At 50.6% G+C, this 143,133-nt stretch overlaps 4 protein-coding genes and 1 long non-coding RNA gene across 7 annotated transcripts; 1 reads left to right on the forward strand and 4 right to left on the reverse strand.

Annotated features, from left to right (window-relative positions):
- Positions 1–48,383: 48,383 nt before the first annotated feature.
- On the reverse strand, positions 48,384–50,396 carry LOC103640554 (cytochrome P450 76M5). Its single transcript, XM_008663570.4, is given in 2 exon segments — positions 48,384–48,747; positions 48,750–50,396. Coding segments are annotated over 2 exon segments (1,578 nt in total). The 5' UTR covers positions 50,154–50,396; the 3' UTR covers positions 48,384–48,573.
- Positions 50,397–52,522: 2,126 nt separating this feature from the next.
- Positions 52,523–62,122, reverse strand: LOC103645040 (uncharacterized). Its single transcript, XM_008668172.4, has 3 exons — positions 61,684–62,122; positions 61,444–61,567; positions 52,523–53,128 (listed from the first exon to the last, which is right to left on the reverse strand). Exons 1-3 carry the CDS (start codon positions 62,017–62,019, stop codon positions 52,671–52,673), a joined length of 918 nt encoding a protein of 305 aa, XP_008666394.2. The 5' UTR covers positions 62,020–62,122; the 3' UTR covers positions 52,523–52,670.
- A 17,829-nt stretch (positions 62,123–79,951) lies between these two features.
- LOC109943462 (uncharacterized) lies at positions 79,952–81,680 on the reverse strand. The gene is made up of 2 exons (XM_020546526.3): positions 80,659–81,680; positions 79,952–80,542 (listed from the first exon to the last, which is right to left on the reverse strand). The coding sequence occupies exons 1-2, from the start codon at positions 80,992–80,994 to the stop codon at positions 79,967–79,969; spliced, it is 912 nt and encodes a 303-aa protein (XP_020402115.1). The 5' UTR covers positions 80,995–81,680; the 3' UTR covers positions 79,952–79,966.
- Positions 81,681–81,918: 238 nt separating this feature from the next.
- On the forward strand, positions 81,919–89,300 carry LOC103640555 (protein FAR1-RELATED SEQUENCE 5-like). Of its 3 annotated transcripts, XM_008663576.4 has the most exons (7): positions 81,932–84,223; positions 85,411–85,518; positions 85,635–85,718; positions 85,799–85,999; positions 86,204–86,404; positions 86,501–88,934; positions 89,013–89,300. In XM_008663576.4, exons 3-7 carry the CDS (start codon positions 85,635–85,637, stop codon positions 89,057–89,059), a joined length of 2,967 nt encoding a protein of 988 aa, XP_008661798.1. In that variant the 5' UTR covers positions 81,932–84,223; positions 85,411–85,518; the 3' UTR covers positions 89,060–89,300. The 3 variants fall into 3 exon arrangements, with proteins under 3 accessions (XP_008661794.2, XP_008661806.1, XP_008661798.1); XM_008663584.4 differs by lacking the exon at positions 86,204–86,404 and having other exon boundaries at positions 81,921–84,223; XM_008663572.4 differs by lacking the exons at positions 85,411–85,518; positions 85,635–85,718; positions 85,799–85,999 and having other exon boundaries at positions 81,919–84,223.
- An 18,674-nt stretch (positions 89,301–107,974) lies between these two features.
- LOC118476074 (uncharacterized) lies at positions 107,975–109,141 on the reverse strand. Its single transcript, XR_004855386.1, has 3 exons — positions 109,049–109,141; positions 108,407–108,469; positions 107,975–108,271 (listed from the first exon to the last, which is right to left on the reverse strand). It is a non-coding gene; the product is annotated as an uncharacterized lncRNA (long non-coding RNA).
- Positions 109,142–143,133: the final 33,992 nt, after the last annotated feature.

The following is a 143,133-nucleotide window of genomic DNA, read 5'->3' on the forward strand; positions in this document are numbered from 1 at the left end:
ATAATATTATGGTTTATCATCTAGTACCACTGTTTTCACATGAAAGTCACATTAAAATTTATATCCTATTTAATCTTGTACAAAACACATAGAATCTTCATAAATTCATAACTTCTCCGTTTTAACTCCGATTTGATCTGTTCAAGTTGCGTTAGTCTCGTATGAATATTTACTATGCAATAACAACATTTATTATACCATGTCTCATTCTTTTATAATTAGATCTTTATTTAACTTATGTTGGTTAGTCTCGTTAAACTACTTATCATTATAATCTACTAGATATAATCTATGGTCAATTTATAACTTAGGTTAAAGTTGAGATAATTATTTATAGAATAACCTCTCATATGATTTACATTAACCAATTTATAATATAGTTTAATATTTTAATCACACAAATCTTCTATAAAAAATCATAACTCCTTAATCGTAACTCCGATTTTAGTGGTTCTCATTCCCACGATCTCGTAGCAACGCGTAGATCATTATTATTCAGTTTATTCTTATGTTTGGTGTGATGTTAATTTTGTCTATAGCATATTTGTTTGTATTGCTACGACTAGCAGCGAGATTACGAGGATTTGAAGAATCACTCTGGTACCTGGAATCTCAAGTGCTAGGCAAGTTGTGCCCTTGACCACTTTTGTTACCCAATAATATTCTTTATTATCATTATTCAATGCATAGGTTTAATTTTGATGGGACCCAATAGGTCACCCTAGTCTGTTTATCTTGTTTACCTTGTTTACCCCTGATTCACTTGGGTAGTTATGCTATTGCATTATATGATTTTGGGTTAATATTTCATTATATCCATGTTCCAATTATTCTGTTATTTTATTTATATTCATGGCAAGATCATTATATTTTTAATTGGAACATGGAGCTTAACTTGAGAAACACGTGCCACCACAAGGGTTTAATGGGACGCCCTTGGCTAACTAATTAGGAAAGCTAGTGGAAGACTACCTTACTCGAAAGGGGCAAGGGCAGTAGGGGAGTTGCATGCAAGGAGGTTCTCGGGTTGATTTGCTGCGATGGCGGTCAGACGAGGGATTCTTGCAAGTGCTCTTCCCACAAACTGTAGCGGGTTTTCGAAAGCTAGTGGAACTTTATAAAGGCCTCGTAGTGGATCCCTAGCGATTCACCTCGGTAGTGTCTAAGGGCCTTGCAAACCCTGGCGACATGGGATACACGACTTGTGGGTACAGGGTACAACCTCTGCAGAGTGTAAAACGGGTATACTAGCCGAGCTCACGGTCATGAGCAGCTCAGGACTCTCGCATGATTAATCTATGGAACTTAAATTCAATTTGTCATATGCATTGCATGGGATCATTTGTTAATTTTGTTCTATTACTATTTATTATGGTTTGGTATTTACTTACACTTAGTAATTGCTAATAAAATTTTGACCAACTTTAAAAGAAATGCTCAGCTTTAACCATTCTCTTTGGTAAGCCTTACACTTTACATGATCTCCCACCTTTGGTGAGTTCATGCCACAATATTCCCCACAACTTGTTGAGCGATGAACATGTGTGGGCTCACCCTTGCTGTCTCACACCCCCCACAGGAGAACAGGTGATTCAAGAGGAGCCACACTACAAGGAGTTCGATTCGATCTAGGTGGCGTCTAACAATTTACTTTCTGGCGCCAAGGATGGATTTTAGATCCTGTTATATTTATCTTTTATTTTGTAAGACTTTCGCTATGTAATAAGTACTCTGATTATATTGTGATATTTATCTCTATACAATCTGTTATTATATATGTTGTCTTCTTTGGCACATGTATGAGATGCACCCAGCTTTGTCCCTTAAATCCGGTTGTGACAGAAGTGGTATCAGAGGAATGTTGACTGTAGGATGAACCCTAGATAGAATTGGACAACCATTACCTACTTACCTTACTCTGTTTCTTTCTATACTTTTCTTGATCCAGTCTCACCTTTTACAGTTCTACTCTGATTAACCTTACCTTTGCTACTTTGATCCTTTTCTAAACTTTTCTTAATCTTTTCTCATCTATTTCCGCTTTACTCTGATTATTCTTACATTTTCTTTCTAAAGACAAATGTGGATTTTCACACTTTGAAATCCTGTGACTAAAGTGACCTTTAGGAATAGGAGACCTACTCTTAGGAATAAAAAACAAAACTATTTTTTAGGTATCTATACGCTTGAGTGTTTGTTCTTATGATACTTGTCTGATTTGGATCTTTGATTGAGTGTGATTAGTTGTGGAGTAATGTCCACAATTACGTCTACATATACACATAGGCATAAATATAAATAAATAAAATTCATGAGATAACTAAACAACTTAGATTATCCTCCATTAAAGTGTACCTATTTCATACAGATCCATCTCATCTTACAAGATTCTCTCTTATCTAAATAGATCCATCTTATTTTAAAAGATATTCTCTTACTTAATAGATTCATCTTATCTCGAAAAGGTTCTATCCTATCCTAATAGATCTAACTAATCTCAAAAGATTCTATCTTATTCTTAGAGACTCATCTTGTCCTAATAAGCATACTTGTCCCCACCACTTTGCTTATCTCATAATAGTGTAACAAACATGATCTATTCCAAAATAAATCAAGTAGATCTTATCTAGTCTAATCTGATTACACCAATTTAAATTCTGATGTCATCTAATCTGATGGACAAACATGATAGATAATATTGGGAAAATAGATTGACCCCACTTCTATAAGCATGTTTTAACCTAAATTGGTGCTTTAGATTAACTAGACCACATACAACTACCTAACCATATGCGACTACCTTAACCATCAGATAGTTGCATAACCCCTCTGTTTTAACCTGACAGAGATTCTGACCTACCTACACTATATAATTCATCCTATCTCAAAGGATTCTAACACATATTAATAATACATATTCTACCCTGGTAGATTTATCTAACTTAAACTAAGTTTAACCTAGTTATATCCAATCTAATATAGACCCTACTTAAACTAATATGGTCTAATCTATGTTACAAGTATTAACTAAACCATATTCCGATAAATGAGTTTTAAATCTAGACTTGTGTCTTAGACCAACATGCCCGAGAAACCACGACCTAGCCTATGTTATAAGTTTCCCGACCCATTTATCCCAAAAGCAAAGTAAAACTCTGTTTAATCTACCTACCCCATGTATCCGCAATTGTTATCTCAAATTAGATAATGGCATCTAACACCACAACCGATGGTCCTTAAAACAGACCCAAGAAGAAGGTTAACTTTGACAAGGAAGGATATTAGTAGAAACAGATCTTCATATGAATCAAGATCCACAAAAATCTCTCCTACCAAACATTCTTCTTCATAAAAATAAAGTCAGCTCATTATGCTTAACTAGGTGTGTCGGCGTTTCGAACCCGGGGGGTCCCTGGACCGACGAGTAAATTGTCGTCGCGTGCCCCAGCCCAGATGGGTCGGCGCGAGACGGAGCGCGAAGGGGGGAAGAAGTCGGAGGGAGACAGGCGTAAAAGGGGAAACCCGCGGCCTTCGTGTTTGTCCCGCGCCCAGGTCGGGTGCGCTTGTAGTAGGGGGTTACAAGCGTCCATGCGGGAGGGAGCGAGCGGCCTTACGCGAGCGTCGTCCCGTCCTTCCCCGCGCGGCCAACCCTCTGTAAGAGGGCCCTGGACCTTCCTTTTATAGGTGTAAGGAAAGGATCCAGGTGTACAATGGGGGTGTAGCAGTGTGCTAACGTGTCTAGCGAAGGAGAGCTAGCGCCCTAAGTACATGCCATCATAGCAGCCGGAGAGGTTTTGGCACCCGGTTCGTGTGGTGTCGTGGACGTCGGAGGAGCGCTGGAGCCTGGCGGAAGGACAGCTGTCGGGGCTGTCGAGTCCTTGCTGACGTCCCCTTGCTTCCGTAAGGGGGCTGAGAGCCGCCGTCGTCATAGAGCATGCGGGGCGCCATCATTACTTGTTTACCGGGGCGAGCCAGATGGGACGCCGGTCTTGTTCCCCGTAGCCTGAGTTAGCTTGGGGTAGGGTAATGATGGCGCCTCCTGTGACGTGGTCGGTCCGAGCCTTGGGTTGGGTGAGGTGGAGGCTCCTCCGAGGTCGAGGTCGAGTCTGTCTTCCAAGGCCGAGGTCGAGTCCGAGCCCCTGGGTCGGGCGAGGTGGAGACCGTCGGCTGAGGCCAGGGCTGAGTCCGAGCCCTAGGGTCAGGCGAAGCGGAGTTCGTCGTCTTCCGGGGCTGAGCCCGAGTCCGAGCCCTGGGGTCGGGCAATGCGGAGTTCATCGTCTTCCGGGGCTGAGCCCGAGTCCGAGCCCTAGGGTCGGGCGAAGCGGAGTTCGTCGTCTTCCGTGGCTGAGCCCGAGTCCGAGCCCTGGGGTCGGGCGAAGCGGAGTTCGTCGTCTTCCGGGGCTGAGCCCGAGTCCGAGCCCTGGGGTCGGGCGAAGCGGAGTTCGTCGTCTTCTGGGGCTGAGCCCGAGTCCGAGCCCTGGGGTCGGGCGATGCGAAGTTCGTCGTCTTCCGGGGCTGAGCTCGAGTCCGAGCCCTGGGTCGGGTGAGGCGGAGTTTCCTATGGCGCCCGAGGCCGGACTTGGCTGCTGTCAGCCTCACTCTGTCGAGTGGCACAGCAGTCGGAGCGGCGCAGGCGGCGCTGTCCTCTTGTCAGGCCGATCAGTGGAGCGACGAAGTGATTGCGGTCACTTCGGCTCTGTCGACTGAAGGGCGCGCGTCAGGATAAGGTGTCAGGCCACCTTTGCATTAAATGCTCCTGCGATACGGTCGGTTGGCGTGGCGACTTGGCCAAGGTTGCTTCTTGGCGAAGACTGGGCCTCGGGCGAGCCGAAGGTGTGTCCGCCGCTGGAGGGGGTCCTTGGGCGAGACGTAAATCCTCCGGGGTCGGCTGCCCTTGCCCGAGGCTGGGCTCGGGCGAGGCGAGATCGTGTCCCTTGAGTGGACCGATCCTTGACTTAATCGCACCCATCAGGCCTTTGCAGCTTTGTGCTGATGGGGGTTACCAGCTGAGATTAGGAGTCTTGAGGGTACCCTTAATTATGGTCCCCGACAGTAGCCCCCGAGCCTCGAAGGGAGTTTTAATACTCGCTTGGAGGCTTTTGTCGCACTTTTTTGCAAGGGGACCGGCCTTTCTTGGTTGCGTTTTGTTCCGGTGGGTGCGTGCGGGCGCACCCGCCGGGTGTAGCCCCCGAGGCCTCGGAGGAGTGGTTTGACTCCTTCGAGGTCTTAATGCATTTCGCAATGCTTCGGTCGGTCTGATTGTTCCCTCATGCGAGCTGGCCGTAGCCCGGGTGCACGGTCGGGTCCCAAGTTCTTGGGCTGGTATGTTGACGCTGTCAACGGTTTGGCTGGAGCCGGGTTTGTGAGAGCAGCCCCCGAGCCTCCGCACAGGGCGAGAGGACAGTCAAGGACAGACTCGACTTTTTTACATACGCCCCTGCGTCGCCTTTCCGCAAGGAGGAGAGGGGAAAAGCGCTATGTTGCCCTCGGAGGGCGCCGAACATGGTGTCTCCAGTGAGCTGCTAACGGGTAATCCGAGTGGACGCCCATGCCCCATTTGTTAGGGGTCGGCTAGAGGCCCGGAGGCGCGCTCCAAAAGTACCTGCGGGTGATCTGTCGGACCCGGTCCCCTTTTGACGGGGTCCGAGGGCTCGATGCCTCCCTCTGATGGGATTCCGTTACAAGATCGTTCCCGCTGGTCTCGGAAATGTCCTAGGGTACCTCGGGAGCGTAGCCCGAGCCTTGGTTATGTATCGAACGTACCCAGGGTCATCCCTCGCTCTGCATCTGAGGCGGCTGTGAACCCTTCGAGGGCCAGCCTACGAACCCCTGATCAGTAGTGGGCGCGAAGCCCGAGTGGCCTAAGGCGGCCGTTGAACCCTTCCGAGGGGCCGACCCTCGAACCTCTGACCAGTAGTTGGCGCGGAGCCCGAGCGCTCTAAGGCGGCTGTTGAACCCCTCCGAGGGGCCAGCCTTCGAACCTCTGATCAGTAGGGGGCTCGGGGCCCGTTTCCTTCGCGGAGAAGGATCCCTTTCGGGGTATCCCCTTTCCCGGTCCCTATGTAAGAGAGAGAAATAGGAAGAGGAAAAGGATACGGAATCGAATGACGTGGCGCACCTTTTTTGACGTGGTCGTTATGGCGAAGGCGAAGCGTCGCCCGCTTCATCTGCCAAAGGTGCCGCCTGTCCCGCCGCGGAGTTAATGCGACGGGGCGAGTGGCTCGCGGGGCAGCTGTTGCGCGTGCGCGAGCCGTTCGAGGAATGGAACACGGGCGCGCCGTCTTCACGCCGTGGGAGAGGGTTCTCTCGCTGTCCCATGAGGGGACGTGAGCTTGGCTGACGACGTGACCGCTGCTTCCGCCTGCCTGCCACCGCCATTACTGCCGGCCCATTTTTGGCCGCATCGACCGTCGCGCCTTCTCCCGTGGCTGACTGGCCCGTGACCGATGCGCCTGGCTAGCACTGTTGGGTCATACGCAGGGTTGCCTCGAGTCACGGTACTGGTTCCGCAGTCGAGGAGGCACGGTAGTGGCGCGAGGGGCGGTGCAGTTGCTCGCACGTAGCAACCGGCGCGCCGGTTGCATGACGTGTGGGCCTGGGCCTCCATGCTGGGCGCGTTGGAGTCAAAGGGGTGCGCCCACTTGGCGCGGTTGCATGCCGACTGCATGGTTGTTCGCCCTTTCACCCGCTGGTCTGGCAAAAGTGGAGGAATGCTTGTAACCGCTGGGCAGTTGCATGCACCGCGCGCGGCGGTTTGGCTTCTTCTGCCCTGGGCCAGCTTGCATGACGCGTGGGACCCAGCCCCCGTGTCGTAGGGGGAGGACCTTGGAGCGTGTTGGAGAAGACTCAGCCCGCGATGGCTGAGGACGCAAGTGGGGAGAGTCGCCTTTGAAAGGAGGGTGATCCCCTTAAAAGGCGACCATGTCTTCACGCTCCCTTATGCATCGCGTCTTTCTACCTTCCGAGCCCCCAGATGGGGAACACCCGCTGATAGTCGCCTAGAGGGGGGGTGAATAGGGCGAAACTGAAATTTACAAAATAATCACAACTACAAGCCGGGGTTAGCGTTAGCAATAATAAATGAATCCGCAAGAGAGGGCGCAAAACAAATCGCAAGCAAATAAAGAGAGTGACACGTGGATTTGTTTTACCGAGGTTCGGTTCTTGCAAACCTACTCCCCGTTGAGGAGGCCACAAAGGCCGGGTCTCTTTCAACCCTTCCCTCTCTCAAACGGTCCCTCGGACCGAGTGAGCTTTCCTTCTTCTCAATCAACCGGGAACAAAACTTCCCCGCAAGGGCCACCACACAATCGGTGCCTCTTGCCTCGGTTACAATTGAGTGTTGATCACAAGAGCAAAAGAGAAAGAAAGAAAGCGATCCAAGCGCAAGAGCTCAAAAGAACACGGCAAATCACTCTCTCTAGTCACTAGGGTTTTGTGTGGTATTGGAGAGGATTTGATCTCTTTGAATGTGTCTAGAATTGAATGCCTAGCTCTTGTAAGTGGTTGAGAAGTGGAAAACTTGGATGGCTATGAATGTGGGGTGGTTGGGGTATTTATAGCCCCAACCACCAAATGTGGCCGTTGGGGAGCCAGTCTGCTCGATGGCGCACCGGACAGTCCGGTGCACACCGGACATGTCCGGTGCCCCTGCCACGTCATCAGTGCCGTTGGAATCTGACCGTTGGAGTTCTGACTTGTGGGCCACCCCTGATGTCCGGTGGCGCACCGGACAGCTCCTGTTCATTGTCCGGTGCGCCAGTATGGGCAAACCTGACGTCTGCGCGCGCTGCGGCGCATTTAATGCCTCTGCAGGTAGCCGTTGGCGCGGGATAGCCGTTGTGCTGGAGTCACACCGGACAGTCCGGTGCACACCGGACATGTCCGGTGAATTATAGCGGACGAGCCGTTGGCTTTTCCCGAAGCTGAAGAGTTCCTGAGGCCGCTTCTCCATGGCGCACCGGACACTGTCCGGTGTACACCGGACAGTCCGGTGAATTATAGCGCGAGAGCCCCTGGAAATTCCCGAAGGTGGCGAGTTCGAGCTGGAGTCCCCTGGTGCACCGGACACTGTCCGGTGGTGCACCGGACACTGTCCGGTGGCACACCGGACAGTCCGGTGCGCCCAGACCAGAGGGCCTTCGGTTGGCTCTTTGCCCTTTTGTTGAACCCAACACTTGGTCATTTTATTGGCTATGTTGTGAACCTTTGACACCTGTATGACTTATACACTAGAACAAACTAGTCAGTCCAATATTTGTGTTGGGCAATTCAACCACCAAAATTATTTAGGAAGTAGGTGTAAGCCTAATTCCCTTTCAATCTCCCCCTTTTTGGTGATTGATGCCAACACAAACCAAAGCAAATGTAGAAATACATAATTGAACTAGTTTGCATAGTGTAAGTGAAAAGGTTACTTGTAATTGAGCCAATATAACTACTTACAAGATATGCATGGAATGTTTCTTTCTTATTTAACATTTTGGACCACGTTTGCACCACTTGTTTTGTTTTTGCAAAACCTTTTTGTAAATCCATTTCATAGATCTTTTGCAAATAGTCAAAGGTAAATAAATAAGAGTTTGCAAAAGCATTTTCAAGATTTGAAATTTCCTCCCCCTGTTTCAAATGCTTTTCCTTTGACTAAACAAAACTCCCCCTAAGAGAGATCCACCTCTTAGTGTTCAAGAGGGTTTTGATATACCATTTTTGAAATACTACTTTCTCCCCCTTTTGAACACAATAGGATACCAGATGATAAAGACTTTTGGAAAGCACTAAGTTTTTGAATTTGGTGGTGGTTGTGCGGTCCTTTTGCTTTGGGCTCATTTCTCCCCCTTTTTGGCATGAATCGCCAAAAACGGAATCATTAGAGCCCTCGGAGTGCAATCTTCCCCTTTGGTCATAAAGAAATGAGTTAAGATTATGCCAAAGACGAAGTCCTTTTGCGTTTGAGCTTTTACTCTCTCCCCCAAGGATGAAGTCCTTTTCCTTGATGCTCATTTCTCCCCCAAAGACGAGAGAGTTGCTCGGAGTGATGGCGAAGCATGAGTTACGGAGTGGAAGCCTTTGTCTTCGCCGATGACTCCAATTCCCTTTCAATATACCTATGACTTGGTTTGAAATCGACTTGAAAACACATTAGTCATAGCATATAAAAGAGATATGATCAAAGGTATTCAAAAGAGCTATGTGTGCAAGCTTAGCAAAAGAAGTTTCTAGAATCAAGAATATTGAGCTCATGCCTAAGTCTGGTAAAAGATTGTTCATCAAGTGGCTTGGTAAAGATATCGGCTAATTGATCTTTAGTATTAATGTAAGAAATCTCGATATCCCCCTTTTGTTGGTGATCCCTAAGAAAATGATACCGAATGGCTATGTGCTTAGTGCGGCTATGCTCGACGGGATTGTCGGCCATCTTAATTGCACTCTCATTATCACATAGCAAAGGGACTTTGGTTAATTTGTAACCGTAGTCCCGCAGGGTTTGCCTCATCCAAAGCAATTGCGCGCAACAATGTCCTGCGGCAATGTACTCGGCTTCGGCGGTGGAAAGAGCGACGGAATTTTGCTTCTTTGAAGCCCAAGACACCAAGGATCTTCCCAAGAACTGGCAAGTCCCCGATGTGCTCTTCCTATTGATTTTGCACCCTGCCCAATCGGCATCCGAATAACCAATCAAATCAAACGTGGATCCCCGAGGGTACCAAAGCCCAAACTTAGGTGTATAAGCCAAATATCTCAAGATTCGTTTTACGGCCGTAAGGTGGGATTCCTTAGGGTCGGATTGGAATCTTGCACACATGCAAACGGAAAGCATAATGTCCGGCCGAGATGCACATAAATAAAGCAATGAACCAATCATCGACCGGTATACCTTTTGATCCACGGACTTACCTCCCGTGTCGAGGTCGAGATGCCCATTAGTTCCCATGGGTGTCTTGATGGGTTTGGCATCCTTCATCCCAAACTTAGCAAGAATGTCTTGAGTGTACTTCGTTTGGCTAATGAAGGTGCCCTCTTGGAGTTGCTTGACTTGGAATCCTAGAAAATACTTCAACTCCCCCATCATTGACATCTCGAATTTCTGTGTCATGATCCTACTAAACTCTTCACATGTAGACTTGTTAGTAGACCCAAATATAATATCATCAACATAAATTTGGCATACAAACAAGTCATTTTCAAGAGTTTTAGTAAAGAGTGTAGGATCGGCCTTGCCGACTTTGAAGCCATTAGCAATAAGGAAATCTCTAAGGCATTCATACCATGCTCTTGGGGCTTGCTTGAGCCCATAAAGCGCCTTAGAGAGCCTATAGACATGATTAGGATACTCACTGTCTTCAAAGCCGGGAGGTTGCTCAACATAGACCTCTTCCTTGATTGGTCCGTTGAGGAAGGCACTTTTCACGTCCATTTGATAGAGCTTAAAGCCATGGTAAGTAGCATAGGCCAATAATATGCGAATTGACTCAAGCCTAGCTACGGGTGCATAGGTTTCATCGAAATCCAAACCTTCGACTTGTGAATACCCTTTGGCTACGAGTCGAGCTTTGTTCCTTGTCACCACACCATGCTCATCTTGCTTGTTGCGGAAGACCCATTTGGTTCCTACAACATTTTGGTTAGGACGTGGAACTAAATGCCATACCTCGTTCCTCGTGAAATTGTTGAGCTCCTCTTGCATCGCCACCACCCAATCCGAATCTTGGAGAGCTTCCTCTACCCTGTGTGGCTCAATAGAGGAAACAAACGAGTAATGTTCACAAAAATGTGCAACCCGAGATCGAGTAGTTACCCCCTTATGAATGTCGCCGAGGATGGTGTCGACGGGGTGATCTCGTTGGATTGCTTGGTGGACTCTTGGGTGTGGCGGTCTTGGTTCTTCCTCATCCTCCTTTTCTTGATCATTTGCATCTCCCCCTTGATCATTGCCGTCATCTTGAGGTGGCTCATCTTCTTGATTTTGCCCTTCATCAACTTGAGCCTCATCCTCATTTTGAGTTGGTGGAGATGCTTGCGTGGAGGAGGATGGTTGATCTTGTGTACTTGGAGGCTCTTCGGATTCCTTAGGACACACATCCCCGATGGACATGTTCCTTAGCGCGATGCATGGAGCCTGTTCTTCACCTATCTCATCAAGATCAACTTGCTCTACTTGAGAGCCGTTAGTTTCATCAAACACAACGTCACATGAGACTTCAACTAGTCCAGTGGACTTGTTAAAGACCCTATATGCCCTTGTGTTTGAGTCATAACCAAGTAAAAAGCCTTCTACAGTTTTAGGAGCAAATTTAGATTTTCTACCTCTTTTAACAAGAATGAAGCATTTGCTACCAAAAACTCTAAAATATGAAATGTTGGGCTTTTTACCGGTTAGGAGTTCATATGATGTCTTCTTGAGGATTCGGTGAAGATATAACCGGTTGATGGCGTAGCAGGCGGTGTTGACCGCTTCGGCCCAAAACCGGTCCGGTGTCTTGTACTCATCAAGCATGGTTCTTGCCATGTCCAGTAGAGTTCGATTCTTCCTCTCTACTACACCGTTTTGTTGTGGCGTGTAGGGAGAAGAGAACTCATGCTTGATGCCCTCCTCCTCAAGGAAGCTTTCAATTTGAGAGTTCTTGAACTCCGTCCCATTGTCGCTTCTTATTTTCTTGATCCTTAAGCCAAACTCATTTTGAGCCCGTCTCAAGAATCCTTTTAAAGTTTCTTGGGTTTGAGATTTTTCCTGTAAAAAGAATACCCAAGTGAAGCGAGAATAATCATCCACAATAACTAGGCAGTACTTACTCCCGCCGATGCTTATGTAAGCGATCGGGCCGAATAGATCCATGTGTAGGAGCTCCAGTGGCCTGTCAGTCGTCATTATGTTCTTGTGTGGATGATGAGTGCCAACTTGCTTCCCTGCTTGGCATGCGCTACAAATCCTGTCTTTCTCAAAATGAACATTGGTTAGTCCTAAAATGTGCTCTCCCTTTAGAAGCTTATGAAGATTCTTCATCCCAACATGGGCTAGTCGGCGGTGCCAGAGCCAACCCATGTTAGTCTTAGCAATTAAACATGTGTCGAGCTCAGCTCTATCAAAATCTACTAAGTATAGCTGACCCTCTAACACACCCTTAAATGCTATTGAATCATCACTTCTTCTAAAGACAGTGACACCTATATCAGTAAAAAGACAGTTGTAGCCCATTTGACATAATTGGGAAACAGAAAGCAAGTTGTAATCTAATGAATCAACAAGAAAAACATTGGAAATGGAATGGTCAGGTGAAATAGCAATTTTACCCAAACCTTTGACCAACCCTTGATTTCCATCCCCAAATGTGATAGCTCGTTGAGGATCTTTGTTTTTCTCATATGAGGAGAACATCCTTTTCTCCCCGGTCATGTGGTTTGTGCACCCGCTGTCGAGTATCCAACTTGAGCCCCCGGATGCATAAACCTACAAAACAAATTTAGTTCTTGACTTTAGGTACCCAAACTGTTTTGGGTCCTTTGGCATTAGATACAAGAACTTTGGGTACCCAAACACAAGTCTTGGAGCCCTTGTGTTTACCCCCAACAAATTTGGCAACTACTTTGCCGGATTTGCTAGTAAGCACATAAGATGCATCAAAAGTTTTAAATGAAATGGCATGATCATTTGATGCATTAGGAGTTTTCTTTCTAGGCAACTTGGCACGGGTTGGTTGCCTAGAGCTAGATGTCTCACCCTTATACATAAAAGCATGGTTAGGGCCAGAGTGAGACTTCCTAGAGTGAATTCTCCTAACTTTGCTCTCGGGATAACCGGCAGGGTACAAAATGTAACCCTCGTTATCCTGAGGCATGGGAGCCTTGCCCTTAACAAAGTTAGACAAATTTTTAGGTGGGGCATTAAGTTTGACATTGTCTCCCCTTTGGAAACCAATGCCATCCTTGATGCCAGGGTGTCTCCCATTATAGAGCATGCTCCTAGCCAATTTAAATTTTTCATCTTCTAAGTCATGCTCTCTAATCTTAGCATTTAGTTGAGCTATGTGATCATTTTGTTTTTTAATTAAGGCTAGGTGATCATGGATAGCATCAACATTAATATTTCTACATCTAGTGCAAATAGATACATGCTCAACATTAGATGTAGAAGGTTTGCAAGATTTTAATTCAATGACCTTAGCATGCAACAAATCATTTTTAGTTCTAAGGTCGGAAATGGTAGCATTGCAAACATCAAAATCCTTAGCCTTAGCAATTAATTTTTCATTCTCATTTCTAAGGCTAGCAAGAGAAATGTTCAATTTTTCAATCCTAGCAAGCAAATCATCATCATTATTTCTAGGAGTTGAAACATTGCAAATATGAGAATCAACCTTAGCTAACAAATTTGCATTCTCATTCCTAAGGTTGTCTATAGTCTCATGGCAAGTACTTAGCTCACTAGATAATTTTTCACATTTTTCCATTGCTAGAGCATAAGCATTTTTAACCTTAACATGCTTCTTATTTTCTTTAATAAGGAAGTCCTCTTGAGAGTCCAAGAGTTCATCCTTCTCATGTATAGCACTAACTAATTCATTCAACTTTTCTTTTTGTTGCATGTTGAGGTTAGCAAAAAGAGTCCTTAAGTTATCCTCCTCATTTTTATCATCCTCATCACTAGATGTTTCATATTTAGTGGAGGACCTTGATTTTACCTTCTTTTTGCCGTCCTTGGCCATGAGACACTTGTGGCCGACGTTGGGGAAGAGAAGGCCTTTGGTGACGGCGATGTTGGCGGCGTCCTCGTCGTCGGAGGAGTCGCTTGAGCTTTCGTCGGAGTCCCACTCCCGACAAACATGGGCATCGCCGCCCTTCTTCTTGTAATACCTCTTCTTCTCCTTTCTTCTTCCCTTCTTGTCGTCGCCCCTGTCACTGTCACTAGACATAGGACATTTTGCAATGAAGTGACTGGGCTTACCACACTTGTAGCAAACCTTCTTGGAACGGGGTTTGTAGTCCTTCCCCTTCCGTTGCTTGAGAATTTGCCTAAAGCTTTTGATGATTAGGGCCATCTCCTCATTGTCGAGCTTGGAGGCGTCAATTGGTTGTCTACTTGGTGTAGACTCCTCCTTCTTCTCCTCCGTTGCCTTAAAGGCCACCGGTTGCGCCTCGGATGTGGAAGGCTCGTCAAGCTCGTTGATCTTCTTGGAGCCCTTAATCATGCATTCAAAACTAACAAAATTCCCGATGACTTCCTCGGGGGTCATTAGTGGATATCTTGGATTACCACGAATTAATTGAACTTGTGTGGGGTTAAGGAAAATAAGAGCTCTTAGAATAACCTTAACCACTTCGTGGTCATCCCATTTTGTGCTCCCGAGGTTGCGCACTTGGTTCACCAAGGTCTTGAGCCGGTTGTACATGTCTTGTGGCTCCTCCCCTTGGCGAAGACGGAAGCGACCGAGCTCCCCCTCGATTGTTTCCCGCTTGGTGATCTTGGTGAGTTCATCACCCTCGTGCGCCGTCTTGAGTAGGTCCCAAATCTCCTTGGCGTTCTTCAATCCTTGTACTTTGTTGTATTCCTCCTTGCTTAGGGAGGCAAGGAGGATGGTTGCGGCTTGGGAGTTGAAGTGCTCGATTTGGGCCACTTCGTCCGTGTCATAGTCCTCATCCCCTATTGATGGTACCTGTACACCATACTCAACAACATCCCATATTCTTTTGTGGAGAGAGGTTAGATGAAATCGCATCAAATTACTCCACATAGCATAATCTTCACCATTAAAAGTTGGTGGTTTGCCTAATGGGACGGAAAGTAAAGGTGTATGTTTAGGAATGCGAGGGTAGCGTAGGGGGATCTTACTATACTTCTTGCGCTCTTGGCGCTTAGAAGTGACGGAGGGCGCATCGGAGTCGGAGGTAGAAGTTGATGAAGTGTCGGTCTCGTAGTAGACCACCTTCCTCATCCTCTTATGCTTATCGCCTTTCCGATGCGGCTTGTGGGAAGAAGATTTTTCCTTCTTCTCTTTGTGGTGAGAAGAAGATTTCTTCTCCTTCCCTTTGTTGGAGGAGCTCTTCTTCTTCTCCCTCCTTTTGGTGCGGGACTCTTCCGATGAAGTGCTCCCGTAGCTTGTAGTGGGCTTTTCGCCGGTCTCCATCTCCTTCTTGGCGTGATCTCCCGACATCACTTCGAGCGGTTAGGCTCTAATGAAGCACCGGGCTCTGATACCAATTGATAGTCGCCTAGAGGGGGGGTGAATAGGGCGAAACTGAAATTTACAAAATAATCACAACTACAAGCCGGGGTTAGCGTTAGCAATAATAAATGAATCCGCAAGAGAGGGCGCAAAACAAATCGCAAGCAAATAAAGAGAGTGACACGTGGATTTGTTTTACCGAGGTTCGGTTCTTGCAAACCTACTCCCCGTTGAGGAGGCCACAAAGGCCGGGTCTCTTTCAACCCTTCCCTCTCTCAAACGGTCCCTCGGACCGAGTGAGCTTTCCTTCTTCTCAATCAACCGGGAACAAAACTTCCCCGCAAGGGCCACCACACAATCGGTGCCTCTTGCCTCGGTTACAATTGAGTGTTGATCACAAGAGCAAAAGAGAAAGAAAGAAAGCGATCCAAGCGCAAGAGCTCAAAAGAACACGGCAAATCACTCTCTCTAGTCACTAGGGTTTTGTGTGGTATTGGAGAGGATTTGATCTCTTTGAATGTGTCTAGAATTGAATGCCTAGCTCTTGTAAGTGGTTGAGAAGTGGAAAACTTGGATGGCTATGAATGTGGGGTGGTTGGGGTATTTATAGCCCCAACCACCAAATGTGGCCGTTGGGGAGCCAGTCTGCTCGATGGCGCACCGGACAGTCCGGTGCACACCGGACATGTCCGGTGCCCCTGCCACGTCATCAGTGCCGTTGGAATCTGACCGTTGGAGTTCTGACTTGTGGGCCACCCCTGATGTCCGGTGGCGCACCGGACAGCTCCTGTTCATTGTCCGGTGCGCCAGTATGGGCAAACCTGACGTCTGCGCGCGCTGCGGCGCATTTAATGCCTCTGCAGGTAGCCGTTGGCGCGGGATAGCCGTTGTGCTGGAGTCACACCGGACAGTCCGGTGCACACCGGACATGTCCGGTGAATTATAGCGGACGAGCCGTTGGCTTTTCCCGAAGCTGAAGAGTTCCTGAGGCCGCTTCTCCATGGCGCACCGGACACTGTCCGGTGTACACCGGACAGTCCGGTGAATTATAGCGCGAGAGCCCCTGGAAATTCCCGAAGGTGGCGAGTTCGAGCTGGAGTCCCCTGGTGCACCGGACACTGTCCGGTGGTGCACCGGACACTGTCCGGTGGCACACCGGACAGTCCGGTGCGCCCAGACCAGAGGGCCTTCGGTTGGCTCTTTGCCCTTTTGTTGAACCCAACACTTGGTCATTTTATTGGCTATGTTGTGAACCTTTGACACCTGTATGACTTATACACTAGAACAAACTAGTCAGTCCAATATTTGTGTTGGGCAATTCAACCACCAAAATTATTTAGGAAGTAGGTGTAAGCCTAATTCCCTTTCACCCGCAATCCTTCCGCCTTGTCGTTGGAGGAACGCAACTTCGTGGAAGTTGGTACCTTTCAGCCATCGTTTGGCTTCAAGGATTTTCATCAGGTAGCCCAGCCGCACCCTCTCGCCGGTGGTCACCCAAGACGGTGACCACCAGCTCCTGGGTGGGGAGAAGCAAGCCGGGCTGCGATCTTGGTCCCGCCCTCAGCTTCAAGGATCCTCACCATCCTTGCTGGGGCGGAGAGCGGGGTGAGCCGGGGCTCTACCTCCCGCGCGGGTCAGCTGGCCACCTCCTCTTCCAGCTTCTGGTGGTGGAAACCATCCTCCAGCTCTGCGGAAGAGGCGTCCTCCAGCCATGCCGGGGAAGGGGAACTGTTGCTGCCCAGCTAGGATGCAACATTCCGTCCTCCTCCTCGCTTTCGTGGCAAGGACAGGAGTGAGGACCTGCCGGTGCGCTTTGGAGCGGCCCGCGCTCGCCGGTGCGGCGTTGGTGCCAAGGCGGACGCCGCCGTCGGTGCTGACGTGGTGGCAGCTGGAGGAAGCTTCCCCACCATCGAGGTCATCGGCGCCGCCTACGGACCGACCTCCGGCTCTTTGGCTTTAATGTATGGTTCGCGTCCCTTGAGCGGGGACGCGAACGAGAGCCTTCCGGTGGCTGCGTCTGTCCTGGGACCATAGCTGCTGCTGCAGAGGTCGCCGGCGAGTCGCACGGAGCTTGTCGCCCCGCAGGCTCCCCGGTGTGGAGGTTGTTCATACCCGTGGGAACGGAACCGGAGTTCCGTTTGTAATGGCACCTTGAGTGTCGGTGTCTTGTTCATTGCGGCTGTCGGGGCCTGAACATGTATGTATTTTCGGCACGGAGCCGTGTTTTTTCCTCATTTCGAGCACTAAGACTCGCCTGTCGGCTATCTGAACCGCTTCACCAAGCATGAGTCGCCTCGTGCGAAGGTGACGAGTGAGGTATCCGTATCCCGGAGGTGTAGGAGTCCCTCGGCTCGGTCGACCTTGCTGTCCGAGGCTTCTCTTGCTTAGTTAAAGGAACCCTCGGCCGCTCTTCGATGAGCCAAAGCCGGAGGTAGCGGTGTCAGCACGGACAGAGGCAGAGTTGGCTCGAAAAGAAGATTTGATCGGCCGGAGCCTGGCCGGGTCGTCCACTGGCGGGACCGACGCCGGAGTTGAGTCGCCGATGCCACGAGCCGGGCTGATGTCCTTGGGGGACAGCTGGCTGAGGCTTCGGGGTGGCCGGCTGAGCCGTTTGCTCGAGCCGGATTCCTGGAGAAGACCCTGGCGGCGATGGCCCGGGCATGGTGTTGATGTCGTCCTTCGGAGTGGAGATCCTTCGACCGCGTCGCCGTCCGAGGCTAGGCCGGACCTCACCGAAGGTGTAGTTGACGCCGAGGGTGCTGCTGCTCCCTTCAACTGTCAAGATCCGAGCCTGCAGGATCGGGTTATCTTGTAGTGTGCGTATGTTTTCTGCGGCCGCCGAGGCCCAAACATACTGTTGTCGTGTTGTAAAGCTGCGTTCCTTTTCCTGTTGTCTCGAGTATCTGGACTTATTTGTCGGTAACAGAATTGCTTTTCCGAGCGAGAGTTACTTTTCACGGAAGGTGACGAGTGAGGTATCCGTATCCCGGAGGCGTAGGAATTCCTCGGCTCGGTCGGCCTTGCCGCTTACGTGCACTCTTACTCGTCCATAGGGTTCTGTCACCGACGTAGTCAAGAAGGCCCGAAAAATCATTTCGGCAGAGGAGTTTTCGAGCGTGAAGACTTGTTCGGTCCACGGAATCACTTATCCGAGCGTGAGTTACTTATCGCAGAAGGTGATGAGTGAGGTATCCACATCCCGGAGGCGTAGGAGTCCCTCGGCTCGGTCAGCCTTGGCTGCTTACGTGTACTCCATCGTTTTCAGGATCCACTTTCGAAGTAGTCGAAAAGCACGAAAGACATTCTGGCAGAAAAGATCTTTTTCCGAGGAAAATTTTGACGCAGAGGGGGTTCCCCCCTTTTAGCCACCGAGGGAGGGTCGGGCTTTGCCGAGGCAAGGCTGACCCTTCCTTGATGACTAGACTTCGTGTGTGAACGAGGTGTACGAATAACTTGAAAGCATTTTAAGGGTAGAAGCGACGTAGCTGTCGGATGTTCCAAGCGTTGCCGTAGACCTCGCCTTGACTGTTGGCCAGCTTGTACGTCTCGGGCTTTAGAACTTTGGCGATGACGAATGGCCCTTCCCAGGGAGGCGTGAGTTTGTGCCGCCCTCGGGTGCCTTGTCGCAGCCGAAGCGCCAGGTCGCCCACCTGGAGGTCTCGGGACCGAACCCCTCGGGCGTGGTAGCGTCGCAGGGACTGCTGGTACTGCACCGAGTGTAGTAAGGCCATGTCCCGAGCCTCTTCCAGCTGGTCTAGTGAGTCTTCTCGATTAGATCGATTGCTTTGGTCGGCGTAGGCCCTCGTCCTCGGGGAACCGTATTCTAAGTCTGTGGGCAAGATGGCCTCGGCCCCATAGACTAGAAAGAACGGTGTGAAGCCCGTGGCTCGGCTCGGCGTTGTCCTCAGACTCTAGACCACCGAGGGGAGCTCCTTCACCTATCGCTTGCCGAACTTGTTGAGGTTGTCATAGATCCGCGGCTTGAGCCCTTGCAGGATCATGCCATTGGCACGCTCTACTTGCCCATTTGTCATGGGGTGAGCCACGGCGGCCCAGTCCACCCGGATGTGGTGATCCTCGCAGAAGTCCAGGAACTTTCTGCCGGTGAACTGGGTGCCGTTGTCGGTGATGATGGAGTTCGGGACCCCAAAGCGATGGATGATGTTGGTGAAGAACGCCACCGCCTGTTCGGACCTGATGCTATTTAGGGGTCGGACCTCGATCCACTTGGAGAATTTGTCGATGGCGACCAACAGGTGCGTGTAGCCCCTGGGTGCCTTTTGTAAGGGGCCGACAAGGTCCGGACCCCACATAGCAAACGGCCAGGTGATGGGTATGGTCTGCAGAGCCTGAGCGGGCAGGTGGGTCTGCCTTGCATAGAATTGACACCCTTGGCAGGTGCGGACAATTCTAGTGGTGTAGGCCACCGCGGTCGGCCAGTAGAAGCCTTGTCGGATGGCGTTTCCAACAAGGGCTTGAGGTGCTGCGTGATGGCCGCAAGCCCCCGAGTGTATCTCTTGTAAGAACCCCTGGCCTTCGGCGATGGAAATGCATCGCTGGAGGATGCCTGAGGGGCTACGGTGGTAGAGCTCCTTCCCGTCTCCCAGCAAGACGAACGACTTGGTGCGCCGCGCCAACCGTCGAGCTTCGGCTCGGTCGAGAGGTAGCTCTCCTCGATGGAGATATTGCAGGTACGGGGTCTGCCAGTTTCGATTAGGCGTGGCCCCGCTCCGCTCCTCCTCGACGCGCAGTGCCTCACCCTCGGGGGCCGAGGGTACCTCGGGTCGAGCCGAGGGTGCCTCGGGCTGAGCCGAGGGTGCTTCGGGCTGGGCCGAGGCCTTCTCAGGCTCAGGTGTGTCGTCGGTCTTGACGGAGGGTTGATGCAGGTCTCAGGAGAAGACGTCCGGGGGAACTGTTGTTCGCCCCGAGGCTATTTTAGCCAGCTCATCCGCAGTCTCGTTGTAGCGTCGGGCGATGTGGTTGAGCTCGAGCCCGTAGAACTTGTCTTCCAGGCGCCGAACCTCATCGCAGTAGGCTTCCATCTTTGGGTCGCGGCAGTGGAAGTTCTTCATGACTTGGTCGATGACAAGCTGTGAGTCACCGCGAGCGTTGAGGCGTCGGACCCCTAGCTCGATGGCGATGCGCAACCCGTTGACCAGAGCCTCGTACTCGGACACATTGTTGGACGCCGGGAAATGGAGGCGTAGCACGTAGCGTAAGTGCTTCCCGAGGGGCGAGATAAAGAGCAGGCCTACGCCTGCTCCTGTCTTCATCAGCGACCCGTCGAAAAACATGGTCCAGAGTTCTGGTTGGATCGGAGCTGTTGGGAGCTGGGTGTCGACCCATTCAACCACAAAGTCCGCCAAGACCTGGGACTTGATGGCCTTCCGAGGGGCGAACGAGATCGTTTTGCCCATGATTTCCACCGCCCACTTTGCAATTCTACCTGAGGCCTCTCGGCACTGGATGATCTCCCCCAGGGGGAAGGATGACACCACAGTTACCGGATGAGACTCGAAGTAGTGTCGCAACTTCCGCCGCGTTAGGATCACCGCGTACAGCAGCTTCTGAATTTGTGGGTAGCAGATCTTGGTCTCAGACAGTACCTCACTGATGAAGTAGACCGGCCTCTGGACGGGCAATGCATGCCCCTCTTCTCGTCTCTCAACCACAATCGCGGCGCTAACCACCTGAGTGGTAGCGGCGACGTAGATCAAGAGGGCTTCTCCGGCAGCGGAAGGCACCAAGATGGGCGCGTTCGTGAGGAGCGCCTTCAGGTTCCCGAAGGCTTCCTCGGCCTCCGGGGTCCAAGTGAAGCACTCGCCCTTCCTTAAGAGGCGGTACAGAGGCAGGCCTCTTTCGCCGAGGCGCGAGATGAAACGGCTCAGAGCCGCAAGGCATCCCGTGACCCTCTGTACGCCTTTCAAGTCCTTGATGGGCCCCATGCTGGTGATGGCCGCGATCTTCTCTGGGTTGGCCTCGATGCCCCGCTCGGAGACGATGAACCCCAAGAGCATGCCTCGGGGGACCCCGAAGACACACTTCTCGGGATTGAGTTTTACGCCTTTCGCCTTGAGACATCGGAATGTCGCTCCAAGGTCGGAAAGGAGGTCGGAGGCTTTCCTCGTCTTGACTACGATGTCATCGACGTAGGGCTCGACCGTTCGGCCAATGTGTTCGCCGAACACGTGGTTCATGCACCTTTGGTATGTCGCACCCGCATTCCTCAAACCGAACGGCATGGTAACATAGTAGTACATGCCGAAAGGTGTGATGAAAGAAGTCGCGAGCTGGTCGGACTCTTTCATCCTGATTTGGTGATACCCTGAGTAGGCATCGAGGAAAGACAGGGTTTCGCACTCAGCAGTGGAATCCACGATTTGCTCGATGCGAGGCAGAGGGTAGGGAACTTTCGGACATGCTTTGTTTAGACAAGTGTAGTCTACACACATCCGCCATTTGCCTCCTTTCTTTCTCACAAGCACAGGGTTGGCAAGCCATTCGGGATGGAATACCTCTTTGATGAACCTTGCCGCCATTAGCTTGTGGATCTCCTCGCCTACGGCTCTGCGCTTTTCTTCGTCGAATCGGCGCAGAGGCTGCTTCACGGGTCCGGCTCCAGCTCGGATATCCAGCGAGTGCTCGACGACATCCCTCGGTATGCCGGGCATGTCCGAGGGACACCACGCGAAGACGTCGGCGTTTGCGCGGAGAAAGTCGACGAGCACTGCTTCCTATTTGGGATCGAGCTCAGAGCCGATCCGGATCCGCTTGGAGGCGTCGTTGCTGGGGTCGAGAGGGACGGATTTAACCGTCTCCACTGGCTCGAAGTTGCCGGCGTGGCGCTTCACGTCTGGCGCCTCCTTAGAGAGGCTCTCCAGGTCGGCGATGAGGGCCTCGGATTCGGCGAGGGCCTCGGCGTACTCCACGCACTCCACGTCGCATTCGTACGCATGTCGGTACGTGGGGCCGACGATGATGACCCCATTGGGGCCCGGCATCTTGAGCTTGAGGTAGGTGTAGTTGGGGACGGCCATGAACTTGGCGTAGCATGGCCTCCCCAGCACTGCGTGGTAGGTTCCTCGAAACTCGACCACTTCGAACGTGAGGGTCTCCCTTCGAAAGTTGGAGGGTGTCCCAAAGTAGACGGGTAGATCGAGTTGTCCGAGAGGTTGGACGCGCTTCCCGGGGATGATCCCGTGAAAAGGTGCAGCGCTTGCCCGGACCGAGGACAGATCGATCTGCAGGAGCCCGAGGGTCTCGGCGTAGATGATGTTGAGGCTGCTGCCTCCGTCCATGAGGACCTTGGTGAGCCTGACGTTGCCGATGACGGGGTCGACAACGAGCGGGTATTTCCCCGGGCTCGGCACGCGGTCGGGATGGTCGCCCTGGTCGAAGGTGATGGGCTTGTCGGACCAGTCTAGGTAGACTGGCGCCGCCACCTTTACCGAGCAGACCTCCCGATGCTCTTGCTTGCGGTGTCGAGCCGAGGCGTTCGCCACTTGCCCACCATAGATCATGAAGCAGTCGTGGACCTCGAGGAACTCTCCCGCCTTGTGATCCTCCTTCTTATCGTCGTCGCGGGCCCTGCCACCTTCCGCAGGTGGCCCGGCCTTGTAAAAGTGGTGCCGAAGCATGGCGCACTCCTCAAGGGTGTGCTTAACGGGCCCCTGATGATAGGGGCACGGCTCCTTGAGCATCTTGTCGAAGAGATTGGCACCTCCAGGAGGTTTCCGAGGGTTCTTGTACTCGGCGGCGGCGACAAGGTCCGCGTCGGCGACGTCGCGTTTCGCTTGCGACTTCTTCTTGCCTTTCTTCTTGGTGCCGCGCTGAGTTGACGCCTCGGGGACATCTTCCGGTAGGCGGCCCTGGGGCTGCTTGTCCTTCCGAAAGATGGCCTCAACTGCCTCCTGGCCAGAGGCGAACTTGGTGGCGATGTCCATCAGCTCGCTAGCCCTGGTGGGGGTCTTGCGGCCCAGCTTGCTCACCAGGTCGCGGTAGGTGGTGCCGGCGAGGAACGCACCGATGACATCCGAGTCGGTGACGTTGGGCAGCTCGGTGCGCTGCTTCGAGAATCGCCGGATGTAGTCCCGGAGACACTCTCTCGGCTGCTGGCGGCAGCTTCGGAGATCCTAGGAGTTTCCAGGGTGCACGTACGTGCCCTGGAAATTGCCGGCGAAGGCTTGGACCAGGTCGTCCCAGTTGGAGATCTGCCCCGGAGGCAGGTGCTCCAGCCAGGCTTGAGCGGTGTCGGAGAGGAACAGGGGGAGGTTGCGGATGATGAGGTTGTCATCGTCTGTTCCACCCAGGTGGCAGGCCAGCCGATAGTCCGCGAGCCACAGTTCCGGTCTCGTCTCCCCCAAGTACTTTGTGATAGTAGTCGGGGTTCAGAACCAGGTCGGGAACGGCGCCTGTCGTATGGCCCGGCTGAAAGCCTGCGGACCTAGTGGTTCGGGCGAGGGACTCCGATCCTCCCCGCTGTCATAGCGTCCCCCACGCCTGGGGTGGTAGCCTCGGCGCACCTTCTCGTCGAGGTGGGCTCGACGGTTGCGGTGACGGTGCTCGTTGCCGAGGCGACCCGGGGCCGCAGGCGCGGTGTTGCGCGTGCGCCCGGTGTGGACCGAGGCTTCCCGCATGAATCGGGAAGTCGCGGCGTGATGTTCCGAGGGGTACCCCTGCCTTTGGGAGGCAAAGCTTTCGGCCCGTCGGACTGCGGCATCCTCCAGGAGATTCTTGAGCTCTCCCTGGATACGCCGCCCCTCGGTGGTAGATGGCTCCGGCATCGCATGGAGAAGTATTGCCGCTGCAGCCAGGTTTTGGCCGACCCCACTAGAAACCGGTGGCGGCCTTACCCTGGCGTCGTCGACGATGCGGTGTTGGATGCCCTGGGGTAGATGACGCACTTCTCCGGCCGGAGGTTGGCCCGCCCATTCCTGCCCGATGTCCCGGCGGATCGGCTCAAGTGTTCCTACTCCCTCGTCGAGCCTGGCCTGCATCTCGCGGATTTGCTCGAGCTGTGGGTCATGACCCCCCGTCGGGACGGGGACCACAGCTAGCTCCCGTAGGATGTCAACGCGAGGCACAGGCCTAGGGGATCACCGTTCTCCGGTATACCAAGATGGTTGCCTTCGCCGGGACCCCCTAGATCGACGTGGAAACATTCACGACTTGGGCCGCAGTCCTTGTCGCCGAGGCTGCGGCTACCGTCGGAACAGTCAGAAAGGCAGTAGTCGCATGCGGTCATGAAGTCCCGCATGGCACTGGGGTTACCAAGTCCAGAGAAATCCCAACAGAAGTCGGGCTCGTCATCTTCCTCAGAACCCGAGGGCCCGTAGGTCGAGACGGCCGTCAGCCGGTCCTAGGGTGACCGCATACGATACCCCAGAGGGTTTGGACTCGCCTCTTTGAGAGCGTCCACCGAAGCGAAGTCGCTTGGTGGGTCGAGGCTGAACCCAAAAGGCACGATATGGGAATCGGTAGGTACCTCTTGGTCGACGGGCGGTGACGAAGTCACGTCAGGGGCAGACTGCACCGTCGTCTCAGGTACGAGGGTGACGCCCAGCAAGTCCTTTGCGAGCGTGCTGGCGTCATCTGTTTGCTTGGGGTTGGCGTGTTGCGGGGAGACAGCGCTCGTCTTCGTCTCAGACGCGAGGTCGATGCCCGACGTGCCCCCCGTTGGGGCGCCGGTGCCGTCGACTCGCTCGACAGCCGACGAGGTGCCGCCTCCTGCTTGGCCTTGGTTGCCCCGCCTCCTCCTACGTTGGCGGGGGAGGGGACGGGACAAGCCCGAATGTTGTTCTTCCACCATGTGGGGAAGACGTCGTCGATTCTGCCGCCAGCGGGCAGGTTGTCGGCCGCCATTGTCACTGTCGCGCGGCGAGGGAAGGAGTATCATGTCGTAGCTATCGTCGAGGGACATGAACTCAAGACTCCCGAAACGGAGCAACGTCCTAGGCTGGAAAGGTTGCTGGGGACTGCCCATCTGGAGCTTGACGGGAAGCTGTTCGTCAACACACAGCAGGCCCCTACCTGGCGCGCCAACTGTCAGCGTTTCGAACCCGGGGGGTCCCTGGACCGACGAGTAAATTGTCGCTGCGTGCCCCAGCCCAGATGGGTCGGCGCGAGACGGAGCACGAAGGGGGGAAGAAGTCGGAGGGAGACAGGCGTAAAAGGGGAAACCCGCGGCCTTCGTGTTTGTCCCGCGCCCAGGTCGGGTGCGCTTGTAGTAGGGGGTTACAAGCGTCCACGCGGGAGGGAGCGAGCGGCCTTATGCGAGCGTCGTCCCGTCCTTCCCCGCGCGGCCAACCCTCTGTAAGAGGGCCCTGGACCTTCCTTTTATAGGCGTAAGGAAAGGATCCAGGTGTACAATGGGGGGTGTAGCAGTGTGCTAACGTGTCTAGCGGAGGAGAGCTAGCGCCCTAAGTACATGCCATCGTGGCAGCCGGAGAGGTTTTGGCACCCGGTTCGTGTGGTGTCGTGGCCGTCGGAGGAGCGCTAGAGCCTGGCGGAAGGACAGCTGTCGGGGCTGTCGAGTCCTTGCTGACGTCCCCTTGCTTCCGTAAGGGGGCTGAGAGCCGCCGTCGTTATAGAGCATGCGGGGCGCCATCATTACTTGTTTACCGGGGCGAGCCAGATGGGACGTCGGTCTTGTTTCCCGTAGCATGAGTTAGCTTGGGGTAGGGTAATGGTAGCGCCTCCTGTGACGTGGTCGGTCCGAGCCCTGGGTTGGGCGAGGTGGAGGCTTCTCCGAGGTCGAGGTCGAGTCTGTCTTCCAAGGCCGAGGTCGAGTCCGAGCCCCTGGGTCGGGCGAGGCGGAGACCGTCGGCTGAGGCTAGGGCTGAGTCCGAGCCCTGGGGTCGGGCGAAGCGGAGTTTGTCGTCTTTCGGGGCTGAGCCCGAGTCCGAGCCCTGGGGTCGGGCGATGCGGAGTTCGTCGTCTTCCGGGGCTGAGCCCGAGTCCGAGCCCTGGGGTCGGGCGAAGCGGAGTTCGTCGTCTTCCGTGGCTGAGCCCGAGTCCGAGCCCTGGGGTCGGGCGAAGCGGAGTTCGTCGTCTTCCGGGGCTGAGCCCGAGTCCGAGCCCTAGGGTCGGGCGAAGCATAGTTCGTCGTCTTCCGGGGCTGAGCCCGAGTCCGAGCCCTGGGGTCGGGCGATGCGGAGTTCGTCGTCTTCCGGGGCTGAGCCCGAGTCCGAGCCCTAGGGTCGGGCGAAGCGGAGTTCGTCGTCTTCCGTGGCTGAGCCCGAGTCCGAGCCCTGGGGTCGGGCGAAGCGGAGTTCGTCGTCTTCCGGGGCTGAGCCCGAGTCCGAGCCCTAGGGTCGGGCGAAGCGGAGTTCGTCGTCTTCCGGGGCTGAGCCCGAGTCCGAGCCCTGGGGTCGGGCGATGCGGAGTTCGTCGTCTTCCGGGGCTAAGCCCGAGTCCGAGCCCTGGGTCGAGCGCGGCGGAGTTTCCTATGGCGCCCGAGGCTGGACTTGGCTGCTGTCAGCCTCACTCTGTCGAGTGGCACAGCAGACGGAGCGGCGCAGGCGGCGCTGTCCTCTTGTCAGGCCGGTCAGTGGAGCGGCGAAGTGATTGCGGTCACTTCGGCTCTGTCGACTGAAGGGCGCGTGTCAGGATAAGGTGTCAGGCCACCTTTGCATTAAATGCTCCTGCGATACGGTCGGTTGGTGTGGTGACTTGGCCAAGGTTGCTTCTTGGCGAAGACTGGGCCTCGGGCGAGCCGAAGGTGTGTCCGCCACTGGAGGGGGTCCTTGGGCGAGACGTAAATCCTCCGGGGTCGGCTGCCCTTGCCCAAGGCTGGGCTCGGGCGAGGCGAGATCGTGTCCCTTGAGTGGACCGATCCTTGACTTAATCGCACCCATCAGGCCTTTGCAGCTTTGTGCTGATGGGGGTTACCAGCTGAGATTAGGAGTCTTGAGGGTACCCCTAATTATGGTCCCCGACAAGGTGGTAGTCTTAAATGGGATTATGGAATCTGGTGTGATCTAATCCAATGTGGTCTGCTTAAACAGAATAGTGGTACTTGGACCCTTTTAGCCAGGTGTTAACCTAACTTAGCACATTAAATCAACTCAACCATGAGCTAACCCAACTCATAGAGTCATGATGAATGATATAATATGTATATCCTCAGCTAACATCAAACAGACTTTGGACCTACATCATGTAGTCTATCTCATCTTGACAGATTCTATCTTACCTTTGGATATTCACCTTAAATGACTAGTTATCCCAAGCTTGACATAAAACAACAAGATTAAGCCCTGCCAAAGAATCTTCAGATCATAACCAACTACTGGCCTATTCATTCTGCTTACCAAATACTTTTCCTTGCAAAACTATATTCCCATATGCTTCTAACTTTCATTGTCAAGTGCCAGGAAGGAAAGATTATCAGGCAACAACAAACAGAAATGAATCCTCCAAATCCTCCACCGGTTGGAATCGATCAATTGGTTTCCACTCAAATGATGCTAATACAACAAATGACAAACATGGTTACCGAATTGAAAAATCAGATAAGACAAGAACGTGAGGAAATACGTCAGGACCAGCTCGGAATACGTCAAGAAATAAGGCAAGCAGGTTGGAAAGACAACGACAACACTACCTCCACCACCACCACCGGCTCCACCCAGCTACATAAACATATATATTTATTACTACTATTTATAAGATATAAATGTTACTTTAGTTAGTAAATGGTATGATACTATTTTAGGAGGAATAATAAGGTCTAATTGACCTCATGTGTTGCTAATAAAGTATGCATCAGGCTAAGATTTTTGTTTGTGCATATGTTTTGAGATGACATAGTTATACACCCTTTCCTTACAAATCTCGAGGACGAGATTTCTGTTAAGGGGGTAGGATTTGTAACACCCTAAAAAAATCGTGCCTTGATTACTGGGAAAGGTTATTCAAAGCATTTAGATGAAAACATCTTTTTATTAAAGATTTTATTTGGATCGAGGCAGAGAATAAAGGAAAGTCTTTCAATCCGTTTATTATCCCTTTCTAAACTATACAAGCACTCCCTAAAAAATTATATATATATATATTTGAACAACTCATGTTAAAGAAAAAATATAAGTGTATAATACTTCCTTCCAAAATATGTGAGTGGTGAATATTTATTTCAGCCTTTAATTGGACCATGTATTAAAAACTAATATTGTCCCTAGAAGAAAACGAGATGGGTATGTTATTGATGACGTATTCCCCTAAATACACCCATAAAGTAAATTAAACTAACTAGGTGCATACTTATCGGATCTTTTTGTAATGCTTCAGTAGGTTTGAATTTAAAAACACAGATTCAAATTTGAATGAATAAATTGAAATAGAAAAGAAAACGAATAGAAAAGAAAAAAAGAAAAGAAAACATCACCCTGTGCCTTGCTGGGCCGAATCCGGTCGCCGGCCCAAGAAACCCAGCCTCTGGCCGGCCCACTCCTCCATCTGCTCCTTGTCGTGCGGGCCCGCCCGGCCAGCCACCACACGTGACGCCGCTCCCTCCTGGTGACGCCTGCGTGTGGACCCTCTTCGTCAGGTCCATCTCCCCCAACCAAACTCCGTTGCTGTCCGGGATCCACGAGGCGCGACCGCTGCAACTTGGACCCCGTTTCTGCGCACATGAGTCGATCTCCGCGGGAATCTGCCGCCCCACTTATTCACCGCCATGTGAAACCCCCTCGGGCAGTCATCCCTTCTTCCCCACGAGCGCTCGTATCCGTGAGTTTCGGATCAGGTTGCTACAACGGAATCCACCATCCTCGGGTGCGCGCTGACTGCCGAACGCCGCCGCAAAGATCCTGACCAGCTGTGCAACAACCTCCGCATCGATCGGCTTCAACCACGCTTGGACTATAAAACTTCTGGGGCCTCGTCATTGGGGGCGCGTCGGGGTCGCTACCCCCCTTCTTTCATGAAACCGTGTGAGGAGAGGGAGCGCTAGTGGTCGCCACGGTTGAACCTCACCTTGGCCTCCAGTTCGGCCGCGGAGATTCCTCGGGGCACGGGGATGCTGGTCACGGAGTCCACGTGGTGAATGTTCGTCCCGGGCTGCGGCGATTGCTCATCGGAGATTGATGTCCACCGCGGAACCGAACTCCTCCATGGTCGGGTTTCTCTGTTCCGGAATCGCTGGTATGAACCTCTCTATGTTGTTCGCATTGACCTACTCCTCGTATAGCACTAGCTAGGGTTGAGTTTCGTGCACCAGTTGTTGCTCGGGGTGGTGGCCGGCCATGGCACCACCGTGCTGGGCGCTGGCCGCCGCCGGTGCTCTGTCAGAATTGAAGAAAGGGGGAGGGGCACATTGGGGCCATCAGATCACTAATGGATGGTCCTGATTTGATCTTGCGTACCGGTTGACTATAGGAGGGATGGGAACCGTTGGATCCAAATGAGTGGTCCGGATTAAAAGAACTCATACCGTTTCAACGTTTGCCACCGATCTACGATCCGATGGCAGGCAGTAACTAGTAGCGTGGTCGAATTGCGACCGTTGATTCCTGATCTGGTGGTAGCTGCTTCATACCGGTTCATGCGAAACCTAGATCTAATCAGAACCCTCCATTTCTAATCGGGCGGCTCAGTTTCGCTCGTACCCCTTCGTCGTGTCGCATTTGTTAGAAAGACCCTCTGTTTTATAGAAACCAACCCGCAATCCATAGGGCTATTCTCTGAGTCTTAGGAGAATTACTCAGAGGCCCCTGTGCTTCTCTGAAATTAATGTGCAGTTCAGTCAGTGAATAATACTTATAAAACCATTTAGAAAATGATTTATATTGTAAAACTAATTGTTAGAACTGGTTTAATTCATAGAAAATTCATATTAGGTCCAAATTAATCCATTCCAGTTCCTATAATTTTGTAATATTATGGTTTATCATATAGTACCACTGTTTTCACATGAAAGTCACATTAAAATTTATATCCTATTTAATCTTGTACAAAACACATAGAATCTTCAGAAATTCATAACTTCTCGGTTTTAACTCCGATTTGATCCATTCAAGTTGCATTAGTCTCGTATGAATATTTACTATGCAATAACAACATTTATTATACCATGTCTCGTTCTTTTATTATTAGATTTTTATTTAACTTATGTTGGTTAGTCTCGTTAAACTACTTATCATTATAATCTACTAGAATATAATCTATGGTCAATTTATAACTTAGGTTAAAGTTGAGATAATTATTTATAGAATAACCTCTCATATGATTTACATTAACCAATTTATAATATAGTTTAATATTTTAATCACAAAGATCTTCTATAAAAATCATAACTCCTTAATCGTAACTCCGATTTTAGTGGTTCTCGTTCCCACGATCTCGTAGCAACGCATAGATCATTATTATTCAGTTTATTCTTATGTTTGGTGTGATGTTAATTTTGTTTATACCATGTTTGTTTGTATTGCTACGACTAGCAAGAGATTACGAGGATTTGAAGAATCACTCTGGTACGTGGAATCTCAAGTGCCAGGCAAGTTTTGCCCTTGACCACTTTTGTTACCCAATAATATTCTTTATTATCATTATTCAATGCATAGGTTTAATTTTGATGGGACCCAATAGGTCACCCTAGTCTGTTTATCCTGTTTACCTTGTTTACCCCTGATTCACTTAGGTAGTTATGTTATTGCATTATATGGTTTTGGGTTAATATTTCATTATATCCATGTTCCAATTATTCTGTTATTTTATTTATGTTCATGGCAAGATCATTATATTTTTAATTGGAACATGGAGCTTAACTTAATAAACACGTGCCACCACAAGGGTTTAATGGGATGCCCTTGGCTAACTAATTAGGAAAGCTAGTGGAAGACTACCTTACCCGAAAGGGGCATGGGCAGTAGGGGAGTTGCATGCAAGGAGGTTCTCGGGTTGATTTTGCTGCGATGGTGGTCAGACGAGGGATTCTTGCAAGTGCTCTTCCCATAACTGTAGCGGGTTTTCGGAAGGTAGTGGAACTTTATAAAGGCCTCGTAGTGGATCCCTAGTCATTCACCTCGGTAGTGTCTAAGGGCCTTGAAAACCCTGGCGACATAGGATACACGACTTGTGGGTACAGGGTATAGCCCTGGGCGTTCGGGATTACCCGAAGTTTCGGGTCGGGTTATTCGGGTTTTTTATAATTCGGGTTTCTAAAAATGGTACCCGAAATTATATCCAAAATTACGGGTACCCAACATTTCGGGTACCCAAAAATTCGGGTTTGGGTATCGGGTAACCCATTTTACCCAATTTCAGTGCACACCAAACCATGTAATCTTCCAACGAAACAACAAAAAATCAGTGCAAGACTGCAAGCATACAGTCATATCCATAACCCATTCAATACACGCAACAATTTAGCAAGACAGGAGCAGCTCATGCATATTAATACTCAGACCGAACAATATGGCAGCACATTTTACAGCAGTTTTGACATCATTTCTGCTCAGAATACAGCCCCCCAAAACATCACACGTTCAGTCCATGTCCAACTGGACAACATTACAGCAACGTGCCAACATTACAGCAATCCAAGTCCAACTGGAAAACATTATACCAGAGTCAATTCAGTCCAATTGGACAACATTACAGACTAAAATTCTAGCACGTGACAGCAGCATATGGTTTCCAAATGAGTGAAGTAGTGAACAGAAGACAAAGTAGAAGAAGCATGACACAATTAAGCAATGCTTAGGACTTGGATATTCCATGTTCCAGTGAATTGCTTCCTGTTGCTGTTGCATGTGAAACTGAAGTGGAAGCTTGTTCTTTCCCCTTCCCTTTGGCACCAAATTCTTCCAATAATTCTGCAACAAGTCAAATTTGAAGTGAGCAGTGAAATAATGAAGAAAAATAAATAAATGAAGAAAGGTTGTACTTGTACCTTTTTCTAGCATCGTTAATTCCTCAATATTCTCTATGATGTCCACAGGTACAGACCATCTAAGCCAATCTTGTGTACATACTAGTGCTTCAAGCATGAATGGAGTAAGAGAGCTTCGAAAGTCATCTAGAATACGTCCACTTGTGCTAAATGCAGATTATGAAGCTACTGTTGAAATAGGTATAGCAAGCACATCACGAGCCAAGCGAGAGAGAACTGGAAACCTTTGCTCGGAGGCCTTCCACCATACTAAAAGATCAATCTTCATTTCTGTATCTTCAGTTTCTTCAGAAAGATATTTGTCAAGTTCAGACTTAGAATTGATGCTTGACCCATGTCCCAACTTCATCCTCTTAGCAATAACTTCTTTCAGTTTGCCTCCTCTACCTCCTTGTGTCGCTATTGGATCACTTATATCAGTTGTCTCCTCACTTGGAGCATATATCTTTCTATATTCATCAAACAACTCATGAACACAAGTTTTAATTGCTTCCCAAACTAATTGTCCCCTTGCCTCACCAAATATCTCTTCGACTGTGATCTTTGTATACATAGATAACTTATATCTTGGATCAAGACAGCCAGCAACAAAAATCAGCAAGTTAAGGTTCTCCTTCTCTTTTCCCTTACCTCTCCCCCGATCATTCTCATTTCCACTGCTAGTGTGCCAAAGTCCCCAATATTTATCAAATTTATCTTTCATTCTCATACCCATAGCACATTGCAAATCATCTGTACTGTTCAACCAAGATTGAATTAATAAATGCACTTCTCCAATCTCATGAAAGAATGTATGGGACGTGATCTGAAGTGTAGTAGAAATACGAACCGTAAGATCATGGAAGTGCTCTAGAAAATCTGCCATCTTCTTGGCATTTTGCCAATCTAATTCATCTGGATGACCAAATCCATCTCTTCCTTCTGATAGATCAATAACATAACTCATGTCTTCATCAGCCAACCTAGTGAAAACTTTCTCATAAACAAGCGCAGCTTTAAGCATTAGAAATGTGGAGTTCCATCTTGTTGGGAAATCAAGCTTCAAAAATGGCTTGTTGGTCAACTTCTCTTCCTCTACAATTTCCTTAAATTTCACTATTCTCGAACCACCATTTCTAATATATCTAACAGCAGCTCTAACACGCTTCACAGAGAGGTCGACTTCTTTTAGGCCATCATGCACAATGAGATTAACAATGTGTGCTGCACACCTCATATGCAAGTACTTGCCATTAGCTATATTATTTCCGCTCAAATGCCTCCTCAAATAACCAATACCAGTGTCATTGGCACTTGCATTGTCGACTGTTACAGTCATTACTCTCTCTATTCCCCATTCAGCCATGCATCTCATCACATTTTTTCCAATGTCATCACCTTTGTGCCCCTTCACCATGAAAAAGCCAATAACTTTCTTATGAAATCTCCAATTATCATCAATAAAGCTAGCAGTCACTGTCATATAGCTATCTAGCTGTTGAGAAGTCCAACCATCTGTTGTTAAGCAAACCCTTTGACAAGAATCTTTAAAAAAATTCTTTAGCTTGGCTTTCTCTTGGAAGAAACAACGCACAACATCTCTAGTACATGTTCTTCGAGATGGAAGTTGAAAACGTGGGCAAGCTTTGGCCATAAATTTTCTCAATCCTGGTTTCTCACCAAAGCAAAAAGGTTGCTCATCTTCTATCACCATCTCAGCAAAAGCAGCCCTAAGTTCATTTTGATCGAACCTCCACGTGCTAATGGCTTCACCTTGAAATGCTTGTAGAGTACCTTGTGTTGGATCTTGATTAAACTTGTGTGGATTGCGCTTACATACATTGAAGTGTCTCTTTAAGGAAGATGTACCATTTGCCTTTGCATCTGCCTTCATGATACGATGGCAATATTTGCACTTAGCACTCTTAAGAATATTTTTATCATCTTTGATCTAATGAAGTGCTTCCACATCTCAGACCTTGGTGCCATCGCCTTCCTTCCACTCAGATCTCCATCCTTGTCCAACTCAACAACATCTTGTTCAATAACTAACCTCTCTGAATTTTGATTAATCCGCGATGTCTGAGTACCCACTGGTAGTGATTCAACCTCCATCTCCGTGCGCGAATTAGGTTCTGCCATCTATATGAAAAACCCCCAAAAGGATAATTAGACAGAACAATCATATCTATTCAGGCTATTAACATTTAACAGCGGCTTTTGATAGAGCAGTTAACAACAGCTTTTTGATAGAAGTATAGAACATTTAACAACAGCATGTGTGCCTCTACAATTGAAAAACGTGTGTGCCCTTCACTCTAGCTCCAATATTTGAAAAGGGTAAATTCCTGGACGTAGCTTTTTTCAGCCTGATCGGCTATCATTTTTTGCATCGAATAAAAATACCAAAGCCATATAGCTGTAGCACACGCACAAAAATAGCCGTATAGCTGTACTGCTGTAGCACACGCACAAAAATTCCAAAGTCCATAGATAAGCTAATACTATTTTTTGCATCGAATAAAAATCACCATTTACAAGTGCATTGACGGTGTATATTCAATTATTCAAGTATATGGACCATTCTCTACTAGTTTTAGAAGGGAACGAACAACGAAGTAGGCAAGCAAGCAAGCAGGAAGCAGAAGTTTGAGAAGGACTCACACGTCGTCTTGGTCGTCGGTTGTTGCTGGCCATGCCTTATCCGTGTCACCGCTTGGTCGCCTAGGATGCGTGGGGGTGGTGCTGTGGCAGCCGCTTGCCAGCCATAGCTTGCAGTTGGCGGCGGTGCGTCGCCAGACTTCGCTATCGCTCCCGTGTTAGCTAGGGTTGACCGGTTGAGACTTGAGGAGAGATGATCTTGGGGCTGCCGGGCTGGGCTGTACCACTGTAGCCTGTGGGCAAGCAAGACTCATCAAGGCCAGACGCCCAGACCCGAGGGAGTCAGAGTTGGGCTGGGATCGGGACCGGGACCGGGTCCGTGAGAATTGATAGCTAAGGCTGTCAGACACCCAGTGACCCCGTAAGTATTTCGGGTATTCGGGAGAATTGGGTACCGCGATCTGGTACCTGAAAAGATCCGAAATTTGATCGGGATTTCACATTACATACCCAAAAATTGTATTTGGGCTTCGGGTTTCGGGATTTTCGGTTTCGGTCTCGGTTTCGGTCTTCGGTTTCGGTTTTTATGCCCGGGGCTAAAAGGGTACAACCTCTGCAGAGTGTAAAACTGGTATACTAGCCGAGCTCACGGTCATGAGCAGCTCAGGACTCGCATGATTAATCTATGGAACTTAAATTCAATTTGTCATATGCATTGCATGAGATCATTTGTTAATTTTGTTCTATTACTATTTATTATGGTTTGGTATTTACTTACACTTAATAATTGCTAATAAAATTTTGACCAACTTTAAAAGCAATGCTCAGCTTTAACCATTCTCTTTGGTAAGCCTTACACTTTACATGATCTCCCACCTTTGGTGAGTTCATGCCACATTATTCCCCACAACTTGTTGAGCGATGAACATGTGTGAGCTCACCCTTGCTGTCTCACACCCCCCACAGGAGAAGAACAGGTGGTTCAAGAGGAGCCACACTACGAGAAGTTCGATTCGATCTAGGTGGCGTCTCCCAGTTGACTTTCTGGCGCCAAGGATGGATTTTAGATCCTGTTATATTTATCTTTTATTTTGTAAGACTTCTGCTATGTAATAAGTACTCTGATTATATTGTGACATTTATCTCTATACACTCTGTTATTATATATGTTGTCTTCTTTGGCGCATGTATGAGATGCACCTGACTTTGTCCCTTAAATCCGGGTGTGATAGAAGGCAATGATTCTATTAATGGTTTATGGTTAGATGATGATAATGATGTTTCCTCGATGAGGAAATGGTTCACGATTTGGTTATTGCTAAAACCTGGCTTCTATTAATGATAAATATCTGACCAACTAAAAGCAACTGCTTTGATCCTAACTCCACATAAAGCTAGTCCACCTCAGCCAAACGGGTCATTTGCTGAGTACGTTGATGTGTACTCACCCTTGCTTTCACAAAACACCAGGTTGCCCTTGGTGCAATCTATGCTCAGGTAAAGAAGAAGAAGAAGAAGGTGTCGAGGCGGATCTCCAGGAGGTCTAGGACGTCGATGAGTTTGAGGATTAGGCTAGCGACTTCCCCAATCAGCTTCATGTGGTGAGTTGTTTACATTGGCTACGTTTCTATTCTGTGTACTTTGATTTATATTATGTAAATGACTCGAGTCTTTAATATTATTACTTACTCTTTATTGTTATTCGAAGCATTGTGCTATGATGAGTCATTTATGTAATCACTGTGTACGTGAATCTCTGATCTTGGCATGTACATAGTTCGCATTCGGTTTACCTTCAAAATCGGGTATGACAAGCAAGAACATCCCTTGGCACCGCTGTATTCTTCAGCGGCATGACGAAGGTGCTTGCAGAATTCTCTTGTCGAAGGTGGTGAAAGGGAAATGTGCCCTTGGGCCATTTCTAGTATATTTTGGTGATTAAGTGTCCAACACATATTAAGTGGGTTATTATATGCCAAATGATGAATGAAGTGCAAATCAACAAGAAGGTATGTTACTAGACTTAGTACATTTGTTTTGGGTACTAATGAAGTTACCTAAGTGCTAGAAATAGGAAAAGAAAAAGATTGGAAGAGAGTGCCTGTGTGCAGCCAAGACTCAGCACAGTCTGGCACACCGGACTGTCTGGTGGTGCATCGGACAGTGTCCGGTGCGCCAGGCTGGTCTCCGGCGAACTAGCCACTCTCGGGAAAACTTCGGCGGTGTACGGCTATAATTCACCGGACTGTTCGGTGGTGCACCGGACTGTCCGGTGAGCCAATGACCGCCAGCACAACGGTCGATCGCCAAATCCGCGGGCGACGTGTGGCCTGCTCCAACGGTCGGCAGGGGGCACCGTACTGTCCGATGCGCCAACCAGCCCGAAGTTGCAACGGTCGGCTGCGCCAGGAATGGAAGGAAATCGCACACCGAACATGAACAATGGCTGTCCGGTGGCACACCGGACTGTCTGGTGCGCCACCCGACAGAAGGCAAGATTAGCCTTCCAAGAATGCCTCCAACGGCTCCTAGCTGCCTTGGGGCTATAAAAGGGACCCCTAGGCGCATGGAGGAGTCACCCAAGCATATTTTGAGCATTCTAAGTCTTCCACACTCCGTCTCCGCGCACTTGATCAACCGTGTTAGTGATTTGAGCTCCGTTCTTGTAGTGAACTTGTTGTGCTTCATTTTGAGCTCAAGTCTTGGCTTGTGTGCGTGTGTATTGCTGTGGATTTGTGTGTGTTGCTCCCGACCTTACTCTTGTGCTTTCACCGTGATCTTAATTGTAAGGGAGAGAGGCTCCAACTTGTGGAGATTCCTCGCGAACGGGAAAAGAGATAAGCAAAGAAAAGTCGTGGTATTCAAGTTGATCATTGGATCACTTGAAAGGGGTTGAGTGCAACCCTTGTCCATTGGGACGCCACAACGTGGAGGTAGGCAAGTGTTATACTTGTCGAACCACGGGATAAACTCGTGTGTCTTTTGTGATTGTTTTTCTGTGATACTTGTGTTCGCAAAAGCTCGCTACTTAGCCATACTAACACTTAACCAAGTTTTGTGGCTATTAGTTGTTGAATTTTACAGGATCACCTATTCACCCCCCCCCCTCTAGGTGCTCTCAATTGGTATCAGAGCCGTTCTCTTCACGAAAGGGACTAATCGCCCGAAGAGATGGATCCTAAGGGAAAGGGGATGGTGGTCAACGACAAGGAGAAGGAGTCCTTCCTCAATGAGCCGAGGGACGACAAGCCCACTAACTCTGTCTCAAGTCATAAGAAGAAAGACAGGAAGAAGAAGAAGAGGCGCATCAAGAAGATAGTCTACTACGACAGCGACGAGTCTTCTTCTTCCCCAAGAGACGACGACTACGACGAGAAAAAGAAACCGGTTAACTCAAATTTTTCATTTGATTATTCTCGTATTCCGTATAATTCCAATGCCCATTTGCTTTCTATTCCTCTTGGTAAACCTCCACACTTTGATGGAGAGGACTACGCTTTTTGGAGTCACAAAATGCGTAGTCACCTTTTCTCTCTCCATCCTAGTATTTGGGAGATAGTTGAGAATGGAATGCAATTTGATAGTACCGATAACCCTATGTTTACCAACGAACAAATTCATAAGAATGCACAAGCTACCACTGTTTTGTTAGCATCATTGTGCAGGGACGAATACAACAAGGTGAGCGGCTTGGACAACGCCAAGCAAATATGGGACACCCTCAAGATATCGCATGAGGGGAACGACGCCACCATGATCACCAAAATGGAGTTGGTGGAAGGCGAGCTAGGAAGGTTTGCCATGATCAGGGGAGAGGAGCCGACGCAAATGTACAACAGGCTCAAGACCCTAGTCAACAAGATCAGGAGCTATGGAAGCACGAGATGGACGGACCACGACGTCGTCCGACTTATGCTCAGGTCTTTCACTGTTATTGACCCTCATCTTATGAACCTCATCCGTGAAAATCCTAGGTACACAAAGATGACGCCCGAGGAGATACTCGGAAAGTTTGTGAGCGGGCGTATGATGGTCAAGTAAGCAAGATACGTTGATGATGCATTGAATGGCCCAATGCCCATCTATGAGCCCCAGCACGTTGCACTCAAAGCAACAAGCAGCAACAGGGAGGCGCTACCTAGCAAGGTGGCACAAGTTGAGGCTGCCGGGCTAAACGAAGATGAGATGGCCCTCATCATCAAGCGCTTCAAGACGGCGCTAAGAGGACGCAATGAGCATCCCAACAAGAGCAAAGCAAAGGGAAAGCGCTCATGTTTTAAATGTGGTAAGACTGGTCATTTTATAGCAAATTGTCCCGATAATGCTAATGACCAGGAACAAGAAAAGAGCGGGAAGAGGGAGAAGAAGAAGGCCTACAAGAAGGCAAAAGGCGAGGCGCATCTTAGCAAAGAATGGGATTTGGATTGCTCTTCTTCCGACTCCGACGACGAAGGACTCGCCGCCTCGGCCTTCAACAAGTCATCTCTCTTCCCCAACGAGCATTATACTTGCCTCATGGCAAAGGAGAAAAAGGTAAGCGCTCGAGATACCCCTAAGTATACTACTTCAAGTGATGATGACTCTAGTGATGATGAAGTAGATTACACAAGCCTATTCAAAGGTTTAGATAGAACTAAAGTAGATAAAATCAATGAATTGATTGATGCTTTAAATGAAAAGAATAGACTTTTAGAAAAGCAAGAGGATATTTTATATGAAGAGCATGATAAGTTTGTAAGTGTGCAAAAGTCTCTTGCTTTAGAGGTTAAAAGGAATGAAATGCTTTCTTCGGAATAATCTGCTTGTCATGAAACTGTGTCTAGCTTAAAGAGTATTAATGATGATTTAAATGCTAAGCTAGAAGTAGTTAATGAATCTAGTTCTTATGTAGAACATGTTGTCATTTGTAATAGGTGTAAGGATTTTGATGTTGATGCATGTGTTGAGCACCTTACTTCTATTACAAAATTAAATGGTGAAGTGGCAAGTCTTAATGTCCAACTTAAGACTTGCAAAAATGACTTTGATAAGTTAAAATTTGCCAGGGATGCCTACACCGTCGGTAGACATCCCTCAATTAAGGATGAACTTGGCTTTCGAAAGGAAGCCAAGAACTTAACAAGCCAAAGGGCTCCCATTCCCAACAAGGAGAAAGGGAAGGCCCCTATGACTAGTAGTGATCAAAAGAATCATGCATTCATGTATAATGATAGAAAATTTTCTAGAAGTTCTCATTATAATAAGAGTTATAATGCTTTTGATTCACATGCTATGATTGCTTCAAGTTCCAATTTTAATGGTAGGCCTAGGAGAAATTTTGTGTCTCATGCTCCTAGGAAAATGTGTAATAAACCTACCTCGGTCTTTCATGCTTGCAACACTACGTATGTACTTTCATGCAAAAATGAAAAAGTGGTTGCTAGAAAGATGGGGTCCAAATGCAAAGGAGACAAGACTTGCATTTGGGTCCCAAAGACTATTGTAACTAACCTTGTAGGACCCAACAAGAGTTGGGTACCTAAAATCCAAGCCTAATTTGCCTTGCAGGTTTATGCATCCGGGGGCTCAAGCTGGATTATCGACAGCGGATGCACAAACCACATGACGGGGGAGAAGAAGATGTTCACTTCCTACGTCAAGAACAAAGATTCCCAAGATTCGATTATCTTTGGAGATGGGAACCAAGGCAAAGTCAAAGGCTTGGGCAAGATAGCCATCACAAATGAGCACTCTATTTCTAATGTATTTTTAGTTGAGTCGCTAGGCTATAACCTCCTATCTGTTAGTCAATTGTGCTACATGGGCTACAATTGTTTATTTACAAATGTTGATGTATCTGTCTTTAGAAGGAGTGATGGTTCATTAGCGTTTAAGGGTGTACTAGATGGCAAACTCTACTTAGTTGATTTTTCGAAAGAGGAAGCCGATCTAGATGCATGCTTAATCGCTAAGACTAGTATGGGCTGGCTGTGGCATCACCGTCTAGCACATGTTGGGATGAAGAACCTTCATAAACTTCTAAAGGGAGAGCATGTGTTAGGACTAACCAATGTATGTTTCGAAAAAGATAGACCTTGTGCAGCTTGTCAAGCAGGTAAACATGTGGGAAGCACTCATCACAACAAGAATGTGATGACTACATCAAGACCACTGGTGCTTCTCCACATGGACATCTTCGGACCCATCACCTATCTTAGCATCGGGGGAAGTAAGTATGGTTTAGTAATTGTTGATGATTTTTCCCGCTTCACTTGGGTATTCTTTTTGCAGGATGAAACAAAAACCCAAGGGACCCTTAAGCGCTTCCTAAGGCGGGCTCAAAATGAATTTGAGCTCAAGGTGAAAAAGATAAGAAGTGACAACGGGTTCGAGTTCAAGAATCTGCAAGTGGAGGAGTACCTTGAGGAGGAAGGCATCAAGCACGAGTTCTCCGCTCCCTACACACCACAACAAAATGGGGTGGTAGAGAGGAAGAACAGAACGCTTATTGACATGGCGAGGACAATGCTTGGAGAGTTCAAGACGCCTGAGCGGTTTTGGTCGGAAGCTGTGAACACATCTTGCCATGCCATAAACCGGCTCTACCTTCATCGCCTCCTCAAGAAGACCTCGTATGAACTTCTTACCGGTAACAAACCTAATGTATCATACTTTCATGTATTTGGGAGCAAATGTTACATTCTAGTGAAGAAAGGTAGGAATTCTAAATTTGCTCCCAAAGCTGTAGAAGGGTTTTTACTAGGTTATGACTCAAATACAAAGGCGTATAGAGTCTTCAACAAATCATCGGGTTTGGTTGAAGTCTCTAGCGACGTTGTATTTGATGAGACTAATGGCTCTCCAAGAGAGCAAGTTGATCTTGATGATATAGATGAAGATGATGTTCCGACGGTCGCAATACGCACCATGGCAATTGAAGATGTGCGACCACAGGAACAACAAGGGCAAGATCAACCTTCTTCCTCAACGATGGTGCACCCCCCAACTCAAGATGATGAACATGTTCATCAAGAAGAGGCATCTGATCAAGGGGGAGCACAAGAAGAACAAGTGATAGAGGAAGAAGTACCACTGCCCCCTCCAACTCAAGTCCGAGCGACAATTCAAAGGAATCACCCCGTCGATCAGATTCTGGGTGACATAAGCAAGGGAGTAACTATCGCTCACGATTAGCTAATTTTTGTGAGCATTACTCGTTTGTCTCTTCTATTGAGCCTTTCAGGGTAGAAGAGGCCTTGCAAGATCCGGACTGGGTGTTGGCCATGCAGGAAGAGCTCAACAACTTCAAGCAAAATGAAGTTTGGACCCTGGTGCCACGTCCCAAGCAAAACGTTGTGGGAACCAAGTGGGTGTTCCGCAACAAGCAAGACGAGCACAAGGTGGTGACATGAAACAAGGCTCTACTTGCGGCAAAAGGTTATGCCCAAGTCACAGGTTTGGATTTCGAGGAGACTTTTGCTCCTGTGGCTAGGCTAGAGTCTATTCGCATTCTATTAGCCTATGCCTCTCATCACTCTTTCATGTTGTTCCAAATGGATGTGAAGAGCGCTTTCCTGAACGGGCCAATCAAGGAGGAGGTGTACGTGGAGCAACCCATGGCTTTGAGGATGAATGGTACCCCGACCATGTGTGTAAGCTCTCTAAGGCGCTCTATGGACTTAAGCAAGCCCCAAGAGCATGGTATGAATGCCTTAGAGATTTCCTAATTGCTAACGCTTTCAAGGTTGGGAAAGCCGATCCAACTATTTTCACTAAGACTTGTGACGATGACCTTTTTGTATGCCAAATTTATGTCGATGACATAATATTTGGTTTTACTAACCAAAAGTCTTGTGAGGAGTTTAGCAGGGTGATGACTCAAAAATTTGAGATGTCAATGATGGGCGAGTTGAACTACTTCCTTGGGTTCCAAGTGAAGCAACTCAAGGACGGCACCTTCATCTCCTAAACGAAGTACACTCAAGATCTTCTCAAGCGGTTTGGGATGAAGGACGCTAAGCCCGCGAAGACGCCAATGGGAACAGATGGACAGGTCGACCTCAACAAAGGAGGTAAGTCCGTTGATCAAAAGGCATACCGGTCTATGATAGGATCCTTGCTTTATTTATATGCTAGTAGACCGGATATTATGCTAAGCGTATGCATGTGTGCTAGATTTCAATCCGATCCAAGGGAGTGTCACCTTGTGGCCGTGAAGCGAATTCTTAGATATTTAGTTGCTACGCCTTGCTTTGGGACCTGGTATCCAAAGGGGTCTACCTTTGACTTCATTGGATACTCAGACTCCGATTATGCTGGATGCAAGGTTGATAGGAAGAGTACATCAGGGACGTGCCAATTCCTAGGAAGGTCCCTGGTATCTTGGAGTTCTAAGAAACAAACCTCCGTTGCCCTATCCACCGCTGAGGCCGAGTATGTTGCCGCAGGACAGTGTTGCGTGCAACTACTTTGGATGAGGCAAACCCTCCGGGACTTTGGCTACAATCTGAGCAAAGTCCCACTCCTATGTGACAATGAGAGTGAAATCCACATGGCGGATAATTCTGTTGAACACAGCCGCACTAAGCACATAGACATCCGACATCACTTTTTGAGAGACCACCAGCAAAAGGGAGATATCGAAGTGTTCTATATTAGCACCGAGAACCAGCTAGCCGATATCTTTACCAAGCCTTTAGATGAGAAAACCTTTTGCAGGCTGCGTAGTGAGCTAAATGTCTTAGATTCGCGTAACTTGGATTGATTTATAGCATACATGTGTTTTATGCCCTTGATCAAGTTACTTTATGAAATTATGAGATTTGTTGTTTATTTATGGTGCTCAAGTTGTGCAAAGGATCCCCGGACCTCACAAGTCCATGTGTGAATGATGCACATCTTTAGGGGGAGGAGTGCTACAACTTGACTCTTTGAGACTAACATTTCTGCTTGAGTTTACTTAATGTAGCCTCAAAGGTGAATTGAAAGGGAAATGTGAACTTGGACCATGCAAAGACTTCCACTGCACTCTGGTATTAACTCCAAGTTCATATTTATGCTCTTATTGCCTTTTTGCTCTTAATTGACAATTTTGGTGAGGCAATGGGGTTAAAGGGCCAAGAATGATCCCGTTTTGGTGCTTAATGCCAAAGGGAGAGAAAATAAGGCCAAAGCAAATGGATCAGCTACCACTTGTGAAATTTTAAAAAGAGTAGAGTAGAACTTTTGATTTGTCAAAATACTCTTACTGTCAAAATTTGGTCTCTTGTGGGGAGAATGTTTGAGTATGGGAAAAGGGGGAGTTTTCGTTCTTAATCATTTTTACTCTTGGATTATCTCTCTTTGTGCCCAAACAAGTGTGTTTGACTTAGAGATAGGAAAATGAATTTGATTTGCAAAAACAAACCAAGTGGTGGCAAAGAACTATCCAAATATGTCAAATCTTGTCAAAGACTATTTTTGTTCTCAATTGCACTGATGTTGCACTTCTATTTGTTGCTTTTTGATGTGTTGGCATAAAATCACCAAAAAGGGGGAGATTGAAAGGGAAATGTGCCCTTGGGCCATTTCTAGTATATTTTGGTGATTAAGTGTCCAACACATATTAAGTGGGTTATTATATGCCAAATGATGAATGAAGTGCAAATCAACAAGAAGGTATGTTTCTAGACTTAGTACATTTGTTTTGGGTACTAATGAAGTTACCTAAGTGCTAGAAACAGGAAAAGAAAAAGATTGGAAGAGAGTGCCTGTGTGCAGCCAAGACTCAGCATAGTCTGGCACACCGACTGTCCGGTGGTGCACCGGATAGTGTCCGGTGCACCAGGCTGGTCTCCGGCGAACTAGCCACTCTCGGGAAAACTTCAGCGGTGTACGGCTATAATTCACCGGACTGTCCGGTGGTGCACCGGACTGTCCGGTGAGCCAACGGCCGCCAGCACAACGGTCGGCCGCCAAATCCGCGGGCGACGCGTGGCCTGCTCCAACGGTCGGTAGGGGGCACCGGACTGTCCGGTGCGCCAACCAGCCTGAAGTTGCAACGATCGGCTGCGCCAGGAATGCAAGGAAATCGCGCACCGGACATGAACAGTGGCTGTCCGGTGGCACACCGGACTGTTCGGTGCGCCACCCGACAGAAGGCAAGATTAGCCTTCCAAGAATGCCTCCAACGGCTCCTAGCTGCCTTGGGGCTATAAAAGGGACCCCTATGCGCATGGAGGAGTCACCCAAGCATACTTTGAGCATTCTAAGTCTTCCACACTCCGTCTCCGCGCACTTGATCAACCGTGTTAGTGATTTGAGCTCCGTTCTTGTAGTGAACTTGTTGTGCTTCATTTTGAGCTCAAGACTTGGCTTGTGTGCGTGTGTATTGCTGCGGAGTTGTGTGTGTTGCTCTCGACCTTACTCTTGTGCTTTCACCGTGTTCTTAATTGTAAGGGCGAGAGGCTCCAACTTGTGGAGATTCCTCGCGAACGGGAAAAGAGATAAGCAAAGAAAAGCCGTGGTATTCAAGTTGATCATTGGATCACTTGAAAAGGGTTGAGTGCAACCCTTGTCCATTGGGACGCCACAACGTGGAGGTAGGCAAGTGTTATACTTGTCGAACCACGGGATAAACTCGCGTGTCTTTTGTGATTGTTTTTCTGTGATACTTGTGTTCGCAAAAGCTCGCTACTTAGCCATACTAACACTTAACCAAGTTTTGTGGCTATTAGTTGTTGAATTTTACAGGATCACCTATTCACCACCCCCCTCTAGGTGCTCTCAGGTGGTCATTGAGTTTACCGGAGGTGGGAGCCAATGTTGGTCACTTATTTTCGATCGCTAAACACAATCAAGAAACAAGGCAACATAATATTAAAAGAATAGATAACCTTCGCCACGAAGGAGTTAACCCTTTGAGATAACTCCTTCAGAAATGAAGGTAATTATTGATTGAATACATGAACGTGCAATGAATACAAAAGAGCTTAGGTATGATAACTCGATTGTAATATCTTCTTGATATATTTCTCTTAATTTAAATTAACTTTACAAGTGTACCTTTGATAGTTGTAGAGAATTACAACAGAGATGTCGTAGAGGGAGAATTACAGAGCAATCGTACCGTCCACCAAAAGGTACTTTATGTAGGACACTGTTCATCTATTTATAGGGAGTCATACAACTTCGTACGACATTACATTAATGCCCTCATAGATTACACACAAAGTTTACAAATATCATAGAGACAACAATGTCATTTGCTCCTAGCAACTTGAATAACACCTTCTCCTTGTATCGCCTTCCTGCGTCGTTGTGACGAAGCTTACTTCATTGCACTTCTATTGTTATGTGCCAAAGCTTATTCTGATTCCAAAGCTCCTGTAACACTTAGCAATATGCTAATAATAAATGATTAGCCGTGTTTTTGAGGACCTTCAGAAGATGAAGGCCCCCAACAGTAGCCCCTCGCAGTATAAGTTTGTTTCTTTGTAACAAACTTAAACTGTGAAATGAACGAAGCCTTTATCTAAAGGTCCGAAAAAACACATTCCCTTCGCTAGAATAGCGAGACCTTCTGAACCGTGGGAGCCACTCTACAATAGTGCTTTGCATATATATATATATATATATATATATATATATATATATATATATATATATATATATATATATATATATGAGGGTTGTGATAAAATATTTTTTGTGCTATTAAGTTTATGTTGGCTTTTGTTGTTTAGCTTGCTGCTACTATAACCACAACTGTTTTCGAGCTTCGGCCTTTTGTTTTAACCAAAGTTGAGATGGCCGAAGACAAGAGAAGTGAGGACCCCGCACTGGCTGGGTTTTACGAAGCTATAGAGAGGACCAATGTTGAAAAAATAACCGATGAGATTTTAGCTAGGTTGTCTGAAGATTCTGGAGACAATGAGGATTTTAATGTTGACAGTGGTAACGATGATGTCGAAGGTCGGTCGTGGAGGCCGAGTCACATGGTCTTCGGAAAATCAACCGTGAAGAAAGGTCATGTTGAGGCTATGAAGGGTAGATATTTTCATGATGTATCTATAGTGAGAATCGGTGGTGAGAACACTATTCCTCTTCCTGAGAAAGATGAGGTAGTGGTTTTTCAAAGCTTCATGAAAGTTGGGCTACGGTTCCCCTTACACGGTATGTTGGTTGAAGTCATAAAAAAGTTTGAATCTTTCATCATGAGCTCACTCCTGACGCATTGATTAAGGTTGGGATCCTTATTTGGGCAATAAAAAGTCAAGGACTGAAACCAGATGTTGATTACTTTTGCAATATTCATGAGTTGTCCTACCAGACGAAGGCCACTGGAAAAGAGCAATATCCTAATAACTTGGATGCTACACCTTCGTATACCGGTCAGATGCTAGGCATCCCGTGCTAACCTTTTGAAAAAATGGTCGGGTTCATGGATGAAGCAGTGGTTTTATACCGTAGAGGGAGAATTACAGAGCAATCGTGCCATCCACCAAAAGGTACTTTATGCAGGGCACTGTTTATCTATTTATAGGGAGTCGTACAACTTCGTATGACATTACATTCATGCCCTCATATATTACACACAAAGTTTACAAATATCATAGAGACAACATTGTCATTTGCTCCTAGCAACTTGAATAACACCTTCTCCTTGTATCACCTTCCTGCGTCGTTGTGACGAAGCTTACTTCATTGTACTTCCATTGTTCTGCGCCGAAGCTTATTCTGATTCTGAAGCTCCTATAACACTTAGCAATATGCTAATAATAAATGATTAGTCGTGTTTTTAAGGATATTCGGAAGACGAAGGCCCCAACAATGGGTAAAATACTATTTTTAGGCGCAATAAATCTAATAGATGTTGCATTCAAACTAAGCAGTATTAAATTAAAATATTTGAGTTGATATTAATCAATTTAATAATTATAATTTAATAATTATTTATAATAAGTGTAGGTTACAACTATAATCTAGATTAACTAGATTGTCTAGCTAATTAACATTGATTAATCAAACAAATAATTATTTATTTATTTATTTAAAACATGTGGTGTGATTAAAGCAATGTTATTACTATGTACGCAAAATTAATATGAACCTAACGCAATTTGAACAAATTAAAACAAAATATTTGACTCAGAAGATATCATATTTTTTAATAAATTAGTGGGGCTCCACAGAAATAGGTGACATGACACGATCTAATTGGTTAGATTTATTTGTTAAAAATATGAAATATTAGTTTATAAATACATGACCCAACTGATGCAAACTTATCATGCACCTGAAAAGGCCGGACCCCAGACAGTCCACGGGATAGCCCGAACGGTCCACAATCAGATTAACTCAGGCGAAAAAATCATTGTTTCCATACGTGCTTATCCATCTAATCACGTGGGTTCTATTGGGAAACACCTAGGAACAGGTCCACACATCCCCCTATATATATATAAAGGGGTACTGTCGATTGCGCGGACCACAATCGATCCAATCAATTAAATCTACTTTATTTACTTTGTTCTTCATTGCATTATGAGTAGAAGTAATCTAGACTGAGTTTAGCGTTTCCCCAACCTCAAATCTTCATCCCTCTTGGATCTCTACGTTATCTAGGGGATCTCGAGTGGCGTGCCGACCCTCTATGCACTCGCAGACCGTCCGGCGCGTGAGAAGAAAAGATCCGCTTTTATCATAGGGTCGTGACCGTTCGCACCACCGTTAAAAGCATCGTCAGACGGTACATCGCGTGTGTTTGGGCTCAAATCGGAGCCAACACCCCATAAAAGAACAACCAACCACATTGATTCATGCTTTAAGATTGATGTTATATTGCTTTAAAATTGTTGGGCGTGGATACGTGTCACGAACGAAGCCTGCGTGGTGCTTGTGTGCAGCCGGCTGCAGGGATTTCTTTTCCGATTTTGCTGGCCAAAATCGACTGGACACTCAAGCTGGGTTGCTAGGTGGTGATCAGAGCAGAGGCACAGCTTTGATAGGAGGGAAGGCTAAAACACTGGTGGTGGTGAACTTGTCGCTGACGTCGACCTGGTCCGCCGACATGCCGGCCGGCAGCTGCCACTGGAACGCGTGCACCAGCGACGCTAGAACCAGCGGCACCACCCGCTCCGCCATGGGCACGCCTGGCGGCCTGGGCACAGCCTACGGCCGGAGCCGAACGGGACGAACTCCAGCTGCTTCCCGCGGAAGTCCAGGTCCCTGGCCAGGAACCGCTCCGGCAGGAACTCGTCGGGCCTCTCCCACGCCGCCGGGTCGCGCATGATCGCCCACGAGTTGAAGATCACGGTGCAACCCCTGGGCACCGCGTAGCCGCCTATCTGTACCCCGTCCTCCACGGCCTTGTGCGGCAGCAGCACGGGCGCCGCCGGGTGCAGCCGCATGGCCTCCCTCACGACGGCCTGCAGGAACGGCAGGCCCGCCGCGTCGGCCTCCTCGACGGCGTCCCTGCCGCCCAGCGCGTCCCTGACCTCCGCGCGCAGCCTGGCCATCACGCCCGGGTTGCGGAGCAGCTCGGCCATCGCCCACACCACGGTCAGCGCCATGGTGTCGCTCCCTGCCGCGAAGATGTCGAAGAGCGTCAGCGTCACGTTGTCGCGCGTGATCTTGCCCGTGGACTGGAGGTCTAGGAGGATGTCGAGGAAGTCGCCGCGCCTGTCCCCGCCCTTGCTAGACGTGGAGGAGGAGGAGGAGGAGGCCAAACGGCGGTCAGTGATGTCGTCCAAGACCTGTAGGACCTGGCCCAGTTGCACGGCCACCCGGCGACGACACCCCTGGAGGTCGAGCGCGCTGAGGAACGGGAAGAAGTCGGAGACGTTAGGCTGGGCCATGCACTGCATGAGCTCCTCCAGGAGCTCCTGCAACCCGTGGGCCGCCGACGACGACTCGGCGGCGCCCACGTCGACGACGTCGATGGAGAACATGGCAGTCGAGACGAGGTTGGCGACGCCGCCATAGACGGCCTCTTTAAGATCCACCACGGTCCCGGCCCGCGCGCGGAGGTACCCGATCAGGTCGGCGACCTTGCGCTCCCGCGCGGCGCGCGACGCCGCGAGGCTGCGCGGCGACAGGACGTGCGCGGCCATGACGCCGCGCAGGGTCCGCCAGAGCGGGGCCGAGCTGGGCAGCGAGAGCATGGAGCGGTCGCAGAAGCCGAGCGCGCGCTTGCTGTCCGGGACGGGGCGCGCCGCGATGCGGCGGTCGTGCGCCGCGAACGCCTCCCGTGCGGCGTCGCGGGAGGAGACGACCACGGCCGGGACCAGGCCCAGGTCGAGGCGCATGACGGGGGCGCCGTGCGCGCGGGCCAGGCGCGCCAGCGTGTGGTGGAGGCTGCCGGGCGCGCGCCGCAGGTCCAGCAGGTTGCCGATGAGCGGGAGAGGACGCGGGCCCGGCGGCCGACGACGCCCTGAGGAGGAGCCCCAGCCCCCCCAGCGGCGGTGCTGGTTGGTCAGGTAGCAGACGACGGTCGAGACGACGACGGCCAGCATCGTCGTCACCCATAGCCACCAGTACCACCAAAGCTCCGGCGTCGCCATGTCTTGATGGAAGAAAGCTCGTGTCGTGCTCGTGCGCGCGCAGCATTATTTCACTCACCGGAGCTTCGTTGGGCCGCCCAAGTCGTAGGAGACGTCCCCCGCTTGGTACGCAGCTTCAGCTGCTGAGACGTGGTGTCGCTGTCAGATAGATCTGTCGATTACGGTCATTTATTAGTGTACGTACGTGATGACTGCGAGCCGTGCTGTCAATGAAACCGCGACACAGCTGCTGCTACATGCCTACATGCATAGGAAAGGAGTAATTAATACACAATACCCGACGTGACGTATACGGTCGAGCCTTGGAGGGAGTAGAGTCCGAATTTTTTGTATTTTAGCCCTTAAACAGAAGTAAAATCACGTTTAGACCTAAAAAAATTTTAAATGCAGTTTTGGACCCTTTGCTCGGCGCCATAGCCTATGGCGCCGAGCTAACACAGCTCGGCGCCATAGGCTATGGCGCCGAGGTCTTGTTGCGTTGGCACAACCCAGACGCGTGGCGTCGACGTGGAACCGAGCTCGGCGCCACAGATCTTGGCGCCGAGCTCGGTTGTGTTATTAAAATATTTGTTGCAGACATGAGCACAAAGCCCATCTAGCCCACTTGGTAGAGCACAAGGCTTCTAACCATGTGGTCGTGGGTTCAAGCCCCATAGTTTGCATTTTTTTTGTTTTTTTTTTGTTTATGTCGTTGGTGTGTCCGCTTAAATTTATTTCTCGCAAAGGCGAGACGACGACAGGCAGGGAAACGTGGAGAACTGTGTGTGTCGTGTCGACTCAATCATTTTTGCGTGCAGTGGGATGGTGCCAAGCTGCAGCGCGGCGCGGGGGATGGTGCTTACTTGTTGCCGAGCGTGGCGTGGAGGCTCATCACCGTCTCCTCCTCCTCCGGGGAGAACATGCCGTGCTTCAGCCCCGGCCGAAGGTAGTTGATCCACCGCAGCCTGCAGCTCTTGCCGTTCGGCTGGAGACCTGTGCCGACGCCACAGAATTCCTCAGTTTCCAGACCAATGCGCGCGCATTTGTTTATGGTCTGATGAACAAAACTACTGCATGCGACGAAACGTAATTACGTAAGGCAGAGCTCTCGTCTCTCATTTTTTTTTCTTCTGGAAAAGAAACGGACAGTAAGGGCTCGAGAGTGACTGGGTGAGCCGGCTAGAGGAATTCCTTATATATTTTTTTTAAAAAAGGAACCAGCAGGAGCAGGAGCACTCCTCCTTCACGCAAAAATCTAGGCGAGAAATAAATTTAAGCGGACACACCAACGACATAAACAAAAAAAAACAAAAAAAATGCAAACTATGGGGCTTGAACCCACGACCACATAGTTAGAAGCCTTGTGCTCTACCAAGTGGGCTAGATGGGCTTTGTGCTCATGTCTGCAACAAATATTTTAATAACACAACCGAGCTCGGCGCCAAGATCTGTGGCGCCGAGCTCGGTTCCACGTCGACGCCACGCGTCTGGGTTGTGCCAACGCAACAAGACCTCGGCGCCATAGCCTATGGCGCCGAGCTGTGTTAGCTCGGCGCCATAGGCTATGGCGCCGAGCAAAGGGTCCAAAACTGCATTTGAAATTTTTTTAGGTCTAAACGTGATTTTACTTCTGTTTAAGGGCTAAAATACAAAAAATTCGGGAGTAGAGTTGGCGCCTGCTATACGGAGCCGAGAGCCCGGCCGTCCAGGTACGAGTACGACACGTTGAAGCCGACGCATGATTTTTTTCTTCTTCAAGGAATTAAAGGGGGAAAAATAGGCAAAAAGGAAGGAGGAATCCAAAAAGTCGTCGAAATTGCTCTCTCAAGCAGCAGCAGCAAGGTAGATGACAACGGCGGTTAATAACCTGGCAAGTTCGTCGTGGCAAAGAATTAGTGGCGTCTTCGCTTCCGCTTCCGCCCTCATCACGGTGGTTTGCATACTCCGTCCTTGTCCACGTCGAGTTGTTTCACTTTTCAACACAAATTGCCACCGGCAGTAATAGGACAGGATTGAAAAGACATTCCAACACAAAAGAGACCCACTGTGACTATTGGATTCCATGAGCAATTATTAGATTGCTCATTATCCCGACGCAATATACAGCGCCATGCGTAGATGTTTCTCAACCTGTCCACTGTACAGCACCATGCACGGTACAGTCTGATACGGGTGGTGGTGCTTGTGCGATGACCTGCAAACACTGGGAAAAAAATGCGTGCTTGTGCTATTCAAACTCTCACGAGGACGAGGTGATATGTGATAGCTGTGGCCGGCCGAGTATTGCTAGGACAATAGCTTGGCCTAGCCCAACAAAAAACAATGGTAAATAAATCTAGGGACTGTCTATACAGCACATGGGCAATTTTTTCCCAAAAAACACACGTGTGTTTTTAGCTGAAAAAACACGCAGATTTCTTTTAAAGGAAAATCTGTGTGTTTTGCAAACACAAAACACACACATCTCATATCCACTAGATCAAGATCTAATGGTCATAATAAACACGTAGTTTTTTTCCCTAAAAATAGAGAAAAAAACTAATATACAAAAAAAACAATACAAGTACACATCTGTGCTGGACCTCGCTGGATGTTGTTGTACTGCTGCTGTAGTACCTGTGGTTGTGGTTGCCTTGCCTGTGACAAAACCTGCTGGCCGATCTGATGTTGCCATTGGTGCTGCGGATGAGGGTAGAACTCTGGTGCCTGACTGGTTACCTGAGATACCTCAACTACTGTAGGTGGCTGAGTTTTCCGAGTGTGTGTCTGCAGAGATTGACCAGCAGCTTCGAACATTTGGGCCTGTCTGTGCTCCAGATGGCTTTGGCCTCGCATACAGTACAGAGCAGTTTGGATTGAGCGCTGCTGGTCTTGGACTGGTACCAGTTGCTGTAGAATAAGGCCACTGCAACTTTGGAATTGCACAGGAGGTGACTGAACAACATTTACTTGGTGAAATGGCACAAGGGCAACCTCATTTTCCCTATTCATGAAAACTGTAACACCCGGGTTTTAGAGGTCCAAAGCCCGGGCGTAAACATAAACACCAGGTGTGCTGGGACCAAGTCTCACACATATGATGCATAGTGGCACAGGATCGAATGTCACATCTTTACTATATAACAGGAGTTCTATACAAAATAATTAAATAATTACATTATAAGGAGACAACGGTCCAGCAACCCAAAGTTGACTGGGAGACGACGGCCTAGACCTCTCACGAACACATCGCAGCATCCTCCTCCATGCGCATCATCCTGCGGTACCTGCTCTTGACCTGTGGGGGGGGTGTGAGACAGCAAGAGTGAGCTCACATACGTTCATCGCTCAACAAGTTGTGGGGAATAATGTGCATGAACTCGCCAAAGGTGGGAGCTCACGTGAAGTGTAAGGCTTACCAAAGAGGATGGTTAGAGCTGAGCATTGCTTTTAAAGTTGGTCAAAATTTTATTAGCAATTACTAAGTATAAGTAAATACCAACCCAATTAAGTAGTAGAACAAAAGTAACAAACTCACCTGCGATGCAATGCATATGACAAATTGAGTTTAAGTTCCATAATTTAATCATGTGAGTGTCCGAGCCGCTCATGACCGTGAGCACGGCTAGTATACCAGTTTTACACTCTGCAGAGGTTGCGCATCTTTACCCACAAGTCATGTTACCCATCTGCCAAGGGATCGCGACTTCCCATACACCTCTACCGAGGAGGCGAGGCAGGGTAACACTACGAGGCCTTTACAAAGTTCCACTAGCTTCAGAAAACCCGCTACAGTTTATAGGAAGCTCCAATGCAGGAATCCCTTGCAGGACCGCCATCACAGCAAAATCCTCCCGAGGGCCTCCCCAGGAATCCCTTGCAGGACCGCCATCTCAGCAAAATCCTCCCGAGGGCCTTCCCAGGAATCCCTTGCAGGACCGCCATCACAGCAAAATCCTCCCGAGGGCCTCCCTACACTGACCACTCCCCTACTGCCCTTGCCCCTTTCGGGTAAGGTAGTCTTCCACTAGCTTTCCTAATTAATCGGCCAAGGGCGTCCCATTAAACCCTTGTGGTAGCACTGTTTTCCCGGGTGGTTCTCCATGTTCCAATTAACATAATGATCTTATCATGAACAGTGATAATAAACAGATAATAAAAGTGTGATCATGAATAATGTATCTTCATACCCAAAACCACATAAAGCACTAGCAAGTACTACCCAAAAAGTTCAGTGGTAAACAAGGTATAAAGATAGACAAACTAGGGTAACCTATTGGGTCCCATCAAATTAACCTATGCAGATCATTATGATTAATTAGAACATGAGTGGGTAAAAAGAAGTGATCAAGGGCACAACTTGCCTGAGACTTGAGATTCCAGGTACCAGGATGATCTTCAGGTGACACGTGACCTCACTGCTAGTCGTAGCAATTCAACCAAACATGGTATAGGCAAAATTAACATTACACCAAACATAAGAACAAAATACACATTAATAATATTCATATTAAAATAAGATCACAGGAAAAAGAATTATTAATTTTTGAGTTATAGAATTCAAGTTATGAATTTCCTAAGATTTAAGGTGATTATAATAGGATTAGATGATAAATTAATTTCCTAACAGAGTTCATGTCAAAACAGTGATTCTAAATGATAGAGAATATTATTACAAAATTTTAGGAATTGGAATGGTTCAATTTGGAGCTAAAATAAATTTTCTATGAATTATCTAAGTTCTAGCAATTATTTTTATATTAAAAACTCATTTTCTAATTCATTTTCCTGCTTTTATAACTCTCTGGACTGGGCCTCAATTAAACAGAAGCACAGGGGGCTGTTTAACAAATAACCCGAGACTCAGAAAACCCTGGGCAAGGACGGCGGGTTCTATTTCTGTAAAACCCAGGGGTTCATATGAAAAACGACCCGGCCGGAGGGTATGATGTGATCTGGGCCGTCCGATCGCGCGCCAACCGCCCAGATTAGATCACCTATTAAACGAACCGGTACACATCACAGGCCGTCGGATTGGAAATCTATGGTCCGCGCTCAACATAACCGAGATCGATGCGCAGTCCGTTGGATCTTGGATCTACGGTCGTCGTGCGTTCGGCCAAAACGGTACGCCAGACTTAATCTCAGCCGCCCACGTCGAGATCAACGGTACTGGGTTCATCCCCTTCCTAAACACTGGACCGCGGCGGCGCGACGGCACCGAGCGGCGGTGCAGTTCGCCGGAGACGAGCGATTAGGCGCCCCAGTGCCCTAATCGGACCCCAGAGAGGTGCTACACGATGTATGAACAAGGGCGAACCCAACGGGGGTCTTCTTACCGCGCATGGTGGTGGCTGCAGTCCTGCCCACGATAGCAGACGGATCCATGGCGAAGGTCGAACCACGGCGAGCAATTCGAGTCGCCCCAAGGCCACGCAGTTCAAATTGAAGGCGCGGACGGCTTCACGGGTCCCCGGCGAACGCCCCCACCCACCTGCACGCTTTGACTGAGGACGACCACGAGGAAATCGCTCGGCGGCATGGAGAAGGGAGCAGAGATGGGGCGCGCCGAGCGGAGGCTACTGGGGAGGGAGCTCGGGGCACTGGAGGGTTGAAGGGAGAGCCCGCGCACAGCTTGGTCTTATACTCCGCAGGGGCCAGCAGGAGATGAACAACACCCAGCGAAATCACCGTGCGCGGATTGGGGCGAACGACATGTGAAGAACTCGGTGTTTGTTGCAGCCGGAGACGGAAAGGAGCCTGACGAGAGGGCCCAAGCCATCCAACGCGCGCGCACGAGTCACAATGCCTGAATCCCGCGACGTCCGCGGTGGTTGTTGGCGCAAGCTCCGTTGAGCTCGTGCCCACGGAGTCCGCGGCATACGGTCTGTGCGCGCGATGCGCGGCTGTTGCGCGGATGAAGAAAACCCTGACGGCGCAGGCCCACCCCACAGCGACACCGACGCACAAGGGAGAGTTGGAGAGCGGGGCCCACATGGAAGTGTCACGCGAGTAGGAGCTGGGCTGGCAGTGAAGGCTTTCAGCCCAGGCGGCCGTCGGGGGGGCAGATGGGTGGGCCGAAATGGAGAATGGGCGGCCCAGCTAGGGTTTTTCTTTTTCTTTTCTTTTATTTTCCTTTTTCCTTTTTGATTTATCTTCTTTTCATTTGAATCTCTAATTTGAATTTGAATCCTGTTATGAACTTCACTTTTGAGTCAAATGTACCAACTCAAATCTGTACAAGAATAATATATATATATATATTATAATTATTTTTATTTACATAGTAATTTCTTCCTTCTCTTTTATTTTATATTTCCATTTTCAAATTCTAGTTTTCTTAGCTTAAGTTTGTTTCACAAATTTGAATACAAAGTGCAACAATACAATAACTTTATCATGAGAGGCATTTTATTTATTTATTTATTTGTTATGTTAACCCATATAATTCCATTAATCAAATATGCATAAAGAAGAGAAAACCAATTAACTCCCAAGGGTTCCATAATCCCAAGATACCCACTTATAAACATATTTATTTATTTATAACCTTATTTTTCTTTGATACAAATTTTTGGGCTCTACAAATCCTACCCCCCTTAAAAATAATCTCGCCCTCGAGATTTGTAAGAAAGAGGATATAGGAAGAGTGATTTGAAATCTAACTTTTAGTTTCTAATTAGTTCAGAATCAAGAGTCTCTCTTTTTTTTCATTAGTAAGTGATTAGGAGAGCATGGGTATATATATGTATGTCCACTTTAATTATGTAGGATAGAAGATGTCTTTAGGGCATATATAGGTTTGGGTAAGAAAGAGTAGGATAAGAAAAGACTTCATCCAAGATTGTGGATCTTGACTCCGCTGGCGATTCAACTTGATCTTTGAAGACTTCAGTTGGTGCTTATCCTTTCTTGATGTCGTTGATCCTTTTCTTCTCCAGTCTTGGTCTTTGGTGTCTCCCTCCGGGTTTGGGACAAGAGGCTAAGATACATCTGTTATGTAGGTCAAGTTGTTGGGTGTGGCCGAGTTGATCTAGGTCACTAGTTTAAGTTTAAGTGGATTTGGAGTTTGACTTTATCCTTTGTACCAGCATTAAGTAACTTACTCTAGATTAGATCATAATAGATTAGATAGAATCTAGATTAGATCAATATAATTAGGTTAGACTAGATAATATCTAATTACTTTGGATTAGATCATGGTTGTTACACCAGGATGAGATAAGCAAAGTGGTTAGGATAAGATAAGATAAAATCTTTTAAGATGAGATGAATCTATTAAGGTAAGACAATATTTTTTAAGATAAGATGGATCTTATGAAGCTAGATATATTTTAATGGGGGATATTCTTAGTTGATCTAGTTATATTATGATTTCTTTATGCTTTTATGTATATGCAGATGCAATTGTGGACATTACTCCACAACTCATCACACTCAATCAAAGATCCAAATCAAACAAGTATCATAAGAACAAGCATTCAAGTTCATAGATATCTATAAAAATAGTTTTTTTTGTTCCTAAGATTAGGTCTCCTATTCCTAAAGGTCACTTTAGGCACAGGATTTCAAAGTGTGAAATCCACATTTGTCTTTAGAATGAAAAGGTAAGAATAATCAGAGTAAAGCGGAAATAGATGAGAAAAGATTAAGAAAAGTTTAGAAAGAATTAGAGTAGCAAAGGTAAGTAAGTATTGGTTGTCCAGTTCTATCTAGGTTTCGTCCTACAGTCAACATTCCTCTGATACCACTTCTGTAACACCCGGGTTTTAGAGGTCCAAAGCCCGGGCGTAAACATAAACACCAGGTGTGCTGGGACCAAGTCTCACACATATGATGCATAGTGGCACAGGATCGAATGTCACATCTTTACTATATAACAGGAGTTCTATACAAAATAATTAAATAATTACATTATAAGGAGACAACGGTCCAGCAACCCAAAGTTGACTGGGAGACGACGGCCTAGACCTCTCACGAACACATCGCAGCATCCTCCTCCATGCGCATCATCCTGCGGTACCTGCTCTTGACCTGTGGGGGGGGGTGTGAGACAGCAAGAGTGAGCTCACATACGTTCATCGCTCAACAAGTTGTGGGGAATAATGTGCATGAACTCGCCAAAGGTGGGAGCTCACGTGAAGTGTAAGGCTTACCAAAGAGGATGGTTAGAGCTGAGCATTGCTTTTAAAGTTGGTCAAAATTTTATTAGCAATTACTAAGTATAAGTAAATACCAACCCAATTAAGTAGTAGAACAAAAGTAACAAACTCACCTGCGATGCAATGCATATGACAAATTGAGTTTAAGTTCCATAATTTAATCATGTGAGTGTCCGAGCCGCTCATGACCGTGAGCACGGCTAGTATACCAGTTTTACACTCTGCAGAGGTTGCGCATCTTTACCCACAAGTCATGTTACCCATCTGCCAAGGGATCGCGACTTCCCATACACCTCTACCGAGGAGGCGAGGCAGGGTAACACTACGAGGCCTTTACAAAGTTCCACTAGCTTCAGAAAACCCGCTACAGTTTATAGGAAGCTCCAATGCAGGAATCCCTTGCAGGACCGCCATCACAGCAAAATCCTCCCGAGGGCCTCCCCAGGAATCCCTTGCAGGACCGCCATCTCAGCAAAATCCTCCCGAGGGCCTTCCCAGGAATCCCTTGCAGGACCGCCATCACAGCAAAATCCTCCCGAGGGCCTCCCTACACTGACCACTCCCCTACTGCCCTTGCCCCTTTCGGGTAAGGTAGTCTTCCACTAGCTTTCCTAATTAATCGGCCAAGGGCGTCCCATTAAACCCTTGTGGTAGCACTGTTTTCCCGGGTGGTTCTCCATGTTCTAATTAACATAATGATCTTATCATGAACAGTGATAATAAACAGATAATAAAAGTGTGATCATGAATAATGTATCTTCATACCCAAAACCACATAAAGCACTAGCAAGTACTACCCAAAAAGTTCAGTGGTAAACAAGGTATAAAGATAGACAAACTAGGGTAACCTATTGGGTCCCATCAAATTAACCTATGCAGATCATTATGATTAATTAGAACATGAGTGGGTAAAAAGAAGTGATCAAGGGCACAACTTGCCTGAGACTTGAGATTCCAGGTACCAGGATGATCTTCAGGTGACACGTGACCTCACTGCTAGTCGTAGCAATTCAACCAAACATGGTATAGGCAAAATTAACATTACACCAAACATAAGAACAAAATACACATTAATAATATTCATATTAAAATAAGATCACAGGAAAAAGAATTATTAATTTTTGAGTTATAGAATTCAAGTTATGAATTTCCTAAGATTTAAGGTGATTATAATAGGATTAGATGATAAATTAATTTCCTAACAGAGTTCATGTCAAAACAGTGATTCTAAATGATAGAGAATATTATTACAAAATTTTAGGAATTGGAATGGTTCAATTTGGAGCTAAAATAAATTTTCTATGAATTATCTAAGTTCTAGCAATTATTTTTATATTAAAAACTCATTTTCTAATTCATTTTCCTGCTTTTATAACTCTCTGGACTGGGCCTCAATTAAACAGAAGCACAGGGGGCTGTTTAACAAATAACCCGAGACTCAGAAAACCCTGGGCAAGGACGGCGGGTTCTATTTCTGTAAAACCCAGGGGTTCATATGAAAAACGACCCGGCCGGAGGGTATGATGTGATCTGGGCCGTCCGATCGCGCGCCAACCGCCCAGATTAGATCACCTATTAAACGAACCGGTACACATCACAGGCCGTCGGATTGGAAATCTATGGTCCGCGCTCAACATAACCGAGATCGATGCGCAGTCCGTTGGATCTTGGATCTACGGTCGTCGTGCGTTCGGCCAAAACGGTACGCCAGACTTAATCTCAGCCGCCCACGTCGAGATCAACGGTACTGGGTTCATCCCCTTCCTAAACACTGGACCGCGGCGGCGCGACGGCACCGAGCGGCGGTGCAGTTCGCCGGAGACGAGCGATTAGGCGCCCCAGTGCCCTAATCGGACCCCAGAGAGGTGCTACACGATGTATGAACAAGGGCGAACCCAACGGGGGTCTTCTTACCGCGCATGGTGGTGGCTGCAGTCCTGCCCACGATAGCAGACGGATCCATGGCGAAGGTCGAACCACGGCGAGCAATTCGAGTCGCCCCAAGGCCACGCAGTTCAAATTGAAGGCGCGGACGGCTTCACGGGTCCCCGGCGAACGCCCCCACCCACCTGCACGCTTTGACTGAGGACGACCACGAGGAAATCGCTCGGCGGCATGGAGAAGGGAGCAGAGATGGGGCGCGCCGAGCGGAGGCTACTGGGGAGGGAGCTCGGGGCACTGGAGGGTTGAAGGGAGAGCCCGCGCACAGCTTGGTCTTATACTCCGCAGGGGCCAGCAGGAGATGAACAACACCCAGCGAAATCACCGTGCGCGGATTGGGGCGAACGACATGTGAAGAACTCGGTGTTTGTTGCAGCCGGAGACGGAAAGGAGCCTGACGAGAGGGCCCAAGCCATCCAACGCGCGCGCACGAGTCACAATGCCCGAATCCCGCGACGTCCGCGGTGGTTGTTGGCGCAAGCTCCGTTGAGCTCGCGCCCACGGAGTCCGCGGCATACGGTCTGTGCGCGCGATGCGCGGCTGTTGCGCGGATGAAGAAAACCCTGACGGCGCAGGCCCACCCCACAGCGACACCGACGCACAAGGGAGAGTTGGAGAGCGGGGCCCACATGGAAGTGTCACGCGAGTAGGAGCTGGGCTGGCAGTGAAGGCTTTCAGCCCAGGCGGCCGTCGGGGGGGCAGATGGGTGGGCCGAAATGGAGAATGGGCGGCCCAGCTAGGGTTTTTCTTTTTCTTTTCTTTTATTTTCCTTTTTCCTTTTTGATTTATCTTCTTTTCATTTGAATCTCTAATTTGAATTTGAATCCTGTTATGAACTTCACTTTTGAGTCAAATGTACCAACTCAAATCTGTACAAGAATAATATATATATATATTATAATTATTTTTATTTACATAGTAATTTCTTCCTTCTCTTTTCTCTTTTATTTTATATTTCCATTTTCAAATTCTAGTTTTCTTAGCTTAAGTTTGTTTCACAAATTTGAATACAAAGTGCAACAATACAATAACTTTATCATGAGAGGCATTTTATTTATTTATTTATTTGTTATGTTAACCCATATAATTCCATTAATCAAATATGCATAAAGAAGAGAAAACCAATTAACTCCCAAGGGTTCCATAATCCCAAGATACCCACTTATAAACATATTTATTTATTTATAACCTTATTTTTCTTTGATACAAATTTTTGGGCTCTACAAAAACTGATGGAGCAGTACCTTCACTCTTTTGTGCAGAATCCTCATGTACTATCTGAAGTTTGGTCAGTTCTTTCTGAGTTTCAGCAAGCTCCTGCTTTTCCTGAACAGCCTGCACAGATTTCTGAACCTGTCCATGAATCTAGTTACGGAAAATTTTGAAACCAAACATAAAGCGTTCAGAGTTAATGGCGATGATACTTCGCAGCAGACAGTAGTGCTAGTGCCTAGTGCATCATGATATACCTCTTTCACTTGCTTTTCAACGCACCGGAAGTTCAGATTTGCTTCGTTATGATAATCCATCACGTCACTTCGTAATTCTCCAATGGACCTTTCCAGTATATAGCAGTATAACTCCAACTGTGACAACCTACCGTTGATAACGTCCAGTGAATTCAACAGGTTATCTGCTTGTTTCTTCATGCAGCTTTCTATAGCGTGTGTTACGATTTCTTTAGAGATCTTCTCTTGCTCATGGAAATTAACAAATGACATCAACAGCCTGTTCTCCTGGAAATCCTGATTCATTGGGATAACAGACATATTAGACCACATAGGATGAACATAACAATTCAGCATATAAGATGAACAATCTCTCCTGTGTCTAGTTACAGAGAACAGAAACACAACAACTTCATAAAGTCATTGTAATATTAGACCACATAGGATGAGCAAAACATAACAAAAAATAAGTAAGCATACATGGAACAAAACTAAAACAAATCATAAAGTCAAAAATCACGATAGACATTACAATGATGCGAACCAAAATCAAAGGAGGAGGGGAAGTGATGCCTAGTACTTCGTCATCTCTTCAGCTTTCTCCCTTTCCTCGTCACTTGATTCCTTAAGAACCTAGAAAAACAAACTAAAACAAAATCATACATGGAAAAAAAAGCATAGTACCATACAATACTATACATTACAACATAATACATAAAAAAATACAAAAAACATGAAAGTAAGCAACACCAAAACATCAAGAGCAAAAGAAAACAAAAAACATGGAAAAATCTAACAATAAATTACATCACAATAACATGGTAGCCGCATAATAGAAAACAAAAAACTACAAAGAAACATCTTATAACACAAAAAAATGACAAAACAGAAAACACAAGACAAAACAGACAAACTAAAACAAAATCATACATGGAAAAAAAGCATAGTACCATACAATACTTTACATTACAACATAATACATAAAAAAAATACAAAAACCATGAAAGTAAGCAACACCAAAACATCAAGAGCAAAAGAAAACAAAAAACATGGAAAAATCTAACAAAAAATTACATCACAATAACATGGTAGCCGCATAATAGAAAACAAAAAACTACAAAGAAACATCTTATAACACAAAAAAAATGACAAAACAGAAAACACAAGACAAAACATAAAACAACAACAACATGGAAAAATCTTGCCTGCAATTAGAAAATATGATAAGGTCTACAATTATTTGAATTTTGACAGTTTCAGAGCAGAGAAAAAAGATGATCTGTAAGGCAGATAAGGTCTGAAAATGAAACAACTACCACAGTATGTAGAATTCTGGTCCAGTACAAGCCCACTGCAAACATAGCATGAAATTACTAAGTGTAGCAAGGATGAGGCCTGACCTAAGATAGTACACAGAAGACAAATCAACTAATTAGGGCAGCAACAGATGTAGGCTGAAGATATATAACTCGCTAGCAACTAGAATTGAATTTCTTCATTCACATGCCAATGTATGTGGCAAAGTGCAGAGAGATTTGCATACCCCCCTTATATGAGCTTCATCTACCTGAAAAGAAACTTTTCAGAAGTTGATGTGCTGGTAAGAAGTGGGGAAATGAGAAGGAAATTTCATGCAAATACAATAGCACAAAACAAAGACCAAGGTGGTGGAGTTACATGTAGATGTCTGGCATAGACTGGAACATAATAAATTCAGGAAAAAAATGCATCAGCCTGCTTGTTGTGGAGCATAGAGGAGCATATAACCACTATGTGTAGTTCACCAGAGAGGAGAGATGGGTGTTCCCACGGGCTAAGACACACCAATCAAGAGTTTCTTTCGAAAAGAATCGCTTGCACCGAAGGAGATATGCCCGACAGATCACTTTTTCCATGTCTCGGATGAACGCTTCAAGCTCCCAAATTCACTGCTGCTACAATCTAGTAAACGGTTTGAGTCAGAAAGCACATAATAAGCAAAAGGAACTAAAAGGCACTAATAAAAACTTGACAACATTTATAGCTACAGAGCATATCAAATTGTTGCAAAATGAATTAACCTTAGGCTCTTAGCATGCCCAAATATAGCAGAATAAAAAAATGTAGACCCAGTGCCGGAGGCTCCCAACTCATATGGGTCTGGGAAAGGAATAAACTGAGGCAATTCTTCAACCGCAAAATGCTTTCACACTGTACTAGGTCTGCCCTTCTCAAATATACTAGAATACATAAAAGTAAAAGATACTATTGGAATTTATAATAAAAGTCTGGCTACCTTTTCTCGTGAATAAATAGTAAATTTGGTCTGGCCACGCATTGGTAACTAGTCTACTGCCAACATGGTGACATTCTAAATCACCGTGCCCTTGGGAAAACCAACACAGCTGCATTTGCAGCTAAATTCAAGATGAGCTAGAGTATCATCAATGTAGAGCATGAGCACCACACAAAACAGAGGTACACCCAGGTTGCTATTCTACGAGTTGCAATGCTAATTACATGAAAATCATTATATACTCCAAATAAAAAAATAGACAATTGTTGTCGGCGTTTCGAGACAGGGGGGTCCCTAAGCCGACGAGTGAGTGTGCTGCGTGCCCCAGCCCAGATGGGTCGAGCGCGTGGGCGAGCGCGAAGGGGGGAGAGGCGAGGTGGCCGGAGTCGAGCGTGAGAGAGGTGGAAGTCCCGCGGCCTTCGTGTTCGTCCCGCGCCCAGGTCAGGTGCGCTTGCAGTAGGGGGGTTACAAGCGTCCACACGGGTGAGGGAAGCGAGCGGCCCCAAGAGAGCACCTGTCCCGTCCTCGGTCCCGCGCGGCCAACCTTCTCTAAGAAGGCCCTGGTCCTCCCTTTTATAGTCGTAAGGAGAGGATCCAGGTGTACAATGGGGGGTGTAGCAGAGTGCTACGTGTCTAGCGGAGAGAGAGCTAGTGCCCTAGGTACATGCCAATGTGGCAGCCGGAGAGATCTTGGCACCTTGCTGGCGTGATGTCGTGGCTGTCGGAGGTGCGACGGAGCCTGGCGGAGGGACAGCTGTTGGAGCGGTCAAGTCCCTGCTGACGTCGTCCTGCTTCCGTAAGAGAGCTGGGGGCCGCCGTCGTCACAGAGCTGGTGGAGCGCCATCATTGCCCATCCGGCGGAGCTGGCCGGATGGGATGCCGGTCTTGTTCTCCGTGACCCGAGTCGATTCGGGGTAGGATGATGATGGCGCCCCCTGTTGACGTGGCGGGTCTGTGCCCTAGGCAGGGTGACGTGGGGGCTCCTCCGAAGCCGAGGTTGAGTCTGTCTTCTGTTGCCGAGGCCGAGCCCGAGCCATGGGGTCGGGCGAGGTGGAAGTCGTTCGGCCGAGGCCAGGGCGGAGTCCGAGCCCTGGGGTCGGGCGAGGCGGAGTTTCGTCGTCTTCCAGGTCTTAGCCAGAGTCCGAGCCCTGGGGTCGGGCGGAGCGGAGTTCGCCGTCTTCCGGGTCTTAGCCCGAGTCCGAGCCCTGGGGTCGGGCGGAGCGGAGTTCGCCGTCTTCCGGGTCTTAGCCCGAGTCCGAGCCCTGGGGTCGGGCGGAGCGGAGTTCGCCATCTTCCGGGTCTTAGCCCGAGTCCGAGCCCTGGGGTCGGGCGGAGCGGAGTTCGCCGTCTTCCGGGTCTTAGCCCGAGTCCGAGCCCTAGGGTCGGGCGGAGCGGAGTTCGCCGTCTTCCGGGTCTTAGCCCGAGTCCGAGCCCTGGGGTCGGGCGGAGCGGAGTTCGCCGTGGCGCCTTTGGCAAGGCCTGACTGCCTGTCAGACTCACTCTGTCGAGTGGCATCGCAGTCGGAGTGGCGTAGGCGGCGCTGTCCTTCTGTCAGACTGGTCTGAGGAGCGGTGGAGTGACGGCGGTCACTTCGGCTCTGCCGGGGGGGGGCGTGTCAGGATAAAGGTGTCAGGCCACCTTTGCGTTAAATGCCCCTGCAATTTGGTCAGTCGGTGCGGCGATTTAGTCAAGGTTGCTTCTGAGCGAAGCCAAGGCCTCGGGCGAGCCGGTGACGTGTCCGCCGTAAAAAGGGGGGCCTCAGGCGAGACAGAAGTCTCTCGAGGTCGGCTGCCCTCGGCCGAGGCTAGGCTCGGGTGAAGCGTGATCGAGTCACTCGTGTGGACTGATCCCTGACTTAATCGTACCCATCAGGCCTTTGCAGCTTTATGCTGATGGGGGTTACCAGCTGAGAATTAGGCGTCTTGAGGGTACCCCTAATTATGGTCCCCGACAGTAGCCCCCGAGCCTCGAAGGGAGTGTTAGCACTCGCTTGGAGGCTTTCGTCGCACTTTTTTGCAAGGGGACCAGCCTTTCTCGGTTGCATTTTGTTCCGGTGGGTGCGCGCGAGCGCACCCGCCGGGTGTAGCCCCCGAGGCCTCGGAGGAGTGGTTACACTCCTTCGAGGTCTTAATACCTTGCGTAATGCTTCGGCTGGTCTGGTCGTTCCCTCATGCGAACTGGCCGTAGCCCGGGTGCACGGTCGGGGCCCAAGCTCTCGGGCTGGTATGTTGACGCTGTCAACGGGTTGGCCGGAGCCGGTTTTTGCGAGAGCAGCCCCCGAGGCTCTGCATAGGGCGAGAGGACGATCAGGGACAGACTCGACTTTTTACATACGCCCCTACGTCGCCTTTCCGCAAGGAGGAGGGGGGGAGTGCGCCATGTTACCCTCGATGGGCACCGAACAAGGTGTCTCCGGTGAGCTGCAAGCGGGTAATCCGAGTGGACGTTCGTGCCCCGTTCGTTGGGGGTCGGCTAGGGGCCCAGAGGCACGCCCAAAAGTACCTGCGGGTGATTTGCCAGACCCGGTCCCCTGGCGACGGGGTCCGAGGGCTCGATGCCTCCCTCCGATGGGATTCCGTTACAAGATCGTTCCCGCTGGTCTCGGAAATGTCCTAGGGTACCTCGGGAGCGCAGCCCGAGCCTCGGTTATGTATCAAACGTACCCCTGGTCATCCCTCGCTCGGTGTCTGAGGCGACTGTGAACCCTTCGGGGGCCAGCCTTCGAACCCCTGATCAGTAATGGGCGCGGAGCCCGAGTAGCCTGAGGCGGCCATGGAACCCTTCGGGGGGCTGGCCTTCGAACCCCTGACCAGTAGTGGGTGTCGGGCCCACGCGATCTGAGGCGACTGTTGAACCCTTCGGAGGGCCAGCCTTCGAACCCCTGATCAGTAGGGGGGGCTCGGAGCCCGGTTCCTTCGCGGAGAAGGGTCCCTTTCGGGGTATCCCCCTTTCCCGGTCCCTGTTGCAAGAGATAGAGAAAGAGGAAAAAGGAAAAGGATACGAAATCGAACGACGTGGCGTACCTTTTCTGACGCGGTTATTACGGCGAAGGCGAAGCGTCGCGCGCTCCTCCCGTCAGAGGCGCCGCCTGTCCCGCCGCGGAGTTAATGCGACGGGGCGAGTGGTTGTCGGGGCGGCCGTTGCGCGTGCGTGATCCGTTCGAGGAATGGGTCACGGGTGCACCGTCTTCACGCCGTGAGAGGGGGCTCTCTTGCTGTCCCAGGATGGGACGTGAGCCTGGCTGATGACGTGACGGCTGCGCCCGCCCGCCTGCCACCGCCATTACTGCCGGCCCACTTTTGGTCGCTTTGACCGACGCGCCAGGCTGGCGCTGTTGGGTCGTGCGCTGGGTCGCCTCAAGTCGCGACATAGGCTCCACAACCGAAGAGGCGCGACCGTGGCACAAGTGGCGGTGCGGTTGCTTGCATGCAGCAACTGGCGTGCCGGTTGCTCGACGCGTGGGCCTGGGCTTCCAAGCTGGCGTGTCAGAAGTCGGAGAAGCGCGTCCACCTGGTGTGGTTGCGTGCCGCCTGCATGGCTGCCTGCCCCTTCCACCCGTTGGTCTGGGCGAAAGTGGGGGGTCGCTTGTAACCGCCGGACGGTCGTGCGCACCACGCGCGGTGGTTTGGCTTCTTCTGCCCTGAGCCAGTTTGCATGACATGCGGGACCCAGCCCCCAAGTCGCAGGGGAGGGCCTTGGAGCGTGTTGGAGAAGACTCAGCCCGCGGCGTCTGGGGGCGCACGTAGGGAGAGTTGCCTTTAAAAGGAGGGAGACTCCTTTCGGAAGGCAACCATGCCTTCTTCCTCCCTTATGCGTCGTGTCTTTCCATCTTCCAAGCCCTCGGATGGGGGGTATCCGCCGCCTTTCCGCCTCCTCGTTGGAGGGACGCAACTCCATGGGAGTTGGTACCTCTCAGCCATCGTTCGGCTTCAAGGATTTTCATCATGCAGCCCGGCCGCACCCCTCCACCGGCGGTCACCCAGGATGGTGACCTCCGGCTTGATGGTGGGGGAAACGGACCAGGCCGCGGCCTCTACTCCTCCCTTGGCCTCAAGGATTTTCGTCATCCAGGCCAAGATGGAAGACGAGGCGAGTCGGGGGGCCGCCCCCGCGTGGGTCGGCTGCCTTTTTCTTCCTCCCGCGCCTGGGGGAGAATGGCGTCCTCGAGTCCCACGGAGACTTCCTCCAGCCATGCCGGGATAGGTAGGGCGCTAGTGGCCCCGGGTCTCCGTCTCCCTGCCTGAATGGCTGGTTCTCGTCCTCAGCGGGGGAGAGCCCTCCTGTCGTGACACCTGCCCCAGAGTTGTTGCCTAAGCCGCTTCGCTGCCTAGGGCGGGGGTGGTTGGAACGGGCGGCAGCGAGCCGCTCATCGTTCTTCTGTTACTCCGCAGGCCTTCCCCCTCGGAGTGGGGTTGTTCGTTCCTGCGGAGGGGAACCTGAGTTCCGTTTGTGATGGCACTTCGAATGCCAGTGTTTTTTGTTCATTGTGGCCGTCGGGGCCTGAACATGTACGTAATTTCGGCACGGAGCCGTGTTTTTTCCTCATTTTCGAGCACTAAGTCTCGCCTGTTGATTATCTGAACCGCTTTACCAAGCATGAGTCGCCCCGTGTCAAGGTGACGAGTGAGGTATCCGTATCCCGGAGGCGTAGGAATCCCTCGGCCCGATCGACCTTGTTGTCTGGGGCTCCTCTAGCTTAGTTAAAGAGACCCCTCGGCCGCCCTTCGATGGGCCGAGGCCAGGGGTAGCGATATCAGTATGAACAGAGGCGGAGTCGGCTCGAGAATGGAACCTGGTTGGCCGGAGCCCAGTCGTGTTGTCCGCCGGTGGAGCCGACGCCAAAGTCGATCAGCCGAGGCCTCGGGTCGGGCCGGCGCCCTTGGAAGCCGGTTGGCCGAGGCCCCAGGGGTAACCGGCCGAGCCGCCTGCTCGGGTCGGATTCCCGGAGGAGTCCTTGGACCGCGTCGCCGTCCGAGGCTGGGTCGGACTTTGCTGAAGACGTCGTCGATGCCGAGGGTGCTATGGCTCCCTTCGGCGCGAAGACCCGAGCCTGCAGGATCAGATCGTCTTGTAGCGTGTGCCTTCTGCGGCCGCCGAGGCCGGAAAAAACACACCCTCGCCGCGCTTGCGAAGCTGCGTCTTTTTTTCTCTTGTTTCGAGCATCTGGACTCTGTCGGTAACAGGGATGTTTGTGTGAGCGAGAGTTGCTTCTCGCGGAAGGGACGAGTGAGGTATCCGTATCCCAGAGGCGTGGGAATCCCTCGGCTCGGTCGGCCTTGCCGTTTACGCGTACTTTCACCCGTTCATGAGGCCCTGTTCCCGACTTAGTCGAGAAAGCTTGAAAGACTGCTTCGGCAGGAGAGCTTCCGAACGTGAAGACTTGTTCAGTCCACGGAGTCGCTTTATCCGAGCGCGAGTTACTTATCGCAGAAGGTGATGAGTGAGGTATCCGTATCCCGGAGGCGTAGGAGTCCCTCGGCTCAGTCAGCCTTGGCTGCTTACGTGTACTCCGTCGTTTCCAGGATCCGCTTTCCGAAGTAGTCAAGAAGCACGAAAGAAATCCTGCTAGAAAGAGATCCTTTTTCGAGGAAAAAGTTCGACGCAGAGGGGGTCTCCCCCCTTTTAGCCCCCGAGGGAGGGTCGGGCTTTGCCGAGGCTAGGCCGACCCTTCCTTGACGACTAAACTTTGCGTAGGTGCGAGGTATATGAACAACTTGAAAACATCTTAAGGGTAGAAGCGACGTAGCTGTTTGATGTTCCAAGCGTTGCCATAGATCTCGCCTTGATTGTTGGCCAGCTTGTATGTTCCGGGCTTCAGAACTTTGGCGATGACGAATGGCCCTTCCCAGGGGGGCGTGAGCTTGTGCCTCCCTCGGGCGTCTTGCCGCAGCCGAAGCACCAGATCGCCCACCTGGAGGTCTCGGGACCGGACCCCTCGGGCGTGGTAGCGTCGCAGGGACTGCTGGTACCGCGCCGAGTGCAGTAAGGCCCTGTCCCGAGCCTCCTCCAGCTGGTCCAGCGATTCCTCTCGGCTAGCTTGGTTGCTTTGATCGGTGTAGGCCCTCGTCCTCGGGGAGCCGTATTCCAGGTCAGTGGGCAAGATGGCTTCAGCCCCGTAGACCAGGAAAAACGGCGTGAAGCCTGTGGCGCGACTCGGCGTCGTCCTTAGGCTCCAGACCACCGAGGGGAGTTCCTTCATCCATCGCTTGCCGAACTTGTTGAGGTCGTTGTAGATCCGAGGCTTGAGCCCTTGTAGAATCATGCCGTTGGCACGCTCTACTTGCCCATTCGACATGGGATGTGTCACGGCGGCCCAGTCCACCCGGATATGGTGATCCTCGCAAAAATCCAAGAATTTTTTGCCGGTGAACTGGGTGCCGTTGTCGGTGATGATGGAGTTCGGGACCCCGAAGCGATGGATGATGTTGGTGAAGAACGCCACCGCCTGCTCGGACCTGATGCTGTTCAGAGGTCGGACCTCGATCCACTTGGAGAATTTGTCGATGGCGACCAGCAGGTGCGTGTAGCCCCCGGGCGCCTTCTGCAAGGGACCGACGAGGTCCAGACCCCATACAGCGAAGGGCCAGGTGATGGGTATTGTCTGCAGAGCCTGAGCAGGCAGGTGGGTCCGCTTCGCATAGAATTGGCACCCTTCGCAGGTGCGGACAATTCTAGTGGCGTCAGCCACCGCCGTTGGCCAGTAGAAGCCTTGTCGGAAAGCATTCCCGACAAGGGCTCGGGGCGCTGCGTGGTGGCCGCAAGCCCCCGAGTGTATTTCTTGCAGCAATTCCCGACCTTCGGCGATGGAGATGCATCGCTGGAGGATGCCCGAGGGGCTGCGATGGTAGAGCTCCTCTTCATCGCCCAGCAAGACGAATGACTTGGCGCGTCGCGCTACCCGCCGAGCCTCGACTTGGCCGAGGGGTAGCTCTCCTCGACGGAGATATTGCAGGTACGGGGCCTGCCAATCCCGATCTGGCGTGGCCCCGCTCTGCTCTTCCTCGACGTCCAGTGCCTCGCCCTCGGGGGCCGAGGGTACCTCGGGCTGTGCCGAGGGTACCTCGGGCTGTGCCGAGGGTGCCTCGGGCTGAGCCGAGGGTACCTCGGGCTCGGGCGCGTCGTCGATCTTGACGGAGGGTTGATGCAGATCCCGGGAGAAGACGTCCGGGGGGACCGTAGTTCGCCCCGAGGCTATTTTAGCCAGCTCGTCTGCAGTTTCGTTGTAGCGCCGAGCGATGTGGTTGAGCTCGAGCCCGAAGAACTTGTCTTCCAGGCGCCGAACCTCGTCGCAGTAGGCCTCTATCTTCGGGTCGCGGCAGTGGGAGTTCTTCATGACTTGGTCGATGACGAGCTGCGAATCACCGCGGGCGTCGAGGCGTCTGACCCCTAGCTCGATGGCGATCCGCAACCCGTTGACCAGAGCTTCGTACTCGGCCACATTGTTGGACGCCGGGAAATGGAGGCGCAGCACGTAGCGCAAGTGCCTTCCGAGGGGCGAGATGAAGAGCAGGCCCGCGCCGGCTCCTGTCTTCATCAGCGACCCGTCGAAAAACATGGTCCAGAGCTCCGGTTGGATCGGAGCCGTCGGCAACTGGGTGTCGACCCATTCGGCCACGAAGTCCGCCAACACCTGGGACTTGATGGCCTTCCGAGGGGCGAACGAGATCGTTTCGCCCATGATTTCCACCGCCCACTTTGTGATCCTGCCCGAGGCCTCTCGGCACTGGATGATCTCCCCCAGGGGGAAGGATGACACCACAGTTACCGGATGAGACTCGAAGTAGTGTCGCAGCTTCCGCCTTGTCAGGATCACAGCATACAGCAGCTTTTGAACTTGTGGGTAGCGGATCTTGGTCTCGGACAGCACTTCGCTGACGAAGTAGACCGGCCTCTGAATGGGCAATGCATGCCCTTCCTCTTGCCTCTCGACTACAATCACGGCGCTAACCACCTGAGTGGTCGCGGCGACGTAGACCAAGAGGGCTTCTCCATCCGCCGGGGGCACCAAGACAGGCGCCTTTGTAAGGAGCGCCTTCAGGTTGCCGAGGCTTCCTCGGCCTCAGGGGTCCAAGCGAAACACTCGGCCTTCCTTAAGAGGCGGTACAAGGGCAGACCTCTTTCGCCGAGGCGTGAGATGAAGCGGCTCAGGGCCGCGAGGCATCCCATGACTCTCTGTACACCTTTTAAGTCCTTGATGGGTCCCATGCTGGTGATGGCCGCGATCTTCTCCGGGTTGGCTTCAATGCCTTGCTCGGAGACGATGAACCCTAGGAGCATGCCTCGGGGCACCCTGAAGACACACTTCTCAGGATTGAGCTTGACTCCTTTCGCCTTGAGACATCGGAATGTCACTTCAAGGTCGGAGAGGAGGTCGGAAGCCTTCCTTGTCTTGACTATGATGTCATCGACGTAGGCCTCGACTGTGCGACCGATGTGTTCGCCGAACACATGGTTCATGCACCGCTGGTACGTCGCGCCCGCATTCCTCAAACCGAACGGCATGGTGACATAGCAGTACATGCCGAACGGCGTGATGAAAGAAGTCGCGAGCTGGTCGGACTCTTTCATCCGGATCTGGTGATACCCTGAGTAGGCATCGAGGAAGGACAGGGTTTCGCACCCAGCGGTGGAATCCACGATTTGGTCGATGCGAGGCAGAGGGTAGGGAACCTTCGGACATGCTTTGTTGAGACCACTGTAGTCTACACACATCCACCATTTCCCCCCTTTCTTCCTCACAAGCACAGGGTTGGCAAGCCATTCGGGATGGAATACCTCTTTGATGAGCCCTGCTGCCATTAGCTTGTGGATCTCTTCGCCCATCACTCTGCGCTTTTCCTCGTCGAATCGGCGCAGAGGCTGCCTGACGGGTCGGGCTCCGGCCCGAATATCCAGCGAGTGCTCGGCGACATCCCTCGGTATGCCGGGCATGTCCGAGGGACTCCACGCAAAGACGTCGGCGTTTGCGCGGAGAAAGTCGACGAGCACTGCTTCCTATTTGGGGTCGAGCCCGGAACCGATCCGGACCTGCTTGGAGGTGTCGCCGCTGGGGTCGAGAGGGACGGCCTTAACCGTCTCCGCTGGCTCGAAGTTCCCGGCATGGCGCTTCACGTCTGGCACCTCCTTGGAGAGGTTCTCCAAGTCGGCGATGAGGGCCTCGGACTCGGCGAGGGCCTCGGCGTACTCCACGCACTCCACGTCGCATTCGAACGCGTGTTTGTACGTGGGGCCGACGGTGATGACCCCGTTGGGGCCCGGCATCTTGAGCTTCAGGTAGGTGTAATTGGGGACGGCCATGAACTTCGCGTAGCATGGCCTCCCTAGTACGGCGTGGTAGGTTCCTCGGAACCCGACCACCTCGAACGTCAGGGTCTCCCTTCGGAAGTTGGAGGGCGTCCCGAAGCAGACGGGGAGGTCGAGTCGCCCGAGGGGCTGGACGCGCTTCCCAGGGATGATCCCGTGGAAGGGCGCAGCGCCTGCTCGGACGGAGGACAGATCGACGCGCAGGAGCTTGAGGGTCTCGGCGTAGATGATGTTGAGGCAGCTGCCCCCATCCATCAGGACCTTGGTGAGCCTGACATTGCCGACAACGGGGTCGACGACGAGCGGGTATTTCCCCGGGCTCGGCACATGGTCGGGGTGGTCGGCCTGGTCGAAGGTGATGGGCTTGTCGGACCAGTCTAGGTAGACTGGCGCCGCCACCTTCACCGAGCAGACCTCCCGGCGCTCTTGCTTGCGGTGCCGAGCCGAGGCATTCGCCGCATGCCCTCCATAGATCATGAAGCAGTCACGGACCTCGGGGAACTCTCCTGCTTGGTGATCTTCGTTCTTGTCGTCGTCGTGGGCCCTGCCACCCTCGGCGGGTGGCCCGGCCCTGTGGAAGTGACGCCGAAGCATAACGCACTCCTCGAGGGTGTGCTTGATGGGCCCCTGATGGTAGGGGCACGGCTCCTTGAGCATCTTGTCGAAGAGGTTCGCACCTCCGGGGGGCTTCCGAGGGTTCTTGTACTCAGCGGCGGCGACAAGGTCCGCGTCAGCGGCGTCGCGTTTCGATTGCGACTTCTTCTTGCCTTTCTTCTTGGCGCCGCGCGGAGCAGACGCCTCGGGAGCCTCTTCCGATGGGCGGCCCTGGGGCTGCTTGTCCTTTCGGAAGATAGCCTCAACCGCCTCCTGGCCAGAGGCGAACTTGGTGGCGATGTCCATCAGCTCGCTCGCCCTGGTGGGGGTCTTGCGACCCAGCTTGCTCACCAGGTCGCGGCATGTGGTGCCGGCGAGGAACGCGCCGATGACATCCGAGTCGGTGATGTTGGGCAGCTCGGTGCGCTGCTTCGAGAATCGCCGAATGTAGTCCCGGAGCGACTCCCCCGGCAGTTGCCGGCAGCTTCGAAGGTCCCAGGAATTCCCGGGGCGCACGTATGTGCCCTGGAAATTGCCAGCGAAGGCTTGGACCAAGTCGTCCCAGTTGGAGATCTGCCCCGGAGGCAGGTGCTCCAACCAGGCGCGAGCAGTGTCGGAGAGGAACAGGGGGAGGTTACGGATGATGAGGTTGTCGTCGTCCGTGCCACCCAGTTGGCAGGCAAGGCGGTAGTCCGCGAGCCACAGTTCCGGTCTCGTTTCCCCCGAGTACTTTGTGATAGTAGTCGGGGGTCAGAACCGGGTCGGGAATGGAGCCCGTCGGATGGCCCGACCGAAGGCCTGCGGACCGGGTGGTTCGGGCGAGGGACTCCGATCCTCCCCGCTGTCGTAGCGCCCCCACGCCTGGGGTGGTAGCCTCGGCGCACCCTTTCGTCGAGGTGGGCCCGACGGTCGCGCCGATGGTGCTCGTTGCCGAGGTGGCCCGGGGCCGCAGGCGCGGTGTTGCGCGTGCGCCCGGTGTAGACCGAGACTTCCTGCATGAATCGGGAAGTCGCGGCATGAGGTTCCGAGGGATATCCTTGCCTTCGGGAGGCAGTGCTCTCGGCCCGTCGGGCCGCAGCGCCTTCCAGGAGATTCTTGAGCTCTCCCTGGATTCGCCGACCCTCGGTGGTTGATGGCTCCGGCATCACGCGGAGGAGCATCGCTGCGGCTGCCAGGTTCTGACCAACCCCGCTGGATGCGGGCGGCGGCCTGACCCTGACATCGTTGGCGACGCGGTGCTGGAGACCTTGGGACAGGTGACGTATTTCTCCGGCCAGGGGTTGGCCCGCCCATACCTGCCCGACGTCCCGACGGACCGGCTCAAGCGCTCCTGTTCCCTCGTTGAGCCTGGCCTGCGCTTCGCGGACTTGCTCGAGTTGTGGGTCGTAACCCCCCGCCGGAGCGGGGACCACAACTAGCTCCCGTGGGATGTCGGCGCGAGGCACCGGCCTAGGAAGATCACCGTCCTCCGGCATGCCGAGATGGTTGCCTTCGGAGGGATCCCCTAGCTCGATGTGGAAACATTCGCGGCTTGGGCCGTAGCTCTCGTTGCCAAGGCTGCGGCTTCCGTCGGAACAGTCAGATAGGCAGTATTCACATGCGGTCATGAAGTCCCGCATGGCACTGGGGTTGCCAAGTCCGGAGAAATCCCAACAGATGCTGGGATCGTCATCTTCCTCGGACCCAGAGGGCCCGTAGGTTGAGACGTCCGTCAGCCGGTCCCAAGGCGACCGCATACGAAACCCCAGTGGGGTTGCACTCGCCTCAATGAGAGCGCCCGCCAAAACGAGGTCGTTTGGCGGGTTGAGGCCGAGTCGAAATGACGCAAGATGGGAGTTAGTCGGTACCTTTTGGTCGACGAGGAGCGACGTAGTCACATCGGGGACTGGTTGCACCGTCGTCTCAGGTACAAGGGCGACGTCCTGCAGGCTTTCCGCGAGCGCGCCGGCGTCGTCTTCTTGTTCGGGGTCAGCGTGTCGCGGGGGGACGGCGCTTGCCTCCGTCTTGAACGCGAGGTCGACGTCCGGCGTGCCTTCCGTCGGGGCGTCGGGGGCGTCGATTCGCTCGACGGCCAACGAAGCGCGGCCTCCCGCCTGGCCTTGATGGCCCCGCCTCCTCCTCCGTTGGCGGGGGAGAGGACGGTGCGAGCCCGAATGTTGCTCTTCCACCACGCGGGGAAGATGTCGTCGATTCCGCCGCCGGCGGGCGGGTTGTCGGCCGCCATTGTCGTCGTCGCGCGGCGGTGGAAGAAGTATCATGTCGTAGCTGCCGTCGAAGGACATGAACTCAAGAGTCCCGAAACGAAGCACCGTCCCGGGCCGGAGATGTTGCTGGAGACTGCCCATCTGGAGCTTGACGGGGAGCTGTTCGTCAGCACGCAGCAGGCCCCTACCTGGCGCGCCAACTGTCGGCGTTTCGAGACAGGGGGGTCCCTAAGCCGACGAGTGAGTGTGCTGCGTGCCCCAGCCCAGATGGGTCGAGCGCGTGGGCGAGCACGAAGGGGGGAGAGGCGAGGTGGCCGGAGTCGAGCGTGAGAGAGGTGGAAGTCCCGCGGCCTTCGTGTTCGTCCCGCGCCCAGGTCAGGTGCGCTTGCAGTAGGGGGGTTACAAGCGTCCACGTGGGTGAGGGAAGCGAGCGGCCCCAAGAGAGCACCTGTCCTGTCCTCGGTCCCGCGCGGCCAACCTTCTCTAAGAAGGCCCTGGTCCTCCCTTTTATAGTCGTAAGGAGAGGATCCAGGTGTACAATGGGTGGTGTAGCAGAGTGCTACGTGTCTAGCGGAGAGAGAGCTAGTGCCCTAGGTACATGCCAATGTGGCAGCCGGAGAGATCTTGGCACCTTGCTGGCGTGATGTCGTGGCTGTCGGAGGTGCGACGGAGCCTGGCGGAGGGACAGCTGTTGGAGCGGTCAAGTCCCTGCTGACGTCGTCCTGCTTCCGTAAGAGAGCTGGGGGCCGCCGTCGTCACAGAGCTGGTGGAGCGCCATCATTGCCCATCCGGCGGAGCTGGCCGGATGGGATGCCGGTCTTGTTCTCCGTGACCCGAGTCGATTCGGGGTAGGATGATGATGGCGCCCCCTGTTGACGTGGCGGGTCTGTGCCCTAGGCAGGGTGACGTGGGGGCTCCTCCGAAGCCGAGGTTGAGTCTGTCTTCTGTTGCCGAGGCCGAGCCCGAGCCATGGGGTCGGGCGAGGCAGAAGTCGTTCGGCCGAGGCCAGGGCGGAGTCCGAGCCCTGGGGTCGGGCGAGGCAGAGTTTCGTCGTCTTCCAGGTCTTAGCCAGAGTCCGAGCCCTAGGGTCGGGCGGAGCGGAGTTCGCCGTCTTCCGCGTCTTAGCCCGAGTCCGAGCCCTGGGGTCGGGCGGAGCGGAGTTCGCCGTCTTCCGGGTCTTAGCCCGAGTCCGAGCCCTGGGGTCGGGCGGAGCGGAGTTCGCCGTCTTCCGGGTCTTAGCCCGAGTCCGAGCCCTGGGGTCGGGCGGAGCGGAGTTCGCCATCTTCCGGGTCTTAGCCCGAGTCCGAGCCCTGGGGTCGGGCGGAGCGGAGTTCGCCGTGGCGCCTTTGGCAAGGCCTGACTGCCTGTCAGACTCACTCTGTCGAGTGGCATCGCAGTCGGAGTGGCGTAGGCGGCGCTGTCCTTCTGTCAGACTGGTCAGAGGAGCGGTGGAGTGACGGCGGTCACTTCGGCTCTGCCGGGGGGGGGCGCGTGTTAGGATAAAGGTGTCAGGCCACCTTTGCGTTAAATGCCCCTGCAATTTGGTCAGTCGGTGCGGCGATTTAGTCAAGGTTGCTTCTGAGCGAAGCCAAGGCCTCGGGCGAGCCGGTGACGTGTCCGCCGTAAAAAGGGGGGCCTCGGGCGAGACGGAAGTCTCTCGAGGTCGGCTGCCCTCGGCCGAGGCTAGGCTCGGGTGAAGCGTGATCGAGTCACTCGTGTGGACTGATCCCTGACTTAATCGTACCCATCAGGCCTTTGCAGCTTTATGCTGATGGGGGTTACCAGCTGAGAATTAGGCGTCTTGAGGGTACCCCTAATTATGGTCCCCGACAATTGTCTATTAGGCATTTAGCGGCAACAACAATTATCTTCCAAAGACAAGCAAAAACAAACAACCACCCAAAACAGAAGAATGATAGCATTAGGCTGTAGCTTGCAGAGCAAACAACCAGCATTGGCCCTCCAGTCGCAATTTATTACACCCTCTCCGCAACAACAAAAAAAACACAGCGTACACATTAAATGTCTGAAAAGAACTATATGTTTGGTATTATATGGCTAGCAAGCAGATGCAGTTCAGCACCATGAGCTAACAAGTAACAGAGTGGCAACTGAAAAAACAGGAAGAAGACACAGACCTGTTCAGTGTAAGGCAAATACTTCCCATCAAATGTGACCACCACACGATCTTTTCCGTCGGCCCCTTCAACCTTGTCAACTGAACAATAGAAGTCTATGGCTGACATGCTGCAATAAGAAGCAATGGTAATATGTAACACCATTTTAGCAAATATGATTCAATTTTTTTTAGAAAAATATTCAATGGAGCTTCATGGACAGGATTTCCAGTTTTCCACACTAATATACTTGCAAACTAGACATATTCAAGTGTGTGGTTACAGAGGCTTCGTCAGGCTCAGGCTTAAATAAAGCTGCACAAAATTTTCAAAAGCATTCCAGGTCCTAATAAGTGTCTACAAGTACAAAAGGCAAAAAGGCGTCCAACCCAGCACGGCAGATAAAACAAACAGGTATCTCACGCATTGGGCCAACCCTCCACATGTACCGCCTACCAGCCCAAATGTAGTACACATGAAAAAAAGGGAAAAGCTAACAACAAAACCACCCCCAGCACACAAAAGCACAAAACCCAGTGCAGTACAAAGGCAACAAAAAAGCCCAGTGCAGTACACAACCCCCCAGTCGCCAGCCCTCCAGCCAGCCACAAGCAGCCCCAACACAAAACCACAAAACCCCAGCCGCCAGCCCTCCACCCCAGTCGCCAGCCCTCTCCAGAAAAAAAAGAACAGAACGTTCAATGTCTATGAGGATTCAAAGAACATGATGATGACAGAGGAAGATGAAAGAGGCAAAGAAATTGAAAAGGTATACTCATCTGTGCCCCCCATCTCATTTTGATTGATGCTTCTCTGTTCAAAAAAGTTGAGGCCCCCTGGATTTTTGCAGAAGAAAAAAAATTCCCATGCTCAAAATAAACAACACAGCATCTCTGCCCACTCTTTCACCCCAACCAAAAAAGTCAGAGCTCCCATGGCTTTCCGTGCCACGAGATGCTTTCTGGTTTAAAACACCATCGCTGATACGTACTTGCCGGCGTTAGCAAGCTGGTTCATGTCATGGCCTTCTTCCAATTACCTTCTTAGACACTAGCATGCAGCAGTAGACCATTTTAGTTAGTATGATGAGCAGATAGATCTGCTAGATTCGTTCAATGTCAGTCTACCTGCATTGCTCGCCAGTAGTATAGCAGGAAAGAGAGCATGTATGCCAGGTCTTGAATTGGGAGCTGCTGGTACAGCTTCCATGCGCGTGAGTTCTGAAAGTTTCAGCCATGAAGTAGCACCCCCGTGAACTCGAGGTGTCTTAGCAGTGGGATCTGCAAAACAAGACATTTTGAGCCGCAACGTAATATGTACAATGGCTAGCTCTCCATGCATGCCTAGTGTACGGCTGAGCACAGTTTACCTGGCTGGTTAGCCGGTCAGCCATGAAGAAAATCCGCCATCAGAACCTGCAAGACAAGGCATCCTGGTAGATCAGATCAAATGATCTAATTCAAACAGACTTGACAGACAGACAGATATCTCACCCACTCCTAGTTTGTATTACTTGACAAACATCCCATGCTCGGATTTTTCTTAAACACCCCATGTAAAAAACACCTGCAACAAAAAAACATGATAATTAGAAGATATCATAATAGATTTCTCACCCACTCCTAGTTTGTATTACTTATTCAAAATTGGATTAACATATGCAAAAAAATATTTGTATTACCTCTTCGATTGGATAGAAGACTAACACACTATCCATTAGTTTTTGCCCCCCTCCCTCCCCTGATGATCTACCGCAAAACACAAAAAAAGGCTACACATGAACTTCCCTCTGCCCTCCGCCTCCAAGAACTCTATCTGCATGATCTGAACATCCTCTGACTAAGCTGAAAACGACCAGAGCAAAAACACAAGTACAAGGCAAAAAAATCTGCTGGCCGATCTGCCTGTGACAAAACCTGCTGGCCGATCTGATGTTGCCATTGGTGCTGCGGATGAGGGTAGAACTCTGGTGCCTGACTGGTTACCTGAGATACCTCAACTACTGTAGGTGGCTGAGTTTTCCGAGTGTGTGTCTGTAGAGATTGACCAGCAGCTTCGAACATTTGGGCCTGTCTGTGCTCCAGATGGCTTTGGCCTCGCATACAGTACAGAGCAGTTTGGTTTGAGCGCTGCTGGTCTTGGACTGGTACCAGTTGCTGTAGAATAAGGCCACTGCAACTTTGGAATTGCAGAGGAGGTGACTGAACAACATTTACTTGGTGCAATGGCACAAGGGCAACCTCATTTTCCCTATTCATGAAAACTGATGGAGCAGTACCTTCACTCTTTTGTGCAGAATCCTCATGTACTATCTGAAGTTTGGTCAGTTCTTTCTGAGTTTCAGCAAGCTCCTGCTTTTCCTGAACAGCCTGCACAGATTTCTGAACCTGTCCATGAATCTAGTTACGGAAAATTTTGAAACCAAACATAAAGCGTTCAGAGTTAATGGCGATGATACTTCACAGCAGACAGTAGTGCTAGTGCCTAGTGCATCATGATATACCTCTTTCACTTGCTTTTCAACGCACCGGAAGTTCAGATTTGCTTCGTTATGATAATCCATCACGTCACTTCGTAATTCTCCAATGGACCTTTCCAGTATATAGCAGTATAACTCCAACTGTGACAACCTACCGCTGATAACGTCCAGTGAATTCAACAGGTTATCTGCTTGTTTCTTCATGCAGCTTTCTATAGCGTGTGTTACGATTTCTTTAGAGATCTTCTCTTGCTCATGGAAATTAACAAATGACATCAACAGCCTGTTCTCCTGGAAATCCTGATTCATTGGGATAACAGACATATTAGACCACATAGGATGAACATAACAATTCAGCATATAAGATGAACAATCTCTCTTGTGTCTAGTTACAGAGAACAGAAACACAACAACTTCATAAAGTCATTGTAATATTAGACCACATAGGATGAGCAAAACATAACAAAAAATAAGTAAGCATACATGGAACAAAACTAAAACAAATCATAAAGTCAAAAATCACGATAGACATTACAATGATGCGAACCAAAATCAAAGGAGCAGGGGAAGTGATGCCTAGTACTTCATCATCTCTTCAGCTTTCTCCCTTTCCTCGTCACTTGATTCCTTAAGAACCTAGAAAAACAAACTAAAACAAAATCATACATGGAAAAAAAGCATAGTACCATACAATACTATACATTACAACATAATACATAAAAAAATACAAAAAACATGAAAGTAAGCAACACCAAAACATCAAGAGCAAAAGAAAACAAAAAACATGGAAAAATCTAACAATAAATTACATCACAATAACATGGTAGCCGCATAATAGAAAACAAAAAACTACAAAGAAACATCTTATAACACAAAAAAAATGACAAAACAGAAAACACAAGACAAAACAGACAAACTAAAACAAAATCATACATGGAAAAAAAGCATAGTACCATACAATACTTTACATTACAACATAATACATAAAAAAAATACAAAAAACATGAAAGTAAGCAACACCAAAACATCAAGAGCAAAAGAAAACAAAAAACATGAAAAAATCTAACAAAAAATTACATCACAATAACATGGTAGCCGCATAATAGAAAACAAAAAACTACAAAGAAACATCTTATAACACAAAAAAAATGACAAAACAGAAAACACAAGACAAAACATAAAACAACAACAACATGGAAAAATCTTGCCTGCAATTAGAAAATATGATAAGGTCTACAATTATTTGAATTTTGACAGTTTCAGAGCAGAGAAAAAAGATGATTCGTAAGGCAGATAAGGTCTGAAAATGAAACAACTACCACAGTATGTAGAATTCTGGTCCAGTACAAGCCCACTGCAAACATAGCATGAAATTACTAAGTGTAGCAAGGATGAGGCCTGACCTCAGATAGTACACAGAAGACAAATCAACTAATTAGGGCAGCAACAGATGTAGGCTGAAGATATATAACTCGCTAGCAACTAGAATTGAATTTCTTCATTCACATGCCAATGTATGTGGCAAAGTGCAGAGAGATTTGCATACCCCCCTTATATGAGCTTCATCTACCTGAAAAGAAACTTTTCAGAAGTTGATGTGCTGGTAAGAAGTGGGGAAATGAGAAGGAAATTTCATGCAAATACAATAGCACAAAACAAAGACCAAGGTGGTGGAGGTACATGTAGATGTCTGGCATAGACTGGAACATAATAAATTCAGGAAAAAAATGCATCAGCCTGCTTGTTGTGGAGCATAGAGGAGCATATAACCACTATGTGTAGTTCACCAGAGAGGAGAGATGGGTGTTCCCACGGGCTAAGACACACCAATCAAGAGTTTCTTTCGAAAAGAATCGCTTGCACCGAAGGAGATATGCCCGACAGATCACTTTTTCCATGTCTCGGATGAACGCTTCAAGCTCCCAAATTCACTGCTGCTACAATCTAGTAAACGGTTTGAGTCAGAAAGCACATAATAAGCAAAAGGAACTAAAAGGCACTAATAAAAACTTGACAACATTTATAGCTACAGAGCATATCAAATTGTTGCAAAATGAATTAACCTTAGGCTCTTAGCATGCCCAAATATAGCAGAATAAAAAATGTAGACCCAGTGCCGGAGGCTCCCAACTCATATGGGTCTGGGAAAGGAATAAACTGAGGCAATTCTTCAACCGCAAAATGCTTTCACACTGTACTAGGTCTGCCCTTCTCAAATATACTAGAATACATAAAAGTAAAAGATACTATTGGAATTTATAATAAAAGTCTGGCTACCCTTTCTCGTGAATAAATAGTAAATTTGGTCTGGCCACGCATTGGTAACTAGTCTACTGCCAACATGGTGACATTCTAAATCACCGTGCCCTTGGGAAAACCAACACAGCTGCATTTGCAGCTAAATTCAAGATGAGCTAGAGTATCATCAATGTAGAGCATGAGCACCACACAAAACAGAGGTACACCCAGGCTGCTATTCTACGAGTTGCAATGCTAATTACATGAAAATCATTATATACTCCAAAAAAAATAGACAATTGTCTATTAGGCATTTAGCGGCAACAACAATTATCTTCCAAAGACAAGCAAAAACAAACAACCACCCAAAACAGGAGAATGATAGCATTAGGCTGTAGCTTGCAGAGCAAACAACCAGCATTGGCCCTCCAGTCGCAATTTATTACACCCTCTCCGCAACAACAAAAAAAAACACAGCGTACACATTAAATGTCTGAAAAGAACTATATGTTTGGTATTATATGGCTAGCAAGCAGATGCAGTTCAGCACCATGAGCTAACAAGTAACAGAGTGGCAACTGAAAAAACAGGAAGAAGACACAGACCTGTTCAGTGTAAGGCAAATACTTCCCATCAAATGTGACCACCACACGATCTTTTCCGTCGGCCCCTTCAACCTTGTCAACTGAACAATAGAAGTCTATGGCTGACATGCTGCAATAAGAAGCAATGGTAATATGTAACACCATTTTAGCAAATACGATTCAATTTTTTTTAGAAAAATATTCAATGGAGCTTCATGGACAGGATTTCCAGTTTTCCACACTAATATACTTGCAAACTAGACATATTCAAGTGTGTGGTTACAGAGGCTTCGTCAGGCTTAGGCTTAAATAAAGCTGCACAAAATTTTCAAAAGCATTCCAGGTCCTAATAAGTGTCTACAAGTACAAAAGGCAAAAAGGCGTCCAACCCAGCACGGCAGATAAAACAAACAGGTATCTCACGCATTGGGCCAACCCTCCACATGTACCGCCTACCAGCCCAAATGTAGTACACATGAAAAAAAGGGAAAAGCTAACAACAAAACCACCCCCAGCACACAAAAGCACAAAACCCAGTGCAGTACAAAGGCAACAAAAAAGCCCAGTGCAGTACACAACCCCCAGTCGCCAGCCCTCCAGCCAGCCACAAGGAGCCCCAACACAAAACCACAAAACCCCAGCCGCCAGCCCTCCACCCCAGCCGCCAGCCCTCTCCAGAAAAAAAGAACAGAACGTTCAATGTCTATGAGGATTCAAAGTACATGATGATGACAGAGGAAGATGAAAGAGGCAAAGAAATTGAAAAGGTATACTCATCTGTGCCCCCCATCTCATTTTGATTGATGCTTCTTTGTTCAAAAAAGTTGAGGCCCCCTGGATTTTTGCAGAAGAAAAAAATTCCCATGCTCAAAATAAACAACACAGCATCTCTGCCCACTCTTTCACCCCAACCAAAAAAGTCAGAGCTCCCATGGCTTTCCGTGCCACGAGATGCTTTCTGGTTTAAAACACCATCGCTGATACGTACTTGCCGGCGTTAGCAAGCTGGTTCATGTCATGGCCTTCTTCCAATTACCTTCTTAGACACTAGCATGCAGCAGTAGACCATTTTAGTTAGTATGATGAGCAGATAGATCTGCTAGATTCGTTCAATGTCAGTCTACCTGCATTGCTCGCCAGTAGTATAGCAGGAAAGAGAGCATGTATGCCAGGTCTTGAATTGGGAGCTGCTGGTACAGCTTCCATGCGCGTGAGTTCTGAAAGTTTCAGCCATGAAGTAGCACCCCCGTGAACTCGAGGTGTCTTAGCAGTGGGATCTGCAAAACAAGACATTTTGAGCCGCAACGTAATATGTACAATGGCTAGCTCTCCATGCATGCCTAGTGTACGGCTGAGCACAGTTTACCTGGCTGGTTAGCCGGTCAGCCATGAAGAAAATCCGCCATCAGAACCTGCAAGACAAGGCATCCTGGTAGATCAGATCAAATGATCTAATTCAAACAGACTTGACAGACAGACAGATATCTCACCCACTCCTAGTTTGTATTACTTGACAAACATCCCATGCTCGGATTTTTCTTAAACACCCCATGTAAAAAACACCTGCAACAAAAAAACATGATAATTAGAAGATATCATAATAGATTTCTCACCCACTCCTAGTTTGTATTACTTATTCAAAATTGGATTAACATATGCAAAAAAATATTTTTATTACCTCTTCGATTGGATAGAAGACTAACACACTATCCATTAGTTTTTGCCCCCCTCCCTCCCCTGATGATCTACCGCAAAACACAAAAAAAGGCTACACATGAACTTCCTTCTGCCCTCCGCCTCCAAGAACTCTATCTACATGATCTGAACATCCTCTGACTAAGCTGAAAACGACTAGAGCAAAAACACAAGTACAAGGCAAAAAAAATCCACAACACAAAAAAACAACCAAGATTGAAAAAAAAACTGGGCATAAATTTTCTTTCCCTTTTCACAGATTCATGTTGATGGTACTAACAAGTTTGTCACTGAAGACAACATATTCTCAGAAGATGAAATTACCAATTTTTAGCATCATATATTGGAGATAATTGGAAGTACTCAGGTAAAAAGTATATGAGAATTTCCGTAATTACAGTTGAATAAGATGAAAAAATTCTATCCACATGTTTTGAAGACTAAAAAACTTTTTGTGATTTTTTATGAATGTGCAAAAAACAGATGGCTGGAAGCCGTTTTACTCAAAATGGATCAAGCAGTACTCAGATATACGCACAAATGACGCTGCCATATGTTTCAAACCAGGTAATAAAATGCAAAAAAAACATGAACAACACCTACTAAATTATATATGGGAATTCAATTGATCCTTGATGATTATGCAGGGTGGATACATGGATCTGATGATGGAACAGATACGTAACTCGCAAGGAGAATCAGTGAGTGAACTAGGCAATGAAATGCAAAGTGCCCTATGCACACAAAATGAAACCATGAACAAAAACCTACTAGTGGCCCCATGTGAGACATACACACAAATGATTCTTGAGGAGGACTCAATGCTTGCAAATGCAGACATATCCAAGGTAAAGTGTGGGGGTGTGTGGGAAAAAATAATAGTAATATACATTTCATAACATAAACAATGATGTTAACAAATGATGTTTATAGCGTCAATAGGATGTGTTAACAGTATATGTTTAAAACCAGGTAATAAAATGCAAAAAAAACATGAACAACACCTACTAAATTATATATGGGAATTTAATTGATCCTTGATGATTATGCAGGTTGGATACATGGATCTGATGATGGAACAAATATATAACTCGCAAGGAGAATCAGTGAGTGAAGTAGGCAATGAAATGCAAAGTGGCCTATGCACACAAAATGAAACAATGAACAACAACCTACTAGGAGAACCATGTGAGACATACACACAGATGATTCTTGAGGAGGACTCCCTGCTTGCAAGTGCAGACATATCCAAGGTAAGTGTGGGGGTATGTGGGAAAAATAATATTAATATACATTTCATAACATAAATAAAAATTAGAAAACTAACGAAAAAACTGATTTTTTTGTAGGAGATATTTGGGGAATGCAATGAAGCTGATACATCTAAATATGGGGAAGCAGTATACCACAGGGATCTCTTTGAGATAATGCATGTACAACAACTAACTGAATGTGCGCAAAATGATGATGGAAAAGAAACTAAAACATCGAGTGCTAGTGCAAACTTTGATGATGCAGATGCTGAAACAACAAATGCAGGAGATGAAGAGTTAACAGAGGATCAGATTGATGCCTTCATTATGAGTGAGCAGATAGCTACAACAGAAGGGAACAATGCATCAATAGACAGCAAATACACACCTCAAGTTGGGATGGAATTTAAGACCAGGGGAGATGCAGAGCACTTCTTATTCTTCTATGGTTTTTTGGCTGGTTTTAAACCAGCAATCACCCACAGTTTCAGGACTTCCAACAAAAAAAGAAGCAATGAAGTAACAAAAGTGGAGTTGAAATGTAACAAACATGGCAAAACAAAAAAGACAAACCAGCAGGAACAAGATATTTGCATAGAAAAAAAGCGCTGCGAGAAAGGCCCAAAAAGGAATACAAATGTCCAAGTTAAAACAGATTGCAGAGTATTCATGGTTATAAAGGAACATGGACAAAAATGGGTGATCGATAAGTTAGACTTGGAACATAATCATGAGCTCAGACCAGCAGACAGCAACAACATGTTTAGTGGGCATAAGTACATGACAGATATGGAAAAAGGAATTATAAGAACATTGAACCACAACAACATACCTACACGGAAGATGATAGCTATATTGTCTTATCTGAGAGGAGGTATGACAGCACTGCCGTACAAAAAAAAAGATGTTAGCAACTACAGAACTAAAATAAACAAGGAAGTAACAGGGAATGATATGACACAAGCACTGCAGTTTTTTCAGGAAAAACAGAAGGAAGATCCAAATTTCTTCTACAGAATTGTCATTGATGAAGATAAAAAGGTGAAGCACATGTTTTGGGCAGATGGGACATCTTTGAAATACTACGAGATGTATGGAGATTGCATCAGTTTCGACACCACGTACATGACTAACAAGTACAACCTGCCATTTGCGCCATTTGTGGGTGTTACAGGGCATGCACATACATGCTTGTTCGCATGTGCATTCATTTCTGATGAAACAATAGAAACATTCAAGTGGATATTCAAAACATTCCTTGAGGCCATGGGAGGCAAACATCCCCGCACAATAATAACAGATCAAGATATGGCAATGAGACCTGCGATCAAAGAGGTCTTCCCTAAAACAGTGCATAGGAATTGCTTCTTCCACATAAAAAGCAAATGCTACCAGAAAAATGGAAATTGCTTTGCAAGAAATATAGGAATGCCAGAGGACTTTGAGGACATAGTTAACTATTCACTAACTGTATCTGAATTTGAGAGGGACTGGAAGCAAATGGTTGAGGACTACCATCTAGAAAACAACAAGTATTTCAGCAAAATGTGGGAAACAAGAGCCAGGTTCATACCGGTATATTTCAAAAATGACTTCTTCCCATTCTTGCAAAGCACAGGTAGAAGCGAGGGAACAAACTCAAGGTTTAAAGACAATGTGACTTCGACTTATAGTGTGATCAGCTTCTTGCGTGAGTACCAAAGGATTGTGGAGCAAGTGAATGTGTCGGAGGAGTATGAGGATAATGAAAGCAATCGTAAACGTCCAAAAGAACTAATGTTTGGATATACAATAGAGAGGCAAGCACAAGAAGTCTACAATAGAAACATATTCAAGAAATTCCAGTTCCAGTTGCAATCAACACCAAGGCTAAGTTACAGCAGAACATCTAATCTGCATACTTTCGAGGTGTATCCAAAATCAAACCAAGAAGAAAAGCCACATAAATTAAGGAGGTACCTTGTTATGGCTAACCTAACATATGGAATGGAAGAGTTCACTTGTGTATGTGGCAAGTTTGACAAGGATGGCATTTTATGCTCCCATATACTTAAAGTGATCATTGAAGAAGGGCTCACGAAAATCCCAGAGCAATACATACTGAACAGGTGGAAGAAAAAACAGAAACAAATAGATGGACCACTGTTGCGTGCATCAATGCCAACCCACCCAGTGCTAAGACACAACCTATTGAGCCGGAAAGTAGCATTACTCACATCAGCAGCAGCAAAAACAGAGAAAACTATGGAGTTTATATGTGAAGAATTAGACAAACTACAAGAAAAGGTTTGCCAAATGCTATCATCTGAAGAAGATGTAATAGCAGGACCTTCGACAGGACGAGAGAAGGAAGACAATGCTGCAAAACATACAGGACCAGTAGTTGAAAATCTGCATAACCCTGAAGCAGTTAAACAGAAAGGAAGGCCAAAAAAACCTACAAGGTTAAAGCCACTAGTGGAGGAAATCCACATCAAGATGAAGAAGGCAGAGCAAAAGAAAAACAAGAAAACAAGCAATGCAGCAGCAAGTATGTCTATCTAAAAAAACCTGCTTTTGGTTTTTTTTATAATTGCATTGACTTAAAATCTATAATTTGTGTTTATAGGCCCACAAGGAAAGGAGAAGAAGAAGATGAAAAGAACAGCACCTTGAAGAATTGCTGCTCCCCCCTCCTAACAGAACCACCAACACTCACACTGAAAAAAGATGCAGAAAAAATAGAGAGAAAAATGAAGAACACTTAGTGGAGAAAGGGGAAGGGATGGACTGTGCAATTATGATATATTCATATAGTTGGTGCAAACAGGAAAAAAAGTTTGTTTTTCTTTCAGTTGAGTCATGTAATCGCTTGCAAAAACAAAGTGTTGAAAAACAGATCATGCTTGCCTGATTAGATCCATCGCATCAGCCCATACATGTACCGCATAGCTAGCTTATCTGGTATTGGGTCGTGCTCCATTGGCTAGGCCCACCAACAATGATTTACACACTTTATACCGCAAAAACATTATTTAGCTGCCACAGATTCCAATCTACTTGAGTTTATGGAAATGATAAAGAAGTTCCTATTATCTAAGTAGAGCCGTAGAGGACAAGATGATAAAAGAAGTTCCTATTATCACAATTTTTTTTTGTTTTACCAAAAGTTCAATATGTGTTTTCTCTTCAAGAAACATGAGCAAAAAATTGCAGAAAAAATGGAGAAAAGAAATGAAGAAAATTTTAGGGGGGTGGGATGATGGGATGAGCTATGCATTTATAATATATTAATAGAGATAGTACAAAAAGCAGAAAAAATGGTTTTGTTTTTAAATCAGATGAGTCATGAAATCGCTTGAACAAAAAAAACTCTAGACAAAAAAGAACTTACTAAAAAGTAAAAAACAAACTCTTTAATTCAATAATAGTACGAACAACTTAGAAGCAAACTGCAATCACACTTTTATTACATACACTAGGGAAAAAATGAACATCAGATATAACATGTCTTTTTTTGATTGGAAAAAAAGAAGCTATGGATCAAAACTTGACGATGATGAATCAGAAATCTCTGCCATTGCTGCTCCAACATCCATAGAAAAACACGAACAGCTACTTCCCAACGGTTCAAATATGCTAGTTGACAATCCGAGGATCAATATTCTGGTATAAAAAAAAGCAAATCAGACCAAAAAAATGATGCACAAAAACAAAAAACTCCATACCACCATCAGCACTGCACGCACCACCCGCGAAAAAAAGGAAAAAACTAGAAAAGCAAAATAATAAGAGCGCCCAAAAAAACAACACAAAAATTGAATCACAAAAAACCTGAAGAAACATGTTGCGAACTAGAGACTTGTCTTCAGTGTTCTTCTCACTAAAATAGAGATCGTTGGCCAAGGTGATTCGAATTTGAGGGATGTCCTCAGTGCGGAACTTGAGCATCATATCAATAGATATATCCCAATATTCCATGTATTGTAGTGTGAAAATACCGCAGTCATGCCTATGATAATTAAAGAAGGCAAAATTACTACAAGAAATAATTTATTGTGGGTGTTTTTAAACCATATAAAATATATAGAAAAAATTAAGATAGCAACTGAATTTGGATTCTAATAAAAAGAAATGATAGAAATGAAACTTACGTATTTTCCTACTTTGGTACTGCAGGATATAAAATTTTGAATGATGATACATAAGCATGACCAACTAAACTAGGCAGAGCAACTCTAACTAAGGTCTAAACTAGGCTAAAAAATGACGATACACTACACATGGAAAAGGCAATGAAAACAAACCAACAAAATTGCTGAAAATCTTGGACAGATCAGGCAAGAGCATTCATAAGACAGTAGAAGTGAGCAACACACTGGGAATAAGAATACAAACAACTTAGGAAAAAAAGACTACATATACCAACTATGTCTTATCTGCCACCATTCATAACAGTATACCAAAAAATAGAGCCTCAGACTAACATCACAGCTGCACAACACTACACCCAATGAAGATCAGAGACATGGGCAATTAACAACTAAAACATGATAGTATCTGAATTTGTATTCCACTAATAGTAAAAACAACTACAAAATATCTACAAATAAATAATATATTGAGTGAGATTTTAAACCATATAAAATATATAAAAAAATTAAGATAGCAACTGAATTTGGATTCTAATAAAAAAAGAAAAAAGGATAGAAATGAAACTTACGTATTTTCCTGTTTTGGTACCGCGGGATATAAAATTTTGAATGATGATACATCTATGTTTGAATCAGAATATAATAACCATAGGACTTTGAACACCCGAATCTAGAAAAAACACACAACATTAGAAAAAAATGAAAAAGGATAAATATCAATAAAATATATAATATACACAAGAAAACAAAAAATACATGAAGAAAAAAGGCACTTACAAGCTTGTCTCTAACAAAGCATTGAAAAGGATCTTCCTCATCAAAATATGAATCCATAAAAACAAAACGCTTATTCTTCAAATCAACAATGAACAAAAACCAATGGTTCGCATGGCACACTGGAAAATACAACTGAAAAAACAGATTGAGGTAAAATAAGAACAAGGCATAAATGTATGGCACATTAAGGCTGCTGCTTGGACCAAAAAAAATTTACAACAAACTAAGCAAACAAAAAACCTTGTTAGAGCGATGCAACTTCAAAGCAGAATTAGCCCCCAGAAACGATTTCCTTAGATCTTCAACTTCATATTGGCTATTGTATTCCATCATCGAATGCTGCAGTAACAATAGAAATTTTTAAAAAAATGAAAAACAATAAACAAAATTACAAAAAAATGCAAAACAAAACCAAATAAAAAGTTGAAGAATAATTACCCCCACTTTTGGATAAAAGAAATGTTTCTTTGACAGCCTAGGATGAATATCTTCAAAATGTTTCCGGCAAAATCCAGCAATAAAAAAGTTGTCACAGTGACCATTGGGTTCTATTGACAGTCCAAAAGATTCCCAATTTACAGTGGTGGTTTTGGAAAACCGAACTGTGACCAAACTGAACAAAAAAGTAAAAAAAAATAGACTATTATGAAAATTGGTGTATAGGAACAGAAAATAAACATAATAAAGAAAAAAATTAAAATAAAAATAAAAGCTACACTTACTCTTTCCATTGGCTCCGCCCCATGCCACAAAGAATATTATAATATCGCAATAGCACATTAGAACATGGAAAACGGGCGTGAGCATTTTGAACTTGTAACCAATTTTCACCAACATCATTCCTGACTACATTTCCAACTTCTAGCTGATTTCCGAAAAAGAATCGCCCAGCTTCTGACTCTACGTTGAATATGTTCATATCATTGTACATCTGATCAACTGCAGCTGCTGATTTGGATCTACTAATACCATGTAAATTAGCCCCAACCATATTAACAGCAGCAGTTTGAACCTAAAAAATATAACATAATATATGTTTATACGATATAAATTAAAAAAGATTGAAAAAAGATAACAAATATACAGCAGACTACATGAGAGAATAAAACGAAAAAATCACCTCCTGATCAGCCCCTACATCATCAGCAATGACAATAACTTCTTCCTTTTTGCCACTTATTCCTCCAGAGTTCCTATGTCTTTCAGTTGAGTTTAACTTTGATAAGTTCAATGCTAGTGTAGGCTCATATATAGTATCATTCCCTGCTAAAAATGCACCAGCAGCATGTGCCTGACATAAGGCACACACACACAAAAACAGATATACAAAAAATATTAAATTATAAACTAAACAAATATAATAAACATAAAAAAATAACCACAAACTATACCTTTGGATTCTGAGACAACACCACAGAAGCAACACCACTATAAACATCATTGTTAACACAACTTGTTGCCGCTGCTGATGTTGCACCTGGATCAAATAGGCCTTCTATTAGGATTTGCATGTGACTTAAGTAAATGGTCTTAATGATAGTACGACATTGAGAGAAATATACCATAAACAACATGGGTGGCTATAGGAGGAGCAAGTTGGCCTAGCCCAATTGGAACACCAGCTGGCTCGTGTGGACATATAGCAGCTGCAGTATTTCTGTCCCTTCCATTGTGATCACTTTCATCATCTGTAATTTGAAGGTCAAAAAGACCCATAGGTGAGAAAAGCTTTGTACGTGGAAAGAGACCCAACTTATCAGTTTTTGAGTAATGGAATCGCTTGTTGAGAGGATGAGCACACTCTGCGATAAAAAAATAAAGAAAAAATAGACATACATCAGATTGGTATTAGGTTTACACGACGACCAAAAAAACAGAGCAATAATAACCTAAAATGTTGCTAAAGCAAGAAACCAAAAAAAGGAGTTCAGTGGCACCTACCAAAATCACGCAAGAAAAAAGTATGCGTTGAAGGGCAGTTACTGCTTGAAAAATAAATAGAGTTTCATATTCTACATAATTAATCACATGCCAAGGGGTCGCAAACAAAAAGGTTATTGTATTATCCAATCAAGGTGCAAAAAGGTGGACTCAGGTCCTGAGACTGAGTTTAACGCAAGATCAATCAAACAACTCGCACATGTCACATTCGAAGGAGCTTCGAAACAAAAAATGCCAATGCAAAACACAGCAAAAAAAACCACCTAGTGTAGGCACAATAAGCAAGTCACAGCGCTGCCCCCTTGATGAAAGATGATGATTTATACCCTCCTTTTCTCCCCACCAAGTGCAATCCTAGCTTTTGCTTTTGCCCCCGAGAGAGGCAAGACAACGACGACCATATACATGATAGGGCATGGAACATGGTACAGTTCCATACCTGATATAGACATCTCCTCCATCACCTACAATTTCCCCTTTCCCCAGACATGCCCACATAGGTAGCACATAGAATAAAAAAATGCATTGAGCAAACACAATGAAGAACAAAATGCAAAAAAAAGGAAAACAAAAAACATTAAAAACAGACTTTAAAAAGCACTAACCCGCTGGTGGATTCAAAGATTGTCGGGGACCATAATTAGGGGTACCCTCAAGACGCCTAATTCTCAGCTGGTAACCCCCATCAGCATAAAGCTGCAAAGGCCTGATGGGTACGATTAAGTCAGGGATCAGTCCACACGAGTGACTTGATCACGCTTCACCCGAGCCTAGCCTCGGCCAAGGGCAGCCGACCTCGGGAGACTTCTGTCTCGCCCGAGGCCCCCTTTTTATGGCGGACACATCACCGGCTCGCCCGAGGCCTTGGCTTCGCTCAGAAGCAACCTTGACTAAATCGCCGCACCGACTGACCAAATTGCAGGGGCATTTAACGCAAAGGTGGCCTGACACCTTTATCCTGACACGCGCCCCCGGCAGAGCCGAAGTGACCGCCGTCACTCCACCGCTCCACTGGCCAGTCTGACAGAAGGACAGCGCCGCCTGCGCCACTCCGACTGCAGTGCCACTCGACAGAGTGAGTCTGACAGGCAGTCAGGCCTTGCCAAAGGCGCCACGGCGAACTCCGCCCCGCCCGACCCCAGGGCTCGGACTCGGGCTAAGACCCGGAAGACGGCGAACTCCGCTCCGCCCGACCCCAGGGCTCGGACTCGGGCTAAGACCCGGAAGACGGCGAACTCCGCTCCGCCCGACCCCAGGGCTCGGACTCGGGCTAAGACCCGGAAGACGGCGAACTCCGCTCCGCCCGACCCCAGGGCTCGGACTCGGGCTAAGACCCGGAAGACGGCGAACTCCGCTCCGCCCGACCCCAGGGCTCAGACTCGGGCTAAGACCCGGAAGACGGCGAACTCCGCTCCGCCCGACCCCAGGGCTCGGACTCGGGCTAAGACCCGGAAGACGGCGAACTCCGCTCCGCCCGACCCCAGGGCTCGGACTCGGGCTAAGACCCGGAAGACGACGAAACTCCGCCTCGCCCGACCCCAGGGCTCGGACTCCGCCCTAGCCTCGGCCGAACGACTTCCGCCTCGCCCGACCCCATGGCTCGGGCTCGGCCACGGCAACGGAAGGCAGACTCAACCTCGGCTTCGGAGGAACCCCCACGTCGCCCTGCCTAGGGCACAGACCGCCACGTCAACAGGAAGCGCCATCATCATCCTACCCCGAATCGACTCGGGTCACGGAGAACAAGACCGGCGTCCCATCCGGCCAGCTCCGCCGGAGGGGCAATGATGGCGCTCCACAAGCTCTATGACGACGGCGGCCCCCAGCTCTCTTACGGAAGCAGGACGACGTCAGCAGGGACTCGACCGCTCCAACAGCTGTCCCTCCGCCAGGCTCCGCCGCACCTCCGACAGCCACGACATCACGCCAGCAGGGTGCCCAGATCTCTCCGGCTGCCACATTGGCATGTACCTAGGGCGCTAGCTCTCCCTCCGCTAGACACGTAGCACTCTGCTACACCCCCCATTGTACACCTGGATCCTCTCCTTACGACTATAAAAGGGAGGACCAGGGCCTTCTTAGAGAAGGTTGGCCGCGCGGGACCGAGGACGGGACAAGCGCTCTCTTGGGGCCGCTCGCTTCCCTCACCCGCGTGGACGCTTGTAACCCCCCTACTGCAAGCGCACCTGACCTGGGCGCGGGACGAACACGAAGGCCGCGGGACTTCCACCTCTCTCACGCTCGACTCCGGCCACCTCGCCTCTCCCCCCTTCGCGCTCGCCCACGCGCTCGACCCATCTGGGCTGGGGCACGCAGCACACTCACTCGTCGGCTTAGGGACCCCCCTGTCTCGAAACGCCGACAGTTGGCGCGCCAGGTAGGGGCCTGCTGCGTGCTGACGAACAGCTCCCCGTCAAGCTCCAGATGGGCAGTCTCCAGCAACCTCTCCGGCCCGGGACGGTGCTTCGTTTCGGGACTCTTGAGTTCATGTCCTTCGACGGCAGCTACGACATGATACTTCTACCACCGCCGCGCGACTACGACAATGGCGGCCGACAACCCGCCCGCCGGCGGCGGAATCGACGATGTCTTCCCCGCGTGGTGGAAGGGCAACATTCGGGCTCGCTCCGTTCTCTCCCCCGCCAACGGAGGAGGAGGCGGGGCCGTCAAGGCCAGGTGGGAGGCCGCGCTTCGTCGGCCGTCGAGCGAATCGACGCCCCCGACGCCCCGACGGAAAGCACGCCGGACGTCGACCTCGCGTTCAAGACGGAGGTAAGCGCCGTCCCCCCGCGGCACGCTGACCCCGAGCAAGAAGACGACGCCGGCGCGCTCGCGGAAAGCCTGCAGGACGTCGCCCTCGAACCAGAGATGACGGTGCAACCGGTCCCCGATGTGACTACGTCGCTCCTCGTCGACCAAAAGGTACCGACTAACTCCCATCTTGCGTCATTTCGACTCGGCCTCAACCCGCCAAACGACCTCGTTTTGGCGGGCGCCCTCATTGAGGCAAGTGCAACCCCACTGAGGTTCCGTATGCGGTCGTCTTGGGGCCGACTGACGGACGTCCCGACCTACGGGCCCTCTGGGTCCGAGGAAGATGACGATCCCAGCATCGGTTGGGATTTCTCCGGACTTGGCAACCCCAGTGCCGTGCGGGACTTCATGACCGCATGTGACTACTGCCTATCCGACTGTTCCGATGGAAGCCGCAGCCTTGGCGACGAGAGCTGCGGCCCAAGCCGCGAATGTTTCCACATCGAGCTAGGGGATCCCTCCGAAGGCAACCATCTTGGCATGCCGGAGGACGATGATCTCCCTAGGCCGGTGCCTCGCGCCGACATCCCACGGGAGCTAGCTGTGGTCCCCGCTCCGGCGGGGGGTTATGACCCACAACTCGAGCAAGTCCGCGAGGCGCAGGCCAGGCTCAACGAGGGAACAGGAGCGCTTGAGCCGATCCGTCGGGACGTCGGACAAGCATGGGTGGGCCAACCCCTGGCCGGAGAAATACGTCACCTGCCCCAAGGTCTCCAGCACCGCATCGCCAACGATGTCAGGATCAGGCCGCCGCCCGCATCCAGCGGGGTTGGTCAGAACCTGGCAACCGCAGCAATGCTCATCCGCGCGATGCCGGAGCCGTCAACCACCGAGGGTCGGCGAATCCAGGGAGAACTCAAGAATCTCCTGGAAGGCGCTGCGGCCCGGCGGGCCGAGAGCACTGCCTCCCGAAGGCAAGGTTATCCCTCGGAACCTCATGCCGCGACTTCCCGATTCATGCGGGAAGCCTCGGTCTACACCGGGCGCACGCGCAACACCGCGCCTGCGGCCCCGGGCCACCTCGGCAACGAGCACCATCGACGCGACCGTCGGGCTCACCTCGACGAAAGGGTGCGCCGAGGCTACCACCCCAGGCGTGGGGGGCGCTACGACAGCGGGGAGGATCGGAGTCCCTCGCCCGAACCACCCGGTCCGCAGGCCTTCAGTCGGGCCATCCGACGGGCGCCATTCCCGACCCGGTTCCGACCCCCGACTACTATCACGAAGTACTCGGGGGAAACGAGACCGGAACTGTGGCTCGCGGACTACCGCCTTGCCTGCCAACTGGGTGGAACGGACGACGACAACCTCATCAACCGTAACCTCCCCCTGTTCCTCTCCGACACTGCTCGCGCCTGGTTGGAGCACCTGCCTCCGGGGCAGATCTCCAACTGGGACGACTTGGTCCAAGCCTTCGCTGGCAATTTCCAGGGCACATACGTGCGCCCCGGGAATTCCTGGGACCTTCGAAGCTGCCGGCAACAGCCGGGGGAGTCGCTCCGGGACTACATCCGGCGATTCTCGAAGCAGCGCACCGAGCTGCCCAACATCACCGACTCGGATGTCATCGGCGCGTTCCTCGCCGGCACCACTTGCCGCGACCTGGTGAGCAAGCTGGGTCGCAAAACCCCCACCAGGGCGAGCGAGCTGATGGACATCGCCACCAAGTTCGCCTCTGGCCAGGAGGCGGTCGAGGCTATCTTCCGAAAGGACAAGCAGCCCCAGGGCCGCCCATCGGAAGAAGCTCCCGAGGCGTCTGCTCCGCGCGGTGCCAAGAAGAAAGGCAAGAAGAAGTCGCAATCGAAACGCGACGCCGCTGACGCGGACCTTATCGCCGCCGCCGAGTATAAGAACCCTCGGAAGCCCCCCCGGAGGTGCAAACCTCTTCGACAAGATGCTCAAGGAGCCGTGCCCCTACCATCAGGGGCTCGTCAAGCACACCCTCAAGGAGTGCGTTATGCTTCGGCGTCACTTCCACAGGGCCGGGCCACCCGCCGAGGGTGGCAGGGCCCGCGACGACGACAAGAACGAAGATCACCTAGCAGGAGAATTCCCCGAGGTCCGCGACTGCTTCATGATCTATGGAGGGCATGCGGCGAATACCTCGGCTCGGCACCGCAAGCAAGAGCGCCGGGAGGTCTGCTCGGTGAAGGTGGCGGCGCCAGTCTACCTGGACTGGTCCGACAAGCCCATCACTTTCGACCAGGCCGACCACCCCGATCATGTGCCGAGCCCGGGGAAATACCCGCTCGTCGTCGACCCCGTTGTCGGCGATGTCAGGCTCACCAAGGTCCTGATGGATGGGGGCAGCTGCCTCAACATCATCTACGCCGAGACCCTCAAGCTCCTGCGCGTCGATCTGTCCTCCGTCCGAGCAGGCGTTGCGCCCTTCCACGGGATCATCCCTGGGAAGCGCGTCCAGCCCCTCGGGCGACTCGACCTCCCCGTCTGCTTCGGGACACCCTCCAACTTCCGAAGGGAGACCCTGGCGTTCGAAGTGGTCGGGTTCCGAGGAACCTACCACGCCGTGCTAGGGAGGCCATGCTACGCGAAGTTCATGGCCGTCCCCAACTACACCTACCTGAAGCTCAAGATGTCGGGCCCCAACGGGGTCATCACCGTCGGCCCCACGTACAAACACGCGTTCGAATGCGACGTGGAGTGCGTGGAGTACGCCGAAGCCCTCGCCGAGTCCGAGGCCCTCATCGCCGACCTGGAGAACCTCTCCAAGGAGGTGCCAGACGTGAAGCGCCACGCCGGCAACTTCGAGCCAGCGGAGACGGTCAAGGCCGTCCCTCTCGACCCCAGTGGCGACACCACCAAGCAGGTCCGGATCGGTTCCGGGCTCGACCCCAAATAGGAAGCAGTGCTCGTCGACTTTCTCCACGCAAACGCCGACGTCTTTGCGTGGAGTCCCTCGGACATGCCCGGCATACCGAGGGATGTCGCCGAGCACTCGCTGGATATTCGGGCCGGAGCCCGACCCGTCAGGCAGCCTCTGCGTCGATTCGACGAGGAGAAGCGCAGAGTGATTGGCGAAGAGATCCACAAGCTAATGGCAGCAGGGTTCATCAAAGAGGTATTCCATCCCGAATGGCTTGCCAACCCTGTGCTTGTGAGGAAGAAAGGGGGGAAATGGCGGATGTGTGTAGACTACACTGGTCTCAACAAAGCATGTCCGAAGGTTCCCTACCCTCTGCCTCGCATCGACCAAATCGTGGATTCCACCGCTGGGTGCGAAACCCTGTCCTTCCTCGATGCCTACTCAGGGTATCACCAGATTCGGATGAAAGAGTCCGACCAGCTCGCGACTTCTTTCATCACGCCGTTCGGCATGTACTGCTATGTCACCATGCCGTTCGGTTTGAGGAATGCGGGCGCGACGTACCAGCGGTGCATGAACCATGTGTTCGGCGAACACATCTGTCGCACAGTCGAGGCCTACGTCGATGACATCGTAGTCAAGACAAGGAAGGCTTCCGACCTCCTCTCCGACCTTGAAGTGACATTCCGGTGTCTCAAGGCGAAGGGAGTCAAGCTTAATCCTGAGAAGTGTGTCTTCGGGGTGCCCCGAGGCATGCTCCTAGGGTTCATCGTCTCCGAGCGAGGCATCGAAGCCAACCCGGAGAAGATCGTGGCCATCACCAGCATGGGACCCATCAAGGACTTAAAAGGGGTACAGAGGGTCATGGGATGCCTCGCGGCCCTGAGCCGCTTCATCTCACGCCTCGGCGAAAGAGGTCTGCCTCTGTACCGCCTCTTAAGGAAGGCCGAGTGTTTCGCTTGGACCCCTGAGGCCGAGGAAGCCCTCGGCAACCTGAAGGCGCTCCTTACAAAGGCGCCTGTCTTGGTGCCCCCGGCGGACGCAGAAGCCCTCTTGGTCTACGTCGCCGCGACCACTCAGGTGGTTAGCGCCGCGATTGTGATCGAAAGGCAAGAGGAAGGGCATGCATTGCCCGTTCAGAGGCCGGTGTACTTCATCAGCGAAGTGCTGTCCGAGACTAAGATCCGCTACCCACAAGTTCAAAAGCTGCCATATGCTGTGATCCTGACAAGGCGGAAGCTGTGACACTACTTCGAGTCTCATCCGGTAACTGTGGTGTCATCCTTCCCCCTGGGGGAGATCATCCAGTGCCGAGAGGCCTCGGGCAGGATCGCAAAGTGGGCGGTGGAAATCATGGGCGAAACGATCTCGTTCGCCCCTCGGAAGGCCATCAAGTCCCAGGTGTTGGCGGATTTCGTGGCCGAATGGGTCGACACCCAGCTGCCAACGACTCCGATCCAACCGGAGCTCTGGACCATGTTTTTCGACGGGTCGCTGATGAAGACGGGGGCCGGCGCGGGCCTGCTCTTCATCTTGCCCCTCGGAAAGCACTTACGCTACGTGCTGCGCCTCCATTTCCCGGCGTCCAACAATGTGGCCGAGTACGAAGCTCTGGTCAACGGATTGCGGATCGCCATCGAGCTAGGGGTCAGACGCCTCGACGCCCGCGGTGATTCGCAGCTCGTCATCGACCAAGTCATGAAGAACTCCCACTGCCGCGACCCGAAGATGGAGGCCTACTGCGACGAGGTTCGGCGCCTGGAAGACAAGTTCTTCGGGCTCGAGCTCAACCACATCGCTCGGCGCTACAACGAAACCGCAGACGAGCTGGCTAAGATAGCCTCGGGGCGAACGACAGTCCCCCCGGACGTCTTCTCCCGGGATCTGCATCAACCCTCCGTCAAGCTCGATGACGCGCCCGAGCCCGAGGTACCCTCGGCTCAACCCGAGGTACCCTCGGCACAGCCCGAGGTACCCTCGGCCCCCGAGGGCGGGGCACTGAACGTCGAGGAAGGGCAGAGCGGGGCCATGCCAGATCAAGATTGGCAGGCCCCGTACCTGCAATATCTCCACCGAGGAGAGCTACCCCTCGACCAAGTCGAGGCTCGGCGGGTAGCGCGACGCGCCAAGTCATTCGTCTTACTGGGCGACGAAGAGGAGCTCTACCATCGCAGCACCTCGGGCATCCTCCAGCGATGCATCTCCATCGCCGAAGGTCGGGAACTGCTGCAAGAAATACACTCGGGGGCTTGCGGCCACCACGCAGCACCCCGAGCCCTTGTTGGAAATGCTTTCCGGCAAGGCTTCTACTGGCCAACGGCGGTGGCTGACGCCACTAGAATTGTCCGCACCTGCGAAGGGTGCCAATTCTATGCGAAGCGGACGCACCTGCCTGCTCAGGCTCTGCAGACAATACCCATCACCTGGCCCTTCGCTGTATGGGGTCTGGACCTCGTCGGTCCCTTGCAGAAGGCGCCCGGGGGCTACACGCACCTGCTGGTCGCCATCGACAAATTCTCCAAGTGGATCGAGGTCCGACCTCTGAACAGCATCAGGTCCGAGCAGGCGGTGGCGTTCTTCACCAACATCATCCATCGCTTCGGGGTCCCGAACTCCATCATCACCGACAACGGCACCCAGTTCACCGGCAAAAAATTCTTGGATTTTTGCGAGGATCACCATATCCGGGTGGACTGGGCCGCCGTGGCTCATCCCATGTCGAATGGGCAAGTAGAGCGTGCCAACGGCATGATTCTACAAGGGCTCAAGCCTCGGATCTACAACGACCTCAACAAATTCGGCAAGCGATGGATGAAGGAACTCCCCTCGGTGGTCTGGAGCCTAAGGACGACGCCGAGTCGTGCCACGGGCTTCACGCCGTTTTTCCTGGTCTACGGGGCTGAAGCTATCTTGCCCACTGACCTGGAATACGGCTCCCCGAGGGCGAGGGCCTACACCGAACAAAGCAACCAAGCTAGCTGAGAGGAATCGCTGGACCAGCTGGAGGAAGCTCGGGACAGGGCCTTACTACACTCGGCGCGGTACCAACAGTCCCTGCGACGCTACCACGCCCGAGGGGTCCGGTCCCGAGAACTCCTGGTGGGCGATCTGGTGCTTCGGCTGCGGCAAGACGCCCGAGGGAGGCACAAGCTCACGCCCCCCTGGGAAGGGCCATTCGTCATCGCCAAAGTTCTGAAGCCCGGAACATACAAGCTGGCCAACAATCAAGGCGAAATCTACGGCAACGCTTGGAACATCAAACAGCTACGTCGATTCTACCCTTAAGATGTTTTCAAGTTGTTCATATACCTCGCACCTACGCAAAGTTTAGTCGTCAAGGAAGGGTCGGCCTAGCCTCGGCAAAGCCCGACCCTCCCTCGGGGGCTAAAAGGGGGGAGACCCCCTCTGCGTCGAATTTTTCCTCGAAAAAGGATCTCTTTTTAGCAGGATTTCTTTCGTGCTTCTTGACTACTTCGGAAAGCGGATCCTGGAAACGACGGAGTACACGTAAGCAGCCAAGGCTGACCGAGCCGAGGGACTCCTACGCCTCCGGGATACGGATACCTCACTCATCACCTTCTGCGATAAGTAACTTGCGCTCGGATAAAGCGACTCCGTGGACCGAACAAGTCTTCACGTTCGGAAGCTCTCCTGCCGAAGCAGTCCTTCAAGCTTTCTCGACTAAGTCGGGGACAGGGCCTCATGGACGGGTGAAAGTACGCGTAAGCGGCAAGGCCGACCGAGCCGAGGGATTCCCACGCCTCTGGGATGCGGATACCTCACTCGTCTCTTCCGCGAAAAGCAGCTCTCGCTCACACAAACATCCCTGTTACCGACAGAGTCCAGATGCTCGAAACAAGAGAAAAAAGGCGCAGCTTCGCAAGCGTGGCGAGGGTGTGTTTTTTCTGGCCTCGGCGGCCGCAGAAAGCACACGCTACAAGATGATCTGATCCTGCAGGCTCGGGTCTTCACGCTGAAGGGAGCCGTAGCACCCTCGGCATCGACGACGTCTTCAGCAAAGCCCGACCCAGCCTCGGGCGGCGACGCGGCCCAGGGACTCCTCCAGGAATCCGGCCCGAGCAGGCGGCTCGACCGGTTACCCCTGGGGCCTCGGTCAACCGGCTTCCAAGGGCGCCAGCCCGACCCGAGGCCTCGACTGATCGACTTTGGCGTCGGCTCCGCTGACGGACAACACGACTAGGCTCCGGCCAACCAGGTTCCCATTCTCGAGCCAACTCCGCCTCTGTTCATACTGATATCGCTACCCCTGGCCTCGGTCCACCGAAGGGCGGCCGAGGGGTCTCTTTAACTAAGCTAGAGGAGCCCCAGACAACAAGGCCGAACGGGCCGAGGGATTCCTACGCCTCCGGGATACGGATACCTCACCCGTCACCTTGACACGGGGCGACTCATGCTTGGTAAAGCGGTTCAGATAATCAACAGGCGAGACTTAGTGCTCGAAAATGAGGAAAAAACACGGCTCCATGCCGAAATTACATACATGTTCAGGCCCCGACAGCCGCAATGAAAAAAAAACACTGGCATTCGAAGTGCCATTACGAACGGAACTCCGGTTCCCCCTCCGCAGGCACGAACGACCCCACTCCGAGGGGGAAGGCCTGCGGAGCAACTGAAGGCCGACGAATGGTGCGCCGTCACCTGCTCCAGCAGCGGCGACGACGACGCCTTCTGCTCCAAGGGACCAAGCAGCGGCAACGCCGACCTCAGGCTAGATGCCGCTGCCAGGAGGCCCCCGCCCATGCCAAAACTCGTAAGGCAAGGACGGGCAGAAGGCCGTAGAGTTGGAGGTCAGCCCGTGGCCGGCCCCGGCTATCTCGCCGGCAGCAGAACCTCTTCAAGCTGCCGTGGCGGATGCCGGCACCGCGAGCGGCTCCGAAGCCACTCGCTCCTGAAAGCCAGGCACGCTGCAGCTGCCAGCGCCACGGACGACGGCCGCCTTTCCCTCCGATCACTGAGTGAAGGAGCGGGCCGCCGCCCACGCGGGGGCCGACCTCAACTCGGCGCACTCCCTTCCCCAGCCCTGGTGATGAAAATCCTTGAGGCTGAGGGAGGGGAAGAGGCCGTAGCCCGGCTCGCTTTCCCCCACCATCAAGCCAGAGGTCGCCATCTCAGGTGACCGCCGGCGGAGGGGAGCAGCCGGGCAGCATGATGAAAATCCTTGAAACCGAACGATGGCTGAGAGGTACCAACTCCCATGGAGTTGCGTTCCTCCAACGAGGAGGCGGAAAGGCGGCGGATACCCCCCATCCGGGGGCTTGGAAGATGGGAAGACACGACGCTTAAGGGAGGAAGAAGACATGGTTGCCTTCCGAAAGGAGTCTCCCTCCTTTTAAAGGCAACTCTCCCTACGTGCGCCCCCAGGCGCCACGGGCTGAGTCTTCTCCAACACGCTCCAAGGCCCTCCCCTGCGACTCGGGGGCTGGGTCCCGCATGTCATGCAAGCCGGCTCAGGGCAGAAGAAGCCAAACCGCCGCGCGTGGTGCGCACGACCGTCCAGCGGTTACAAGCGACCCCCCATTTTCGCCCAGACCAACGGGCAGAAGGGGCGGGCAGCCATGCAGGCGGCATGCAACCGCGCCAGATGGACGCGCTTCTCCAACTTCTGACACGCCAGCTTGGGAACCCAGGCCCACGCGTCGAGCAACCGGCGCGCCAGTTGCTGCATGCAAGCAACCGCACCGCCACTTGTGCCACCATCGCGCCTCTTCGGTTGCGGAGCCAATGCCGCGACTCGAGGTGACCCAACAGCGCCAGCCTGGCGCGTCGGTCAAAGCGACCGAAAGTGGGCCGGCAGTAATAGCGGTGGCAGGCGGGCGGGCGCAGCGGTCACGTCGTCAGCCAGGCTCACGTCCCATCCTGGGACAGCAAGAGAGCCTCCTCTCACGGCGTGGAGACGGTGCACCCGTGACCCGTTCCTCGAACGGATCGCACGCGCGCAACGGCCGCCCCGCCAACCACTCGCCCCGTCGCATTTACTCCGCGGCGGGACAGGCGGCGTCTCTGACGGGAGGAGCGCGCGACGCTTCACCTTCACCATAATAACCGCGTCAGAAAAGGTACGCCACGTCGTCCGATTTCGTATCTTTTTCCGTTTTCCTCTTTCTCTATCTCTTGCAACAGGGACTGGGAAAGGGGGATACCCCGAAAGGGACCCTTCTCCGCGAAGGAACCGGGCTCCGAGCCCCCCACTACTGATCAGGGGTTCGAAGGCTGGCCCTCCGAAGGGTTCAACAGTCGCCTCAGATCGCGTGGGCCCGACACCCACTACTGGTCAGGGGTTCGAAGGCCGGCCCTCCGAAGGGTTCCATGGCCGCCTCAGGCTACTCGGGCTCCGCGCCCATTACTGATCAGGGGTTCGAAGGCTGGCCCCCGAAGGGTTCACAGTCGCCTCAGACACCGAGCGAGGGATGACCAGGGGTACGTTCGATACATAACCGAGGCTCGGGCTGCGCTCCCGAGGTACCCTAGGACATTTCCGAGACCAGCGGGAACGATCTTGTAACGGAATCCCATCGGAGGGAGGCATCGAGCCCTCAGACCCCGTCGCCAGGGGACCGGGTCCGGCAAATCACCCGCAGGTACTTTTGGGCGTGCCTCTGGGCCCCTAGCCGACCCCCAACGAACGGGGCACGGACGTCCACTCGGATTACCCGCTTGCAGCTCACCGGAGACACCATGTTCGGTGCCCATCGAGGGTAACATGGCGCACTCCCCCCTCCTCCTTGCGGAAAGGCGACGTAGGGGCGTATGTAAAAAGTCGAGTCTGTCCCTGATCGTCCTCTCGCCCTGTGCAGAGGCTCGGGGGCTGCTCTCGCAAAAACCGGCTCTGGCCAAATCGTTGACAGCGTCAACATACCAGCCCGAGAGCTTGGGCCCCGACCGTGCACCCGGGCTACGGCCAGTTCGCATGAGGGAACGACCAGACCAGCCGAAGCGTTACGCAAGGTATTAAGACCTCGAAGGAGTGTAACCACTCCTCTGAGGCCTCGGGGGCTACACCCGGCGGGTGCGCTCGCGCGCACCCACCGGAACGAAATGCAACCGAGAAAGGCTGGTCCCCTTGCAAAAAAGTGCGACAAAAGCCTCCAAGCGAGTGCTGACACTCCCTTCGAGGCTCGGGGGCTACTGTCGGGGACCATAATTAGGGGTACCCTCAAGACGCCTAATTCTCAGCTGGTAACCCCCATCAGCATAAAGCTGCAAAGGCCTGATGGGTACGATTAAGTCAGGGATCAGTCCACACGAGTGACTCGATCACGCTTCACCCGAGCCTAGCCTCGGCCAAGGGCAGCCGACCTCGGGAGACTTCCGTCTCGCTCGAGGCCCCCTTTTTATGGCGGACACATCACCGGCTCGCCCGAGGCCTTGGCTTCGCTCAGAAGCAACCTTGACTAAATCGCCGCACCGACTGACCAAATTGCAGGGGCATTTAACGCAAAGGTGGCCTGACACCTTTATCCTGACACGCGCCCCCGGCAGAGCCGAAGTGACCGCCGTCACTCCACCGCTCCACTGGCCAGTCTGACAGAAGGACAGCGCCGCCTGCGCCACTCCGACTGCAGTGCCACTCGACAGAGTGAGTCTGACAGGCAGTCAGGCCTTGCCAAAGGCGCCACGGCGAACTCCGCCCCGCCCGACCCCAGGGCTCGGACTCGGGCTAAGACCCGGAAGACGGCGAACTCCGCTCCGCCCGACCCCAGGGCTCGGACTCGGGCTAAGACCCGGAAGACGGCGAACTCCGCTCTGCCCGACCCCAGGGCTCGGACTCGGGCTAAGACTCGGAAGACGGTGAACTCCGCTCCGCCCGACCCCAGGGCTCGGACTCGGGCTAAGACCCGGAAGACGGCGAACTCCGCTCCGCCCGACCCCAGGGCTCGGACTCGGGCTAAGACCCGGAAGACGGCGAACTCCGCTCCGCCCGACCCCAGGGCTCGGACTCGGGCTAAGACCCGGAAGACGGCGAACTCCGCTCCGCCCGACCCCAGGGCTCGGACTCGGGCTAAGACCCGGAAGACGACGAAACTCCGCCTCGCCCGACCCCAGGGCTCGGACTCCGCCCTGGCCTCGGCCGAACGACTTCCGCCTCGCCCGACCCCATGGCTCGGGCTCGGCCACGGCAACGGAAGGCAGACTCAACCTCGGCTTCGGAGGAACCCCCACGTCGCCCTGCCTAGGGCACAGACCGCCACGTCAACAGGAAGCGCCATCATCATCCTACCCCGAATCGACTCGGGTCACGGAGAACAAGACCGGCGTCCCATCCGGCCAGCTCCGCCGGAGGGGCAATGATGGCGCTCCACAAGCTCTATGACGACGGCGGCCCCCAGCTCTCTTACGGAAGCAGGACGACGTCAGCAGGGACTCGACCGCTCCAACAGCTGTCCCTCCGCCAGGCTCCGCCGCACCTCCGACAGCCACGACATCACGCCAGCAGGGTGCCCAGATCTCTCCGGCTGCCACATTGGCATGTACCTAGGGCGCTAGCTCTCCCTCCGCTAGACACGTAGCACTCTGCTACACCCCCATTGTACACCTGGATCCTCTCCTTACGACTATAAAAGGGAGGACCAGGGCCTTCTTAGAGAAGGTTGGCCGCGCGGGACCGAGGACGGGACAGGCGCTCTCTTGGGGCCGCTCGCTTCCCTCACCCGCGTGGACGCTTGTAACCCCCCTACTGCAAGCGCACCTGACCTGGGCGCGGGACGAACACGAAGGCCGCGGGACTTCCACCTCTCTCACGCTCGACTCCGGCCACCTCGCCTCTCCCCCCTTCGCGCTCGCCCACGCGCTCGACCCATCTGGGCTGGGGCACGCAGCACACTCACTCGTCGGCTTAGGGACCCCCCTGTCTCGAAACGCCGACAAAGATGTTCCATTATTTCCATCCAGCCTATTAACGATTGGTGTCTCCAACTGTATGGGCACTATTATCAGGGGATTTGTAATAACCACATGAGCTTTTCCATGAGAAGCCTCAACAATGCCCACACCAGCCCCTTTCTCATTCGACTTAACATCAACTGGCTGCACATTGGTATCAATTTTGGTAGCTTTCTCATCTGACTTAATATCCATATCTTTCGCCAGAAGGTTGTTGGAATTCAAAAACTTCTGATGCTTAATAGTCATTGCTTCAGCCAAAATTTTTAGAGAATCGATGATAGCTTCAGTACACCTTGACTTGCAAATTGAACAACAACCCCTAACCTTGTCACACAGAACTTGGCAAGTACTATCAATGCATTCGACATCCACTATTTGGCCAAAATCAACTAATAACTTTTCCTTGAAAAAAGTGAAATCATGCAGAAATTGTTTCTCTGCTTCAATTAACACCTTCTCCCTATAAGCAGCTCTCTAGAGATTAAAAAATAAAAAACAAAATTAAGTAACAAAAAAATAAACAAAAATCACATGAAAAGAAACTGCATATAAAAAATATACAATTGAGAACTTGTACAGAAAAAAAGAAGATCAAAAAGAACAAACTACCTGAGACTTGCAAAAAACAGCAAAAGTTTCAATCAACTTAACCATAGGAGAGGAAATGATGCCCTGCAAAAATAACAAAAAAATTGTAAATAAAAAACTGAATATAAATAAACAATTTCCAAGAACTAAATATACTAAGAAAATACATTTTATAACTCCAAACAACTATACTTAGCTAACTTAGATTATTTACATAAACAATAAACACAAAACAGGTTATCAATGATGCAAATCCTGGATATAATGGAACCTGCTCCAAACAAAAAAAACTCCTAAGGGACAGCGCCTATGCTATATCCAGGCAGCAACCTAGATTTCCTTTATTTATAAAAAGAACCACATCACAGTTAGCACAGACATCTCACACTCATTCATCTCTGCCAAGACACAGACATCGCACATACATTTCAATGCTAAATTACAATTTCAAAATTGCATGCATTAACTATATATAAATTTCAACAATACGTATGCTATCCTCAAATATACTGGGACAAATTTTAACTAGAATCACATAATTTGTTCCATTGCTAATAGAAACAGAAGAACACACACTGCATACTAAACATCCAAAAAAACAGTAGAACTAGGAAAATATACTCGAGCACAGGAAAGATGAAGTAAAATGAAGAGCATCCTCACTGGATCGACAGTGCCACCAGATGCCGGGACACAACCTTCGCGCAGTGGAACTCCAGACCCGCCTGCTTCACAACAGGTTGTTGTCGCCGGACAGCGAAAATGGATCCCGTCGGGACACCCTCGCCCTCCGCCGTAGATACCGTCGCAGCCAGCTCCACCACCCCTAGCCATGGATCCCGTCGGACCTTCCCCTCCTCCACCATGGATCCTGCAGCAGCCCACTCGCCCCCCGCCATAGATCCAGTCGCGACCTCCTCGCCCTCCAACGTGGACCTCGTCGGAATCGCAGCTGCCTCCACCCGCGCCATGTACCTCGTCGGAGCTACCTCGCCCCCCGCCATAGATCCAGTCGGAGCCTCCTCGCCCTCCGCCATGGATCTCGTCGGATCCACCTCGCCCGCGACTCCAACTCATCGCGTGCGCGGCAGCAGCACTAGAGGGCGCGTGCGGCAGCAGGCACAGCAGGGCGCGCGCGGCAGCAGGCACAACAGCACTGGGAACGCACTGGAGGGCAGCAGGGGCGCGCGCGACAGCAGGGGCGCGCGCGGCAGCAAGCGGCAGGGGCGCGCGCGGCAGCAAGCAGCAGGGGCGCGCGCGGCAGCCGCCCTGGGAACGATGACGGCAGCCGCACTGAGAAAGTGAAGAGGCGCAGAGAGCAGAGCGCTGGCCACTAGGGAACGCACGAGCGACAGGACAAACTGGAAAGTGAAGAGGCGCGAGAATCCCAAAATCAAACAGTGAACAATCGGACGGTGCACAAGGCGAGCACAAACAGGCAAAGAAACACGCGCGCGTCTGTTAGCTTTTCCCTAAATCTAATTCCTAAGGCTATTGGAAATCTCACATGCCATATAGTCAAGCACGATGGCGCAGAATACATGGCATACAATTTAATAAATAGAGATATAATGGTATGTACAACTGTTGGGGGCCTTCGTCCTCCGAAGGTCCTCAAAAACATGATTTGACAATGTTTCTGGAGTATAATGTGTGAACAGGTATCTTCGGACTTGAATCAGAAAGGGAGAAGCTCAAAAGATACGAAGGTTGACACAGTGCCGAAGCTGCGAAGCAGGAAAGCTTCGGCATGTTCGCAGAAAGGGGAACCGACTTAAAGATGAAAAGGCCATTTAGACCTCGATAGAATGCTATAGAATTATCACCAAATGTAAAGGGCATGTATGTAATTTTGTATGGGTTGTACCCCGTGCCTATAAATAGGTGAACAGTACCCCCGTACTGTTCACGCTGACTTGGCATTTGCTTTTGGCATTACGCTCGTACTTTTCACCTTCTCTCAGGACCGAAGGTACATTTGTAATTTGGAATCATTTCTGTTTTTCCATGTCAATAAAATAGAAATGATTCTATGGTGATGCTTATATCATATTTCATGCTTTATGTGAGTCCTTCGTCATTACTTATTATGTTTACGAAGGTATGTCTCTCATGACCTTCGTCCGAGACTCATTATTTCCCGAAGGGACATAATGCTTCGAAGGACGAAGGATTTTAACACTTAACACTTTTTATGTTGCCTTGTTCTTAACTCTTAGCACTTGAGAACAAGTCCTCAACATTGGCGCCCACCTCCGGTGAACTCACTTCCACTTCGAGTCTTCGTGAACACCTTCGGAAGCTATAGACCTTCGCTATGGCGCCGAAGAAAGCTTCAGCGACTGGGGCTGCAGCACTACAACCGCTGGACCACAACCAGGAGACCGTCTCTCTTCGGGAGGCCAGAAGCCAGAAGAGAAAAGCTGTTAGCCCGACGCTTGAGGAAGAAGAGCTAGATCAAGAAATCAGAGAGATGGAGATGCTACATCAACAGGTGCAGAGGAAGAAGGAGAAGGTGGCCCGCCTAGCTGAGTTGCAAAGGCAAATTGACGAAGCTTCTGAGGAAGTTCGCCATCTCACTCACGATGAGCAGAACAGAAGGCCTCATCAGAAAGACCTTCATCAGGAGGGCTTCGTCAACGAAGACGACTGGTATGATAATTTCCATCAGGGAAATTTTGTTTTTGATGATGCTTCTCCTCTGTCTGCTGAGCTGCAGGCTACACCTTGGCCTCCATCCTATAAGCCACCCCAGCTCCCCATGTTTGACGGCCACTCCGACCCGAAGCAATTCTTGATGAGCTACGAAGCAACAGTGTCTTCATACGGGGGCAACGCTGCAGTCATGGCGAAGTCTTTCGTCATGGCCGTCAGGAATGTTGCTCAGACCTGGTATTCCTCCCTTCGGCCAGGAACAATCACTTCATGGCAGAAGCTGAAGGATATGTTACTGACCAGCTTTCAAGGATTTCAAACGAAGCCGGTTACAGCTCAAGCTCTCTTCCAGTGTATTCAGGATCACGAAGAATACCTTCAGGCGTATGTCCGAAGGTTCTTACGATTGAGGGCGCAGGCACCAACGGTGCCCAATGAAATCGTTATCGAAGCCATGATCAAGGGGCTTCGTCCTGGACCTGCAGCTCAATACTTTGCTCGGAAGCCTCCTCAGACCTTGGAGAAATTGCTCCAAAAGATGGATGAGTACATTCGTGCCGACAATGACTTTCGCCAAAGAAGGGAGGAGGCCTTCAGATTTTCTGAGATGACCAGGGGCTTCGGAGGAAGATACTACCCGAGGCATGTCCGTTCCATTCACAGCACCCAGAATGATGATAAGGGGAATCAGCAAAACAGGCCGCAGTGCTCCTCACAGGCTTCGGGGCAACAACAAACTTCCTTTCGGCCACCAGCTCCAAGAGGCAGAGGCGCCAGGGGCTTCGGCGGAAGATTCGGAGATCAGCCAAGGAGACTGTTTTGCCTATTCTGTGGAGAGGGCAAGGGCCACACCACTAGGACGTGCCATGTTACAATCCAGAAGCAAAAGGAACTAGCCGAAGCTGCATCTCAACAAGCTCAGTCGAAGCAGGTTTTGCATACTGCTTCGTTTCATCCACCTTATGTCCCACAATACATAGACAACCACCCTGCGGCTTCTGTAGCTTCGGCAAGTCAACCTCAAGCTTCCTGGCAGCAGCCTCCGCCTCCACCTCCATTGCAGCAAGGTCAACAGCCAGAAGGGAGTCAATACGCTCCACAGCAGAGGGACTTCAGAGAACAGTCCGAAGCTCGCACAGTCAACAGCACTGTGCCAGAGTCGAAGCACATTTATTGACATATCCTACCTTTGATAGCAGTCTTTTCTATTCAGTTTTACTTTCTGTGAAGCAAAAAACATTGATAGTTTCCATGTAATAATTTCGTTGTTTCCACGAGAAAAATTTATTTGATTCACAGGCCTAAGTTGCCGAAGCCTAAAATTTCTTCCGTTACCAAGAAGGACCTTCGGACTAAAAATCCTTTGGAGTAACAAAAAGTCGTTCTAAGGAACGCAGAGTAAGTTTATAAAGTCACAAAAAGTCGTTCCAAAGGGAGCGCAGCGTAAGTTTTCTGCTCAGAAGTCGTTCCTAAAGGAATGCAGAGCTTACAGCGAAAAGTCAACGCTGATACCGTCTAAGTAAAAGACGAAGAAGCTCCTAAGGGAGGCTTACAGCGAAAAGTCAACGCTGATGCCGTCTAAGTAAAAGACGAAGAAGCTCCAAAGACGTTCCTAAGGGAATGCAGAGCTTACGAATATATTTTATGTGTATCTTCGGAACAAATGTCACATGCATAACATAACATCATCACATCATTTTGCATAGCATAAGCATCATACATCATATCGCATTCGGCAAGAGAAGGGGACACTCTCAACCTTCGAAGGGATGCTTTGCAAAAGTGACATTGAAATTGTATAGCTTCGGAATACAGTTTCGGGGAATATTTTCACGAAACATGGGCGAACTTTATCAGATCAATATCAAAGTTGCATAGCTTCGGAAAATAGCTTCGGAAAATGTTTTCACGAGGCATCGATGTCATTCATCAGAATAATTTTGACGAAGGCTATCTTCTTCACGACGCATGAAAAGAAGGGAAGGTGTTTTTTCGCCGAAGGCTCAAAAGTGGTATGTATTTAAAGTTTCATGCATCGTAAAGAATTCAGTAATGAAAAGAGACTTGTATATTACATTCAAATGTACAAAGTGTTGCATAGATTACACTTTAAATGTTTTTTCCAAATAGCACCTAATCCTCCCTCAATACTGCTTCGGCGGCTGCATTCAGGAGTTGGTCAACAACCTTGTCCATGATAGTTTCGGCCATTTGATTAATTTCTTCATCCCCTTTTGTGTGGGGGACGGCAGATCGTTCAACAGTTTCTGAGCGAAGAGAACACTTCTTCAGTATTTTTACAAATCGCGAGCAAAGTTTAAAATGAAAATTACAACGCAACAAGAACGACTAGTTGGTACCTAACTGTCTTTCGGGCTCCCTATTCTTTTCGGCAGCGTCTGCTACTCTTCTAGCATCGTGTATGCCTTTTTCGCTTCTTTCAATGATCTCTCGCGCCATTCCTCGGCCGCCGTCGTTCCAGATATCAGTAAAAAATTTGCCTCCAACTACGCTCGCTTCGGCCGAGGGGTCTTTGATGTCTTCGGAAGACAAGGTAGCTTCGGATTGAGCTAAAAATTTTACATGTTCGCAACCTTTCTTCTCTAAGACGGAAGCAATTCCTCTGGCACCCGAAAAAGCACATATGTCGCCACGACTGTTCAGAATCTCTTCGAAGGCCTCTGCTTCGTGGCTAATCCATTCCAGCGGACCTTCGGGATTGCCTCGAGAGAAATTCTCTTCGCTGGAAAAGGCGCCTACGCTGGCGAAGCTGGATTTAATTTTATTCACACATTCTACAGATTTGACATAGCATTTCCCCTGAGATGTGCGAAGCTCCTTAACTTTTGATTCCAATTTGTTGACCATAAAATCACTAAGTTCTCGTTTCGTTTCTTCAAGCGCGCGCTCCTCTTTAGCTCTAGCCAGCTGTTTCTGAAGATCTTTAATCTCGCGCTTTTGAGCTTCGGCCTGGGCCTTTGAAGCAGCTTCGTCTTTTTTCACTTTATCTACCAGTGTAAGTAGAATTTTATCTTTTTCCAAAGCTTCGTTTCTCAGTTTGATAACTTCGGAGCGTAAATTATTAAACGCAATTTCATAGCTTTCATCTTCGGAGCTCTTTTGGGCTCTTAGTGCGTTGCTTAGGATCAGGCCCTATACGAAAAAGAATTCATATAAGAAAAAAGGAATGAGTTGCGTAAAAATAAGGGGATTTTTCAAGTGTTTAATTCCTATACCTTCAGGCTGTTGTACGCGAGGCTGTCTGCGAGATCCTCTTTCGTCATGGCGCTTAACCCAGCTTCAAGCTTCGGAAAGCCAATACTTCTGGCCATTTCTCGGCAGACAGATAGCTCTTTGTTGTCAGGCAGGCAGTATAAGAAGTCATCTTCATTCGTTCCATTGAATATTACTGCCCCCTTCGGATATTTTAGTTCCTTTGCATAATGGATGGCTTCATGAGTTTCTTCTTCAGATAGCTTCTTCCCCGAAGCATGTCGTATCATGTAATCACGCATGCTGGCAGGTGCTTCGGGGATGGCGGTGTCAGTTTCTTCAACTAATACTTGTTCTGGAATTTTTATTGCTTCGGCTTCAAAAGGTTGCTCCTTGCAGGGCTCTGAAGGCCCAGCTTCAGCTTTAGCTTGTTGAGCCGAAGCTTCAGTAGAAGCTTCAGCAATTTCAACACTTTTTTTTGGAATTGTGCTTGAAGACTTAATTGTCTCCAAGACGTCTAGTACATTTACCATTCTTTTCCTTTTTGGGGTCACTGATGGCCCCTTTTGGTTTTTTGCTGTTTCAATATTTACTGCAGGACTCAAAATTTCTAATGTTTTTTCCTTAGTCAGCTCTTTCGCTTCTTCCATTTTTTCTGTGGATGGTGCTTCGGCCATCTCTGCAGTTTCTGGCAGCAAGGTTGGCTGTTCAGCTTCGGTGGCCGAAGAAGCTTCTCCGGTGAACTCAGGCACCGAAGCTGGTTCAATATAGCGTGGCCGGTGTGTGAAGATTTTTATCCTCTTTCTCTTTGATTCTGGCTCGCTAGGAGCAGTTGCAGCTTCCCCTTCTGCAGAGGTTGTGTTCTTTCTTTTCTGCCCTCGAGTGGGATAACGATAGTCAGGGTAGACAAACCCAATGGCATCGAATACCCGATTCAGTCTCTTCTTTTTTCGGCCTCCGAAGGCTGCTGACATTGCATTATCTTCAGCCTTCGAGTAGGTCCCGAGTAGCTCATCACTTAAATTTTCAATGCTCTTCAACCAGTCATCATCAGGTTCAACGAATTTATCAGCATATTTGAATGTGTATTTCAGTCTAACTAGACCGCCTTCGTCGGGCTCTTTAATGGTCTCCTTCGGCATTTCCCACTTCTCCGCAAGTGGCCATACCCTGAATGCAATGTGTTCTTGGACCAAGTCCCTTGACCCGATAAACGAGCAGACTACCCCAAAGGCCCTTTGGCACTCTTCGGCGGCTTCGTCCATTTCAACCTTCGGCCTCCGAAGGCCGAAGCTTTGCCAAATAGGACGCATAATTATACCTTTGATGTCTTCTCGTTCTGATAAGTCATTCTTCACATAAAACCATTCTGTCATCCAATCCCCGGGCCATCTCTTCCGAAAGGTTGGTACGGGACAGCTTGCCCCGGACCGAGAAACGAAGCTGTAGCAGCCAAAGTTGTTATGGTACTGTTCCTTGCCCCAAGGCTTTGTTTCATATAATAATTCATGAACATTACAGAAGCTTCTCGCGTCAGGCTTCAGACCTTGGCTCCTCGCGGCCCACACGAAGATATTTAGCCTTATAATTGCCTCAGGAGTAAGTTGATGAAGATAGACTTCGAAGATTTTCAACACCTCCACGACGAAGCTGCTCAAGGGGAATCGCAGTCCAGCTTTCAAAAAGCTTCGGTACACCACAACTTCATTTTCTTCAGGGTGTGGACAAGTTTTTTCCCCTTCGTCCGCCCTCACAATGGACAGATCCCGGAAATACCTCCCTCTCATATTAACAAGATGTTTCTCTTTGATAGTTGATTTACCATAAACTGAATGGCTTGGTCGCCAGGGGCGATCTTCGGAGTCTTCGCCACCGTTGTCCACATCATAACTTTCACTGTCACCAGTGTCTTCAGATAGTCCCTCCAGAATTTCCTTGGTAGTCTTTTCTGTGTTGGACTTCGACATGGCTATAAGAAACCCTAGGTTCTTCTCTTCATCAAGACTCAGCTTCATCTCAGCAGCAGCCTTCTTAGCGGCTTCAGACATCTTCGGAAGCGCTAAAAAACTGTTTTTAAAAGCCGAAGCTTCAAAGCTAAAAACTTAGCAGTGCACAAGAGCTAAAAAATGAATGAGCAGGAGTGGTTGGCCGGAAAGCGTGCGAAATAAGTTTGCGGCATGGCCGTATTTATACGCTTGATGCGTTGAAAGTTGAAAGACCCCACTTGTCATTGAATGTTGCTATTCTAGCAAAGGGAAGGTGTTTTTTCGGACCTTCGGCTCAAGGCCTTCGTCCATATCGCAATCTGAATTTAGTATTTACAAATTAATATTGCGAGGGGCTACTGTTGGGGGCCTTCGTCCTCCGAAGGTCCTCAAAAACATGATTTGACAATGTTTCTGGAGTATAATGTGTGAACAGGTATCTTCGGACTTGAATCAGAAAGGGAGAAGCTCAAAAGATACGAAGGTTGACACAGTGCCGAAGCTGCGAAGCAGGAAAGCTTCGGCATGTTCGCAGAAAGGGGAACCGACTTAAAGATGAAAAGGCCATTTAGACCTCGATAGAATGCTATAGAATTATCACCAAATGTAAAGGGCATGTATGTAATTTTGTATGGGTTGTACCCCGTGCCTATAAATAGGTGAACAGTACCCCCGTACTGTTCACGCTGACTTGGCATTTGCTTTTGGCATTACGCTCGTACTTTTCACCTTCTCTCAGGACCGAAGGTACATTTGTAATTTGGAATCATTTCTGTTTTTCCATGTCAATAAAATAGAAATGATTCTATGGTGATGCTTATATCATATTTCATGCTTTATGTGAGTCCTTCGTCATTACTTATTATGTTTACGAAGGTATGTCTCTCATGACCTTCGTCCGAGACTCATTATTTCCCGAAGGGACATAATGCTTCGAAGGACGAAGGATTTTAACACTTAACACTTTTTATGTTGCCTTGTTCTTAACTCTTAGCACTTGAGAACAAGTCCTCAACAACAACCATGAGAGGTTGGTTTGATTTTCTAAATACAAGAGGTAGTTAAAAGACTACATGCTACAATCATAAGCCTTTAGACCATAAATACAGTTCAAAGACAATATGTGCGGAGAGTCGTGTAGAGACGGGCTCTTCTCGAAAAGCTTGTGTCTTGTATTTTTTTCAATTAGCCCTTAAAAGACCACATATTAAATACATGCTCTAAAAAAGTTTTATGGGAAAACTTAGTATACGCTGTTTTCTAGATAAATGTTGACATGCATGGGCGGATCCAAGGCCCGGGCAGGGTGGGCTGTTGCCCAGGCTTAGTCTCCAGCATACCCATTATATATAGGTGTTTTATCTTTTTGTCACCCTCTATTTAGTCCTTTTCTAGTTACACGGATATTCGAAGTTTGGCAGTAAAGATGGTTGAAACTGAAAAGCATATGATTTTTTCTTTAGTCTACAAGCTTATTGAGTTATCATTAATACTGCCAGTTTCAACAGCATCGGTTGAAAGAGCCTTCTCTACAATGAAAATAATTAACAAACTGCGTAACATGATTTCAGATAAATGGTTCAATCACTTGATGGTGTGTTACACAGAGCGGGAATTATTCAAAGCACTTGATAATTCTACCATAACACGACGCTTTCAGAGTATAAAGACTCGAAAAATGAGTCTACCTCGTGTTATACGAGACTAGCACATTATATACATGTAAGAAATTCTTTAAGTACTTTATAGTATATGAATTATTTTTTTACATCATATGATCTTTTAAAGTTGCCCAGGCTTCTAAAAATTTCTGGCTCCGCCACTGTTGACATGTCATCTTAGAAACAGTGTGACAAACTTTGCATTGAGAATAGCCTAACCTTGTGTTTACTGCTCCCAGCTACCGCATCTGTCAAGACGTAGAGCCGTGCGTGCGGAACGAGCCGTCGTACGCCTTCGCCCTCCAAGCTAGGCTCCAACGAGTCAAATCTGGTCGTCTGGCCACCCGCCTCCCCCCGTCCGCCTCATGCCCGGCCAGCCGCCTCCAATGAAGAGTCGGCACGGCGCCGGCCGTCGGGGAACGCTCGCCGCCTGTACCGCTTCCGCCTTCCACCCCGTCAGTGTCGTCCCAAGTAGAACGAGCCGCCACGAACAGAGCTTCGCCCGACCGCGCTCCGTGGATCCGCCCCCACCAAGCTCCGTGGCTCGTCGAACGCTGGCTCCGCCCTTGGCCGCTGGGCTCTGACCTAGGTAGCCAGTATGTCTCGTGCCGAGCTTGTTCGGTTAGCTCTCAATCTATATAGATTAAGTGTGATTGGATGGTTTTAAATCCCAAACAAGTCAAACTTCTTCTTAATTTTTTCCAATCACATCTAATCCATAGGTAACGGGATTAACCGAACAAGGCCTAAGTCTCATTTTACTTAATTTTCCTAATTTTGAATTGAATTATTTTGAGACATGTAAAGCTTAGTACTTAATAGCCAGCTAAACTTATATTGAACCTGAATTTTGCTATGTCTCACTAATTTGCATCTCAGCCATATATTTTTAAAAGAAAGGGGTTTCCCCCTATTTCATTAGGAAATAGGCAGCCAAATACAGTACCGACATACAACGAGAGATTACATGTCTTAGCATTTCACACCTAAGGATTACGACTACTGAGGCTTATTCAGAAACCGTGTTCTGAACAAAGGTTTAGCAGATCACACATCCTACGGTGAGAGGACACTAAGACAAGAGACTGTGAGCAAACAGATTTGCACAGCATAGTCGAGCTGGAGCAGAAGACTTCCTAGAAAAGCAAGCGCAAAAGACCACGAGAGGAGAAACATCCACTTCACTCAACGCCGGCGACTTCATGGAGACGTCTTTATTTACTTAATACGACGATCTACCGGTGCCTAGCCGAAATTGCGTTTGAAGGTTTCTTCAGCAACTCTTCGGATTAGCTTGCATTTTTCCTCCAGCGTCTTTATTGCGAGAAAATTGGAATTGTGCCATTATCAAAGTTAGGTTTCGCCACTTTGCCATTAGTTGTAGCGGCTTCATTTCAATACCATTATGAAACTTGACACAAACGCTGCAATGCCATTTTAATATTTAATAAAAGCAAAAAAGAAATTAGAGATATGGAGAGACAATTTTGCCCTTGCCTAGTTCTCCTGGCTCTTCTCGCATGAGCACCGTACAGTAACCACCGTCGGTTTATCTCGTCAGATATTGTCGGCATCAGATTGTGCTCGCCTCCGGAGCTACCATTGTCATCACGTGTACGGCCATTCCTATTATTCACGCCAGGATCTCCAACAGGACGCGGCACTCTGCCTAGGCCTCCCCCGATGTGTTCTAGCAGTTCGTCAGCGTCGGCATCACAACGAGGCTATTTGACGCCGTGGGCGAGGAGAGCAGCGGCATGGCGGGCGCACTGCTGGAGACGCGGAGCAGCAGCAGGCCCCGACAGAGTGGCGACGACGTGCCAAACCTGGCCTGGCTGGCGACGCGAGCTGGCACGCGGCGACCGACGGGAACGCTTGCTATGGCCGAGAGCAGAAGGCGCCATCCTCGCCGCCGCTAGGGGACGCGTTGGAGCCGAAGCCGAATGCAGGTGAGACGATGATGTGGAGGCCACGGGTGGCTAGCGCAGAGGGCACGTAGAAGAACGGTGCATGCAGGCGTAAGACAAGACATACGATGCCAGCGAAGGCGGCGGCGACGAGGAGCATGGCGAGGAGAGGCAGCACACGCACAATGGAGACAGCGGTGAGCACAGGGACAAAACTGTCTGTCTATCTCCCTAGTATCTTTTTAATTTTTATTAAACAACGAAATTGCATTATAACGTTTGTGTCAAGGTTTATAATGTCATTCGAGTGAAGCCCCTCTAATTAATGGCAAAATAGCGAAACCTACTTTTGATAATGGCACAGTTCCAAATTTCTCCTTTCTTGCAGTCTTTTTATGTATAATGGCCCACGATTCTAGCTAGAAACAACAAAGAAGCACAATGTTAGATCAACTCCAAGAGACTAGGTATATGGTTTTGTAAAGGTAAATTTAGCTAATATTAAAAGAAAATTGTATCCAATAGACTCTATAAACGACTCTTCAAATTTAGTGGCTCTCTATTTTTCCATCTTCGCTCTCCAATTTTGGATAGCCTGCTTCACTCTCTATTCAGTCTGTAGGTTTACCGAGTCTGTTGAATTAGCCTACACTTTTTCTCTAAAATCTATTTTAGAGAGTAGCTAAATCAGTAAATTTGACTAGTCTTTTTAGCTAATCTCTTAGAGTTGCTCTTACTAGCATTAGCAAGATCCCCACATATTACTAAACCCTTTATTCTTCAGCATTTTGTACAAAAATGCCAATTTAACAGTTCTCATCACCCAATCTCCCCACAGATTACCAAACCCTTTATTCTTCAGCATTTTGTACAAAAATGCCAATTTAACAGTTCTCATCACCCAATCTTTAACGGTTCTCATCACCCAAAAATGCCAATTTAACAGTTCTCATCACCCAATCTTTACCAAACCCTTTATTCTTCAGCATATTGCCACCTTTAACAGTTCTCATCACCCAATCTCCCCACAGATTACCAATCCCTTTATTCTTCAGCATTCTGTACAAAAATGTCAATTTACTTTGTCATAAGCTTTTTCAAAATCTACTTTCAAAATGATGACATCCTGTTTTTTCTTTTTATCTCATAGATTATCTCATGAAGGGCCACCACACAATCCAGGATGAGGGTCAGGGGCGAGCTGGGGGCGCACGGGGTCTTCACCTAGCGCTCGGACGACGTGGGCGAGTCGTGGGGGCGTGGGCACGGTTTGTCCGCGCGCAGGACGCACGCCATGGGCGCGGACGCGACAATTGCAGGGGAGGGGACAAGTCTGATGGGCGAAGCCCGCGGGCCAGCGAGAGCGGGCGTGTGCGAGCGCGCAACGATGCTAACGGGGCGGTCCCATTGGTGAGAGAGAGAGAGGGGGAGCGGGTGCGTGGGGGCGAGCGGGGCGTGGCGCCGACAGGTGGGACCCACCTGTCAACGAGCGCGAGCGCGCGCGTAGGCAGCTAGCTGGGCCCGACTGGGCTGTTTGGGCCGAAATAGGGTTTTTCTATTTTTTCTGGAATTTCCAATTGCTTTTCTTTTTATTTTCTCTTATGTAATTCAAATCAAATTCAAACCAAATTCAAATTCAAACTAATCCAAAAATGTGCATCAAACAAAAGAATAATTTAGGCTCAGCATGATGTAACATTTCATGACTCACATAGGTTTTGCTATAATAAATAAATAGTTTATCCCCTATAAACTAGACATAGCTCTAATAAAAGAGAGATAATAAGTCTAGAGAGAGAAACAAGAGGTAACATCTAAATTTTGTAGATATTAGAGAAGAAATTTATACCCCCAAATTCAGGGTGTTACAAACCTATCCCCCTTAAAAAGAATCTCGCCCTCGAGATTCAGGGTTGGTTAGCAAAGAGTTCAGGGTATTTGGCTTTTAGATCATCTTCTTTTTCCCAGGTTGCTTCTTCCTCAGAATGATGGCCCCACTTGACTTTGCATATTCTGATGGTGCTTCTTCGAGTGACTCTATCTGTTGTCTCCAGAATCTGAGTTGGCTTCTCGATATAAGTCAAATCTTCTTAAACTTCGAGATCCTCGGTCGGCAATTGCTCTTCTGGAACTTGCAAGCATTTCTTCAGCTGAGACACATGGAACACATCATGCATGGCTGACAGACTTTCTGGTAGGCTAAGTTGATATGCAACTTCTCCACGTCTTGCCTGAATCTGGTACGGTCCAATGTATCGAGGTGCTATCTTGCCCTTGACTCCGAACCTTTTGATTCCTCTGATGGGTGACACCTTTAGGTAAACATAGTCTCCCACTTCGAAACTCATCTCTCTTCTTCTTGTGTCGGCATAACTTCACTGCCTGAACTAGGCCGTCTTCAGATTTTCTCGAACTATTCTGATATTCTCTTCAACTTCAAGAAAAATATCTAGACCAAACACCTTCCTTTCGTTGGGTTGGTCCCAATGCAACGGAGTTCGACAATTCCTCCCATAGAGTGCTTGGAACGTTGACATCTTCAAACTGGCTTGGTAACTATTGTTATAGGAGAATTCTGCATAAGTTAGCCTTTTGTCCCAACCTAATTTGTCTTGCAAAGCACAAGCTCTCAACATATCTTCTAGGATCTGGTTGGTTCTCTCCGTTGGACCATCTGTCTACGGGTGATAAGCAGAACATAACTTTAAATGTGTGCCCAAGGCTTCATGCAACTGCTGCCAAAAGTGAGAAGTGAATTTGGTTCCCCGATCTGATACTATCTTCTTAGGAACATGATGCAGGCATACAATCCGGGACATGTATAGCTCTACCAACACCGCACTGTTATAGGTGATCTTGATTGGTATGAAATGAGCCGCCTTTGTCAAGCGGTCCACTACTACCCAGATGGAGTCATAACCGACTCGAGTGCGAGGTAAACCGACTATAAAGTCTATCCTAATCTCATCCCATTTCCACTAAGGAATCTGCAATGGCTGCAACAAACCCGCAGGCCTCTGATGCTCTGCCTTGTTTCTCTGACAATTGTCACATATGACAACGTACTCCACAATCTCCCTTTTTCTTACCGTACCACCAGAATCTTTTCTTCAGGTCTTGATACATCTTCTTGCTACCAGAGTGTATGAAATAAGTTGTCTCAAGAGCTTCCTTGAGAATCAGTCCCCAAATCGATTTGATGTTGGGAACACACAACCTATCTTTAAACCATACTACGCCTTCTGCGTCTTCCCGAAAATCCTTGCCTTTCTCATATAAGATTAGCTGCTGAATTTCATTGATCTTCTCATCATCTTTTTGGCCATCTTTGATTTCTCGCTCTAGAGTAAGCTCTAGTTCAACTGTCGCTCCTTGGGTGTTCTTCAGAAATTCGAGACTCAGCATGTCGAATTCCTTGGCTAACACATACAACATCAGATGAGCGACCATCATGTTGACTTGACTTTTCCTGGTCAAAGCATCTGCAACCACATTAGCTTTGTCTGGGTGATAATGTATCTCCAGCTCATAGTCTTTGATCAACTCTAGCCATCTTCGCTGCCTCATGTTTAACTCTGACTATGTGAATATATATTTGAGACTCCTGTGGTCTGTATAAATATCACACTTCTACCCATATAGATAGTGCCTCCAGGTCTTCAGTGCATGAACCACAGCTGCTAACTCCAAATCATGTGTTGGATAATTTCTTTCATGAATCTTCAACTGTCGGGACGAGTACGCCACTACTCTTCCTTCTTGCATTAACACACATCCCAGACCAGTGTACGAAGCATCACAATACATTGAGAATGGCTTATGGACACATCAGGCAAAATCAACACAGGTGTTGTAGTCAACCTCTTCTTCAATGTTTCAAAGGACTCTTGGCATGCTGGGGTCCACTTGAACTCAACTTTCTTCGCTAGCAGGGCTGTCATTGGTTTGGCAATCTTAGAAAAACCCTCAAGGAAACGCCGATAGTATCCGACCATTCCAATGAAACTCTTGATTCCCCGGACATACCTTGGTGCTTTCCAGTCCAAGATATCTGCTACCTTCTTTGGATCCACAACTAATCCTTCTCAGTTTATGATATGAACCAAGAACAGGACTTCGCTGATCTAGAACTCACACTTGCTCAGCTTAGCATACAACTAATGCTCCCGTAACTGTTGCAATAACATATTCAAATGTTCCTCGTGTTCTTCCTCATTCTGAGAGTATATGATAATATCGTTGATGAACACCACTACGAACTTGTCGAGGTAGTCCATGAACACACTATTCATCAAGTACATAAAGAAAGCTGGTGCATTTGTCAATCCGAATGACATGACTGTGTACTCATATAGCCCATACTTGGTGATAAATGTTGTCTTTGGTATATCTGAAGGTCGGATTCTGATCTGATGGTAACCTGGCCTCTGATCTATCTTTGAGAACACTCTGGCACCTCTCAACTGATCAAAGAGATCTTCTATTCTTGGCAAAGGGTACTTGTTCTTGATAGTGACTTCATTCAGAGCTCGGTAATCAATGCACATCCTCTTTGTCCCATCTTTCTTCTCCACAAATAGAACTGGAGCGGCCCAAGGTGAAGTATTGGGTCTGATGTAACCTTTCTCTAACAGCTCGTCTATCTGCTTCTTGAGTTCTACCAATTTTGGTCCAGACACTTCATAAGCTCTCTTAGAAATAGGGGCAGTTCCAAGTTCAAGCTCTATGGCAAACTCAATTTTACGCTTGGGTGGCATGCCTGGTAAGTCCTTAGGAAACACGTCGAGGAACTCCGATAGCCTCAAGCAGGTTGGTCTCCTTACCATCTACGGACATATGGTGACAGGCTCCTTCTTCTAGATCAGGCAAGAACAGTTCAGTTACTACTTTTTTCTTGGATGGTGTAACACCCGGGCTTTAAGGAACAAAGCCGGGTGCATCTCATACATGCGCCAAAGAATACAACATATATAATAACAGAGTGTGTAGAGATAAATGTCATAATATAATCAGAGTACTTATTACATAGCGGAAGTCTTATAAAATAAAATATAAATATAGATCAAACTAAAATCCATCTTTGGCGCCAGAAAGTCAACTGGGAGCCGCCACCTAGATCGAATCGAACTCCTCGTTGTGTGGCTCCACTTGAACCACCTGATCTTCTCCTGTGGGGGGGTGAGACAGCAAGGGTGAGCTCACACAGGTTCATCGCTCAACAAGTTGTGGGGAATAATGCGGCATGAACTCATCAAAGGTGGGAGTTCATGTGAAGTGTAAGGCTGATCAACAAAATAAAGGTTGAAGCTGAGCATTGCTTTTATAAGTTGGTCAAAATTTTATTAGGAGTTACTAAGTGTAAGTGAATAACAAACCATAGTAATAATAAATAAAAGTAATAATAAAATAATCCCAATGCGATGCAAATGACAAATTGAATTTAAGTTCCATAAATTAATCTTGTGGGGTCCGAGCTGCTCATGACCGTGAGTACGACTAGTATACCAGTTTTACACTCTGCAGAGGTTGCACATCTTTACCCACAAGTCATGTTACCCATCTGCCAAGAGACGGCCAATCCCATACACCTCTACCGAGGAGGCGAGGCAGGGTAACACTACGAGGCCTTTACAAAGTTCCACTAGCTTCAAAAAACCCGCTACAGTTTAGAGGAAGCTCTAGTGCAGGAATCCCTCGCCTGACCACCATCACAGTAAAATCAACCCAAGGACCTCCCTACACTGACCACTCCCTGTCGGGGACCATAATTAGGGGTACCCTCAAGACTCCTAATTCTCAGCTGGTAACCCCCATCAGCATAAAGCTGCTAAGGCCTGATGGGTGCGATTAAGTCAGGGATCGGTCCATTCGAGCGACTTGATCACGCCTCGCCCGAGCCTAGCCTCGGACAAGGGCAACCGACCCCGGAGGATTTCCGTCTCGCCCGAGGCCCCCCTCCGACGGCGAACATATTTCCGGCTCGCCCGAGGCCCTGCCTTCGCTAAGAAGCAACCCTGACTAAATCGCCGCACCGACCGACCAAATCGCAGGAGCATTTAACGCAAAGGTGGCCTGACACCTTTATCCTGACGCGCGCCCCCCGGCAGAGCCGAAGTGACCGCCGTCACTTCGTCGCTCCACTAACCGGCCTGACAGAAGGACAGCGCCGCCTGCTCCACTCCGACTGCAGCGCCACTTGACAGAGTGAGACTGACAAGCAGTCAGGCCCTGCCAAAGGCACCATAGGAAACTCCGCTCCGCCCGACCCAGGGCTCGGACTCGGGCTAAGTCCCGGAAGACGGCGAACTCCGCTCCGGCCGACCCAGGGCTCGGACTCGGGCTAAGTCCCGGAAGACGGCGAACTCCGCTCCGCCCGACTCAGGGCTCGGACTCGGGCTAAGTCCCGGAAGACGGCGAACTCCGCTCCGCCCGACCCTAGGGCTCGGACTCGGGCTAAGTCCCGGAAGACGGCGAACTCCGCTCCGCCCGACCCCAGGGCTCGGACTCGGGCTAAGCCCCGGAAGACGGCGAACTCCGCTCCGCCCGACCCAGGGCTCGGACTCGGGCTCAGCCCCAGAAGACGACGAACTCCGCTTCGACCGACCCCAGGGCTCGGACTCCGCCCTGGCCTCAGCCGACGACCTCCGCTTCGCCCGACCCAGGGGCTCGAACTCGGCCTCGGTCATGGAAGACAGACTCGACCTCGGCTTCGGAGGAGCCTCCACATTGCCCAACCTAGGGCGCAGGCCAACCACGTCAACAGGAGGCGCCATCATCACCCTACCCCGAGCTGACTCGGGCCGCAGGGAACCAGACCGGCGTCCCATCTGGCTAGCTCCGCCAGATAGGCAATGATGGCGCCCCGCATGCTCTGTGACGACGGCGGCCCCCAGCCCCCTTACGGAAGCAAGAGGACGTCAGCAAGGACCCAACCGCTCCGACAGCTGTCCCTCCGCCAGGCTCCATCGCTCCTCCGACGGCCACGACATCACACCAGCTGGGTGCCAAAATCTCTCCAGCTGCCACGACGGCATGTACTTAGGGCGCTAGCTCTCCCCCGCTAGACACGTAGCACTCTGCTACACCCCATTGTACGCCTGGATCCTCTCCTTACGCCTATAAAAGGAAGGACCAGGGCCCTCTTAGAGAGGGTTGGCCGCGCGGGGACGAGGACGAGACAGGCGCTCGCTTGGAAGCCGCTCGCTCCCTCACCCGCGTGGACGCTTGTAACCCCTTACTGCAAGCGCACCCGACCTGGGCGCGGGACGAACACGAAGGCCGCGGGATTCCCACCTCTCTCACGCCGGCCTCCAGCCGCCTCGCTTCTCCCCCCTTCGCGCTCGCCCTCGCGCTCGACCCATCTGGGCTGGGGCACGCGGTGACACTCACTCGTCGGCCCGAGGGACCCCCCGGTCTCGAAACGCCGACAGTTGGCGCGCCAGGTAGGGGCCTGCTGCGTGTTGACGAACAGCTTCCCGTCAAGCTCCAGATGAGCAGTCTCCAGCAACCTCTCCGACCCGAGACGGTGCTCCGTTTCGGGAGTCTTGAGTTCATGTCCTTCGACGGCAGCTACGACATGATACTCCTTCCACCGCCGCGCGACAACGACAATGGCGGCCGACAGCCCGCCCGCCGGCGGCGGAATCGACGACGTCTTCCCCACGTGGTGGAAGAACAACCTTCGACCTTGTCCCGCCTTCTTCCCCGCCGACGGAGGGGAAGGCAGGGCAACCAATGCCAAGCAGGAGGCAGCGCCTCGTTGGCTGTCGAGCGAGTCGACAGCGCCGGCACCCTGACGAGGGGCGCACCGGGTATCGACTTCGCGCCTGAGGCGAAGACGAGCGTTGTCTCCCCGCGACACGCCAGTCCCGAGCAAGCGGACGACGCCAGCGCGCTCGTGGAGAGCTTGCTAGACGTCGCCCTCATACCTGAAACGACGGTGCAGTCAGCCCCCGACGTGACTTTATCGCCGCTCGTCGACCAAGAGGTACCGACCGATTCCCATCCCACGTCATTTGGATTCAGCCTCAACCCGCCTAGCGACCTTGCTTTGGCGGGCGCTCTCGTAGGGGCGAGTCCAAACCCTCTGGGGTTTCGCATGCGGTCGCCTTGGGACCGGCTGACGGACGTCTCGACCTACGGGCCCTCTGGGTCCGAGGAAGACGACGAGCCCAGCATATGTTGGGATTTCTCTGGACTTGGCAACCCCAGTGCCATGCGGGACTTCATGACCGCATGTGACTACTGCCTCACCGACTGTTCCGACGATAGCCGCAGCCTCGACGACAAGGACTGCGGCCCAAGCCGCGAATGTTTCCACATCGATCTAGGGGGTCTCTCCGAAGGCAATCATCTCGGCATGCCGGAGGACGGTGATCTCCCTAGGCCGGTGCCCCGCGTTGACATCCCTCGGGAGCTAGATGTGGTCCCCGTTCCGGCGGGGGGTCACGACCCACAGCTCGAGCAAATCCGCGGGGTGCAGGCCAGGCTCGACGAGGGAGCAGGAGCGCTTGAGCCGATCCGCCGGGATGTTGGGCAGGCATGGGCGGGCCAACCCCCGACCGGAGAAATACGTCATCTACCCCAGGGTTTCCAGCACCGCGTCGCCGACGACTCCAGGGTCAGGCCACCACCCGCATCTAGTGGGGTCGGCCAGAACCTGGCCGCAGCAGCGATGCTTCTCCGCACGATGCCGGAGCCATCTACCACCGAGGGTCGGCGAATCCAGGGGGAGCTCAAGAATCTCCTGGAAGGCACCGCGGTCCGACGGGCCGAGAGCTCTGCCTCCCGAAGGCAGGGATACCCCTCGGAACCTCATGCCGCGACTTCTCGATTCATGCGGGAAGCCTCGGTCTACACCGGGCGCACGCGCAACACCGCGCCTGCAGCCCCGGGCCGCCTCGGCAACGAGCACCATCATCGCGACCGTCGGGCCCACCTCGATGAGAGGGTGCGCCGAGGCTACCACCCCAGGCGTGGGGGGCGCTATGACAGCGGGGAGGATCGAAGTCCCTCGCCCGAGCCACCCAGTCCGCAGGCCTTCAGCCGGGCCATCCGACGGGCACCGTTCCCGACCCGGTTCCGACCCTCGACTACTGTCACAAAGTACTCGGGGGAGACGAGACCGGAACTGTGGCTCGCGGACTACCGTCTGGCCTGCCAACTGGGTGGAATGGACGACGACAACCTCATCATCCGCAACCTCCCCCTGTTCCTCTCCGACACCGCTCGCGCCTGGTTGGAGCACCTGCCTCCGGGGCAGATCTCCAACTGGGACGACCTAGTCCAAGCTTTCGCTGGCAATTTCCAGGGCACGTACGTGCGCCCCAGGAATTCCTGGGACCTCCGAAGCTGCTGGCAGCAGCCGGGAGAGTCCCTCTGGGACTACATCCGGCGATTCTCGAAGCAGCGCACCGAGCTGCCCAGCATCACCGACTCGGATGTCATCGGCGCGTTCCTCGCCGGCACCACCTGCCGCGACCTGGTGAGCAAGTTGGGCCGCAAGACCCCCACCAGGGCGAGCGAGCTGATGTACATCGCCACCAAGTTCGCCTCCGGCCAGGAGGCGGTCGAGGCTATCTTCCGAAAGGACAAGCAGCCCCAGGGCCGCCCATCGGAAGATGCTCCCGAGGCGTCTACTCAGCGCGGCGCCAAGAAGAAAGGCAAGAAGAAGTCGCAAGCAAAACGTGACGCCGCCGACGCGGACCTTGTCGCCGTCGCCGAGTACAAGAACCCTCGGAAGCCCCCCGGAGGTGCCAACCTCTTTGACAAGATGCTCAAGGAGCCGTGCCCCTATCATCAGGGGCCCGTCAAGCACACCCTTGAGGAGTGCGTCATGCTTCGACGCCACTTCCATAGGGCCGGGCCACCCGCGGAGGCGGCAGGGCCCGCGACGACGACAAGAAGGAAGATCACCAAGCAGGAGAGTTCCCCGAGGTCCGCGACTGCTTTATGATCTACGGTGGGCATGCGGCGAATCCCTCGGCTCGGCATCGCAAGCAAGAGCGCTGGGAGGTCTGCTCGGTGAAGGTGGCGGCGCCAGTCTACCTAGACTGGTCCGACAAGCCCATCACCTTCGACCAAGCCGACCACCCCGACCACGTGCCGAGCCCGGGGAAATACCCGCTCGTCGTTGACCCCGTCATCGGCGATGTCAGGCTCACCAAGGTCCTTATGGACGGAGGCAGCAGCCTCAACATCATCTACGCCGAGACCCTTGGGCTCCTGCGCGTCGATCTGTCCTCCGTCCGAGCAGGCGCTACGCCCTTCCACGGGATCATACCCGGGAAGCGCGTCCAGCCCCTCGGACGACTCGACCTCCCCGTCTGCTTCGGAACGCCCTCCAACTTCCAAAGGGAGACCCTGACGTTCGAGGTGGTCGGGTTCCGAGGAACCTACCACGCGGTACTGGGAAGGCCATGCTACGCGAAGTTCATGGTGGTCCCCAACTACACCTACCTGAAGCTCAAGATGCCGGGCCCCAACGGGGTCATCACCGTCGGCCCCACGTACAAACACGCGTTCGAATGCGACGTGGAGTGCGTGGAGTACGCCGAGGCCCTCGCCGAGTCCGAGGCCCTCATCGCCGACTTGGAAAACCTCTCTAAGGAGGTGCCGGACGTGAAACGTCATGCCGGCAACTTCGAGCCAGTGGAGATGGTTAAGGCCGTCCCCCTCGACTCCAGCGGCGACACCTCCAAGCAGATCCGGATCGGCTCCGGGCTCGACCCCAAATAGGAAGCAGTGCTCGTCGACTTTCTCCGCGCAAACGCCGACGTCTTCGCGTGGAGTCCCTCGGACATGCTCGGCATACCGAGGGATGTCGCCGAGCACTCGCTGGATATTTGGGCCGGAGCCCGACCCGTCAAGCAGCCTCTGCGCCGATTCGACGAGAAGAAGCGCAGAGCGATAGGCGAGGAGATCCACAAGCTGGCCGGCGGTCAAGGCGAGGTCTACGGCAACGCTTGGAACATCCGACAGCTACGTCGCTTCTACCCTTAAGATGTTTTCAAGCTGTTCGTATACCTCGCTCCCACACAAGTCTCAATCGTCAAGGAAGGGTCAGCCTCGCCTCGGCAGAGCCCGACCCTCCCTCTGGGGCTAAAAAGGGGGGAACCCCTCTGCGTCAAGATTGGGTGCGCCTCTCCGCATCCAAAATTTTTGGTCAAAAAGGCTTTTGCGTTCTCCCGGCTACGTCAGAAGCAGGGCCCTAAGGAGCGAACGTGGGTGCATGTAAGTGGCAAGGCCAACTGAGTCTAGGAATTCCTATGCCTCCGGGTTAGGGACACCTCACTCATCACCCGCCACGAAAAATGACCCCTACTCGGGAAGCCACCCTGTTATTGACAGGAAAAGCCGGACACGCAAAATAAAAGGAAGAGGAGTACGACTTCATGCAATGGAAACAAAGTGTTCAGGCCTCAGCGGCCGCAGAAAGACACACGCGCATCCAACAGAAACTGTTCCAACGGAGTTAGGCGTCGCCTTGGGAAGGAGCCGCGCCTTCAGCTCCGTCCCCGCCTTCGGTAAAGTCCATCTCGGTTTCCGGCGACGGCGCAGGGGGGAGGATCTCCGCCTCAAAGGTGGTCGCCAGCACTGCGCTCGGACCCGCGGCGACCGCGTCGAGCCGCTGGACTTCTGCCAGGGCAGCTTCGTCTTCGTCAGGAAGACAATACCCCTCACTAACCCGCTCCATGTCCACAACGTAGTGGGAAGCGAGCACGGCGAAGGCCCGCCTGACGCCGTGGTGTAGCGCCTCGCGGAGTCTGCCGCGCACGTGATCACCCAAGGCTTGAAGGCGACTTTGAGGGGAGCTTCCTGAGGGGACGTCGCCGGAGCCAAGGATCCGATAAACGTCCGAGACGGCTTCGGACATGGCCGCGTGGTCGGCCTCCCTCTGCTCGGCCGCCCCGGCAAGCGCCTCGGCAAGCGCCTTGGCGGACTCATCAAGGGCGGACTCGAGCTCTGCGAATAGCCAGAAGAAAGATCTCAAACACAAGCAGAGGAAACAAACAGGAACGAGAACCAAGGATGGCCAAGGCGTACCTCCGGCTCGGGCACGCTGCTCCGAGGCCGTGACCTGGGCTACGGCTAGGTCGGCCGCAAGGGTTTCGGCCCGGCTTTCGGCCTCGGCAGCCCGGCCCCGAGATTGGTCCCGCTCCTCGACGACCCGGTCGAACTCCGACCGCTGCCGTTGCGCTTCTGCGCGCGCCGCGGCCGCCTCCGCGCGCGCCGCTGCCGCCTCGGCTCTCAGGTCAGTGCAGAGCAACTGGAGGTCCGCTACCTCGGCATCCTACTGAGAAAGGCGCGCAGTAGCCCCGGCGAGCGAGGTCCTCAGGGATCGCAGCGAGCCCTAGACGTCGACCTCGCGACGATGAACGACGACTTGGCGGCGCTCCGATCCGTCAGATCCTGAGGGAAGGAAGCGGGGCGTCACGAAGAACGCCTCGGTCACAGAAGAGAAAAGGTATGCCTGAAACCGTTACCTGGAGGATTTTGGGGACGTCCCTGCAGAAAACCTCCAGCGACGACCGGAGCGACCCCACCGTTGCTTCAGCACACTCGCGGAGCTCATCCCAGGACTGGTCCTCCCGTTCATCGTCGAGAACAAAGACGGGGTCTGAGGCCTCACGGGTCTGGAACCGGAGCAACTGGCGCCGGCCCTCGGAGCTCTGCCGCACAGCGACGAGGCTGCCGCCCGGCGGGACGGATCGCGCCTCCACGCCCCCTCCTCCGAGGCACCAAGCGCCGACGCATCGGCCGTCTCGACGTCGGCAGCAACCGGTCGCTCACCGACTGGGACGGCGGCGACTTCGGTAGCGGCAGGCGCCGGCATGGCCGGCACGTCCGGTGGGCTCGGGACCACGTCAGCGTCAGCCGCCTCCCCTATCACGATGGCCGCCTCGGCAGAAGAGCCAGCCTCGGGAACCTGCTCCACGGCGACCGGTGCCGCCCGAGCCCCCTGCGGTGGAACGCCTTGCGGGAGGGTCGGCTGAACGGCAAGGCCCGGAGCGGCGCTGGCCGCACAGGCCGGCGTCGTCTTAAGGGCCTTCCGGGGTGCCAAGTCGGTCAGGCCATGGCTTCGCTTGCTGAGGGAAAAAGAAAAATCGCGGCCGGGACATATGAATGGAAAGCCAGGACGAAGACATTCCGAAATACTTATCCACTCCGGGCCATGATCCACCGTGCCTGGGGGGGAAGTCTCTTGGATCCCGGCCCCCGAAACCGCCGCCGAGGTCCGCTTCGCCGGCAACTTCGGCACCACCCTTGCTTTGGACGCCCGGGGGGCAGATTGCCCAGGCACTGTCACGGTGACCTGAGGGTCGCCTCCCTGCGCTGCCGGCGCGAGCAGCGGCTCTCGGGGAGCAGACGCCCTGGCCTGGCCCCCTGGGGTCACATCAGCTCCTCCAGCCGAGGGGTCAGGTGCCCTCTCGGGTTGCCCCCGCCCCTCGGGCCGGGACCCCGACGCCCCGACTCCGGGGACTGACGGCGTCAGCCCGCTCGGGGGCTGGCTTGACGGCTCCTGGCCAAACCCCAAGTCAGGGCTGAGGCCAAGGCGGGCGGCCATGTCGTCCTCCTCGTCATCATCTTCATCATCGTTGTCGTCGTCGGGCGTTTCCGGCGACGGCTCCCTCGGGAGCCCCTCCCTCTCCTGCCGGCGACGGAGCTTTTCCAAGGCGTCTCGAGCCCGCCTCCGCTCGCGGGCCCGGGCCTTCTCCGCGTCCTTCTTCTTCTTCTTCTCCTCCACGGCGACCCGCCGCGCTGCTCGGTCCACCGCGTCCTGCGGGACCCATGGCAGGGAAGGCTTGTGCCACCCCACCTCCTGAAGAAGGGGGAAAACCCCCGGTCGTAAGAACCAGGAGCAACCCGATGTATGAAGAAGGAAGGAGTGGGCACTCACCAGAGTCACACACCCTCGGTCGAGGCGCATCAAAAGCTGGGAGAAGGCGTGTGGGTCCGGCTTCCCCAACGCGACGGACACCCGCCATTGGAGGGCGTCGAAGGGAAGAGGATCAGCGGACATCCGCGAGCCCTCCCAGTCAGCCTCCGGGGTCATCTCCCAAAGCGACAGCCGTCGCTCCGCCAAGGGAAGCACCCTCCGACGGTGGATGGCGGCAATCACTCCCGCAGCGGTGAGTCCCCCCTTCCGCAACGCCTCTAAGGCCTGGAGAAGGGGTTCGAGGTTCTTCTGTCTTTCGTGCGGGGTCCCGTGGCGCCAAGCGTCGGTGGCAGTGGTGACTACTCGCTGAGAGAACGGTGGGAGCAACTCGCCGTCATTCCGGAAGTAGAACCACCGGCGCTGCCACCCCTTGTTCGAGGACGCGAGGATGGCAGGAATATACAGCGACGCCCGCGACTGCCTCAGCAGGAGGGTGCAGCCGCCGGCCCGCACCGCTGCGCGGACTTTCCTCTCCCCCATCGGCGAGGCAAAAAGCTCCGCGAAAAAGAGATGGGTCCACAAATCCCAATGGAGGGCGATCCCCAAGTACCCCTCGCACACCGCTACGAAGATGGCGGCCTGCGAGATGGAGTTGGGGGTGAGGTTGTGCAACTCCACCCCATAGTGGTACAGGATCGCCCGCATAAAGCGGCCCGCCGGCACACCGAATCCCCGCTCGTGGAAGGAGACGAAGCTCACGATGTACCCCAGCGGTTGGGACGTAGCGGCTCCGCCCACGGGAGGAATCCATTCCGGTCGCTGCTCATCGGTGAGAGGGCGAAGCAAACCCTCGCCGACCAGATCCTCCAGATCACTCGCCGTCACCGTGGAAAAAGGCCATGGATCGCGCAGCGGGATGATGGTCACCCCGTCAGCCATCACCGAGCGGAAGGGATGGCGGCGCAAGGGGCAGGAAGGGCGGTTTCCTCTTCTCCGGCTAAGTCTCTCGGGTTGCGAAAACCTAAGAGGGAGGCAGGAAGTGGAGCAAAGAACCGTCACCAGACCCTCTCCCAGGTATATAAAGACCAAGGCGAGACCGGTTCCAACGTTCCGCCCGGACCGGACGCGGGATTCAAAAACGCGAAGCGAAACAGCCGTTCCTCGAACGGCTCGCGCACGCGCAACGGCTGCCCCGCCAACCACTCGCCCCGTCGCATTAACTCCGCGGCGGGACAGGCGGCGCTTCTGGCAGGAGAAGCGGGCGACGCTTCGCCTTCGCCGTAATAACCACGCCAAAAAAGGTACGCCGCGTCGTTCGATTTCGTATCCTTTTCCTTTTTTCCTCTTTCTCTCTCTCTTGCAACAGGGACCGGGAAAGGGGGATACCCCGGAAAAGGATCCTTCCCCGTGAAGGAACCAGGCTCCGAGCCTCCCTACTGATCAGAGGTTCGAAGGCTGGCCCCCCGAAGGGTTCGACAGCCGCCTCAGATCGCGTGGGCCCTACACCCACTACTGGTCAGAGGTTCGAAGGCCGCCCCCCCGAAGGGTTCCACGGCCGCCTCAGGCTACTCGGGCTCCGCGCCCATTACTGATCAGGGGTTCGAAGGCTGGCCCCCGAAGGGTTCACATCCGCCTCAGACGCCGAGCGAGGGATGACCATGGGTACGTTCGATACATAACCAAGGCTCGGGCTGCGCTCCCGAGGTACCCTAGGACATTTCTGAGACCAGCGGGAGCAATCTTGTAACGGAATCCCATCGGAGGGAGGCATCGAGCCCTCGGACCCCGTCGCCAGGGGACCGGGTCCGGCAGATCACCCGCAGGTACTTTTGGGCGTGCCTCTGGGCCCCTAGCCGACCCCTAACGAACGGGGCACGGACGTCCACTCGGATTACCCGCTTGCAGCTCACCGAAGACACCATGTTCGGCGCCCATCGAGGGCAACATGGCGCTTTCCCCCCTCCTCCTTGCGGAAAGGCGACGCAGGGGCGTATGTAAAAAAGCCGAGTCTGTCCCTGATCGTCCTCTCGCCCTGTGCAGAGGCTCGGGGGCTGCTCTCGCAAACCCGGCCCCGGCCGAACCGTTGACAGCGTCAACATACCAGCCCGAGAACTTGGGACCCGACCGTACACCCGGGCTACGGCCAGCTCGCATGAGGGAACGACCAGACCAGCCGAAGCATTGCGCGAGGCATTAAGACCTCGAAGGAGTGAAACCACTCCTCCGAGGCCTCAGGGGCTACACCCGGCGGGTGCGCTCGCGCGCACCCACCGGAACAACATGCAACCGAGAAAGGCTAGTCCCCTTGCAAAAAAGTGCGACGAAAGCCTCCAAGCGAGTGCTAGCACTCCCTTCGAGGCTCGGGGGCTACTGTCGGGGACCATAATTAGGGGTACCCTCAAGACTCCTAATTCTCAGCTGGTAACCCCCATCAGCATAAAGCTGCTAAGGCCTGATGGGTGCGATTAAGTCAGGGATCGGTCCATTCGAGCGACTTGATCACGCCTCGCCCGAGCCTAGCCTCGGACAAGGGCAGCCGACCCCGGAGGATTTCTGTCTCGCCCGAGGCCCCCCTCCGACGGCGAACATATTTCCGGCTCGCCCGAGGCCCTGCCTTCGCTAAGAAGCAACCCTGACTAAATCGCCGCACCGACCGACCAAATCGCAGGAGCATTTAACGCAAAGGTGGCCTGGCACCTTTATCCTGATGTGCCCCCCCGGCAGAGCCGAAGTGACCGCCGTCACTTCGCCGCTCCACTGACCGGCCTGACAGAAGGACAGCGCCGCCTGCTCCACTCCGACTGCAGTGCCACTTGACAGAGTGAGACTGACAAGCAGTCAGGCCCTGCCAAAGGCACCATAGGAAACTCCGCTCCGCCCGACCCAGGGCTCGGACTCGGGCTAAGTCCCGGAAGACGGCGAACTCCGCTCCGCCCGACCCAGGGCTCGGACTCGTGCTAAGTCCCGGAAGACGGCGAACTCCGCTCCGCCCGACTCAGGGCTCGGACTCGGGCTAAGTCCCGGAAGACGGCGAACTCCGCTCCGCCCGACCCCAGGGCTCGGACTCGGGCTAAGTCCCGGAAGACGGCGAACTCCGCTCCGCCCGACCCTAGGGCTCAGACTCGGGCTAAGCCCCGGAAGACGGCGAACTCCGCTCCGCCCGACCCAGGGCTCGGACTCGGGCTCAGCCCCAGAAGACGACGAACTCCGCTTCGACCGACCCCAGGGCTCGGACTCCGCCCTGGCCTCAGCCGACGACCTCCGCTTCGCCCGACCCAGGGGCTCGGACTCGGCCTCGGCCACGGAAGACAGACTCGACCTCGGCTTTGGAGGAGCCTCCACATCGCCCAACCTAGGGCGCAGGCCAGCCACGTCAACAGGAGGCACCATCATCACCCTACCCCGAGCTGACTCGGGCCGCAGGGAACCAGACCGGCGTCCCATCTGGCTAGCTCCGCCAGATAGGCAATGATGGCGCCCCGCATGCTCTGTGACGACGGTGGCCCCCAGCCCCCTTACGGAAGCAAGAGGACGTCAGCAAGGACCCAACCGCTCTGACAGCTGTCCCTCCGCCAGGCTCCATCGCTCCTCCGACGGCCATGACATCACACCAGCTGGGTGCCAAAATCTCTCCGGCTGCCACGACAGCATGTACTTAGGGCGCTAGCTCTCCCCCGCTAGACACGTAGCACTCTGCTACACCCCATTGTACACCTGGATCCTCTCCTTACGCCTATAAAAGGAAAGACCAGGGCCCTCTTAGAGAGGGTTGGCCGCGCGGGGACGAGGACGAGACAGGCGCTCGCTTGGAAGCCGCTCGCTCCCTCACCCGCATGGACGCTTGTAACCCCCTACTGCAAGCGCACCCGACCTGGGCGCGGGTCGAACACGAAGGCCGCGGGATTCCCACCTCTCTCACGCCGGCCTCCGGCCGCCTCGCTTCTCCCCCCTTCGCGCTCGCCCTCGCGCTCGACCCATCTGGGCTGGAGCACGCGGCGACACTCACTCGTCGGCCCGAGGGACCCCCCCGGTCTCGAAACGCCGACACTCCCCTACTGCCCTTGCCCCTTTCCGGTAAGGTAGTCATCCACTAGCTTTCCTAGTTAATCAGCCAAGGGCATCCCATACTACCCTTGTGGTGGCACTATTTTCCCAGGTGATCGCTCCATGTTCCCATTAACATAATGATCTTATCATGAATATAAATAACATAACAGAATAATAGGAACATGGATATAGTGAAATATTAACCCAAAAACCGTGTAAAGCAATAGCATAACTACCCAATGATTCAGGGGTAAACAAGGTAAAAAGATAAACAGTCTAGGGTGACCTATTGGGTCCCATCAAAATTAAACCTATGCATGAATAGTGATAATAAAGAATATTATTGGGTAACAAAAGTGGATCAAGGGTACAACTTGCCTGGCACTTGAGATTCTAGTTACTAGGGTGATTCTTTAGATCCTCGTGACCTCGCTGCTAGTCGTAGCAATACAAACAGACATGGTATAGACAAAATTAACATCACACCAAACATAAGTACAAACTGAATAATAATCTACGCGTTGCTACGAGATCGCGGGTTCGAGAACTACTAAGATCGGAGTCATGGTTAAGGAGTTATGATCTATGGAAGATCTACGTGGTTAGGATATTAAATTATAGATTGATTATTGTACACCATATGAGAAAATATACTCTAAATAATCAATTCAACTTTAATCTAGATTATACTTGACTAGAGATCATGTTTTAACCACATTATACTTATGGTCGGGTTAGTTTTGATTTAGGAGAGCTAATCTAGTAGGCATAGGATAAATAAATATCTAACTATAAAATTATGCCATATGGTATAATTAATGTTGTTACTGCGTAGTAAATATTTATACGAAGCTAACGCAACTAGAACGGTTCAAATCAGAATTAAAATGGGAAAGTTATGAATTTCCTAAGGTTTTATGTATTTGATATAGGATTACTTAGGAAATAAATTTTAAAGTGGCTTTCATGTCAAATCAGTGGCACTATTTGATAAATAGTAATATTATAAAATTATAGAAACTGGAATGGACTCATTTGGACTTAATATGAATTTTATATGAAATAAACAAGTCCTAGTATTTATTTTTATATTAAAAATTCATTTCCTATTTACTTTTCTGGATTTTTCTAATTCCGAGGACTGGGCATCAAATTCTGTAAAAGACAGGGGCAACAACGCAAAGGTTTCTAAGACTCTGAGAACAGCTCCCGAGGACCGCGGGTTGGTTTCAAGGAATAATAAGGACTCCTATGCTAATGTGTCTGGACGAAGGGGTATGGGCGACTCTGATCCCTTCGATCACGGCTGAACGACCCCGATTAGAACATGAATCAAAGGGATGGGTTTTGATCTACGACCGACCGATCTGAGATCGACGGCCCGGATCACATCTACTTCTCTCAACCCAGCCCGTCCACGCACAGATATGCGGTCACGATTAAACCAAGCTGAACTGGTATCTCAAACTAATCTCAACCACCCATCGACCAATCAATGCACCAGATTCACCCATCCGAACCGGTATACAAGGTTCTAATCCTAGACGCACATCCTCAATCGGGCGGTCCTAGTCCATCGTCCACCCTACGCCTAGGATGCGGCGGCGCGAGCACCACCCGCGACATGGGAGGCTCCCGGCGAGCGGCGGACCAGTCAGTCCGGCCGGCGAACTTAAAAATTGACGTGCTCAATGTATATATTGGACGCTGACGAAACTCATAGGGGAACCCATACCTTGATTGGCGCGCTCGAAAGCCTAGACCGCGGCAGAACGCGCCCGCTTCGTTTGCAAATCTCCGGCGAGCAATTCACTCCAATCCCATAGACCCGAGTGCCACTAACTAACCCCACTCCGCACGGTGCGTCCCGACAATGGGTCCAGGCCAGCACCCAAGGGCCCTACGCTTTGCAATCGGATTTCCGCCCACGGGGAAAGGTTCTGTGGCTCGGCGGAGAGGTTCACGGTGATGGTGGGGGGTCGTTTCTGCGTGCGAGTTGCGGCCGGGCTACGAGGCGCATGAGGGCGAACTTATACCCCGGTTGGTGGCAACAACCCCACCGAGGGTGACGCGAGTATTTCGGCTGGCATACCGCGGAGAGCTGTTGGCGTGGTCCGCCATACCCGCGGAGACGACGACCGGAAGATGAGGGCCCCACTGGCAGCGGCTCATCGCGTAAGAAAATTGGGTGCGCGAGGGTGACGAGTGGGGCCACGGTGTCGGCGCCCAATTCCTAGTGTTTGGGCTGCACGGTGAGAGGTCAGATGGGCCGCGCCAGGAGGATGGGGATGGGCTGCGAGGGAGTTGGGCCCAACCGGTTTTCTTTCTTTTTATTTATTCTTTTCTTTTTCTGGTTTCTCTTCTATTCATTTTGAAAATCCAATTTTGAATTCAAATTTAACTATAAATTTATACCCATTTAAACATACCCATTGGGTACGCCAGTATGGGAGGCTTTTATTTAATTAAATATTTTATTCTCTTTATTTTGGTGTAGTATTTTTCCCTTTCCTATTTTCTATTTTATTTCCATTTATACTTTGAGGTCCCAAGTTTTAAATTATGACTCTTTATTAAAATGTTTCACCCTATTTTCATAAGTATAAAATGCCTATAGTGCAACATTTAATGAAATGAATAGTCATTTAGTTGAATAGAGAAATTTTCTATTGCTCATTTTCTAAAATAATTCTTGGTTTTTAAAATTCAGCCCTCAACTTTCAATACTCAAGCATAATTTGGGATATCTGAATTTACTATTTCATTTCTTCATATATTTACTTTATTATTATATATATTTTATACAAATTTTGGGCCTTAAATATGGGGACACTAATTTTATTGTCCTCTTGTCACAGCTGACAGTTGCTTGGTTTTTGTGCAGCCAATTCATCCCTAGGATGACATCTAACCCTTGAGTACTGTCACACCCGGATTTAAAGGATAAAGCCGGGTGCGTCTCATATGTGTGCCAAAGAAGAACATCACATATAATTACAAAGTGTATAGAGATAAATGTCACAAATATTATTATTACATAGCGGAAGTCTTACAAAAATAAATGAGAACAATAAAGCAAACTAAGTATTATTCATCGGCGCCATCAAGCTGACTGGGAGACGCCACCTAGATGAGCTTGTACTCTTCATTGTAGGGCTCCTCCTGGACCACCTGTTCTTCTCCTATGGGGGGTTATATATCGCAAGGGTGAGCTCACAAAAGATCATAGCTCAACAAGTTGTGGAGAATAATGTGCATGAACTCACCAAATGTGGTAGCTCATGTGAAGTGTAAGGCTGGTCAACAAATAAGGGTTAAAGCTGAGCATTACTTTTAATAAGCTGGTCAAATTTTTATTAGCAGTTACTAAATTTAAGTAGATACAAAAACAGAGTAATAATAGATCAAAATTAATAATAAACCACAATGCGATGTAAATGACAAATTGAATTTAATTCCATAAATTAATCATTCAAGAGTCCCAAGCTGCTCATGACCGCGAGCACGGCTAGTATACCAGTTTTACACTCTGTAGAGGTTGTACCCTTTACCCATAAGTCATGTTACCCATCTGCCATGGGGTTGTACGGGCCCCATACACCTCTACCAAGGAAGCGAGACAAGGTAACACTAGTAGGCCTTTACAAAGTTCCACTAGCTTCAGAAAATCCGCCACATTTTCTAGGGAGCGCAATGCAGGAATCCCCCGTCTGACCGCCATCACAGCAAAATCAACCCGAGAACCTCCCTACACGCCAACTCCCCTACTACCCTTGCCCCTTTCGAATAAGGTAGACCTCCACTAGCTTTCCTAATTAGTCAGCCAAGGGTGTCCCATTCCAACCTTGTGGTGGCACGTGTTTCTCAAGTTAAGCTCCACTTATCATAAATATAATAGAACAATAATAATAAAGAATGACCATGCGTAATAGTTATCTTAACACCCAAAACCATATATAGCAATAGCAAAGACTACCCAAAAGTTCAGAGGTAAACAAGGTGTAAAGATGACGAAACTAGGGTGACCTATTGGGTCCCATCAATATTAAGCCTAAGCATGCCAAAATGATTATAGAGAACATTATTGGTAAATAAAAGTGGTCAAGGGCACAACTTGCCTTAAATGAGCTCCTTCTCCGCAACTTCTACCTGCTGAACACCTGGATCCTCGGTCATTGGTTTGTCTATTCGAAGCAATACAAACAGACATGTATAGGAGAAATTAACATCACGACAAACATGAGTAAAAAATACATAATAATAATCTACGCATCGTAACGAGACCGTAGGTTCAAGAATCACTAAATTCGGAGTTACGTATTACAAGTTATGAATTTTCAAAGGTTTGATGTGTTTGATACAAAAATAACCAAGTGACAAATTGTAATATATATTTCATGCTAAAACAGAGTTACTAAGAGATAAACAATATTAGTACAAAATTATTGCAACTGGAATGGATTAAAAATGAGTTAAAATGAATTTTCTAGGAATTAAACAAGATTCGGGAATTATTTTTATACTGAAAATCTTTTTCTAAATTAATTTCTCTGATTTATTCAATGTCTGGACTACGCACACGATTTAGAGATTCTACAGGGGCTGGTTTACAAAATTCCTGGGCCTGTATGTAATTACTTGTGTGGACTGTGGGTTCATATCCTAAAAACAGAGGGACTCTTATGCTAAAGTGCACGACCGAAGCGTTATCCACAGATCTCTGCAGTCCGATCGAATGCCGACCTTCCAAATTAAATTAGTGCTCTCGCGAATCGGTACGCAGCCGAGAGCCCATGGATTATGGATCAATGTCCTAGAGCATGCCACGGGTCCTCGACTAATCTAGACCCCAGGATCAAACGCCTACGGTCTAGATTTAGTAATGACCACAGTCAACTATCTCCCGCTCGATCCCAGATCTATGGTCCAGATACTATCGCGCGAAAGGGTACGTTAGTTCTAATCAGGACCGTCCGTGTACCGACTAACGGCCCCGGATCCATCCCCTGCCCTCCGCCGAGACCAAGCACGGCGGCGATCGATTCCGCGGCTGGACTCCTCACCGGAGGTGGTCACCGGCGAATCGAGCCCCAAACCTAACTCATGACTAGCGCAGCGTGCATGGTGAATCAAGGCGAACTAAGTGGGGTGCTCCATACCGTGAATCGGTGCTTGGTTGATGATGGCCACGGCGGGACACGAGCTCGGCGGAGAACTCTACTCCGGCGAGGAATTCCTTGATCACAGCGGTTCCTCCTTCCTCGCAGACCTCGCGAAAACTTCCAGCGCACCACGATGAGGCCTCTCACACTTTGCAATTGGTCGGGGGGCGACGGAGGTGAGATCTATCGTGGGGCGCGCGGCGCAGCGGCACCCTACACTCCCATATGTCCGCGACGGC

Source organism: Zea mays, chromosome 1, assembly GCF_902167145.1.
Source record: "Zea mays cultivar B73 chromosome 1, Zm-B73-REFERENCE-NAM-5.0, whole genome shotgun sequence".
Taxonomy (NCBI): domain Eukaryota; kingdom Viridiplantae; phylum Streptophyta; class Magnoliopsida; order Poales; family Poaceae; genus Zea; species Zea mays.

Excerpts from the sequence above, each read along its gene's own strand:
- LOC103645040 (XM_008668172.4), bottom strand. The coding sequence starts at position 62,019 with ATGCTGAATTGTTATGTTCATCCTATGTGGTCTAATATGTCTGTTATC. Across the intron at positions 61,568-61,683 it reads TTGAAAAGCAAGTGAAAGAG|GTTCAGAAATCTGTGCAGGC; the intron begins GTATATCATGAT and ends ATTCATGGACAG. Across the intron at positions 53,129-61,443 it reads TGAAGGTACTGCTCCATCAG|TTTTCATGAATAGGGAAAAT; the intron begins TTTTTGTAGAGC and ends CGGGTGTTACAG.
- LOC103640555 (XM_008663576.4), top strand. The coding sequence starts at position 85,635 with ATGGCTGGAAGCCGTTTTACTCAAAATGGATCAAGCAGTACTCAGATA. Across the intron at positions 85,719-85,798 it reads TGCCATATGTTTCAAACCAG|GGTGGATACATGGATCTGAT; the intron begins GTAATAAAATGC and ends ATGATTATGCAG. Across the intron at positions 86,405-86,500 it reads CAAGTGCAGACATATCCAAG|GAGATATTTGGGGAATGCAA; the intron begins GTAAGTGTGGGG and ends ATTTTTTTGTAG.
- LOC109943462 (XM_020546526.3), bottom strand. The coding sequence starts at position 80,994 with ATGCTGAATTGTTATGTTCATCCTATGTGGTCTAATATGTCTGTTATC. Across the intron at positions 80,543-80,658 it reads TTGAAAAGCAAGTGAAAGAG|GTTCAGAAATCTGTGCAGGC; the intron begins GTATATCATGAT and ends ATTCATGGACAG.